Source organism: Zea mays, chromosome 4, assembly GCF_902167145.1.
Source record: "Zea mays cultivar B73 chromosome 4, Zm-B73-REFERENCE-NAM-5.0, whole genome shotgun sequence".
In the NCBI taxonomy this organism is placed as follows: Eukaryota; Viridiplantae; Streptophyta; class Magnoliopsida; order Poales; family Poaceae; genus Zea; species Zea mays.
In genome coordinates this window covers 9059152-9203330 of record NC_050099.1, presented here as the reverse complement: position 1 = coordinate 9203330, position 144179 = coordinate 9059152, and the positions used below count along the sequence as shown (strand labels likewise).

At 43.8% G+C, this 144179-nt stretch overlaps 1 long non-coding RNA gene and 5 pseudogenes across 1 annotated transcript; 1 reads left to right on the top strand and 5 right to left on the bottom strand.

Moving 5' to 3' along the window:
- The window catches only part of LOC118477048 (putative pectinesterase/pectinesterase inhibitor 38), a 2306-nt pseudogene extending 545 nt beyond the window's left edge, over nt 1-1761 (bottom strand).
- A 732-nt stretch (nt 1762-2493) lies between these two features.
- LOC118476867 (putative pectinesterase/pectinesterase inhibitor 38) lies at nt 2494-3786 on the bottom strand (annotated as a pseudogene).
- Nucleotides 3787-40621: 36835 nt separating this feature from the next.
- LOC118476866 (putative pectinesterase/pectinesterase inhibitor 38) lies at nt 40622-67372 on the bottom strand (annotated as a pseudogene).
- A 15023-nt stretch (nt 67373-82395) lies between these two features.
- Nucleotides 82396-85708, top strand: LOC118476865 (uncharacterized). The gene is made up of 2 exons (XR_004857669.1): nt 82396-82521; nt 83513-85708. It is a non-coding gene; the product is annotated as an uncharacterized lncRNA (long non-coding RNA).
- A 4205-nt stretch (nt 85709-89913) lies between these two features.
- On the bottom strand, nt 89914-110604 carry LOC118477047 (probable pectinesterase 56; annotated as a pseudogene).
- A 1689-nt stretch (nt 110605-112293) lies between these two features.
- Nucleotides 112294-113589, bottom strand: LOC118476864 (putative pectinesterase/pectinesterase inhibitor 38; annotated as a pseudogene).
- Nucleotides 113590-144179: the final 30590 nt, after the last annotated feature.

The following is a 144179-nucleotide window of genomic DNA, read 5'->3' as shown; positions in this document are numbered from 1 at the left end:
AGGTAGAACTGGATCCCGTTCTCCGCGTACAAGGTGTCCTCATGACCTTCCATGCTGCACCAGTAGATGACCGACTTGTTCGAATTTGACCTTAGTGCCATGTCCTACCTCCTTTCCGGCCTTGCCATGTTTTTGATTGTCAGGTTCTATGCTATGAATCTATGACCCAAGGCATCTGCAGCAGCAACAACAAATTAATAGTTTTGATTTACAGTATGCATGCCTGACAACTCAACTACAGTGAAATATCGATCGCCAGAGTACTCGCTCACTGTCATCGTCATGTTCATGGGGACGCCAATTGCATTGCTCTTGTTCCCTATGATGACGGTGGCACCGACCCCATCGCTGATCAGCATCACGTTCCTTCTTGTTATGTTGATTGTCTCTTCGTAGACGCAAGAGAACACATGCATGATGTACTTGTCCTCCTCGGCTTCTTGTGGTGCGTCATCCAGGGCTGCCTGGATGCTGGTGTAGCAAGGCGGTGGAGCATCGACGTCGCCACATCGCTTCACCACGACAGCATCAGCGTGCACAGGCCAGCTCCCCGGCTGATCAATGATGTTGGACAGGCGGCTAAGAATGGCTGAGTGGTCGTCATTGTTGCCACTGCCAGCAGGCAGCTTCTGCCTCGTCTCCGCGCTGCCGCTTGCAACGACGACCAGCACAGCGAGCATCAGGGCCACCGCCATGGCCAGGCCTAGGCCGCACCTCCTCACGTTGAGCGATCAATCTGATCTGATGTGATGGTACACTGGCTCCTAACCTTACACACTTACCTTTGTGCACGTCCTTGCTAGCCAACAGTGGCAGCATCCCATATATATAGGCCCACCCCGCCCCGCCCAACCGAGCCAGCCATGTGCCCACGATGAGATCGACCACCCCAGGGGCCGGCGCGGGGCAAGAAGAATGGATCAGGGAAGAAGGGCCCTTCGTGTCAGCCTCCTAGTAGTTTAGTAAAGAAAATGTTCCCCCAAAACGATTTAGTAAAGAAAAAGTTTCCCAGAAAGATTCAGTAAATTAAAAAGATTTCTGCACGGGTTCTTTCCCCTCTCATTTATGGATTCTATATATAGTTTTCCTGAGTGTGTTGATGACGACAATGCACGAGGATTGCTTTACACCAAAACCTGCACAGTGAGGTGCATTTTTTTTATAGACAGATTCCGTTATCAACCGTCAGTGCTATTTTTTAGTGGCGAAGCCGACTTAAGTTAATTTCATCGTCTGGCCAAGAAGTCAGCCAGCCGCTGGGATTAAATAACTCTCATTAGCCTCTTCAAATACCCACAAGAATAAATACCTATGGGGATTAGTGTGTGGGCCCGGCAACAGGGAATTAATCACTTTTGTCGGTCCTTATCCTGGCCGAAACAACAGCAGCAGATCCAAGTTAAAAGCGGGTGCATTCAAACTAAAATACATTAATTGTTGATTCAAGGTTTGAGCACATTGCCTACTTTTTCCTGATTTTCTAAAATATTTGTAAGGTTGATTGTCAGAGTAGTGAGAACTCTATGTACTGCCTAGGCACAACAACCGAGAACCTCGTGGTGGCCAATGGAGTTGCCAAGACTGTTGGCTAGCTTGTCATGCATTTCTACATACGTACGTGTGTGTGCGCGCGCCAACAGATCGATGACATGTACAGCTTTCGTAAAGCGTTGGAGCACTGCACGTTACTACTATCCCAGCTCCATACCTGCTCAGCCCCCGGCCAGACACTCTGCTGGTTAGAGAAGCTCCATCATGCATGCATTCGTGCTACAGCAGGTGGCATATCATCCAATGCAACCACAGGCAGTCTGGCTGGCTTTGCACATATTTAATTAGCTCTTGCCAACCATATATATATAAATATATATATATCTGAGAGAAGGTGGATATGATGTGGTAGTTAATTTGATTTTTTTGTGGGTCCTATGCACCGCATAAAACTAAAATGTTATCTCTGCAAAAAGAATTCTGATCGATTTGTGTGTCCGCGCGGCCAATCACAGCAACCAACATAGTCAAAATTTATACTAGCAAATATTTGTTTTCAAATCTATTTGCACAATTGTGTTATTGTATAATTTTGTCAGCCGTCCAGTGACTTACTTATATATAGCAGTACTACCAACTTGTGTAGGGCTTGTATCACAATTACTTGTGTGTATCAGCTCATATGAAATAATGATAGATATAATCCATTTATATAGATCGAGGATACATATATATTATATAGACACACATACAGAGGGAGTATGTACAATACCGGTAGAGAAATGGTAGCTACAGGTAGAGGTCCAGCCGTCCAGGTACATGCATGCATACGCGAAATATACGGCGTCATGCATGCCATAATATGCCTTAATTCATCTTGTCAATGATGCATGGTTGGATACTAGAGACATACAATACCGTAGTAATAAGGTGGTGGGATCTGAAACGGAACGCTGGCCTACGTAGTACAATACTAACTTAAGTGCGCCGAAGGGAGCACCGTTAGGCGCGCGGCAGCGGCGCCGCGCCGAGGGTGTGGTCGTACTGGGTAGGCTCAGGGACCCACTTGCTCGCGTTTATGAACATGTCCACCATGTACGCGGCCGCCTCGGCGTCGGCATTGAGGACGCAGAAGCCTGGCCACTTGACGCGGTCGGCTGTGTCGGCACCGGCGCCATCGTTGCCGTATTCCAGGTATAAGATGGTCTGGGTGGTATCCTCGACGACCTTGTTCTTGTTCCACGCGACCTAGCCGCTGGGGCTGACCACGTGACTGAGATACGACTTGATGAAGGCAACGTGGGAGAAGTTCCTGTACGGGCGGCCGAGGTAGGTCTCCACGTCGTCGAGGTCCATGCCCGACACCGCTTCCATGGTGCACATGTGGAATGAGAAGTCGGACTCGCGGCTTGCGTTTTTCCAGCCCTGGGCCGTCAGCACATTATGCTTGCCTTTTGGTGGGCGGCGCACCAGGAGCGGGCAGCTCTAGAACATGGCCTGGGCATTGCCAAATACAAAGTCCACGGTGCCCCAGATCGAGGTCTGCAGGTAGAATTGGATCCCGTTCTCCACGTACAAGGTGTCCTCATGACCTTCAATGCTGCACCGGTAGACAACCGACTTGTTCGAATTTGACCGTAGCGCCACGGCCTACCGCCTTCCGGCCCTGTCATGTTTCTGATTGTTAGGTTCTGTGCTATGAAGCCGTGACCCAAGGCATCTACAACAGCAACAAATTAATAGTTCTGTTCTGATTTACAATATGCATGCATGACAGCTCAACTACAGTGAAATATCGATCGTCAGAGTTACTCACTCACTGTCACCGTCATGTTCATGGGGACGCCAGTTGCATTGCTCTTGTTCCCTGTGATGACGGTGGCACCGACCCCATCGCCGATCAGCATTACGTTCCTTCTTGTTATGTTGACGGTCTTGTCATAGACGCTAGCAAGCACATGCACGACGTACTTGTCCTCCACCTCCTCAGCTTCTAGTGGTGCTGGTGCGGCATTTAGGGCTGCCTGGATGCTGGTGTAGCAAGGTGGCGGAGCAGCGACGCTGCCGAACCGCTTCACCGCGACAGCATCCGCACGCGGAGGCCAGCTCCCCGATGGATCAATGACGTTGGATAGGCGGCTGAGAACGGATGCGTGGTCGTCGTCATTACCACTGCCAGCAGGCAGCTCTTTGCCTCGTCTCCGCGCTGCCGCTTGCAACGACAACCAGCGTGGCGAGCAGCAGGGCCACCGCCATGGCCAGGCCTAGGCCGCACCTCCTCACGACACCTAGCATCCCCTATAAGCTGTGATCGATCTGATCTGATGTGATGGTACACTGGCTCCTAACCTTACACACTTACCTTTGTGCGCGTCTTCGCTGGCTAACACCTGCAACATCCCATATATATAGGCCCAGCCCTCCCTGCCCGATCGAGCCAGAAGCCTGCATGTGCCCACGACGAGAAGCCGACGCGGGGCAAGAATAATGGATCAGGGAAGAAGGGCCCTTCATGTCAGCCTCCTAGTAGTTAGTAAAGGAAAATGTTCCCCCGAAACGATTTAATAAAGAAAAAGTTTTCCAGAAAGATTCAGTAAACTAAAAAGATTTCTGCACGGGTTCTTTCCTCTCTTATTTATGGATTCTATATATATATATATATATATAGTTTTTCCGATTGTGTTGAGGACGACGATGCACGGTGATTGCTTTACACCAAGCCTGCATAGTGGGGTGTATTTTAGTTAAAGATAGATTCCGTTATCAACTGTCAGTGCTATTTTTTAGTGGTGGTTTCTTAACAAAATCGCCATAATTTCTAGTGGCGGTTAAAAAACCGCCACTAGAAATCATTTATATCCTTAATTTTTTGAGTTTTCCGAACGATCTTGGATGATAAAACCACCAACATAAAAGTTGTGGATCTCGAAAAGTTATGAAACTTTTTAGTTGACAACTTTTTTATTTGAAACCATCTCTGCTCTCAAAAATTACATTCAAACTTTTAAAATTCAAAATGCAAATTTTTATTACTTTATATATTCTTGGATGTTGTTCATCCAATCGTAGATATTTCTACTTTTATCATATGGTTAAATAAGTTTTAAAACTGCTGCAAGGGGTGCAATAAATCTAAGATTCTTCACAGAGAGATGAAACAACTTGGGTGCCTGTCGTGATCCATCCTACTCTTCTTGCTAGCCTTTTTTTACCAAATAAATTGTCTATACGTTATTTGTTACACTTCAATTCTTTCTGTTTTAAAGAGACATGTGCATACATTGTCGTGTGGTAGTTCCTAACAAATGTCTTTCATAATGGTAACTCCAATTCATAGTTTGATATTACTTTTATGACCATTTGTTGCACCCTCCTCAGTGTTAATACAACAGATATTAGTGAAGAGCAGCAACTCAACATTGTATGTTCTAAAATAGCCTCTGAGACATCTGTAGTATGTTATCTTTATTTTTATATGGTTACACATTCCATCCAATCCCTCAGCAGTAGCTGATGATAATAGGGTGTTCATATTTTCTATTCAGGGGCCATCTGATTCTGTTGGAGTTTATGTTGATTATGGTTCTGAGCAGGTGCCAGTCAGCTATTGAAGACACAATGGACTTTGCATTCACTACCAACAAGAGCGAATTGTGTGGTGTGCGTGAAATTGAGGCAATAGGTGGTTGTTCCAAAGTATCTACTTGTCGTGAGATGATGAGCTACACTTGTGGAGCCCTAAAGACTTATATGCCTGGAATTCCAGGTTGAGGTGCTTATTGATTGTGTACGCAACCCTGCTCTCTTAATTGGGAGCTCAATGAATAGGTATTTGATCTTGATGTCATCCCCTTCTACATGTCGTTTTAGATTAAAAGATCATGTTCTTTGCTGACATAGTGTCATGTTTACTTTTTAGATTTTAAGGCTAAAGGCAGAGCTTGCGAAATCATCAAGTGACCCTAAAACTTTCCATTTAGAGGCTCTTCGTTCTACTGCCTATTCTGGTGCTTTAGCAAACCCACTAATCACGATAGAATGTTCAGCTAGCAGATTGAATGCATATGTCATGGAGAAATTTATTCTTGTGATTTATTTGTTTTATGTATTTTGTCATGTTTGGTTATTTTATATCGGCCTTTAGGTTGTATTAACAAAGGCTCAAGAAGGATGAGGCTGCTAGGAAAATTAGTTGAGAATGAATGTGGAAAGTTAGACCGTCTGATGGAGTTCTACACAAGGAAAATTGTGCTAAAATTTTGATGCTTGGTTACGAAAGAGGTGGATGAAGAGGCATCCATTTGCACATTGCTTGGATGGTGAGTTTCCTTGGTGCTTCAATGTAAAAAATAATTAAAAAATCCAAAATGGTTTTCATCACCCTAAGTAAAGTTTCACCTAATTGGCTATTACTGAACGATGTTCATTAGTTCTCAATTATTACTGAAGTCCGCTCAATAATTATGGGTTGGGTAGACTGACAAATAGCGATGGTATATATATATATATATATATATATATATATATATATATATATATATATATATATATATATAAAGTTTCACCCAGTTGGTTACTACTGAAATATCTTCATTCGTTCTAGGTGCAGTTGTGGTTAAGTGTAGTCTAGGTTCTAGGTGGATGTTCAACTTAACAGTCTCCATCAAAACACCTGTATATCAAACGTTTCAGATGATAAGAGCATTTTTAGTGTGACTTAGCACTTGCTGGGGATTGTTCGATTAATGTGGGCTTGGCCCAAATTAATATTAAACAATAGTCAATGTTAAAGGTCCAGTTTAATGCTATGGTGTACTAATATTTTAGTACCAAACCGGAAGTTCAAAGGACAAATCAATTAACTTAGATAGGTGGACCATTGGTGTATCTATTGAGAAGTTGAGAAAAAGATGGAGGACTGCCCAATCGTGCGCAGGCGCCGCCGGCCGAGTCAGGCCGTGGCTCGTGGTTAATCGGACCTTTGTCCGAATATTTCTTTCTAACGATTTCGCATTTTGCCTGGAGTAATGACCAGTCGTTTCCTGTCTTATGGCTAGTAACAGACGTCTCTTATGGTACATCGGTTTCTGGCTGGCTGTAATGGCTGTCAGTTTCTGACTCTGATGGCGACTGTTATAGTCTATTCACCTCCCACTGTGCGTGTATAAATACGGAGGAGGTGGACGCTCTTCCGGTTATGCGAACATTCTCTTAGACGCGTTGAACACAGCCCATTCCCGTCCCACCATCTGCGAGCACATAGAGAGTGGGAGAGTAGGCCTCCGAAATTGTTGTCCGTAGAGATACACTTGCACGGGTGTGCGGGCGATCAGGTTTTTGGGGAGCGTACTCGCGACTGCTCGCTCCGTTCGCTCGACCAACGATGATCCGGTTCTTCGCCGTCGACGCCGTTCGAGGGACTGCACTGCGTACATTTGCCTGCATCGACTGCATACGACTAAATCGAACATACACACGAGATGTCTCGTGTGAATAGAGCCAACAATGTCTTGAGCATCGGTCCCTCCGCAGGGTACATTATGTTCTTAGTGATTGTGCATGTTTTACTGTTGTTTACTGCTTATGCGAGTAGTAGTACGCACATGCACATATACATGTCATCACATACATCACACTAGTTTTCTGGATTAAATTAAAACTGATAATGACTATAATATATATATATATATATATAAGGATACAATGAAAATTAAAGTCTTTGTTTAACATATATTAATTTCGTCGGGAACTAATAATTAAGTAATTAAATTAATGTTGATCGATCCGATCCAATCCGTGCCTAGAACTTGAACTTGCTAGCTAGCTAGTAGGGCAGGCCGACCCTCTATATAGCGAGAGCAGCAGACATATATATCTGTCAACCAGAGGACACGAGATGGAAAAGAATCCCTGCCACATTCCTATCACCACCACTTCCCTCTCTCACCTAGCATTGTTCTGGTTGGCCAACTGCGCTCTAGCTATACCCAACCATATCTTGCTGCTGCATCTCGGTTGAGCACTGGATCGTCGGATGGGCGGGCTGGCCTGCACCGCTCTGGCCATCGATATTGCGGCGGTCGCCACCTATGCCACCTACGGCCAGCCTACCTATCAACACTGCATGCTCCGACCTCTGCTCTGGCTCTCCTCCGGCACGCGCGCACCAAAGAGAGGGAGGCATACACTATATTTACGTGCACGGTAAAAAAACTATGCACATGAAAAAGTCAAAGATGATATACAATTTATATATGTAGACGAAACCGTTGATAAATAATGTGGACGGTGTAATACAAATTAAAAATCATGACCAACAAATGTGGATAATTTAATTAGTACTGCAGAATTCATGTCTGACAAAACAACTTTCTTGTTTTGACTTTAAGGGTGCTCCTAGTAGCATATATGACTCTAAAAGCTTCTTGCAATAGCTTATTCTAAAGAGGGTGGTAGGGACGGGATCCACGACTCCCCCGAGATGTAGTGTATCCCGATAAAGGGTATTGCCTGCACATAGGTCAGGGTTGAGGTTACCATTGGAGACATCCCAGGCCCGTAACACTTGAAAGTGGCGCAGTAGTACCCCCTATAAAAAAAAGAATGCAACCTGTTGGGAACTTGTTCTCAAATGCTATGAATTAAGAACAAGGCAACACAAAGTGTTAAATGTTAATGTCCTTCGTCCTCTGAAGCATTATTTCCCTTAGGACATAATGATCTTCAGACGAAGGTTATGAAGGACATACCTCCATAAATATGGCATGTATAAACAGAGGATGAAGCTTATGAAACATAGGAACCAACATAAACAATTATATGAAAACATAATATAAACATCTATTATTAAATAATCATGAGTACATGAAAGCAATATCAAATTACATTTGTACCTTGAACTCGGCAGAGGGCAAAGATAAAAGTGAGATGTGAAAGCGTGAAGAGTACGGGGGTACTGTTCACCTATTTATAGGCACAGGGCGCAGCCTGTGTGAATTTACATTCATGTCCTCTACAAATGATTACAATCGTAATACCGGTTTTCATGGGTCGATTGGTCATTTCATCTTTAAGTCGGTGCATCTAGAGATACGCTACGAAGCTCCCTGATTGGAAGCTTCGACATTGATCCTGTTCTGGCCTTCCGAAGGTGTTTCTTCTCACAGGACCTTCTACGACGAAGAAGACCCCCAACAGTAGCCCCTTCATGGTGCCATATCGTTTTTCGTAACGATCTCGACCCTTGAAAAATTCTTTTAGGCTTCGAAATGTCGAAGGTCCGAAAAACACCTTCCCTTAGCTCGTTGTCGAGAAACGATTTAAATATTCTGAGTGTGAGGTGGTCCCACCATAGGACGGGTACACACGATCTAGTGATTCTCCTTCTCGCGCCCTGCGGTCCACCGTTCAGTGAATGCGAGCGACTGTTCGGCGGGTGCAGGTGGCTTGACGATTCACCTTCCCACCTGCAGCACTATATAAACAGACGGGTAGGTGTGAAGTTACCACAGCATTCATTACTATCGTACTGTTGTGCTACTGAAAAATTTGACCATAGCTGAAGCTTATTCTTCGTATTATCAATTAGAGCATCGTCTTATTTTTTTAGCTTCGTCATAAGAGGGAGCTTCGGCAAAATCAAAAAGTAATCAACTTCGTCAAAACCGCAAGGAATTTAGCATCAAATGGCCAGGGTGCGCTCAACTGCTAGAGTCACACGCGATGGGGAAGAAGCCGAAGCTGCCCAGACTGTCCCAATCTCCGAAGTAATGAGACAATCAGGCCTAGTTGTGCCAGAGGGTGCTTCTGACGAAGGTGCACCTGCTGCCGAAACCGAGCAGGCTGTCATTAAAGAAGGTGAGGCTGATGAAGAAGAGATAGATTATTCTGTCATGCCATCTAAACCCAGCCACCTAGAATTTGGAAAGTCTACTATCTCCGAGGCCGATATGCCCACGATGACAAAGCTAGGCTACTTCGGGGAAGCCAAGAAGAAGCTGATTCGTTTTGGCGGAGAAGAAATCACTCGGAAGCCAGAAAATGATGAGGTGGTAGTTTTCAGAAGTTTCTTTAAAGAAGGACTGAGGTTTCCTCTGCATGGAATGATTGCGGATGTTTTGGAAAATTTCGAAATTTATCTTCATCAGCTGACTCCTAACGCTATCGTTAGGTTCAGCCTCTTTATCTGGGCTCTTCGAAGCCAAGGAGTGGAGCCGCTTGCCAAAGCCTTCTGCCGGGTGCACGAACTTCACTATCAGACGAAGGCTAGAGAAGATGGTCTGCACGAGAATTTCGGCTGCTATAATTTTGCCTACCGCAAAGACATGAATACATCGGTGGTTAGCTACCGCACCAAATGGCCAACCGGTTGGAAAACTGAATGGTTTTATGTTAAGGTTGATGAAAAAAGGAGAAGCTAGTTCAGAGCCCACTGGAGCTAACCTTCGGGTTAACTAGGCCCCAGTGCCGCATGATGCCGGGGTCATCATGCCCGGAAGCTGTGGGCGAATTTAGAGTTGTGTCTGAGCATATCGGTACTAGGGATTTGGTTTAGGAATTATTGGCCAATAGAGTATTTCCGACATTAAAGGAATGGAGTATGCTGAAGCTTAAAGGAGAGAAGAAAAAGAATGAACTTGTCCGACTGCCCTATCATTTTAAGTTCAAGAAACACTTCAAAGAACCCTGCCAAGAATGGTTGGATACGATTGAAGTTATGTGCAATGAAATCTTAGGCAATTATACGAAGAAAGAAGATTAATTGATGACGGCAGCCTTCGGCACCCAACCGAAACGAAGGCTGAACCGAGTAATGGACGCTCTGAAATTTGAATACCCAGACTATGAACGGTTAAACAAAGGTGCCGAAGGGCCAAAACGAAAAAGAGCTGTCAGTGTTATGCAAAGACAAGCTACCAGAATGATAAAAGAAGATGAAAATTTAGCAAAAAAGAAAAAATCCAGCCCTGAGCCAAAGGTGGCCGTTTCGAAGAAAAGAAAAGCTACAGCTCCGAAGCCAAAAGCTGATTTAGAAGAAGAAATTCCCTCAACACCTTCTGCTCAGAAGAGATTTTAAAGGTAATGACCGAATCTCTACCTAATAAGCTAAGTCCGCTGGGACCGGAACTGATGAAGCTTTTATAGAAGAAGAAGGAGCCTTCGGTTGCCGAGAAGCCCACTGAACCAAAAAAGCGAAGGATTATTGTTGTCATTGAGGTTATTGAAGAAACGCCGCCGTCGGCCTTAGCGCCGAAAACAGCAGCAGCCGAAGCTGCTCCTGCCGAAGCTTCTACTTCCGAAGCTGCAGCAGCCAAAGCCACAAATTTGGAAAACACACTTACTGACATTGAAGAAATGATTTTGAATATGGCTGAGGAAGAAACTGCTGCAGCTGCTGAGGAAACCCCGGCTGAGTGCCTGAAAAAGAGAAGGAGCTTGCCGAAGATGCTTCGGAAGAAAGAAATTTCAACTTTCAAAACATAATTGGGCAAGAGTTGTCTAAGGCTGAAAAAGAAGAGCTGAGGGACTATGCTATATCTTGCGGGTACCAGCCAGGGGCGCTGCTCTTCGGCGGTATAGACGAAGAGAGCTTAGGTTGCCTTCGAGACTGAACTGGGGCGAAGGTTATTAGCACTTTATCGAAAAGCGTTGGCTTCCCGAAGCTTGAAGCCGATCTCAGCAGACACCGATGGCAGCATATCGCCGGTAGCTTGTTTTATTGTAACTTTAAGGTAAAATTCTTCCCTTAACTTTTTTTTGTTTTGATATGATGTTTTCTGATGAAGGTTATTTTGTCAGAGCCTACTACTAAGCAAAGCCTTGAGGATGCAACAAGACCTCAAGGACAAGAAAAATGAAGTTATAATTGAGGGCTTAGAGAACAAGATTAAAGATCATGAAGCTGCCCTAGACAAGAAAGACTTCGTGCTTCAAAGGATGAAAGGTTCACTAGTAGAAGCTCAAGCCGAGATCGCCAGATTGAACAGTGAACTTTCCATGAAGGCAAAAAGCTTTGAGCAAGAGAAGAAAGATTTCGAAACAAAACTCGAAGCTGAAGTTCAAAAAAGTTCAAATCTGCAGAAATCACTCAAAGATCCTCAAGAATAATGCTTAGGCTTCGGCACCCAGAGCATTCAATGGCTAAAGCAGGTCATCAACTCAGTTGGAGCCAGTTCCAAAAAGTTTAAACCTTCGGTTGAAAACCAGCCGAGCACATTTGATCATATTGAAGGTGAAGTTGATGCTCTCGACGAAGTTATAGCTAGACATGGTGACTTTTGTGCTTTGCTAGCTTCTCGAGGCACAACTGTTGCTTTCATGAAGGCTGGCTGTACACATGGAAACATTGGAAATAGACCAAACTTTAGCCTGTCACCAGCAGACTTGGATGACATACCCGGCCTGGCCCGAAGCATCAGAAACAGATTCGTTACTCAAATGTGGGCAAAGGGCAGGCCAAGCTTGGCTGGTGACGAAGCTCGAAGCCACCTCAAGCCGGTAATAAACTTGTGCCTGCTGCTTTACCTTCTTCTTGAAATTTTCACTTTCCTTATTCCGCTTTGATATGTACAGGATGACGAAGCCGAGGAGCAATGAGCCGAAGCTTGGCAGATGATCCGAAGCTTAACGAATGATGATGAAGCCAAAAACCTTACTGTGAAAAAAAACTCTAGAAAAACTCTTGCATTATCCTTGTAAAGAATATTGTAATTTAAGAATCGTGTACTATTCTGTAAATTTGTTCATACCTTGTAATATATTTTTACCTTTCCGTCCATGTATGAACTGCTTTGATGTGGACGAAACTTGTATTGTTTGAGCCGAAGGCGAAAAACACCTTCCCTTCTTTTCGTACACAACGAAGCATAAATCTGCTTCCTTTCCTTTCGCCGAAGCCGTATCCTTAGAGCCGAAGCAACTGTCTGTATCTGTATGATATGATGATGATGATCCTATGTATGTCTAAATGAATGTTTATGAATGCAATGTATGATGTAATGTATCGTGCAAATGAATGCCCAAATACACACATATGAAGCCACATCCATAACCTTCATTCCCTTAGGAATGACTGAAATCTCTTTGCCGCTTATTTTTCAGCTTCACCGCTTATTTTTTGGTGTAAGTTCTGCATCCCCTTAGGAACGTCTTTTGAACTTCTTCGCCTTATATTTCGGCGGTATTTTTCTTGTTGACTTTTCGCGCTTTGCCTTATATTTTGGTGGTATTTTTCGCGTTGACTTTTCGCGCTTCGCCTTATATTTCAGCGGTATTTGGCTCTGCATTCCCTTAGGAACGACTTTTGAGCAGAAAACTTACGCTGCGCTCCCTTGGGAATGACTTTTTTGTAGCTTCGTCATGTTCTGCATCCCCTTAGGGACGACTTTCGAGCTTCTCCCTGTTTCTTTTCTTTCTCTGCACTCGATGGTGCATGCTCAGATTTTACATTTTACATGGTTTGGGGGATCTTACTCTCGTAGAGCTGAATAAGAGAAGGAAAATTACATGCTATGGCCCCATTAAAAACCTTTCTCCCCCTTTAGAAAGGAAAAGGGTGCCATAGGAAAAAATAAAAAAGTTTACATCAAGTCACACATAGTATCGTCGAAGCTCATCCGCATTCCAAGATCTAGGAATGTCGTTGTCGTCCATATCCTTTAATCTGTAAGAACTGGGTCTTGACGAAGATACTACCAGAACGGGTCCTTACCACTTCAGCTGAAGCTTGCCTACAGTGTCAGGGTTGGCTACTCTCTGAAGCACCAGATGTCCTGGCTTAATGTTTTTCAACCGAACTTTTCTATCACCTCATTTTATTGTTTCGGCTTGATATTTGTTGATATTTTCCACAGCCTGAAGTCTAGTCCCTTCTATAGTATCTTTTGCCATAGAATAATTAGCTTCGTCTTCTACTGAAGCTACTGTTCTTATTGACCCCGCTTTAGCCTCTTCGGCGGTTATAGCTTCGTCACCGAACAATAACTTGAATGGTGTAAAATCTGTTGACCATGATATAGTTGTATTGTGGCTCCACACCACTTTAACCAACTCATCTGGCCACTTTCCTCTAGGTTGATTGAAGATTAACTTCATTATTCCCGTCATTATAATACCATTTGCCCTTTCAACTAGTCCGTTTGATTCTGGGTGCCTGACTGATGCAAAATGAATTTTCGTGTCGATCTGATCGCAGAAATCTTTGAAAGTTTCAGCATCAAACTATGTTCCATTGTCCACAGTTATAGCCTTCGGCACACCAAAGCGACAAACTATATTCTGCCAGAAGAATTTTTGGACTGTAGCCGAAGTTATTGTAGCCAAAGGCTTCGCTTTGATCCACTTAGAAAAATATTCTACCGCCACCACGACATATCTCAAGTTGCCCTGCGCTGGTGGAAGTGGACCTAGTAGATCCTAGCCCCATCTTTGCAATGGCCAGGTTGGTTGTATTAGCTGAGTCAATGATGAGGGTCGCTTCTGATCTCTTGCACATTTTTGGCAATTTTCGCACTTTTGAACCAAATCTGCTGCGTCCGAAGCTGCCTTCGGCCAATAGAATTGTGATACCCGGTTTGCAAAGAAGAGAAGTTGAAGGTTATTCTTTTTGTTTGTTTTTTCTCTTATTCGGGTGTCGCGCTTTGGGGATTTAGAATTTATGGAAAACATTCACCAGTATAGCAGTAGAGTGGTTGGTCGGGAGCTGTCGTGCAAGCGAGTTGGGCCGCGAATCGCAATCCGGCCCACTAACCCTCCCCTAACCCTAGCCGCCCCCCCCCCCCCCCCCTTTTTCCCCCATTGGGTGGTTGCAGCCGCCCCTTCCCCTCCCCTTTCTCTTGGACGCCCCCCCCCTCCCATCTTCTTCCTCCTCAAACCTTTGCAGCCCTCACCACCCAAAACCCTAGCCGCCCCCCTCCCCCCCATTTCTCCCCCTCCTCCAAGGTGCAGCCCTCCCGTGTGGTTCTCCGTCGTGTGGCTGCGATCTCAATTGGAGTTTGGAGGGAGGAAGAAGGAAGGAGGAAGGGAAGAACCTAAGGTGAATTTGTGATTAACTTTTGTTGTTTTTGTGCTGCAATCAATTGGATTATGTGTTTATCTTTGCGAATCGGTAGAGGTGCTGTCCAGGAATTTTGTGAGTGGGTGAACAGCAGTAGTTCTAGGGATTTCTGGGAATTTTCGTGGGGTAATTAGTGGGAATCAGTGGGATAATCATGTAGAGCTTTGTCATACCTTTCCAACGAGTACTTATGCGCTCGATTCGGAGTTATAATTTAGGAGATATCGTTGTTTGAATCCGGGTATGTTGCTGTCCAAAAAAACAGATTTTTCAGGTGGATGAACAGCAGTAGTATTAGCAGTTTCTGGGAATTTTTCGTGGGTAATTAGTATTAACCAGTATTATAATCATGTAGGGCTTTGTCTTATCTTTCCAATGAGTACTTATGTGCTTGATTTGGAATTATATTTTAAAAGATATCGCTGTTTGAATCCGGGTATGTTGCTGTCCAAAAAAAACAGATTTTTCAGGTGGATGAACAGCAGTAGTATTAGCAGTTTCTGGGAATTTTTCGTGGGTAATTAGTATTAACCAGTATTATAATCATGTAGGGCTTTGTCTTATCTTTCCAATGAGTATTTATGTGCTTGATTTGGAATTATATTTCAAAAGATATCGCTGTTTGAATCCGGGTATGTTGCTGTAAAAAAAAACAGATTTTTCAGGTGGGTGAACAGCAGTAGTATTAGCAATTTCTGGGAATTTTTCGTGGTTAATTAGTGCTAACCAGTATGATAATCATGTATGGCTTTGTCTTATCTTTCCAATGAGTACTTATGCGCTTGAATTGGAATTATATTTTAAAAGATATCGCTGTTTGAATCCGGGTATGTCGCTGTCTAAAAGAGAAAAAAAACAGATTATAGGGTTCATCTTGTGAACTGTTTTGGGCTAATTAGATGTTGGAATTTAATTATAAATTGTATACAAAACTTGTGGGGAATTTTATGTAGATGCCTCTGGAGTTTTTGTTTGTTACCAATGCTGTCATAATTTTGAAGTTATGAAATTATTAAGCAGTGCCGCTGCAGTTTGGTGGGTGTGGGGAGAGATGTAACCCGCGGCGGGGTTTGAGTTTGTGCGTAGGTGCGGCGTCGTTTATGAGCCTGGTTATGTGAAATTGGTGCACTAAGTTGTGTGTCAAAAACAGGTGGTGGACTTCCGGATCGTACTTAGGGATTTTCCCAAACTTCCGGTAAAGGCAAGTAAATACAGTGGTGGCTGCTACCGTTTGGTTTGCATCCTATTCCCTGTCATTGAGTATGCATAAGTTTTAAATATGTTAATCATTGAATTCTATGATGAAGTTTATTTGTTCGAAAGTATTAATTCTCAATTGTCTAATATTGTGGATGATCATGATTTGGTAATGATATATGTGGTTGATTCCCATCATGGATGGAGTTGAAGTATTTTTTTTGAATCACGTTATATGAAGTGTTGTAGGCATGTCATGCACATTGCATCATCCATCTTGCATTCTGAAGTTATGTCGTGATCTTATGGTCCGACTGTACCGGTACATTTTTAGCATCGTACGTTGCCCGAGGAGGGGTACGATGCGGCTTCATATCCTTAGAGGTATGAAGGCAGAAGTCATCCTTGCATTTGCAGACATTTGCACTCATGAGGTATATATATGAAGAGTGACATTACTATGTTACTATTGTGGTTTCTACCTGCGAGGTGTGGTAGCTAGGAGTGTTGTGCGTTGTATACGTGCTGCACCTTTGTAATGAGAAGGTTGTGAAATCAAGTGGTGGTAAAACAATATTCTTATGTGGTTAAACAGTTTGATATTATTTTACTTGCTGAGATGTGTCATCTCACTCTTGCATTACTCAATGCAGGTACTTGATACATGTTGGGAATGAGGGGAGTAGCAGCACGTCCACTTTCACTCTCATAATAGCGCTGCCCAGGCGTAGCCATGATTTAATTAGAAACTTGTTGTCAAAAGAAGTTTATTTTTTTGCTAGTCGTGCGCACTGGTTAATTCAGTTCATGTCGTATGTTTAACTTCCCTTTGCTAGCCGATTAATAATACTTGATATGTTTTTGTCATGATATATGTTTATACACTGTTGTCCCCCCCCCCCTCGTTTATGCAATTTTGCAAAGGAGATGCTGCCAAAATTTTATATAGATGTCAGAAGTGTAGTTCAGTAGCATTCCGGGGTGTTTGTGGACCCCGGGGTGTTATAGTTGGTATCAGAGGATAGGCTTTAGATTCTACGCAATTTGAAGATAAATTTGACACACTTGCACATATAGGAAGGGTATGGGTTCGTATATCTTTCATATTAGTACTTTATTGTATAGATGACTAGAACTTCCTTACTCCAAATTCCTTTATGGTTTGATGGGGTACGTCATTAATGACGTAATGCTTGATATGATATGTTATTTCTATTTAATATTGGTTTCTTGATGTGGTTGTTATCGAAGATATTATGCAAGTGAAGCTACTACTGTACTTGTTTTATATACATATTGTCATGATGTTTTTTTTGATGCAATGTTTTCAAATCTCTGAGCTATTACTATCATATATTTCTATATGCTTGACTGTGGATGTTTTTTTCCAAAAGGATTCTTGGGTTCTAGTACTTGTAGGACCGATTGTTTATTGAGCTTGTCTATAGTGGGTCTAATCCGACTTGGTGTAGTGTGAAAACACTATATAATGTAGTTTTATGGTGTTGTTGAGTTTGATTGACTGTTGGGTTACAACCCAACTTATCAATGTAATATTTCCATGGGTGCAATGCTTTGCGCCTCACTTTTTTGGCTAGTGTGGCTACTTGCTAACTTGATCTTAGTATAAAATTGGTTTGTCTCTATAGAGCAAAGGCAACATTGTAATGTCTATGAAATCTTGAGACTGGTAGAACTCAAGTGAATTTGTAAGATGACGTAGATTGATAAGTCCAACCATGTTTACCTGATAGGTTTTCTTATTATGTGCAACCTTATTTTTTTTAACAATAAATAGGGTGGTTTCAAGTGGATTTTATGTCGTGCATGTTTTCCTTCTATGGTTTGTTTCAATAGCCATAAAGGCTATGCATAATTTTTAGTTGTTGCAGGCTAGTCATGTGGACGATATTGACAACCCATTTTTTTTATTATTTGCCAACATTGTATGGTAGTTTGATTTTTTTTATGATCAGTTTCTCTATGCATGCTTGTTGAATCATTATTTGGACCGCTTTATCTTAAACGAAGTCAATGCTTAACTGGGAGTTGCTTATGTTTGTTAGTCATCTATCTCTTTAATGATGGGGTTGTTGCATCGGATTGAGATTTTTCTTATATGAATGATGGTTTGATAGATCATGTATGTCTACTACTTTGAATGCATCCTGTGATATCACGAGGTACAAATTGTTCAAGTGCAGTAATAGTAGGTTTTGTTGTATGTGAGGTTAATCAAGGTAGTTTGGTTATGTGGATTGTCTTATTGACATCCAATTACTCCTGATGAGCATAGTATCGTGTTGCTATTTTAGTATTGAAAGTAATATTTATGAAGCTTTTGCATGAGTCTGTGTCAAGAAGTACATTAGTTTTTCTTGTTGTTATCCCTCCATTGATTTATGAGTATTGCAAATTTTATCTCTTTTGAGAGGAGGAAAAGACGTTACATGACATGAGCACCATTTGCTTCACGTCAACAAAATAGTTGTGGAGAGCTCTAATAGTTGGATTCTAGTGTAATAACAACCATGTCTTATAGTGCTAGAGACGGGTATGTCAGGTGTTTCATACATTGTCGATACATGGATGTTTGACCTTAGTGGCATTAACAAATGAGGTTGTTTAATTCGTTGATTGTTGTGCTTAGTGTTCTAACCTATTAGATAAAGTGTTGCTTAAAGGCTTTGGGGAGTTGCATCCCCATTTGGTAGTGGAAAATCCTAGTGTTGATTGCACCTGCCAATGCCTTGGGTTTTATTTTATATTGTTTTTTTTATTATGGGTAAGGTGTTGTTTGGTTTTGGGAGTCATTTTAAATTAGTTGGAGGCTGAATCAGGCTTCACTTATCTAGAATGTTTTGTAGTAGGCTTCTTCATCTTTGCATAGGATGCTCAATCACCTAGTTTGGTCTAAACATTGGAGAGTTATGGGTTTCCTATAGCAGCCTTAATTTTGTACAGAAGTATAGGCATTGAAGACGGTAAATTTTGGTTTTTGTTGGATTATGAAAGTTTTAGTAATTTCATGATCTTTCCAAAGATTATTGGTTTGTAATTTTCATTGCATATAATTGGAGTTAGGCTACTCTGAAGTTGTTACACCGTTGTGTCTGAACTTTAGGTGTCGTTAAAACCACCAATAAATCGACCGTGTTCTGATAGTTTCAGAGCCCAAATTTGGGAATTCTCTTTAAGAAAAACTTTTAGTTTTTCTAAGTACCTTTTAATGGGTATTTACTTGTAATTGCCTATTAAATAGATTGGGAGAGGTGGTTGTCCGGATATAAGTCGAATATCTGATGTGCAGTATCTCAGGTTGAGTTTAGCTGTAGGTCATGCAGAGTTGAGGGTTATAAAGATAAATTTGGGTGCAACTTTATTGCAAAAGTCGTGGACAATTTCCAAACTTTTCCAACGCATGTTCGTTGTAGTTTTAAGTTGAGTATAGCAGGAGTTATAGGATTTTGAATTTTAGTTGTCCAATATTTCTATCCTATCAGTTTTGCAACAAAGCAGTTGCATTGTTTTATCGGTTTGGAAACCAATTCTGAGACACTCATTATAATAAAAGTTTTAGGGAATGTTATAACCTTTCCAATGAGTTTGTATTTGCAAAATTTTGTTAGATGCAGATTGGGTGAGTTATTGGATGGATATATATGCATAGTATAATTAAAAAAAGTGTTCTTCGATGGAATGATATAATGTATAGAATATGCTTGGATGGATTTATGGGCAGGCGTAGTATGCTTAAATCGATTCTTGCTTCCATGATGTGAGATAAGGCTTAAAATGATTTAAAAAGTTAGCATATGGCTTCTATCTTTATGTTGGCTCTGAGTGTCTCGTAATGAAGAACCTAAAGTTATTAGTCCTTCGATGAACGCTTAATCTTAGAAGAGTATAGAACCTGAATAAATCTATTGCTTGCTGTTTGGGACTACATGACCAGTTTTGGTTATGCAGCTAGTTCAATGAATTAAACCATGTTTTCTGTAGAGGTGTTGTATATAAAAGTTGTAGCCAACTTCTTCATCTTACTTGTGTAAAATTTCATGACCATAGGTCTAGTAGTTTGGGAGTTATGATTTTCTCAAGTCTAGTCTTGGAATCTGTCCAGATTCTGTACAGATTTTGAAATTGACCATGTTTGCCCAAGTTAAACTTTGAATCAGTTCTTATAAATTATAAAGAAGTGGAGTACTTTCCTTAAGATTTCCAACAAATATTGGATCACCCTTTTTGGTGACCTATAAGTTAAGCTACAGCTGTTTTAAGTGGAATCTTTGAATCTGTCCAAATTTGGACAACAAAGCCTTTCTTATGTCTTTTGACCTTGATATGCATTGAATTAACCTGATATGTTTATAAATGAAATATAGACAATTTTACTGGCTTTCAAAAAAGTCTAGGAGCGCCTAAATTGGATGACTGAGACTCCAATTATGGATTTTTTTAAGTGAGTAGTTGAATTCTGTCCAAGTCTGGACAAAATTTACGTTTCGCATTGTTTGTCCTTTCTAAGTGTCAAATCTTGTGGTGATGATAATACCAAGGGTATAGTGGACTTTGTAAGCTTTCCATAAAGTCCTAGTTTTCTACTGTTGGATGCATACTTTGTGAGTTTATGAGCAAAACAATTAACCGTTGTGCTGATGTCTAGAAATATGCAAGCATTAAATTGATCTTTTGAAGTTACTCTTGTTTGGATAGGTTTGGTTTAGGATATTGGAGCACAGTATGTATTGCTTTCATTATATATATTCATTGAAGTACTTGCATGTGTCAATGTTGATTTGGTGTCAGGAAAACTTTGTCCGGGTTATATAGGACTGTCTATTATCTTAGCCCGAGTTGGCAGCTTGGCTTAGCACATGCAATTGTTGGAGACTATGATCAGAGTACGCCATGTATTCCATGTCTCTATTATGAGAAAGTATTTGCGGAATCCATATCAATAATCGAGCTAGAGTCGATTCCCATGTAGCAAGACCTGACTCTAGAGTGTCGTCTGCTGCATATCCTAGAACCCTTGAAGCTCGAGGAGCTGATGCGGCAGAAGTACCCCGAACTTTTCGTTATGGGGTGAGTTTTTGTTGTCGCTGATCTTTCCTTGTCGTTCCGATAGAAGCGTCAGAATTCGAGGTCGAATTCTTTTTAAGGGGGGTAGAGTGTGATACCCGGTTTGCAAAGAAGAGAAGTTGAAGGTTATTCTTTTTGTTTGTTTTTTCTCTTATTCGGGTGTCGCGCTTTGGGGATTTAGAATTTATGGAAAACATTCACCAGTATAGCAGTAGAGTGGTTGGTCGGGAGCTGTCGTGCAAGCGAGTTGGGCCGCGAATCGCAATCCGGCCCACTAACCCTCCCCTAACCCTAGCCGCCCCCCCCCCTTTTTCCCCCATTGGGTGGTTGCAGCCGCCCCTTCCCCTCCCCTTTCTCTTGGACGCCCCCCCCTCCCATCTTCTTCCTCCTCAAACCTTTGCAGCCCTCACCACCCAAAACCCTAGCCGCCCCCCTCCCCCCCATTTCTCCCCCTCCTCCAAGGTGCAGCCCTCCCGTGTGGTTCTCCGTCGTGTGGCTGCGATCTCAATTGGAGTTTGGAGGGAGGAAGAAGGAAGGAGGAAGGGAAGAACCTAAGGTGAATTTGTGATTAACTTTTGTTGTTTTTGTGCTGCAATCAATTGGATTATGTGTTTATCTTTGCGAATCGGTAGAGGTGCTGTCCAGGAATTTTGTGAGTGGGTGAACAGCAGTAGTTCTAGGGATTTCTGGGAATTTTCGTGGGGTAATTAGTGGGAATCAGTGGGATAATCATGTAGAGCTTTGTCATACCTTTCCAACGAGTACTTATGCGCTCGATTCGGAGTTATAATTTAGGAGATATCGTTGTTTGAATCCGGGTATGTTGCTGTCCAAAAAAACAGATTTTTCAGGTGGATGAACAGCAGTAGTATTAGCAGTTTCTGGGAATTTTTCGTGGGTAATTAGTATTAACCAGTATTATAATCATGTAGGGCTTTGTCTTATCTTTCCAATGAGTACTTATGTGCTTGATTTGGAATTATATTTTAAAAGATATCGCTGTTTGAATCCGGGTATGTTGCTGTCCAAAAAAAACAGATTTTTCAGGTGGATGAACAGCAGTAGTATTAGCAGTTTCTGGGAATTTTTCGTGGGTAATTAGTATTAACCAGTATTATAATCATGTAGGGCTTTGTCTTATCTTTCCAATGAGTATTTATGTGCTTGATTTGGAATTATATTTCAAAAGATATCGCTGTTTGAATCCGGGTATGTTGCTGTAAAAAAAAACAGATTTTTCAGGTGGGTGAACAGCAGTAGTATTAGCAATTTCTGGGAATTTTTCGTGGTTAATTAGTGCTAACCAGTATGATAATCATGTATGGCTTTGTCTTATCTTTCCAATGAGTACTTATGCGCTTGAATTGGAATTATATTTTAAAAGATATCGCTGTTTGAATCCGGGTATGTCGCTGTCTAAAAGAGAAAAAAAACAGATTATAGGGTTCATCTTGTGAACTGTTTTGGGCTAATTAGATGTTGGAATTTAATTATAAATTGTATACAAAACTTGTGGGGAATTTTATGTAGATGCCTCTGGAGTTTTTGTTTGTTACCAATGCTGTCATAATTTTGAAGTTATGAAATTATTAAGCAGTGTCGCTGCAGTTTGGTGGGTGTGGGGAGAGATGTAACCCGCGGCGGGGTTTGAGTTTGTGCGTAGGTGCGGCGTCGTTTATGAGCCTGGTTATGTGAAATTGGTGCACTAAGTTGTGTGTCAAAAACAGGTGGTGGACTTCCGGATCGTACTTAGGGATTTTCCCAAACTTCCGGTAAAGGCAAGTAAATACAGTGGTGGCTGCTACCGTTTGGTTTGCATCCTATTCCCTGTCATTGAGTATGCATAAGTTTTAAATATGTTAATCATTGAATTCTATGATGAAGTTTATTTGTTCGAAAGTATTAATTCTCAATTGTCTAATATTGTGGATGATCATGATTTGGTAATGATATATGTGGTTGATTCCCATCATGGATGGAGTTGAAGTATTTTTTTTGAATCACGTTATATGAAGTGTTGTAGGCATGTCATGCACATTGCATCATCCATCTTGCATTCTGAAGTTATGTCGTGATCTTATGGTCCGACTGTACCGGTACATTTTTAGCATCGTACGTTGCCCGAGGAGGGGTACGATGCGGCTTCATATCCTTAGAGGTATGAAGGCAGAAGTCATCCTTGCATTTGCAGACATTTGCACTCATGAGGTATATATATGAAGAGTGACATTACTATGTTACTATTGTGGTTTCTACCTGCGAGGTGTGGTAGCTAGGAGTGTTGTGCGTTGTATACGTGCTGCACCTTTGTAATGAGAAGGTTGTGAAATCAAGTGGTGGTAAAACAATATTCTTATGTGGTTAAACAGTTTGATATTATTTTACTTGCTGAGATGTGTCATCTCACTCTTGCATTACTCAATGCAGGTACTTGATACATGTTGGGAATGAGGGGAGTAGCAGCACGTCCACTTTCACTCTCATAATAGCGCTGCCCAGGCGTAGCCATGATTTAATTAGAAACTTGTTGTCAAAAGAAGTTTATTTTTTTGCTAGTCGTGCGCACTGGTTAATTCAGTTCATGTCGTATGTTTAACTTCCCTTTGCTAGCCGATTAATAATACTTGATATGTTTTTGTCATGATATATGTTTATACACTGTTGTCCCCCCCCCCCCCCCCCGTTTATGCAATTTTGCAAAGGAGATGCTGCCAAAATTTTATATAGATGTCAGAAGTGTAGTTCAGTAGCATTCCGGGGTGTTTGTGGACCCCGGGGTGTTACAAGAATACTTGTCGGAAAACCTTTCCCAGGAGTGGTCTGGACCCAATGTGGGATCCACACAATCCTGCATGTATCTCCTTCATCAGTTCTATACCTTCGGCTCTGGATAAGCATTTGAGAAGTGGGGAACAAACTCCATGTTTATATAATTCCCCTTCTATTATGACATATGGTCTTGTTCTTGCTTCCATTCTTTTGTTATAAACATCATCATCCGAGAGACAGTTACCCTGGAGGAAAGATATAATCTCAGTCCTCCAATCTTCACTATGGATAGGAGATATTGTGAGCACTGCTCTTTCGAGGAGTTCAACCGAAGGTGCTCTTATTGTCTCAAAAAATACTTCCAAAGGTAGAGGAAGCCCCTGTGCCGCTGACCTAGCTAGCAGATTAGCATGCTCATTTTCCCCTCTTAGAATATTCTTAACATAAAATCCTTCAAAAGAGGCTACAAGCCTTCGAACTGTGTCCAGATATTTCTCAAGCTTTGGATCTCTTGCCTTCTTGTCAACATGACTAGAAATAACTTGAGAGTCTGTTTTAAGGACTGCCCTTCTTATTCCCATTGCCTTTAACTTTCGAAGCCCCAAAAGCAAAGCTTCGTATTCAGCAATATTATTTGTACATTTGAAGTCAAGCCATGCTGCATAGCATGTTCTGACTTTGGAAGATGCAACTAGGACAGCAGCCGCACCTGCACCGAAGGTTCCCCAGGAACCGTAACAGATCAGTGTCCAAGCTTCGGCATCTTTATTTGCTTCTTCTTCTTGAGCCCCTGGCATCCGATCAGCAATGAAGTCTGCTAACGCCTGGGACTGAATTGGGGATCTGTGTACATAGTCAATACTGAATTCATTAAGCTCTGCAGCCCACTTTCCAATCCTTCCAGTAGCTTCTCTGTTCCTCATAATATCCTTCAGAGGCTATGATGAAGGAACAATTATGTGGTAGGCTTGAAAATAATGGCGAAGCTTCCTGGAGGCCATTAATACAGCATACAACACCTTCTCCAATTCTGTATAGTTTTTCTTTGATAAACTTAGAACTTCGGAGACAAAGTATACTGGGGCTTGCTTTTTAATTTGTCCTTCAAGCTTCTCCTGTACAAGCGCCACACTCACTGCAGAGTGCGAAGCTGCCACATACAATAGTAATGGAGCCCCTGGCGCACGTGGAGTTAATGTTGTTAGATCAATCAAGTATTTCTTCAGCTCTTCGAAGGCTTTCTGTTGAGCTGGGCCCCATTGAAAAACTTCGGCTAACTTTAGTATTTCAAAGAATGGAAAGTTTCTTTCTGGTAATCTAGATATGAATCTATTCAATGATGTCAGTCTTCCTGTCAGCCGCTGGGCCCCCTTCTTTGTGCTTGGTGGCTCCATCCAAAGGATAGCTTCGATCTTGCTTGGGTTAGCTTCAATCCCCTTCGTTGAAACTAGACAGCCAAGGAACTTACCCTTCTTCACTCTAAAGACACATTTTTCTGGATTTAATTTCAGGCCAGCTTGCCTAAAATTAGCAAATGTTTCTTGCAGATCAGTAATGTGATTTTCTTGCTTCGTGCTTTTTACTATGATGTCATCAACGTATGTTAGCACATTTCTGCCTATCTCGGAATGAAGGACCTTGGCTGTCATTCTGCTGAAGCTTCCTCCAGCATTCTTGAGCCCCTCAGGCATCTGAAGATAGCAATAGGTGCCACTAGGAGTTATGAAGCTAGTCTTCAGCTCATCCTCCTTCTTCATCCATATTTGATGATATCTTGAGTAGCAATCCAGCAGACTCATAAGCTCTAAAGAAGCTGCTGCATCTACAAGAGAGTCTATTCTTGGTAACGGAAATTCGTCGTTTGGATAGGCCTTGTTAAGATCTGTGAAGTCAATACACATTCTCCATTTGTCGTTGGCCTTCTTCACCATAACAATATTGGCTAGCCACTCTGGATATTTTACCTCTCTGATGACACCAGCACTGAGAAGCCTTTTTACTTCATTCCGAGCACCTTCAGCTTTATCATCAGACATTTTCTGAAGCCTTTGCTTTCTTGGCCTGAAGGATGGGTCGACATTGAGTGAATGTTCAATGACATCTCTGTTGACACCACAGAGATCATTGGCCGACCAAGCAAAAACATCTTTGTTGTTGAATAAAAACCTTAGCAAAGTTTTCTCCTGCTCTTCAGATAGTTGAGACCCCAGCAGTACCTTCTGCTCTTCTATGTCTTCACATAGAAGCATGGGCTTCGGCTGATCAGCCGAAGCAGCCTTCTCTCTTCTGTACTTGTACTATTCACAAGCTTTGGCTCCATCTATATTGTGGATCGCTTTTGAGTCTATCCAATTTCCTTCGGCCTTTCTGGCAGCTTCTTGACTTCCATGAATAGCAATGGGCCCTTGTTCCGAAGGTATCTTCATGCATAGATATGCTGGATGAAGTATTGCTTCAAAAGCATTGAGTGTTCCTCGGCCAATTATTGCATTGTAGGGGTATTCCATGTCGACAATGTCAAAGACAACCTATTCGGTCCTTGTGTTATGAACAAAGCCGAAGGTTACTGGCATTGTGATTTTACCGAGTGCCACAATCTGTCTTCCTCCGAAGCCACATAGAGGATGTGTAGCATCGTGAATCTTGTCTTTTGGCTCTTGCATCTTACTGAAGGCCTTAGCAAATATGATATCCGTTGCACTGCCTGTATCAACCAGAACATTATGAACCAGAAATCCCTTGATGACACAAGATATGACCATAGCATCATTGTGAGGATAATCTTTGAGCTGAAGGTCCTCCTGAGAGAAGGTGATTGGGATGTGAGACCATTTTTTGATGAAGGGCCCCTGCACCCCAACATGCAGTACCCTTCTCTGAGCCTCCTTCTTCTGCTTCTTGTTGGCCGGTTCTGAGCATGAACCGCCTGTTATCAGAAGCACCAGCTTCATAGCTGAAGCAACTTTAGCTTGATTGTTGAACGAAGCCATCAGCTCAACAGTGGAAGTGAGTTCACCGGAGTTGGGCGCCAATGTTGGGAACTTGTTCTCAAATGCTATGAATTAAGAACAAGGCAACACAAAATGTTAAATGTTAATGTCCTTCGTCCTCCGAAGCATTATTTCCCTTATGACATAATGATCTTCAGACGAAGGTTATGAAGGACATACCTCCATAAATATGGCATGTATAAACAGAGGATGAAGCTTATGAAACATAGAAAACAACATAAACAATTATATGAAAACATAATATAAACATCTATTATTAAATAATCATGAGTACATGAAAGCAATATCAAATTACGTTTGTACCTTGAACTCGGCAGAGGGCAAAGGTAAAAGTGAGATGTGAAAGCGTGAACAGTACGAGGGTATTGTTCACCTATTTATAGGCACAGGGCGCAGCCAGTGTGAATTTACATTCATGTCCTCTACAAATGATTACAATCATAATACAGGTTATCATGGGCCGATTGGTCGTTTCATCTTTAAGTCGGTGCATCTAGAGATACGCTACGAAGCTCCCTGATTGGAAGCTTCGACATTGTTCCTGTTCTGGCCTTTCGAAGGTGTTTCTTCTCATAGGACCTTCAGCGACGAAGCAGACCCCCAACACAACCCAACAACACCTTTCATCAGTATACATAATCAACAACACCTTTAATCACACAATCATATACAAACAAAGGAGAGGATGTAATGGATGTAGGAGTGGTACCTCTCGACGGTCTGGATGTCCTGACCATCAGATATTATGCCTACAATCTCCTTACCTATATTGGTGGAGTAGATCACAGGCATGCCCACCCTACCCAAGTAAATTTTTTCTCCTTCCCCCTCGATTGTGCAAGTCTTGAATGCCAACCCACTCTTGCCTGGGGCGATTTTGATGGGATTTCTAGACCGGTCTGGCTCCGCCATTGGCAATGCCACCGCCTCCTTCAACACCGAAACGATTTTGCATTCCTCATAAAATGACTTGGCAGATCCGAAGATGAAGTCTATGGTTCCCTTGATGGCACATGCCTTGAAGTAGTGCAGACCCATCTGGTCATACAGAGCACCCTGGCCGCCTTTGATGGTGCAATTGTAGAAGGTTGCCTTTGTTCCCATCACTCGCAGTGCTGGTGCCTCACCTTTCTTTTCCCCTGGCTTTGGTAGCGGCACGTCGTTCTTGAAGACAACGTTCTAGGTTGCCTTTGATTTTTTTGTGGGTCCTATGCACCGCATAAAACTAAAATGTTATCATTGCAAAAAGAATTCTGATTGATTTGTGTGTCCGCGGCCAATCACAGCAACCAATGTAGTCAAAATTCATACTAGCGAATATTTTTTTCAAATCTATTTGCACAGCTGTGTTATTCTATAAATTTTGTCGGCCGGCGTGTGACTTACTTATATATAGCAGTACTATTACCAACTTGTGTAGAGCTTATATCAACAATTACTTGTGTGTATTAGCTCATATGAAATAATGATAGATATAATCCATTTATACAGAGAGAGTACATACAATAACGGTAGAGAAATGGTAGATAGAGGTAGAGGTCCAGGTACATGCATGCATACACGATATATACGACGTCATGCATGCCATAATATGCCTTAATTCATACAATGATGCATGGATGGATACTAGAGACATACAATGCCAAAGGTGGTGGGATCTCGAAACGAAATACCAGCCTTCGTAGTACAGTACTAAATTAAGCGCGCCGAGCGGAGCAATGTCAGGCGCGCGGCGGCGGCACTGCGCTGAGGGTGCGGTCGTACTAGATAGGCTCAGGGACCCACTTGCTCGCGTTGATGAACGTGTCCGCCGTGTACGCGGCCGCCTCGGCGGCGGCGTTTAGGACGCGGAAGCCCAGCCACTTGTTGTGGCTAGACATGTCGGCAACGGCATTGTCGTTGCCGTATTCCAGGTAGACGACGGTCCGGGTGGTATCCTCGACGAGATTTTTCATGTTCCACGCTACCCAGCCGTTGGGCTGACCACGCGACTGAGAGACTTCTTGATGAAGGCAAAGTGGGAGAAGTTCCTACAGGGGCAGCCAAGGTAGGTCTCCACGCCGTCAAGGTCCATGCGTGGCGCTGCTTCCACGGTGCACATATGGAACGAGAAGTCAGACTCGCAGCTGGCGTTGTTGCAGCCCTACACCATCATCACATTGTGCTTGCCTTCCGGTGGGAGGCGCACCAGCAGCGGACAGCTCTGGAACATGGCCTGGGCATTGCCAAACACAAATTAAGTCCATGGTGCCCCAGATCAAGGTCTGAAGGTAGAACTGGATCCCGTTCTCCACGTACAAGGTGTCCTCATGACCTTCCATGCTGCACCGGTAGACGACCGACTTGTTCGAATTTTACCTTAGCGCCACATCCTACCTCCTTTCCGGCCCTGCCATGTTTCTGATTGTCAGGTTCTGTGCTATGAAGCCGTGACCCAAGGCATCTGCAGCAGCAACAACAAATTAATAGTTCTGATTTACAGTATGCATGCATGACAACTCAACTGCAGTGAAATATCGATCGCCAGAGTTACTCACTCACTGTCGTCGTCATGTTCATGGGGACGCCAGTTGCATTGCTCTTGTTCCCTATGATGACGGTGGCACCGACCCATCGCCGATCAGCATCACGTTCCTTCTAGTTATGTTCACGGTCTCGTCGTAGACGCCAGAGAGCACATGCACGATGTACTTGTCCTCCTCGGCTTCTTGTGGTGCGTCATCCAGGGCTTCCTGGATGCTGGTGTAGCAAGGCGGTGGAGCACCGACACCGCCGCACCGCTTCACCATGACAGCATCAGCGTGTGTAGGCCAGCTCTGTGGCGGATCAATGATGTTGGACAGGCGGCTAAGAATGGCTGAGTGGTCATCGTTGTTGCCACTGCCAGCAGGCAGCTTCTGCCTCGTCTCCTCACCACCGCTTGCAACGACAACCAGTGCAGCGAGCATCAGGGCCACCGCCATGGCCAGGCCTAGGCTGCACCTCCTCATGTCGCCTACCATCCCCTATAAGCTCTAGCGAGCGATCGATCTGATCTGATGTGATGGTACACTGGCTCCTAACCTTACACACTTACCTTTGTGCGCGTCTTTGCTAGCAAACAGCGGCAGCATGCCATATATATAGGCCCGCCCTGCACCGCCCGATCGAGCCAGCCATGTGCCCACAACGAGATCGACCACCCCAGGGGCCGGCGCGGGGCAAGAAGAATGGATCAGGGAAGAAGGGCCCTTCATGTCATCCTCCTAGTAGTTTAGTAAATGAAAATGTTCCCCCAAAATTATTTAGTAAAGAAAAAGTTTCCCAGAAAGATTCAGTAAATTAAAAAGATTTCTGCACGGGTTCTTTCCCCTCTCATTTATGGATTCTATATATAGTTTTCCCTAGTGTGTTGATGACAACGATGCACGGGGATTGCTTTACACCAAAACCTACACAGTGGGGTGCATTTTTTTACAGACGGATTCCTTTATCAACCGTCAGTGCTATTTTTTAGTGGCGAAGCCGACATAAGTTAATTTCCATCGTCGGGCCAAGAAGTCATGCAGTCGATGGGGATTAAATAACTCTCATTGGCCTCTTCAAATACCCACAAGAATAAATATCGACGGGGATTAGTGTGTGGGCCCGGCAATAGGGAATGAATCACTTTTGTTGGTCCTTACCCTGGCCGAAACAACAGCATCAGATCCAAGTTAAAAGCGGGTGCATTCAAACTGAAATATATTAATTGTTGATTCAAGGTTTGAGCACATTGCCTACTTTTTCCTGATTTTCTAAAATATTTGTAAGGTTGATTGTGAGAGTAGAGATAACTCTATGTACTGCCTAGGCACAACAACCGAGAACCTCGTGGTGGCTAATGGAGTTGCCAAGACTGTTGGCTAGCTTGTCATGCATTTCTACGTACGTACGTACGTACGTGTGTGTGCGCGTGCCAACAGATCAATGAAATGTATAGCTTTCGGAAAGCGCTGGAGCACTGCACGTTACTACTATCCTAGCTCCATACCTGCTCAGCCCCCGGCCAAAAACTCTGCTGGTTAGAGAAGCTCCATCATGCATGCATTCGTGCTACAGCGGGTGGCATATCATCCAATGCAACCATAGGCAATCTGGCTGTCTTTGCACATATTTAATTAGCTCTTGCAATGTGGGTGTTGGGGGTATGCTTCGTAGCCGAAGATCCTAAAGAAAGAGAACATCTTCGGCAGACACTCTCAGGAGCAAGCGCCGAAGTTATTACTTAGAGAGCTTCGGCACAATGATAGATCTCAAGACGAAGGGCCAAACCGACTTAAAGATGGATTGACTCAAAGACCCATGATGTTTGTGTCATTATTGTAATCAATTGTAAAGGGCTTAAATGTAATTTTGCGCAGGTTGCACCCTGTGCCTATAAATAGGTGTACAGTACCCTGACACTGTTCACGCGATCTTGTAATCACTGGCACATTACGCTTGAGTTATTGCTTTCCGCCAAGGCAAAGGTATAATTGTGCCCAAACATTATGTTCTAATACTCATATATTCAAATAATAAAACATGTGAATATGTTTTATACTTTATATCTCGTTTCTCATTATTTGTTGTTCTACGAGTATGATTACGAAGGTGAAATCTTCGTAATATTTTACTCTTGACCTTCATCCGAAGCTCATTAAATCCTTGGGGAGATAATGCTTCAGCGGACGAAGGGCATTTATACCTAACATTTTTGTTTTTCCTTGTTCTTAATTCATAGCATTTGAGAACAAGTCCCCAACATTGGCGCCCACCTCCGGTGAACTCACTTCCACTTTTTGAGTTGATGCCTTCGTTCAAGAACCAGTCTGCAACTGCTTCGGCTTTGAAGCTTGTCCTCCCGATCACAGGTGGTTCATGCTCAGAACCAGCCAACAAGAAGCAGAAGAAGGAGGCACAGAGAAGGGTACAGCATGTCGGGGTGCAAGGACCCTTCATCAAGTCAAGATGGTCCCACATCCCGATTACCTTCTCCCAAGAGGATCTTTAGCTCAAGGATTACCCTCACAACGATGCTATGGTCATTTCTTGTGTTATCAAAGGATTTCTGGTCCACAATATTTTGGTTGACACAGTTAGTGCAGTGGATATTATATTTGCTAAGGCCTTCAGACAGATGCAAGAGCCCGAAGATAAGATCCATGATGCTACACACCCTCTCTGTGGCTTCGGATGAAGACAAATTGTAGCACTTGGCAAGATCACCATTCCAGTGACCTTCAAATTTGTTAACAACACCAGAACTGAGCAAGTTGTGTTTGATATTGTTGACATGGAGTACCCCTATAATGCAATCATTGGTCGTGGAACACTTAATGCTTTCGAAGCAATTCTTCATCCAGCATATCTTTGCATGAAGATACCTTCGGATCAAGGACCTATTGCTATTCATGGGAGTCAGGAAGCTGCCAGAAAAGTTGAAGGGAACTGGACAGATTCAAAGGCAATCCATAATATAGATGGAAACGAAGCTTGTGAGCAGTACAAGTACAGAAGGGAGAAGGCAGCTTCGGCCGATCAGCCAAAACCCATGCTTTTATGTGAAGATATTGTAGAGCAGAAGGTGCTGCTGGGATCTCAATTGTCTGAAGAACAGGAGAAATCCTTGATAAGGTTTTTGTTCAACAACAAAGATGTCTTCGCATGGTCAGCTAATGATCTCTGTGGTGTCAACAGGGATGTTATTGAACACTCGCTCAAAGTGGACCCATCCTTCAGACCCAGAAAGCAGAGGCTTCAGAAGATGTCTGATGACAAAGCCGAAGGTGCTCGGAATGAAGTAAAAAGACTCCTTAGCGCTGGAGTCATCAGAGAAGTAAAATACCCAGAATGGCTAGCTAACAGTGTTATGGTGAAAAAATCCAATGGTAAATGGAGAATGTGCATTGATTTTACTGATCTCAACAAGGCTTGTCCGAAGGATGAATTTCCATTACCAAGGATAGATTCTCTGGTAGACGTAGCAGCTTCGTCAGAGCTCATGAGTTTACTAGATTGTTATTTAGGCTACCATCAAATCTGGATGAAGAAAGAAGACGAGCCAAAAACCAGCTTCGTCACCCCCAGTGGTACATATTGTTACCTTCAGATGCCTGAGGGGCTCAAGAATGCTGGAGGAAGCTTCAGCAGAATGACAGCAAAAGTCCTCCATTCTCAGATAGACAGAAACATACTAACATATGTTGATGATATCATAGTAAAAACCACAAAGAAAGAAAATCACATTGCTGATCTGCAGGAGATATTCGCTAATTTTAGGCAAGCTGGTCTGAAGCTGAATCCGGAAAAGTGTGTCTTCGGGGTAAAGAAGGGGAAATTTCTTGGTTGTCTGGTTTCAACAAAAGGAATCAAAGCTAATCCAAATAAAATCGAAGCTATCCTTCGGATGGAGCCACCAAGCACAAAGAAAGGGGCTCAGCGGCTGACAGGAAGACTGGCATCTTTGAATCGATTTATATCTAGATCGGCAGAGAGAAATTTACCATTCTTTGAAGTGCTGAAGTCAGCCGAAGTTTTTCAATGGGGATTAGCTCAGCAAAAAGCTTTTGAAGAACTGAAACAGTATTTGATAGATTTAACAACTTTAACTCCACCAACGCCAGGGGCTCCTCTGCTGCTGTATGCGGCAGCTTCACACTCTGCAGTAAGTGCAGCGCTTGTTCAGGAGAAGCTTGAAGGGCAATTGAAAAAGTAGGCTCCAATATACTTTGTTTCCGAAGTTCTCAGTTTATCAAAGAAAAACTATACAGAATTGGAGAAGGTGTTGTATGTTGTTTTAATGGCCTCCAGGAAGCTTCGGCATTACTTTCAAGCATACCATATAATTGTTCCTTCATCACAGCCTTTGAAGGATATTATGAGAAACAGAGAAGCTACTGGAAGGAATGGAAAGTGGGCTGCGGAACTCAATGAGTTCTACATTGATTATGTGCATAGATCTTCGATTCAGTCCCAGGCGTTAGCAGATTTCATCGCTGACTGGACGCCAGGGGCTCAGGAAGAAGAAGCAAGTAAAGTTGCCGAAGCTTGGACAGTATTTTGTGATGGTTCCTGGGGAACCTTCGGGGTAGGTGCAGCTGCCATTTTAATTGCACCTTCAAAAGTCAGAACATGCTATGCAGTCAAACTTGATTTTAGTTGTACAAATAATATTGCTGAATATGAAGCTTTGCTTTTGGGTCTTCGGAAATTGAAGGAAATGGGGATAAGAAGGGCAGTTCTCAAAACTGATTCCCAAGTTATTTCTGGCCATGTTGACAAAAGTTGCAAAGCAAAAGATCCAAAGCTTGAGAAATATTTGGATACAGTTCGAAGACTTGAAGCTTCCTTCGAAGGGTTTTCTGTCAAGAATATTCCACGAGGAGAAAATGAGCACGCTGATCTACTAGCCAAGTCAGCGGCACAGGGGCTGCCCTTACCTTCAGAAGTATTCTTTGAAACAATAAAAGCACCTTCGGTTGACCTTCTTGAAAGAGCAGTACTCAATATATCTCCCGTCTACAGCGAAGATTGGAGAACTGAGATCATATCTTTTCTTCAGGTTAATTTCCTTTCAGATGACGAAGCTTATCATAAGAGAATAGCGGCAAGAGCTCGTCCATATGTAATAATAGAAGGGGAGTTATATAAGCATGGAGTCTGTTCTCCATTACTCAAATGTTTATCCAGAGCTGAAGGTATAGAGCTAATGAAAGAAATATATGCTGGCCTGTGTGGATCTCACATTGGATCTAGGCCTTTGTTGGGTAAAGTTTTTCGTCAAGGATTTTATTGGCCGAAGGCAGCTTCGGATGCAGCAGAATTAATTAGTCCAAAAGTGCGAAGGTTGTCAAAAATGTGCAAGAGACCAAAAACAACTTTCGTCTCTAACTCAATTAATACAGCCCACTTGGCCATTGCAAAGGTGGGCCTTGATTTGCTAGGCCCACTTCCACCAGCACAAGGGAATTTAAGATATGTTGTGGTGGCAGTAGAATATATTTCTAAGTGGATTGAGGCGAAGACTTTAGCCATAATAACTTCGGTCACTATTCAAAAGTTTTTTAGCAAAATATTGTGTGCCGCTTCGGGGTGCCAAAGGCTATCACTGTGGACAATGGAACACAATTTGATGCCGAAGCTTTCAGAGAGTTTTGTGAACGAATTGGCACGAAGATCCATTTTGCATCGGTTCGGCATCCAGAGTCAAATGGACTTGTTGAAAGAGCTAATGGCATTATAATGACAGGAATAATGAAGTTAATCTTCAATCAACCCAGGGGAAAGTGGCCAGACAAATTAATCAAAGTGGTGTGGAGTCACAACACAACAATGTCAAGATCAACAGGCTTTACACCATTCAAATTGCTATTTGGTGATGAAGCAATAACCCCAGAAGAAGCTAAAACGGGATCAATAAGAACAGTGGCTTCGGCAGAAACCGAAGCTGATTATTCTGTGGAAAAAGATGCTATAGAAGAGATCAGGCTTCAGGCTGTGGAGAACATCAATAAATATCAAGCCGAAACAATAAAATGGCGTGACAGAAAGGTTCGGTTAAAGAATATTAAGCCAGGACATCTGGTGCTTCGCAGAGTGGCCAACCCCGACACAGTAGGCAAGCTTCAGCTGAAGTGGGAGGGACCTTTTCTGGTAATATCATTGTCAAGACCCGGTTCCTTCAGGTTGAAGGATATGGACGGCAACGACATTCCTAGATTTTGGAATGCGGATGAGCTTCGGCGGTATTATGTGTAGCCTGATGTAATCTTTTTTATTCTTTCCTATGGCACCCTTTTCCTTTCTAAAGGGGGAGAAAGGTTTTTAATGGGGCCATAGCTTGTAATTTCTCTTTTTCTTATACCAGCTCTACAAGAGCAATATCCCCCGAAGATGTAAATGTAAAAACTGGGCATGCACCATCGAGTGCAAAGAGAAAAAGGAAAAACAGGGAAAAGCTCGAAAGACGTCCCTAAGGGGATGCAGAGCACGACGAAGCTACAAAAAGTCGTTCCTAATGGAGCGCAACGTAAGTTTTCTGCTCAAAAGTCGTTCCTAAGGGAATGCAGAGTTTGCAGCGAAAAGTCAACGCTGATTCTGCCAAAGTAAAAGACGAAGCGTGAAAAGTCAACGCGAATACCACCAAAGTGAAAGGCGAAGAAGCTCCTAAGGGAGGCTTACAGCGAAAAGTCAACGCTGATACACCGAAAAATAAGCGGTGAAGCCGAAAAATAAATGGCAAAGATTTGTTATTCCTAAGGGAATAAGAGTTGTGGTTATGGTTTCGTATGTGTCTTTGAACATTCATTTGCACGATACATCACATCATACATTTGCATTCATAAACATTCACTTAGACATACATAGGATCATCATCATCATAGCATACAAACTTGCTTCGGCTTTGAAAGAGAAGGCTTCGGGAAAAAGGGAAAAAGAGGCAATTTTATGCTTCGTTGTGTACGCAAAGAAGGGAAGGTGTTTTTCGCCTTCGGCTCAAAAGTATTAATTTCGTCCACACCAAAGCATTTCATACATTGACGGAAAAGTAAGATTATATTACAAAGTGAAATTTGATTACATCATAATTTATACAAAGTTTTCTGAGCTATTTTTACAGACTATTCGAGCTTCGACAGCATCCATAGAGCTTCATCCTTTTACTCTGCAGCTTCAGCTTCGGCTTGGTCAACCTGTATGTAAGTATTATAAGCCAAATTCAAAATTCAAAGGAAAAGGTAAGCACAAGGTTTGATTTCGTTACCAGCTGAAGGTGGCTTTGAGCTTCGTCACCAGCTTTGCTCCGGCCACCCTTTGTCCATACTAGTTTTATGAATCTATTCGCAATACTTTGGGCCAGACTAGGAATATTATCTAAGTCTGCTGGTGACAGGCTGAAGTTGGGTCTATTAACAATCTTTCCGTGTTCACAGCCAGACTTCAAAACGGCAACAGCTGTGCCCCGAGAAGCTGCCAGGGCACAAAAGTCGCCATGCCCAGCTATAACTTCGTCAAGATCATTAATTTCACCTTCAATATGCTTGAAGGCACCAGGCAGGTCTTCAGCCGAAGGATTGAACTTTTCACTATTGGCTCCAACAAAATAAAACACCTGCTTCAACTGTTGGATGCATCGATTGCTGAACTCCAGGCATTTATTCTGAAGATTTGTCAAGGATTCTTTCAGCTCTGAGCTTTTTTGAATTTCGGCTTCAACCTTTGCATCAAGTTTCAGCTTTTCTTGTTCAAAACTTTCTGATTGGGAAAGAAGCTTCGAATTTAATTCTGTTATTTTGGCTTCAGCATCCGCTAATAAGCCTTCGGCTGTTTGAAGCTCGAAGTCTTTCTTTTCGATGGCAGTTGATTGCTCTTTTATTTTGTTTTCTAAGTTCTCAATTATAACTTCGTGCCTTTTATCTTCTAAGTCCTACTGCATTTTTAAGGCCTTGCTCAAAAGCATACTCTGTGGACAAATGACCTTCGTTAGAAAATATTTGCGTTATTACAAATAGTAAAGGTTAGATACAAGATGTTTACCTTAAAATTGGAATAGAACAAACTGCCGACAATGTGTTGTTGTCGGTAGCGGCTGATATCTGCTTCAAGCTTCGGGAAACCGATACTCTTTGATAGAGTACCAATGACCTTCGCGCTAGTCTGATCTCGTATGCAGCCTAACTTTTCGTCATCAATGCCACCGAAGAGAAGTGCTCCAAGCCGATACCCGTAGGATATAGCATATTCTTTTAATTCCTCTTTCTCAGCTTTTGTCAGCTCTTGGCCAATTAAGTTTTGAAAGTCAAAGGTTTCATCTTATGAAGTATCTTCGGACATCTCTTCCTTCTCGGGTTTTGCGGCCGTAGTCTCTTCGGTGGCTGCGGCAGCTTCTTCCGCGGCCATGTTTAGTAGCATCTTGTCTATATCAGCAGCTACGCTCTCTAAATTAATATCTTCGGATTTGGCATCTTTAGATCTGACCTCTTCTGTGGCAGCCTCCGAAGGAACAGCCTCGGTAGCTATCATGCTTTCAATGGCTTGTACCTTCGGAGCTGAAGCTTTTGGTGGAGTTGCTTCAATAACTTATGTCACAGTAACGATTCTTTGCCTCTTCGGCCTAGGTGCTTTCGTTTTTATGGGCTCCTTTTCCTTCTGAAAAAGCTTCGTCAAATGTAGCCCCAGTGGACTTAGTTTGACAGGCAAAGTTTCAGTCATTACCTTTAGGATTTCCTCTATTTCAGAAGCAGAGGATCTCGCAGAAGTCTTTTCTTCTTCATCAATTGATTTTTGCTTTGAAGTCGAGGTTTTTCTTTTCTTCGAAGCAACTGTTTTCGCCTCAGACTCTTGTTTTTTCTTCTTTGATTGATCTTCGTCGTCCTTATTCAGAGCACTAGCCACTCTTTTTCTTTTTTGTCCTTCGGCACCCTTGTCCAATAGCTCGTAGTCAGGATATTCAAAGCCTATAGCATCCATCACTCGGTTTAGCCTTCGTTTCGGACGGGTGCCGAAGGCTGCTGTCATCAATTGATCTTCCTTTTTAGAATAATTTCCAAGAATTTCGTTACACATCACTTCGATTTTATCCAACCATTCTTGGCAGGGTACTTTGAAATGTCTCTTGAATTTGTAATGGTAGGGCAGCCGGATAAGTTCTCCTTCCTTCTTTTTTTCCTTCAAGCTTCGGCATGGCCCACTCTTTCATAGTTGGAAATATTTTAAAAGCCAAAAATTCCTGCACTAAGTCTTTAGTGCCAATGTGCTCTGCGATAATCCTAAATTTAGCTAGAGCAATCTGACTTGGACTCCCTGGCAACATGTTACACGGGGGTCGGGTCTCTCCGAAGATCAATTCCAACGGACTCTGGACCAACTTGTCTTCATCTTCGTCAACTCTCACATAGAACCATTCAGATTTCCATCCAGCTGGCCATTTGCTTCAGTAACTGATCACATGAAATTTTGTAGTCTTCCGTTAGGCAAAATCGTAGCAGCCGAAGTTTTCATGCAACCCATCTTTCCTGGCCTTGGTTTGGTAATGCAGCTCATGTACTCGGCAGAAACCTTCGGCAAATGGTTCCACCCCTTGGCTTCGGAGAGCCCAAATGTAAACGCTAAGCCAAACGATAGCATTAGGGGTTAGCTGATGAAAGTAGATCCCAAACTTTTTCAGCACATCAGCAATCATCTTATTCAAGGGGAATCTCAAACCAGCTTTGAAGAAACTCTTAAAAACTACTATTTCATTTTTTCCTCGCTTCGGAGTAGTTTCCTCTCCACCAAAGCAAATCAGCTCTTTCTTCTCTTCATTGAAATACCCCAATTTCAACATTTTAGGTAGGTCACCTTCGGAGACTATGGATTTTCCAAAATCAAGATGGCTAGGTTTGCTCGGCACAGCGCTGCTATAATCATCCTTAGAATCGGTCTCCTCAGCATCAACTTGCTCTGCTCTGGTAGCAGGGACGTCCCCCTGTGTTACCAGCCCAGACCGCTTCATGGCTTCGGAAATCGGAACGGTCTCAACAGCTTCGGTCTCATCTCCCTCGCGATCGGCCCTAGCAATAGAGCGAACTCTGGCCATTTAATTATGACTTCCTTGAAATTTTTTGTTCTTGTTGACTTTTCTGATTTTCCCGAAGCTCTTTCTTTTGTGACAAAACTGATTCAAAAGCGGGGTTTCGTCTGAGCACGATGATTAAGCTTCGACTATGACTAAAATTTTGGCAGCAAAACGGTGCAATAGCAATGAATGTTGTGGTAACTCCACACCTACCCGTCCGTTTATATAGTGCCGCAGGTGAGAAGGTGAATCGTCAAAGACTCCCGCACCGAACAAACAGTCACCCGCACTCGCCGAACGGTGGGCCACATGGTTCGAGAGGGTGAATCGCCAGGGCGCGCGTAACTGCTGCAAGATGGAGCCACCTCGAGCGTGGATTATTTTAATCGTTTCTCGCCAACGAGCTCAGGGAAGGTGTTTTTTGGATCTTCGGCATCCCGAAGCATAGAAGACTTTTTCACGGATCAAACTCGTTACGAAAAACGATCTAGCACCGCGAAGGGGCTACTGTTGGGGGTATGCTTCGTAGCCGAAGATCCTAAAGAAAGAGAACATCTTCGGCAGACACTCTCAGGAGCAAGCGCCGAAGCTATTACTTAGAGAGCTTCGGCACAATGATAGATCTCAAGACGAAGGGCCAAACCGACTTAAAGATGGATTGACTCAAAGACCCATGATGTTTGTGTCATTATTGTAATCAATTGTAAAGGGCTTAAATGTAATTTTGCGCAGGTTGCAACCTATGCCTATAAATAGGTGAACAGTACCCTAGCACTGTTCACGCGATCTTGTAATCGCTGGCACATTACGCTTGAGTTATTGCTTTCCGCCAAGGCGAAGGTATAATTGTGCCCAAACATTATGTTCTAATACTCATATATTCAAATAATAAAACATGTGAATATGTTTTATACTTTATATCTCATTTCTCATTATTTGTTGTTCTACGAGTATGATTACGAAGGTGAAATCTTCGTAATATTTTACTCTTGACCTTCGTCCGAAGCTCATTAAATCCTTGGGGAGATAATGCTTCAGCCAACGAAGGGCATTTATACCTAACATTTTTGTGTTGCCTTGTTCTTAATTCATAGCATTTGAGAACAAGACCCCAATAGTGGGTCCTATGCACCGCATAAAACTAAAATGTTATCACTGCAAAAAGAATTCTGATCGATTTTTGTGTCCGCGCGGCCAATCACAGCAACCAACGTAGTCAAAATTTATACTAGCAAATATTTGTTTTCAAATCTATTTGCACAGTTGTGTTATTGTATAAATTTTGTCGGTCGGCCGGTGACTTACTTATATATAACAGTACTATTACCCACTTGTGTAGGGCTTGTATCACAATTACTTGTGTGTATCAGCTCATATGAAATAATGATAGATATAATCCATTTATATAGATCGAGGATACATATATATTATATAGACACACATATAGAGAGAGTACGTATAATACCGGTAGAGAAATGGTAGCTACAGGTAGAGGTCCAGCCGTCCAGGTACATGCATGCATATGCAAAATATACGGCGTCATGCATGCCATAATATGCCTTAATTCATCTCGGCAATGATGCATGGCTGGATACTAGAGACATACAATATCGTAGTAATAAGGTGGTGGGATCTAAAACGGAACGCCAGCCTGCGTAGTACAGTATTAACTTAAGCGCGCTGAGTGGAGCACCATCAGGCGCGTGGCGGCGACGCCGCGCCGAGGGTGTAGTCGTACTGGATAGGCTCAGGGACCCACTTGCTCGTGTTGATGAATGTGTCCGCCGTGTACGCGGCCGCCTCGGCATCGACGTTGAGGACGCGGAGGCCCGGCCACTTGACGCGGCCGGCTGTGTCAGCACCGATGCCATCGTTGCCGTATTCTAGGTATAAGATGGTCCAGGTGGTATCCTCGACGACCTTGTTCTTGTTCCACGCGACTCAGCCGTTGGGGCTGACCACGCGACTGAGATACGACTTGATGAACGCGACGTGGGAGAAGTTCCTGTAGGGGCAGCCGAGGTAGGTCTCCACGCCGTCGAGGTCCACGCCCGGTGCCGCTTCCACGGTGCACATGTGGAACGAGAAGTCGGACTCGCGGCTAGCGTTGTTGCAGCCAAATGCCGTCAGCACATTGTGCTTGCCTTTCGGTGGGCGGTGCACCAGCAGCAGGTAGCTCTGGAACATGGCCTAGGCATTGCCAAACACAAATTAAGTCCACAGTGCCCCAGATCAAGGTCTGCAGGTAGAACTGGATCCCGTTCTCCGCGTACAAGGTGTCCTCATGACCTTCCATGCTGCACTGGTAGACGACGGACTTGTTTGAATTTGACCTTAGCGCCACGTCCTATCTCCTTTCTAGCCATGCCATGTTTCTGATTGTCAGGTTCTATGCTATGAAGCCGTGACCCAAGGCATCTGTAGCAGCAGCAACAAATTAATAGTTTAGATTTACAGTATGCATGCATGACAACTCAACTACAGTGAAATATCGATCACCAGAGTTACTCAGTCACTGTCGCCGTCATGTTCATGGGGACGCCTGTTACATTGCTCTTGTTCCCCGTGATGACTGTAACACCCCACTGGTCGCACAGAATGGAAAAAATACCATAAACCTCATCCACCAAATTTTCTCAACACAAGAGATGTAATAAAGAAAGAATATAAAGCAAGGAAAAATCCGACAGTACCTTCTTTGAAAACTAGCATAACAAGGAGGGGAAACATGAAGCTCATACAAGATATAAAGACATATAATTCACATAGTAGAAACTGTAATGCAAGAGTGGTAAAACTTAATTATGACCCAACTGAAGTAAAACAAATGGGATAAGAAACTCAGCCCACCCCAAAATAAACGCTCAACCAAGAACAAAGCAATTCACTAGACTTGTCCAACTCTGATTAACAACATTATTAAATGGTGGTTCCTTTATTAAAGGTGTAGTGGCCGTGCTGCTACATCCCTCTATTCCCCAAAGCAGAAATTAGGTGCCTGCATCAAACAATGCAAGATGTGAGATAACACATCTCAGCAAGTAAACATAACAACAACAAATAGGACATTGTAAATCAACTGTGCTTACACAACCACGTGTTCAGGACTTCTTTCTTTTCTTTTGAACAGTAAATTGCAGCAAGTATACAAGTAACTAAAAACTCAACGCCAAGTAGAATCACCATGCACAAGTCCAAATTATCCACATCCACATAATAGATTCAACACCTCTCCCGTGAATGCACATGGCTACAAATGCAATAATGACTTCTGCCTCCATATCTCTAAGGATATGAAGCTGCACCATACCCCTTCTCAGGCAACATATGATGCTCAATGTACCGGTACGGTCGGACCATAAGATCGCGACGAAACTTCAATGCAATGGATGATGAGTGCATTATGCATGACAACATCATAAGTTCTTCCCAAATAAAAATGTGCTAGGCATTTACTTCCACCCATTCCACATAATAACCACTTGAGTAACATATTCAAACCTCAAACTCAAAATATGAAATCCATGAAACATGAACATTTTTAAATGATGGTACTCAAAAGAAAATATGAATTTGAACATGATAGCACAACATAAACAAGTATAAGACTCCTCATCTGACAGACAGAATAACCATCACAGTTTTACTTGCCTTCACCGAAGTTTGGGCAAAATCCCTAAGAACTATCCGGAAGTCCACCACCTGTTTTTGACACCCAACTTAGTGCACCAAATTCACATACAAAAAACTCAAAGATAACACCGCACCTACGCGCAATCTCAAACCCCGCCGCGGTAACAATTCTCCCCTCACTAACCAAACTGCAGCGGCGCTGCTTAACAATTCCATAACTTTAAAATTAGGACAGCAGCGGTGTCAAACAAAAACTTCAGAGACAACTACATAAAATTCCCCACAAGTTTTGTATACAACTCATGATTAAATTCTAACATCTAATTACCTCTAAACGGTCCACAAAATAAACCCTGCAATCTGTTTTTTTCTGATTTGGGCAGCGACATACTCGGATTCAAACAGCGATAACTTTTAAAATATAATTCCGATTTGAGCGCATAAGTACTTGTTGGAAAGATAAGAAAAAGCCCTACATGATTCTCATACTGATTAACACTAATTACTCCCGAAAAATCCCCAGAAACTGCTAATACTGCTGCTGTTCATCACTCTGAAAAATCTGTTTTTTGGACAGCCACATACCCGGATTCAAACGATTGTAACTTTTAATTTATAACTCCAAATTGAGCGCATAAATACTCGTTGGAAAGGTAAAACAAAGTTCTACAAGATCCCCAAATTGATCCCCATTAATTCTTCACGAAAAAACCCTAAACACTGCTAGAACTTCCGCTGTTCATCCACCACGTAAAATTCTGGACAGCCCCCCCTCTATCTAATCGCAAACGCAACATCTAATCAATTGAATCGCAGCGCGAATGAACCAGGGATGAACACAAAAATCACCTTGGGTTCTCCCCCTTTCCTTCCTCCCTCCTTCCCTCCACCAAAACGATTGGAGATTCGCACCATGAGACGATGATCCGAGCGGCAAGGATTGGCACCTTGGGAGGAGGGGATTGAGGGGGGCTGATAGGGTTTGGTGGCTGCAAGAATTGAGAGAGGAGGAGATGGGCAGGGGGGCGGCGGCCAAGGGGGGGAGGAGAAGTGGGGGGGGGGGGCGGCTGCACATGGGGGGAGGGGGTTAGGAGGGAGGCGGCTAGGGTTTGGGAGGGTTAATGGGCCGAAACACCAATTGCGGCCCAACTAACCCACGCGACAGCTCCCGACCGCAACGCAAGCGTCAAACCAAATAAATTCTACTGCCCTAGTTGTGAATGTTTTCCACAAAATTCCAAATCCCCAAAACAACAACCGGATGAGGAAAAAACAAAAAGAACAACCCCCAACTTCTCTTCTTTGCAAACCGGGTATCACACTCTACCCCTCTTAAAAAGAATTCGACCTCGAATTCTGACGCTTCTATCGGAATGACAAAATAAAAGATTAGCGAATCAACAACACTTACCCACAACGAAAAGTTCCGGGTACTTCTGCCGCATCAGCTCCTCAAGTTCCCACGTAGCCTCGCGCTCAGACTGATTAGTCCATAAGACCTTGACATACTTAATTGATCTCTTCCTCAACACACGCTCTGAGAATTCCAATATACGCACCGGACGACACTCCAGAGTCAGATCCTGCTGCACCGCAATTGGTTCCATCTCAATCTGATGGTCCGGATCCCGCAAGAACTTCCTCAACATAGAGACATGAAAAACCGGGTGTACCCCTGCCATGGAGTCTGGCAGCAGCAAGCGATAAGCCAGGCTGCCCACTCAGGCCAAGATAGTGAATGGTCCAATGTATCTTGGGCTGAGCTTCCCAGAGACACCGAACCGAACAACTCCCTTAGTGGGTGATACCCTGAGAAGGACTTGGTCACCCACAGCAAATTCCAGATCCCGCCTCCTCACATCAGCATAACTCTTCTGACGACTCTGAGCTGCCAAAATATTCTGACGAATTTCCCAAACCTTTTCAGAAGTTTGCTGAACCCAATCAGGACCAACCAGGGATCTCTCTCCCAAAGTCTCCTAGCACAGAGGAGAGATACACCGCCTGCCATACAAAGACTCAAATGGTGCCATCTTGATGCTAGCTTGGTAGCTGTTGTTATACGCAAACTCTGCCAGAGCAAGATGATCCTCCCAGCTACCCTTCCATGACAGAACACAAGCACGCAACATATCCTCCAAGGTTTGGATTGTTCGCTCTGACTGACCATCTGTTGGGGCGAAGGCAAAGACGCCACCCTTCGCTCGAAGCCTCCGCCGCGGTCGCTGGTCTGACAAAGACAAAGCGGGCAGGGACACCCTTCGCTTCATTCAGCACCAGACGAAGGCCTGCGGTGACGTCTCCCCGCAGCGCGGCCTCGTCCTGCACTACACCAAAATCATACACTTCCTACGGTTTTTTAACTTCCTACAACTTTTATAACAAACCGTAGGAAATAAATAACTTCCGAGAGGCAACTGGTAGCTCTAGGAAATAAACATAACTTCCTACGGTATTTTATAAAAGCTGTAGGAAGTTAGCTTTCACATGCTGACTCATGTGTTCGGTCAAGCGAGCCGCTAACTTCCTACGGCAGCCTCTAGGAAGTTAGCATGGGCAGCTAACTTCCTACAGCCTCCTCTAGGAAGTTAGCTTTTAGTTGCTGATCCGCGGGTGAAGTCAAACGAAAAACTAACTTCCTACGGCTGCCTCTAGGAAGTAAGCATGGGCAGCTAACTTCCTACGGCCTCCTCTAGGAAGTTGGATTTCAGCTTTTGACCAGTCAAACAAAAAGCTAACTTACTACGGCTGCCTCTAGAAAGTTAGTATGGGCAGCTAACTTCCTACGGCCTCCTCTAGAAAGTTAGATTTCAGCTTTTGACCAGTCAAACGAAAAGCTAACTTCCTATGGCTGGCTCTAGGAAGTTACTTAACTTCCTAGAGTACAGGTACAAACTCTAGAAAATTATGTAACTTCCTACGGCTTTACTCTAGGAAGTTATATTTTTTATCTTAAACCTCTACTCAATCTTATCCTCTTCTCACCCCTTTCTCAATCCCGTGTCTCTTCCACCAAATCAAAGTCGCCGCTGGATGCCTGCTCCCACCCGCGCAAGCCATGCCCGCCGACGCACCAGCCTCGGCCCCGCCCGCCGTGGCCACCCCTGCCCCCGGTCGCCGCTCCCGCCGGTGTGGCCACAGATGGGGCCAGAGAGCCTGCAGTGTGGCAAGCTGAGCACATGGAGCTCGGGGCACGATGCAGCCACGATGCTGCACCAGCGCCAGCGCGGCCCGACACCGTCGTCGCTGGACAGGACCACGAGGTACAGCTCCCTTAGGTTTCTTAGGTTCGCGACCAAGGTCTCGAAGATTTGGACCGTGAGTCGCGCGTCTGAGTTTGAGTCTCTGTGCAGCAGGAAACCGTCGTCGAGTAGATCGTAGAACTCGTAGCTGGTAGAGAGGTCGAGGGAGACCAGGCTCGTCAGGCCGCCGATGCAGCTGGCGCTTTGGACCGTTTGGTGTGTAGATTTATCTGACATGTCACAGCAGGCGCTTGATTCATTGAAGCAACTATGCAATGTTGAAGTTGTACCTTATACACTAACCCTAGGTTATTCATATTGGAGTGCAGGTCTGTTTAAGATCTTTTCTTTATAATCTGATTTCCATTATGTTTAGTATCGTTCGACTTTGTGGTACATATGTTCCATATTCTTTGTTCTATAATTTTTCCATGAAGTTTTAAGTCTTCTTTACTAAAAAGGGTGCCATAATTCACCCATTACTACTTATTAATTGTCATCGACATTTGCCTTTTCCTTTATTGATGAGTTTTGAGCTGACAAAACCAGTTCAACCATTTTTAAATTTTTTAATACTATGGGTTTGATCAATGTTTTTTTATTTCTGATAGATCACATTTTGAACCGAATCCTGCCTACTGGAGTGGAGGTACCCTCTTCGTTTAAGACAATTGTCAAGTATACTAAACTTCTTTTCACGAAACACAGCTCGCCTATGCACGACAACCATACACCAAGACATTGTATACATTTATGTTGTCTTAGGCTGTGCAATGCATAAGGTCTAATGCAAGCTAAGCCTAATGCAACCAACGAATCACTCCCTTATTGTCATGAAACTTCTTTGAGTGTGCCAGATTCCTAATTAAACGAAAATTTTCTACCTGTCTCCAATAGGTGATGAACCTGATTGCCAAGATGCTAATAAAACAAAAAGAGAGTGGGAGGATTAGGGCCACTGCCATCCAAGCCATGGGAACACTTTGATCATGTACTGATGAATCTACCTGCTTCCGCTTTGCAGTTCCTCGGTAATTTTTTATCCTCATGCTTTTGTGTTATAATTTAATTATAGCATCACATTGTAGCCATTGGCTTTTTTATAGCATGATATGTAAATTCTTGTTTGGGCAGAAATGCAGATAGAGCAGCCTGACAGGTTTATTTTCTATTAGAATTGTAGCCTATAGTCGAGAAGCACTGAGATGTATAGTACAAAGATATTCATTCGTCCACCACATTAGTGCATGATTTGTGCTTATAATAATTTTGTCCGCCACATTGAGTGTGCCTATAGTCGAGAAGCACTGAGATGCTAGTTGGAGCTAGCGTCCTTGTTCAAACAAAGCATCATAGAACTGTTTGGATCTACATATTGAATTGATGGCTAGGTGCATGCATATGTACTTGAACAGCAGGGCTTTTCTAAACCTATGATCAGCAGAATCTAGCATCTGTTTTTCTCAAACTGTTATGCTTTTAAATCGTGGGTACTTGTTAGTATCCATGCACAACACACAGTGTGGTCGTGTGGTGAACAAATCTCTTTTCAGATTTGCGCTCAGCTCATCATGTGTGGTGTACCAAATTAAGCTTACGTTTCTTTTCTGTATTCTTTCTTTCTTTTTTATAAGGGTGCTCCTGTTAAATAGGTTGAAACAGAAGCGACATTATTGGTTATTAGCAAATCCTGGAGAATGCATGCAAGTTCTTCTTTATTTGTATCACTATCTCTTAGCACAGTTCTCTAACTTTCGATGCACGTACAAGTCTATTTTTTTATAAAAAACTGTCTATATATGGGGGCACACAGAATTCTGTGGACATCTGCATCAATCATCACATGTTGTTATGCCTGATGTCCTGTGGATTGGTGTTCGATCTCGTGAATTCGAGCTGTCCTCCATTCCTCCTGCATGTAGATATACTAGACATTTGGAACTGTTTTTTGGCAGCTACATATATACCAATTGACAGACATTTGGAATTGTTTTTTTGTGTGTTCAGGTTACTGAATTGGAACGAAAAAAAATCCATAAAGTGCTGAAGACTAAGTGGATCGAGCGCGCGCACGAGGGTTGTCGTAAAATGTCCACCGTTATTAAGAGGGCTAATGAATTCCCAATCGATTGTAGCTACATGCATGAAGGAGTGCACATAGTGTCCTATGTCCACAAGATCGCCAGCTATTTCATGCAAGCATCCGCACAAGTGTCCTACTATATGTTATTGTGTTCTGATACTTGAGACTTTTATTATGACTATGTATGAGATATTATCTGTTATTAGTACCGAATGAGATGTGTCTTATTATGACTATGGATGAGACTTTTGTGATGTAATTGATGAGACTATGGATTTAAATATTGTTATGTGATTGTGTGTGAGATGTTTTATGTGAAAATATGTTGTGTTATATATTTGTTATGATGTGGAATGTGGTGTAAAATAAAAATAAACAACATTTATAATGTTGGTCAAATTAACTTCCTAGAGGCTTATTGGGCCGTAGGAAGTTAGCCAGCTAACTTCCTAGGTGCTACAGTCAGTCGTAGGAAGTTAGCCAGCTAACTTCCTAGGGCTACAGTCAGCCGTAGGAAGTTGGTCGTAGGAAGTTAGTCAGCTGACGGCGCTGACGACGTGAAGCTATTAACTTCCGAGAACCTACTAACTTCCGAGAGGCTTCTTTGGCTGTAGGAAGTTAGCTAACTTCCTAGAGGGCTCTAGGAAGTTAAGCTAACTTCCGACAAAAAAATTTCGAGAGCCAAACTTCCGACGGGATGGCTTAACTTCCGAGAGTTTAGCTAACTTCCTAGAGTTTAGGGCTAACTTCCTAGGGTTTAGGCTCTAGGAAGTTCACTATTTTGGTGTAGTGCTGCTCTAAGGCCCACGCGTGATCTGGCCCATTGTAACGGGCCCCGCGTGGCCGCCTTTGTGTTACGGGCCTAGCTTGTAAAGGCATTCTTGTAATTACAGCTTGTAACCCTGCTTTATGGGAATATTCTAGGGATAAACTAGGTGTCTGAGGGCACATGCGTCCTTAACACAAGGCGCTGGGCACTCAGATACCTATAAATACCCCCGCACAGTGCCCGTGAGAGGCTAGATCAATAGAATTATTGCCCCCGTGCACATAACCCTGTTGTCACCACCGCTCACCCTTGTTGGCCTCCTTGCTGCTGAGAGCAAGTTCCAACATTTGGCGCCCACCGTTCGTGCTACGACCAAACCACCCGCGATGGCACCCAAGAGAGCTAACCCGAAGGCTGACGAGGCTGCGAAGGCAGCACTGCTCGCCGCAAGGAAGGGCAAGGCCCTCGCCCTCACCCAATCCACCCACCAAGAGCCCACCGACGACAATATTCCCCGCATCAGCGAAGACGACACCTTCCGCACCTGCGGGCCCGAAGGACAATCGCAGCCGCCCCCAGGCTTCGCCCCGCTGGAGGGCGCGGATCTCACCGAGGACGGTGAGGTCCTCGGCGTCTCAACAGAAGAACAGCTACAGCTACGCGCCCTGCGCCTCAAGAACCGCAACCTCCAAAGGCAGAAAGAAATACTGGAGGCCAAGCGCCAGCGTGTGTCCGCACTAGCCAAGGTGCGGCAAATGATACGCGACGAGGAGCAGAAGGCCCAAGACCTCGAGCGCGAGATCGCGCTGATGCAGCGCGAAGGCCACCTCGGTCTACAGCAAGAGCCACCCCTCCAACAGCGCGCGCAACCGGAAGACACGCGCGAAGGCCACCTCGGCCTGCAACATGGCCCACCCCTGCAGCACCGGGCGCAGCCGGAGAACCCGCGTTTCCCCCACCATGACTACGCCTTCCAACACGGCGCGCCATTCCAAGGGGTCAACTACCTCGACGAGCGAAGTCCCCTGGCGCCACACCTGCAAGTGACGCCTTGGCCAGCCAACTTTCGAGCAGGGGCGTATCCCAAGTAAAACGGCAGCACCGACCAGGCGCAATACATAATGAGTTATCAGGTCGCCGTCGCATCTGCCGGAGGGGACGACGCCACAATGGCGAAGTCTTTCATCATCGCCCTAGAGGGCCCAGCACTCACCTGGTTCACCAGATTGCCTCCGATGTCCATTGATTCGTGGAGAAGTCTCAGGGACAAATTCCTGCTCAACTTCCAAGGGTACCGCCCAGACACCGACGCCTTGGCCGAGCTCTCGCTTTGCAAACAGCTGGAAAAGGAGACTCTGAGGGAGTACTACCGCAAATTCTTAACACTCAAGTCACAGCTGCCCTCTGTCGATGATCAGATCGCTATCCACTAGGCCATCAACGGCCTTCGGGCCGGCGTCTACAGCCACTGTATCAGAGATCCACCCAAGAGCTTGCAGGAGCTATATCAGCTCTTCGAAAAATATGCCAAATCCGAAGAGCTCCACCAGCGCAAGGTTGAGTCACAGCGGAAACCCAAAGATGCCCCGTAGTCCAGCCGCACGTGGACGAGGACTCCGCAGCCAGACTCCGGTCGAGACGGCCGCAGTCAGCAGCAAGTGCACAACATCGCCAACCAGCAGCCTGCTGCGGACCCCCCCCCCCCCCCCCCCGTCGCCAGGAATATCCCCCCCAGGGCCATGGAAATGGAACTCATGGCAGGGGCCGAGGGCGCGCGCAGCCGCCGCGCCGGTTCTACTGCCTTTTCCACGGCGAAGACTGCGCCCACCAAACCAAAGACTGCCCCGAGACGAAGGCAACCAGAGACAGAATGGCGCGGGCGCAGCCAGCCGACAATCCCAGAATTGTCGCGCATAATTACCAACCACCCCCTCCACCATATATCCACGCTCCCGCCCCGCATCCACCGCACCACGCTTACCAACACCATCAGGAAGTACAAATCGTACCTCCTCCACCCCCACCGCCACACCAGCAACATCAAAACATCCCCCATGCCCCAAAGCAGGAAGACTTCGCCGATCAACCATATCGCGGAGTCATTCACATGATAACAGGGGGCTCCAGCACCGACTTCGACACCAAGCGGCAGAAGCGGGACCACTACCGCAGCATCAACCAGGTCGCCATCACTGGCCCAGTCGTGCAGACGAAGTGGTCCCACATACCGCTAACCTTCGACGCGCGAGACGTCGACCTGTGCAGCGCCCCCCACATCGACGATATGGTCATCAATTGCAGCGTGGCAGGCTGGGACTTACACAAAGTCCTAGTCGACAACGGCAGTCAGGCGGACATCATCTTCCTCCATGCCTTCGACCGCATGGGTATAAGCCACAGCTTGCTGAAGCCTTCGGACAACCCCTTGTATGGTTTCGGCGGCAAGGGCACCTTTCCAGTTGGCAAGATAGAGTTGCCCCTCTCCTTCGGTGTAGCACCCAATGCCCGAAGTGAGCAACTAACCTTCGACATTGTCGACATGGTATATCCATACAACGCCATCATGGGCCGGGGCTCCATCAATAAGTTCGAAGCTGCCATCCACGGGCTGTACCTATGTATGAAGATACCAGGTCCGCTAGGCGCCATTACAATCTACGGCAACCAGCAGACGGCGCGCAACATAGAGCGGGACTTCGTGCCTGGCTAGAGGAACGTACACTGTCTCACGACCCAGCGTGAAGTCCCCGCGCTCGCCAGCCCAACCGATAAGCAGCACGACAAGGCACAGTTGCAGAGCCAGGACGGGACCAAGACTGTCCCCCTCGATCAGGCCACGCCCAAGCAGACAGTCACTATCAGCGAAGACCTCACCTCACTGGAAGAAGAGAGACTTCTCCGCTGCCTGGCCAAGAATAAAGATGTCTTCACCTGGTCCGCCCTCGATCTGGTCGGAGTCAGCCGATCCATAATCGAGCACAGCTTGGGAATTGACCCTTCGGTGCGACCCAAAAAGCAGAGGCTTCGCAAAATGTCAGACGAAAAGACAGAGGCCGCCAAGGCGGAGGTGCACCGCCTCCTGGAGGCTAAATTCATCGAGCCAGTGGCTTACCCCACGTGGCTCTCCAATGTTGTAATGGTGCAGAAAAAAAGCGGGAAATGGCGAATGTGCATAGACTTCACCAGTCTCAATAAGGCCTGCCCAAAGGACAATTTCCCGTTGCCACGGATCGACAAAATAGTCGATAGCGCGGCCGGATGCGAGGACATGTCTCTCCTCGACTGCTTCTCCGGCTATCACCAGATATACATGAAGGAGGAAGACAAGGCTAGCACCAGCTTTATAACACCCTTCGGCACTTATTGCTTCGTCAGAATGCCGGAGGGTCTCAAGAATGCCGGGTCCACCTTCTCCAGACTCACCAAAACAGTACTCAAGGGGCAGGTCGGCAGAAATATATTTACATATGTGGACGACATCGTCGTCGCCAGCAAGAATAAGGAGGACCATCTCGCCGACCTGGCCGAGACATTCGCGAACATGCGAGATGCACGACTCCGCCTAAACCCGGAAAAATGCGTCTTCGGTGTTCGTCAGGGCAAGATATTGGGCTACCTGGTGTCGCACCGCGGCATCGAGGCCAACCCAACCAAGATCCAGGCCATCGTCGGCATGTCGCCCCCACAGTCCGCCAGGGACGTCCAGCGTCTGACAGGCAGACTGGCCGCTCTCAACAGATTCATCTCCAGGTCCGCCGAGCGAAGTCTCCCCTTCTTCAAAACACTCCGCGGAGCGAAAGACTTCGCCTGGGGACCGGAGCAAGCAGCGGCCTTCGCCTCACTAAAACAGTACCTGTCGGAGCTGGCCATCCTCACAAGCCCCGACTCCTCGCTCCCACTATTGCTCTATGTCGCGGCTTCGCCGCACGCGGTCAGCGCGGCACTAGTGCAGGAGCAGACAGTCGAGGGCGCAGTCAGACAGTGCCCTGTTTACTATGTCTCCGAAGTCCTGACACCGTCCAAATGCAACATGACAGAGCTGGAGAAGATCGCCTACGCAGTTGTTATGTCCTCGCGCAAACTGCGCCATTACTTTGAAGCATTCAAGGTCCGAGTCACCTCAGACAGGGGGCTCGGCGAACTATTCAGAAACCCGGAGGAATCAGTGAGGATTGCCAAGTGGGCAGCCGAACTCTCCGGCTACCACATCAGCTTCGAGCCCAGGACAGCCATCAAGTCGCAAGTCCTGGCAGACTTCGTCGTCGACTGGACTGGGCCAGTAACACAGCCGGACCCGTCCACAGAGAAGATCTGGACCATCCATTGCGACGGCGCATAGTGCCATGCGGGGGCAGGCGTCGCTGCAGTCGTCACCTCACCAGCCGGAGTCAAACACAGATATGCAGCACGCCTCAACTTCGCTCTGGAATCCGACAAGTGTACAAACAATATAGCAGAGTATGAAGCGGTTATCCTCGGCCTCCGCAAGCTAAGGGCCCTCGGAGTCACCACATGTATCATCAAGACAGACTCCAAGATAGTTGCCGGCCAGGTCGAGAAAGACTATGCAGCAAAAGACCCCGCGCTCATGCAATACCTCGCGGCTATCCGAAGTCTCGAGAGACAATTCAAGGGATTCACCCTGCAGCATGTGGATAGGGCTAAGAATGAGGAGGCCGATGCATTAGCCAAGGCCGCCGCCAGGGGCGAGCCCCTGCCCTCCGACGTGTTTTTTCACACCATCGGCACGCCAGCCGTCCGGAGCCCCGAAGGGCTCCAGATAACTAATGATAGCGAGGGCCACCATATAGTCAACCTAATCATGACCGAAGACTGGAGGGCACCAATAACCCTGTTCCTACAGGGGTACTATCATCCAACCGACGTCAGTGAGGCAAAGCACCTCAGACATCGAAGCCGGGACTTCGCACTGATCGAGGGCCAACTATACAAGAAGGGGGTCAGTCAGCCAATGCTCAAATGCGTCACCGAAACCGAAGGCATGCAGATCCTACGCGAAGTCCACAGTGGCACGTGCGGCTCGCACGCAGGGCCAAGGGCCCTGGCAGCCAAGGTGATCCGACAAGGGTTTTACTGGCCTGCAATGATCTGCGCCGCAAATCGAGTCACAAGGTCCTGCGAAGCCTGCCAGAAGTTCTCTCCTCGGTCAGGCAACCCCTCGCAATATACAAAGCTGATCGCCCATACATGGCCTCTCCAGCGCTGGGGCCTGGACATTGTCGGGCCCCTGCCCACCGCTCAGGGGAACCTTAAGTTCGCCTTCGTAGCCGTTGAATACTTCACCAAATGGATTGAAGCGAGGGCTGTTTCCACAATCACATCAAAGACTGCCCAAAAATTCTTTTGGCAGAACATTGTTTGCCGCTTCGGAGTACCGTCCGAGCTAACAGTTGACAACGGCAAGCAGTTTGACAGCCAAGATTTCAAGGATTTTTGTTTCTCCATCGGCACCAAGCTTGCCTTCGCTTCAGTCTATCATCCGCAGTCCAACGGGGTCGTGGAGCGTGCCAATGCGAAAATCTTCACAGCTGTTAAGAAAATGCTCCTCGATGAAAAAAAGGCAGATGGACCGATTTGTTACCGGAGGCAGTCTGGGCGCTAAACACAACTGAGTGCAGGGCGACCGGGTTCACTCCTTTCCGCCTTCTATACGGATCGGAGGCAATGACCCCGCAAGAAATAAAGCATGGGTCCCCGCGTACAGTTCCGTCATCCGTCCCTGACGTGGACGAGCCAACCTCAAAAGATCTCATTGACGGAGACCGGGTCTTCGCCCTACAGGCCCTAAACAAATACCAAGCCCAGACCAAAGCATGGCGCGACCACACAGTCATCCCGAGGGAGTTCAGCGCGGGGGACCTCGTACTCATCCGAACAGCTCGGACGGAGTCCAAGGGCAAGCTGGAGCCCAAGTGGGAGGGCCCCTTCATAGTCAAGTCAAAAGCTTCCCCCAGCGCTTACAGGCTCACAACGCCAAATGGCGAGGACCTGGAGCACTCCTGGAACATCGACAACCTTCGCAAATTTTTTGCTTGACCCATTTAGGGCTGATTTCGCCCTTGTAATTCGCTGCAACCAATCTTGTACCGGCCCGCACTCTTTTCCTCCCGGGGGGTGAGGTTTTTAACGAGGCGGAGCCATGTAATATATGAGAGAAAAATCCCCCGCAAAAACACGTGTCGAAAAAAGACCGCGACAACGGTCTTCGGCATTCGACCAATTCGAAGTCACCGCGAGGCTAAGCGCTAGCCACCCTCGCGTGCGACAAGTCCGCGCAGAAGTCGCCTAAGGGTGCAGCCGGACTAAGCACAACAAGTGCGAAAAAAATCCGATGTCTAGCGCGAAGACTATCCGCGCAGAAGTCGCCTAAGGGTGCAGCCGGACTAAGCACAACAAGTGCGAAAAAATCCGATGTCTAGCGCGAAGACTATCCGCGCAGAAGTCGCCTAAGGGTGCAGCCGGACTAAGCACAACAAGTGCGAAAAAATCCGATGTCTATCGCGAAGACTATCCGCGCAGAAGTCGCCTAAGGGTGCAGCCGGACTAAGCACAACAAGTGCGAAAAAATCCGATGTCTAGCGTGAAGACTATCCGCGCAGAAGTCGCCTAAGGGTGCAGCCGGACTAAGCACAACAAGTGCGAGAAAATCCGAAGTCTATCGCAAAGACTCCGCGCAGAAGCCGCCTAAGGGCGCAGCCGAACTAGCACAACAACAGCAGAAACGATAGCATCAAACCATCCGTGCTAAGAACGACTATAATCACAACAGCACAACATAGCCAACCATACGAGACAAAGGCACACAACGTCCTCGCAGGCACAGGCACGCGAGGGCACACAACCTCATCGTACAAACCCCCACACATATACAAGCGAGGGCACCACACTCTACATCAGCTCAACCTTAGGAATAAGTCCCATCTCTCTATAATTAAATAACATCATCCTAAGCTCCTCACCCGCAAAAAGACTTCGCAGTTCCCTTTCCCCTGTACTCGCAGCGGCCGACAAAGACAACAGTTCCTGACGACCAGCCCTACTCACACGAAGCCGAGCCCCCTCCTCCGCGCTAACCCTACGTTTTGCAACCGCCCTTCGTCATCGGCGCCCGGTGCTAGGACCTGGCACGTCTGGCGCGTCCGCGGCGTGTAGCGAAGCCTCCGCCGCAGCCACGTCCAAGGCCGCAAAATAATCCAAGTCCTCCTCCGACGACTCCTCAGTCCACTCAACCGAGCTCCCAGAGTCAGTAAAATCAAACAACTCAGATACCGACCCACCATATTCATTCCCACCTTCCGCGGTCAAAGCCGCCAAAAACTCAGTAGTAGCGGTTGCGTACGCAGGCCCAAAATCCTGAACCTGCGCAGCAACCAAAGTTCAGCACAGCATCCAAAAATTCCCCAACCCTAAACACCTACTACGCCACCTGCGAAGACCCTGACGCTGCGGGAGCCTCCGCCGTTGGCTCCGCCGCTGGCTCCGCCGCCACCGCCGCGGGATCTTCAGCACTCGGCACTGCAGCTGCGGGGGCATCAGGGGCGCCTTCGGCCACCTTCGGGGGCAGGTCTTCGCCGGCCACAGCGGATGTGGGGGCAGTCGTCGTGATCGCTGCGGTCTCCGGGGTTGGCTCCAGGGCGACCCCAGTCACAGCCTCCGCGGGGGTCGGCTCCGGGTCTGGCAGCGCACTGTTCAGAGCCCCGAAGTCGTCCACCCGCTCGCCGCGCTCCGCCTAGGACAAGACACACAGATTCAGCAAACACACGCACAGCCTGCATACAGCAAACGCCAAACAAACAAACAACGTTACCTGAGCCCTCGCAGTCTCGGCCCGCTCCCTGACCACCTCACGACCGTACAGACCCCACATCCGGTCATAGAGGGCCCCGGCGGATTCCTTCACAACGGGGTCTTCGACCTTATAGATATCTCGCTCAAATTCTTCATCCGCCTGGTCGAAGGCCTCGAAGTGCCGGCACCCTTCGCGGGAGAGAGCGTTCATCGCCCCCTCGCAGGTGACCAGGGAGGCGTACGACATTAACCCCCCGCAACAGCTAGAAGTTCCAGCAGCTCCTCCTGCACCCACTGCAGACAGCGAAGCCCGGGCTCTCGGTCCGGCACCTCGAAGTCACCGGTCCGCGCACCCAGCTCACGATATGTATCCATGAGCTGCGTGCGCGTCCGTTCGGCCTCCGCATGCATCGCGGCCTCGGCCTCCTTCGCGCGGCTCTCCAGGGCGGTGAGCCGCTCTTGCAGATGTTCGGCGAGCTCCTTAGAAAGATTGCCCTCCGCCCGCGCCAGCTTGGCCTCCGCCTGCGCAGCCTGCCCCTTGGCGACGGCCTCGTTGGCTTCCCTCCTCTCCGCCGCCAGCTGGCGCCGGAAGTCGGCCTTCTCCCTCTCCAGGGCGGCCACCCTGTCCGCCAGCTTACGGTACTTGCTGTCGGAGGCCGACTTCTCACGGACAGCGTCAGCATGTTGTGTCCGAAGTCTCTCGACTTCGGCAGTCACAGCTGCCGTGAGGGCCCCTGATGCAGTACGGCTGGCGAAGTCAGCCACCTGCAGAACATACGTAAGGCCATTGACGTAAAAAATATATATATATATATAGCTCAGCGGACCTGACTCAGCGCCTCCGTCACTCCCTTCAGCCGGCGGGTCGCCACGCCCGCCTCGTCCCTGACCAACGCGAGGGCCGACACCTCGCCTTCGGCGCCAAGCGCCTCGCCCCTCGCCTTCGGCACCATGACGGCCGTCGCGATCGCCGCGCCAGGCGCATCTATAGCAAGCTGGCCCTCGCCCGGCCCTGCAACGCGTCAACAAGTTAATATATATATATATATATATATATATATAATAACAATAATAGGCCAGCGACTTACCACCAAGATAGTCGTCCACAGAAATATCGGTGCCGAAGTCGGCAACACGTTTGCCCGACAACGGCAACGCTTGGGCCGCCTTCGAAGCCTCCGCCACTCCGCTGGCCGGCGGCACCGCCTTCGTTGACTTGGAGCCTCCGGCGCCTGCCGTCGCCTCCGGCGCCTTGCTAGGAGCAGCGGCGCCCGCCTTCGCCACCAGCGGCGGCTTACCTCCGCCGGAGGCCACAGCCTTCGCAGTTCCCAGCTGCCTTTTCGGCCGAGCTTCGTGAATCCTGACAGTCGCCTGGCGTTTTTGCGCCGCCCCTTGGCGATCCTTGTCCATCACTGTCCACACAACAGCACCGATATTTCGCCCGTAAGGAAAAACTCTCCACTGATGAACCATACGAGATGTAAAACAGTCCTCCTCAGCCGCGCAGGGGATAGGAACATTTTTTGGCCAGCAACCCCCGGTAACCCTCAGCATCCGAGCCGAAGACTCCCGGAGCTCGGGCGAAGACATCCTTTCCCCCGGGGCCGCACACGTCCTCATTAACTCTCTAGCAAAACTATCAGACACCCCAAGTCCTCCCATCGCAGTACCTAATTTTCTCTTTTTTGAGGAGGGGGGCGGCCGCCAGCGCAGGGTCGCCTCCAGTCTCCACCGCCGGCTTCTTCCCACGGCGGTCCGCTTCGTCTTGACCAGGATAGCCGTCGTACGGCAATTGATTTAATTCGAAGACCCTGTTCAAGCGCTCATTTGACCCACGGATATCAAAGCTGCGCTGGCCTTCAGTCCTCGGCACGTAACGTCCCACGAGCCGCACCGCCAAGTCCTCCGCATCACGCACAAAGGCAGCCGGGTCACGATTTCGCAAATTCAGTGCGAAGGCAGGACTTCGCACCACCCTTCCTCCGTGAAAAGGCATCTGGCGAGGGCACACTTCGCCCAGCGCCCAGCCGTGCAACAAGGGCCAGACCCCGTACGCCACGAACTCTTCAACTAAATCACGCCCACTGCTCTGACCGGCGGCGCATCGGAGGGCCCCTTCGTCTGCATCCTCTTCTGCCACTTCAAAAGGCGGATACGCAGAATAATAATGAGAGCACATCTCAGACACGGGGAGTCCCTCATGGCCTTCGACAGTACCCTCAACAACGTAAAACCAAAATTCATTCCAACTGCCCCACTTGTTGCGGGCGCACGGAACCAACTCCACTACTGGCATTGTGGTCTTGCCGGTCTTCGGCGTGAATGTGCATGACCCGAACTGGGCAACTCCGTCCCCAACCATCCTCTTCTGCCAATGCAAACAATAATTCTTCGCAAAAACTTCAACAGACGGCTGCCCGCCGTACGAAGTCGTCGCCCAGACATACTTCGCCAGCGCCACCATGGCATTTGGTGTCAGCTGATGTATTTGAACATTGAATCTACGCAGGACTTCGCCAACAAACCGGTGCGCAGGCAAGCGGAGACCGGCGGCGAAGAATGCCTCGAAAACGACCAACTCACCCTCCGGCTCGGGGACTACCTCCGTCCCCGGAGCACGAGCAACTCCGCCGCCAAAGTAGCCCAACCGCTGCATATCTTCAACGCTGGCTGACGTCATCCGTGACACACCAAAATCAACAGAGTCGCCGGCGCGCAACTCCTCCACCATCACGCTACTCAACGTCTCCTCAGACGAGGCGGCGGCTGGCGGCGTGGTGTCGGAGGAAGAAGAGGAGGACGGCATTGCTACGTACCGTCGGCGGTGGCGGGCGGTTTGCTTCACTCGAGCCAGAACTCCGGCGAGCAAAAGGAGCAGCGGAAGAAGAAGAGCAGCAAGACGGCGGGAGGCTAGGGTTTTTACGGAGCGCGGAAGGCAAAGTTCAAACAGCGCCGACCCTCGCCCCCTTTTATAGGCAGAGCGCGGCTCTTCGGGAAACCCGCAATCCGAAAGGGCGCGGCGCTTCGGGAAACCCGCAATCCAACAGTACGCCGTCCATCAACGGTCACATCAAAAACCCCCGCGGAACCACTTCGAGCGAGGGCAGCGTCTCCGCCATCTAGCGACGTCTTCGGCACCAGGTGACTCTGTCGAACTGGTCCCTCGGAGGGCAAATGTTGGGGCGAAGGCAAAGACGCCACCCTTCGCTCGAAGCCTCCGCCGCGGTCGCTGGTCTGACAAAGACAAAGCGGGCAGGGACACCCTTCGCTTCATTCAGCACCAGACGAAGGCCTGCGGTGACGTCTCCCCGTAGCGCGGCCTCGTCCTGCTCTAAGGCCCACGCGTGATCTGGCCCATTGTAACGGGCCCCGCGTGGCCGCCTTTATGTTACGGGCCTAGCTTGTAAAGGCATTCTTGTAATTACAGCTTGTAACCCTGCTTTATGGGAATATTCTGGGGATAAACTAGGTGTCTGAGGGCACATGCGTCCTTAACACAAGGCGCTGGGCACTCAGATACCTATAAATACCCCCGCACAGTGCCCGTGAGAGGCTAGATCAATAGAATTATTGCCCCCGTGCACGTAACCCTGTTGTCACCACCGCTCACCCTTGTTGGCGTCCTTGCTACTGAGATCAAGTTCCAACACCATCCGTCTGAGGGTGAAAAGCGACACTAAGCGAAAGCTTGGTGCCCAATGCACTATGGAGACTCTCCCAGAATTTGGATACAAATTTGGAGTCTCGATCAGAAACAATAGACTTAGGTACCCCGTGAAGCCTGACTACTTCCTTCATATACAAGGGAACCAAATCTGAAGCTGAATTTGTGGTCTTCATGGGAATAAAATGCGCAGACTTAGTCAAGCGATCCACTACCACCCAAATAGCATCCATGCCACGAGGGGAACGAGGTAGACCCACCACAAAATCCATGGTGATATGTTCCCATTTCCACTCTGGAATTTCCAATGGCTTCAGCAAACCTGCAGGCCGCTTATGTTCGGCCTTCACGCGTTGACATACTTCACAGGCGGCCACATACTTAGAAATGTCAACCTTCATCCGCTTCCACCAGAAGTTTTGCTTCAAATCTCGGTACATTTTGGTTTCGCCAGGATGGACGGTGTAAGGCGTTTTATGAGCTTCTCGCAGGATATCCAGCTTCACCTTTGATTTCTGAGGCACACAAAGATGGCCCCTGAAACGAACCAAATCATTCTCATCAATGGTGAACTCCCGTGGTTTACCATCACCAACCCTCTTTCGAGCTTCCTGCAAAAGACGATCCTGCTGCTGAGCCGCACGCACTCTCTCCATAAGAGAGGATTGAATAAGCATCTGAGTCTCCTCGCTAGCGGTGCCGACATAACACAAAGCGATCCCCAAACGGTCCAGATCAGCGATCAACGACAAGGCCACCTTTGGAACCCCGGACCTGCTAAGGGCATCCGCCACCACATTAGCCTTCCCCGGGTGATAATGAATGGACAAATCATAATCTTTAATCAATTCTAGCCGCCGACGCTGCCTCAAATTCAGCTCCTTCTGAGTAAAAATATACTTGAGACTTTTGTGATCGGTGAAAATGTCACAAGCCTCGCCATAAAGGTAATGCCTCCACAACTTTAGAGCAAAAACCACCGCAGCCAATTCCAGATCATGAGTTGGATAATTCCCCTCATGCTTCCTCAACTGCCTTGAGCCATAAGCAATCACTCTGCCTTCCTGCATCAGCACACAGCCAAGACCAATACGCGAAGCATCCGTACAAACTTTGAAACGCTTACCACTCTCAGGCAAAGCTAGGATAGGGGCGTCCACCAACTTGCTCTTCAATGACTGATAACTGACCTCACATTCACCGGACCAGACGAAGGGAACACCCTTCTCCAAGAGCCTAGTCAAAGGCTTAGCAATGCTGGAAAAATTTGGTACGAAGCGCCGATAATACCCCGCAAGCCCCAAGAAACTTTGGATTTCAGAGACACTAGAAGGTCTCCTCCACCCCACCACAGCCGCAACATTCTTGGGATCAACCGCAATACCCTGCTGATTAATCACGTGCCCCAGGAAAGCCACTTCGGATAGCCAAAAGGCACACTTCTTCAACTTGCCATAGAATTGATTCTTCCTTAGGGCACCCAGAACAAGACGGAGATGCTGTTCATGCTCGGCCTCGGTCTTTGAATAAATCAAAATATCATCCAGGAATACGACCACAAAATCGTCCAGGAATTCATGCAACATCCTATTCATTGCTTCCATAAAGGCAGCAGGGGCATTAGTTAAGCCAAAAGACATGACTATGAACTCATAATGCCCATACCTGGTGCAGAAGGCAGTCTTCTCAATATCCTCCTCACGAATCCTCAATTGATGATAACCAGAGTTCAAATCAATTTTGGAGAACACCTGGGCACCCCTCAACTGCTCAAAGAGGACCTCAATTCGGGGAAGCAGATATTTATTCTTGATTGTCACTTGATTCAAAGCGCGATAATCCACACACAGCCGCTTGCTTTTATCCTTCTTCTCAACAAACAATACTGGGGAAGCCCATGGAGACCTGCTAGGCCTAATGAAGCCCTTAGCCAGCAGATCATCCAATTGCCGCTATAATTCAATCTGCTCCTTTGGAGCCATTCGATACGGGGCCTTATGAATAGGCTGCATACCCGGGATCAGCTTAATCTCAAAAGCTGCATCGTGCTCTGGAGGAATGCCTGGAAGCTCTGCCGGAAACACGTCAGCAAAGTCACACACCACCCGAATGTCCTGCACCCGCAAGGCAGCCTCACCCTCCACCACCATAGAGAAAAAGATCCCCGACTTCCTTGACCGGCGATCAGGAAGCAATTGCGCCAACAAGGATAATGTGAACTTCGGGGAACTTCCCAAGAATACCACCTCCTTACCCGACGGCGCCTGCAATAACACTGTCTTCCAGAAGCAGGATATAACCGCGCGATACCGGGATAACCAATCCATACCCAAGATAACATCGAATGCCCCCAAGGAAATCACCACCAGATTGGCCGAAAAAACCTCATCAGCAAGAATGACGGAACACCCCTGACAAACTGAACAGCTACTAATGGAGCCATTAGCAGAACTGACCAAAATTGGGTGACCCAACCTCTGCACCGAAAGACCAGCCCGCGACACAAAACCCTCCGAAACAAACGAATAGCTAGCGCTAGAGTCAAAAAGAGCATGGGCTGCAAATGAATCAACTGAAATCGTACCTGTCACCACGTCTCCTTGCTCCCTACCATCCGTAGCGGGTAGCACATAAGCTCCAGAAATACCCGCAGAAGAGGAAGCTCCCGGAGTGAAATTAACAGAAGAACCCCACTGAGCCACCGGAGGAGGCTGGCGCGGAGCTCCAAACTGAGTCAGCACAGGGGTAGACGGTGCAGGAGTAGGCACAGCCTGATACTGAGGAAAACCTTGCATCGGCACGAACTGAGAAGTCCCAGGCACATAAAGTTGCTGTGGAGGAAGAGGAACCGAAAACTGCTGCTCAGCACTTGACATCATATTGATAGTGCCCTGAGAAGAGGAGGAAGTTACCGGCTCCCATCTGAGCTTCCCATTGGGATTCCTCCTACACACCACATCCTTGTGGTCCTGACTGCAGATAGAACACCTGCCACTCCACTGGCACTCAGCACAGCGATGTGCATCTCCACAGCGGAAACACACCAGCCCTAGCCCGGGCTTAGGAACGACCCGAAACCTCTGAGTACTTCCTCCCGAAGTACCTGAGTCAGAAGATTTGCCACGGTAAGGATGGTGGCGCTGATGCTGAGACTTTCCCCTCTTGTGAGCTGGACCTCCAGTGTTGCCCCTCCTCGTGTCCTGGCTACGAGGCTGATCAACACCCGAAGACTTCTGCGACTCCATGGTGTACTGGTGTTGCATCTCCACACCCAGCGCCTGCTCCACCGTGGTACGGAAGTCCACCAACAGAAAGGCCCCCAGTGCATGCCTGATAGAAGGCTTCAGACCCTGACGGAATTGGCTCGCCTTCTCCATCTCATTATAAGCCACATGAGGGACAAAGCAGACCATCTTGTTGAAGCCCACCTCATACTCTGTGACAGACTTCTTCTCCTGCTTGTAGGACTGCAAGTCAATCTTCATTTTCTCCAGAAAGGTGACCGGGTAGAATCTCCTTTCAAACTGCCTGATGAAAACATCCCATGATAGGACTCCTGGTGAGGAGGAGTGCGCTACCTGCACGCCTCTCCACCAAATTTGCGCCTCTCCCTTCAGCAGCTGAGTGCCAAAGCGAACCCGATCTCCATATGCAATCTCGAAGACATTCATCTTATCCTCCACATAAGTCAACCAATCTGCCGCCTCGATCGGAGTACCACTGCCATCAAAAGAATCCAACTTCATGCCCATCCACTGCATCAGCGAAAGACCACTGACTGGAAGAGGCACCTCGGCCCCGCCACCTGGAACAGCACCCGCAGGGACAGCACCCCGGGCACTTCTCCACCTCCAGCACCCTGAGCAGCACCCGCAGGGGCGACAGGAATGGCTTGCCTCAGAAGGGCCAACTCCAGCTGCATGGCCTGCATCGCGGCTAACATTGCCGACGGACTCATCGAGTCCCCACTAGGAGCTTGCGGACTACCCCGAGCTCTACGAGGCGGCATAGCTGTAGCCACAGGGATGAGAATAATAAGTAAATGAGATAAGCATAGCATCTCTCTAGATAATGTCAAAACTAGCACAGACAATAACATAATCATATCAATAGCAAGACAGAAAACCCATCCTACATGTGCAGTGTGTCAATTTATTACTACTCCACTTGCTAGGACCTACAGCCTATTCCTCTGATACCAACTGTAACACCCCACTGGTCGCACAGAATGGAAAAAATACCATAAACCTCATCCACCAAATTTGCTCAACACAAGAGATGTAATAAAGAAAGAATATAAAGCAAGGAAAAAATCCGGCAGTACCTCCTTTGAAAACTAGCATAACAAGGAGGGGAAACATGAAGCTCATACAAGATATAAAGACATATAATTCACATAGTAGAAACTGTAATGCAAGAGTGGTAAAACTTAATTATGACCCAACTGAAGTAAAACAAATGGGATAAGAAACTCAGCCCACCCCAAAATAAACGCTCAACCAAGAACAAAGCAATTCACTAGAATTGTCCAACTCTGATTAACAACATTATTAAATGGTGGTTCCTTTATTAAAGGTGTAGTGGCTGTGCTGCTACATCCCTCTATTCCCCAAAGCAGAAATTAGGTGCCTGCATCAAACAATGCAAGATGTGAGATAACACATCTCAGCAAGTAAACATAACAACAACAAAAAGGACATTGTAAATCAACTGTGCTTACACAACCACGTGTTCAGGACTTCTTTCTTTTCTTTTGAACAGTAAATTGCAGCAAGTATACAAGTAACTAAAAACTCAACGCCAAGTAGAATCACCATGCACAAGTCTAAATTATCCACATCCACATAATAGATTCAACACCTCTCCCGTGAATGCACATGGCTACAAATGCAATAATGACTTCTGCCTCCATATCTCTAAGGATATGAAGCTGCACCATACCCCTTCTCGGGCAACATATGATGCTCAATGTACCGGTACGGTCGGACCATAAGATCGCGACGAAACTTCAATGCAATGGATGATGAGTGCATTATGCATGACAACATCATAAGTTCTTCCCAAATAAAAATGTGCTAGGCATTTACTTCCACCCATTCCACATAATAACCACTTGAGTAACATATTCAAACCTCAAACTCAACATATGAAATCCATGAAACATGAACATTTTCAAATGATGGTGCTCAAAAGAAAATATGAATTTGAACATGATAGCACAAGATAAACAAGTATAAGACTCCTCATCTGACAGACGGAATAACCATCACAGTTTTACTTGCCTTCACCGAAGTTTGGGCAAAATCCCTAAGAACGATCCGGAAGTCCACCACCTGTTTTTGACACCCAACTTAGTGCACCAAATTCACATACAAAAAACTCAAAGACAACACCGCACCTACGCGCAATCTCAAACCCCGCCGCGGTAACAATTCTCCCCTCACTAACCAAACTGCAGCGGCGCTGCTTAACAATTCCATAACTTTAAAATTAGGACAGCAGCGGTGTCAAACAAAAACTTCAGAGACAACTACATAAAATTCCCCACAAGTTTTGTATACAACTCATGATTAAATTCTAATATCTAATTACCTCTAAACGGTCCACAAAATAAACCCTGCAATCTGTTTTTTTCTGATTTGGGCAGCGACATACTCGGATTCAAACAGCGATAACTTTTAAAATATAATTCCGATTTGAGCGCATAAGTACTTGTTGGAAAGATAAGAAAAAGCCCTACATGATTCTCATACTGATTAACACTAATTACTCCCGAAAAATCCCCAGAAACTGCTAATACTGCTGCTGTTCATCACTCTGAAAAATCTGTTTTTTGGACAGCCACATACCCGGATTCAAACGATGGTAACTTTTAATTTATAACTCCAAATTGAGCGCATAAATACTCGTTGGAAAGGTAAAACAAAGTTCTACAAGATCCCCAAATTGATCCCCATTAATTCTTCACGAAAAAAACCCTAAAAACTGCTAGAACTTCGTTGTTCATCCACCACGTAAAATTCTGGACAGCCCCCCTCTATCTAATCGCAAACGCAACATCTAATCAATTGAATCGCAGCGCGAATGAACAAGGGATGAACACAAAAATCACCTTGGGTTCTCCCCCTTTCCTTCCTCCCTCCTTCCCTCCACCAAAACGATTGGAGATTCGCACCACGAGACGATGATCCGAGCGGCAAGGATTGGCACCTTGGGAGGAGGGGATTGAGGGGGGGGGGGGGCTAGGGTTTGGTGGCTGCAAGAATTGAGAGAGGAGGAGATGGGCAGGGGGGGCGGCGGCCAAGGGGGGAGGAGAAGTGGGGGGGCGGCTGCACATGGGGGGAGGGGGTTAGGAGGGAGGCGGCTAGGGTTTGGGAGGGTTAATGGGCCAAAACACCAATTGCGGCCCAACTAACCCACGCGACAGCTCCCGACCGCAACGCAAGCGTCAAACCAAATAAATTCTACTGCCCTAGTTGTGAATGTTTTCCACAAAATTCCAAATCCCCAAAACAACAACCGGATGAGGAAAAAAACAAAAAGAACAACCCCCAACTTCTCTTCTTTGCAAACCGGGTATCACAATGACGGTGGCACCGACCCCATCGTCGATCAGCATCACGTTCCTTCTTATTATGTTGACGGTCTCGTCGTAGACGCTAGCGAGCACATGCACGACGTACTTGTCCTCCACCTCCTCGGCTTCTTGTGGTGCTGGTGCGGCATTCAGGGCTGCCTGGATGCTGGTGTAGCAAGGCGGCGGAGCAGCGACGCCGCCGCACCACTTCACCACGACAGCATCCGCACGCGGAGGCCATCTCCCCGGCGGATCAATGACATTGGACCGGCGGCTGAGAACGACTGCGTGGTCATCGTCGTTACCACTGCCAGCAGGCAGCTTCTACCTCGTCTCCGCGCCGCCGCTTGCCACGACAACCAGCGCAGCGAGCAGCAGGGCCACCGCCATGGCCAGGCCCAGGCCACACCTCCTCACGCCGCCTACCATCCCCTATAAAATGTGATCGATCTGATCTGATGTGATGGTACACTGGCTCCTAACCTTACACACTTACCATTGTGCGTGTCTTCGCTTGATAACACCGGCAGCATCCCATATATATAGGCCCGGCCCTCCCTGCCCGATCGAGCCAGAAGCCTACATGTGCCCACGACGAAAAACCGTCGCAGGGCAAGAATAATGGATTAGGGAAGAAGGGCCCTTCATGTCAGCCTCCTAGTAGTTTAGTAAAGGAAAATGTTCCCCCAAAATGATTTAATAAATAAAAAGTTTCCCAAAAAGATTTAGTAAACTAAAAAGATTTCTGCACAGGTTCTTTTCTCTCTTATTTATGGATTCTTTATATATAGTTTTTTCGAGTGTGTTGAGGACGACGATGCACGGTGATTGCTTTCCACCAAAGCCTACATAGTGGGGTGTATTTTTTTTAAAGATGGATTCCGTTATCAACCGTCAGTGCTATTTTTTAGTGGTGGTTCCTTAAGAAAACCGCCATAATTTCTAGTGGCAGTTTCCTAAAAAACTGCCACTAGAAATCATTTATATCCTTAATTTTTTGTGTTTTCCAAACGATCTTGGATGATAAAACCACCAACATAAAAGGTGTGGATCTCAAAAAGTTATGAAACTTTTTAGTTGACAACTTTTTTATTTGAAATCATCTCTGCTCTCAAAAATTATATTCAAAATTTTAAAATTCAAAATGCAAATTTTTATTACTTTATATATTCTTGGATGTTGTTCATCCTATCGTAGATATTTCTACTTTTATCATATGGTTAAATAACTTTTTAGAACTGCTGCAAGGAGTGTCATGTTTACTTTTTACATTTTAAGGCTAAAGGCAGAGCTTGCGAAATCATCAAGTGGCCCTGAAACTTTCCTTTTAGAGGCTCTTTGTTCTACTACCTATTCTGGTGCTTTAGCAAACCCACTAATCACGATAGAACGTTCAGCTAGCAGATTGAATGCAGATGTCATGGAGAAATTTATTCTTGTGATTTATTTGTTTTATGTATTTTGTCATGTTTGGTTATTTTATATCGGCCTTTAGGTTGTATTAACAAAGGCTCAAGAAGGATGAGGCTGCTAGGAAAATTAGTTGAGAATGAATGTGGAAAGATAGACCGTCTGATGGAGTTCTACACAAGGAAAATTGTGCTAAAATTTCGATGCTTGGTTACAAAAGAGGTGGATGAGGAGGCATCCATTTGCACATTGCTTGGGTGGTGAGTTTCCTCGGTGCTTCAATGTAAAAAATAATTAAAAAATCCTACATGGTTTTCGTCACCCTAAGTAAAGTTTCACCTAATTGGTTATTACTGAACGATGTTCATTAGTTCTCGATTATTACTGAAGTCCGCTCAATAATTATCGGTTGGGTAGACTGACAAATAGCGATGGTATATATATATATATATATAAAGTTTCACCCAATTGGTTATTACTGAAATATCTTCATTAGTTCTAGGTGCAGTTGTGGTTAAGTGTAGTCTAGGTTCTAGGTGGATGTTCAACTTAATAGTCTCCATCGAAACACGTGTATATCAAACGTTTGAGATGATAAGAGCATTTTTAGTGTGACTTAGCACTTGGTGGGGATTGTTGGATTAATGTGGGCTTGGCCCAAATTAATATTCAATAATAGTCAATGTTAAAGGTCCACTTTAATGCTATGGTGTATCTATTGAGAAGTTGAGAAAAGGATGGTGGACTGCCCAATCATGCGTAGGCGCCGCCGGTCGAGCCGGGCCATGGCTCATGGTAAATCGGACCTTAGTCCGAATATTTCTTTCTAACGATTGCGCATTTGCCTGGAGTAATGACCAGTCATTTCCTGTCTTATGGCTAGTAAGAGACATCTCTTATGGTACATCAGTTTCTAGCTGGCTGTAATGGCTGTTAGTTTCTGACTCTGATGGCGACCGTTATATTCTGTTCCCCTCCCACTGCGCGTGTATAAATACGGAGGAGGTGGATGCTCTTTCGGTTACGCGAACAGTCTCTCAGACGCATTGCACACAGCCCATTCCCGTCCCACCGTCTGCGAGCACAGAGAGAGTGGGAGAGTAGGCCTCCGAAATCACCGTCCGTAGAGCTACACTTGCACGGGTGTGCGGGCGATCAGATTTTTGGGGAGCGTACTCACGACTGCTCACTCCGTCCGCTCGACCAACGATGATCCGGTTCTTCTTTGTCGATGCCGTTTGAGGGACTGCACTGCGTACATTTGCCTACATCAACTGCATACTACTAAATCGAACATACACACGATATGTCTCCTATGAATAGAGCCAACGATGTCTTGAGCATCGGTCCCTCCGCAGGGTACATTATGTTATTAGTGATTGTGCATGTTTTACTGTTGTTTACTGCTTATGCAAGTAGTAGTACACACATGCACATATACATGTCATCACATACATCACACTGGTTTTCTGGATTAAATTAAAACTGATAATGACTATATAATATATAAGGATATAATAAAAATTAAAGTCTTTGTTTAACATATATTAATTTCGTCAGGAACTAATAATTAAGTAATTAAATTAATGTTGATCGATCTGATTCGATCCGTGCCTAGAACTTGAACTAGCTAGCTAGCTAGCAGGGCAAGCTAGCCCTCTATATAGCGAGAGCAGCAGACATATATATCTCTCAACCAGAGGACGTGAGATGGAAAAGAATCCCTGCCCAACAGCAGTTATGATGAGTGTTCACTTTTTTGTTTGCTGCCAGCCGGTCCTTCATATTCATAAGACCTAACAGATAGCAATCCCTCTCCTCTCACATTTCTATCACCACCACTTCCCTCTCTCGCCTAGCATTGTTCTGGCCGGCCAACTGCGCTCTAGCTATACCCAACCATATCTTGCTGCTGCATCTCGGTCGAGCACTGGATCGTCGGATGGGCAGGCTGGCCTGCACCGCTCCTGTAATATCCCAAAAAAATGTTGCCAAAGGTTGATCTTCGGTGCGTGGATATGGGAAAAGGGTTGTGGGCCGTTGGATGCTAAGTCAGAGTCATCTGTGGCGTCATTTCGTTTCTCCCGCAAAGAAACCCTAGTGGTCACCCTTTCCCCCTTTTGCCCATTCTTGGCCGCCCCCCCTTTCTCCCCCCACACACTTGGCCGCCCCTTCCCCTTTCCCCTTGGCTGACCGCCCTCTCCTCCCATGGAAGCCCCTCTCCACGGCTTCCTCCTCCCTCTAGATCTCCCCCCACGCAGCAAGGATCGAGAAGAGGAGGAGCACGTTGAATTGATGAGGGAGAGAGGATCAATGAGGTGTTCTTCACCATCTATTCTTGAATATTTTCTTGGGGAAAACCCTAGGTGGCTACACTCCAAATCATGCCTAGTACATTTCTTCTTCTTCAATGAAGGCAAGTGAATGTAGCGGTGGTTGCTTCCGTTCTGACCTGTTGTTTCTATTGCCTACACTGCAATATTGAGAAGTATTGGATTCTTTCATAATTGGACTCTATGGTGATGCTTTACTTGCTTGCATTATACTGATGATGATTATGTTTCGAGTAAGGCTCATGAGATTAATTCACACCCCTGAAGGTAAATGAAGTATTATTTGAGGTTGGTAATGTATCTGAAGGTAAATGAAGTATTATTTGAGGTTGTATTTTATGTGAAGGAATTAAGTGAAGTATATTGATAAATGCAGCATGCTATATACATTGCATGATTCACTTGCATCTAAAATTGGGTCGTGACCTATGGTCCGACCGTACTAGTACAACTTAGCATCGTACATTGCCCGAGGAGGGGTACGATGCGGCTTCATACCCTTAGAGGTTTGAAGGCAGAGGACATATGCATTGCATTCATATGCATTCATTGAAGTGATTTTTGCGAATGATGTGGTTTTATACCCTCAGAGGTATGAAGACAGAGTACCTACACATTGCATTCCTATGCATACATTGAAGTGATATTTGCAGGTATTGTTGACGCAGGGAAGTGTTATACAACCTATTGTGGTTGTTCGAGGAAATGAGATGGTATTGGTTATATTGGGACTACTGAGTTCTATATCTACAAGTATTTTTGATCTTAATTGTGATTCTTTTAAAATGTTGATTAATTCAATTTGTGGTTTAAATATCTTGTCAAAACAATTCGCTTGCTGAGATGTTTCATCTCACTCTTGCATTACTCAATGCAGGTGCTTGTTGCTCATCAAGGGAAGTGGGAAGTAGCAGCACATCCACCTTCACTCTCATAATAACGCTGCTTAGGCACAGTCATGATTTAATTAGAAGCTTCTTGTCAAAGGATGTTTGTTTCTAACTAGTTGTGCACACTGGTTAATTTAGTTCATGTCGTTATGGTTGTCTTCCCATTGCTAGCAGATTATTAATGTCTATTATGTTTTCTTATCATGATATCTATTTATACTTTGTTGCTTCCCCGTTTATGCAATTTTCAAAGGAGATGCTGTCGAAATTTTATATTCGAATGTTAGTGTTGGAGACTTGCTCTCAAATGCTATAAATCAAGAGCAAGGCAACATAAAATGTTAAATAATAACGCCCTTCGTCCTTAAAACATTATTCCCTTCGGGATAATGAATCTTGGACGAAGGTTAATAAGAGCATGATTACGAAGTTGAACCTTCGTAATCATATTTCAATAGGCATTTATAAGATAATACGGAAATGTATAATATGTGTAAATAAATCATATACTAATTATATTACATTTATTTACTATATTGAATCATCAAATACCATAATACCTATGCCTTGGCAAAGATTGAATTCCGAGAGATGCGATTGCAATCGTCAAAAAATGCGTGAACAGTAACGGAATACTGTTCACTATTTATAGGCACAGGACACAGCCTGTGAGGAATTACAAGTATGCCCCTTATAAAAACTTACAACATTGACTCAGACCTTTATGGACTAAAAGGTCATTCTATCTTTAAGTCGGTTTATAATGCCGAAGCTTCACGAAGAAGAACCTTCGGCTATCTTGTACAAACAGCTTCAGCCGAGGACCACTTCTTCTTATAAGACCTTCAGCGACGAAGCATAAACCCAACAGTAGCCCCTTTCGCGGTGCTAGATCGTTTTTCGTAACGAGCTTGATCCATGAAAAAAAAGTCTCTTAAGCTTCGGAGCGCCGAAGGTCTAAAAAACACCTTCCCTGAGCTCGTTGTCGAGAAACGATTCAATCTCCCAGCGTGTAACGGCCCCACCTTGCAGAGTTACTGTTCGGTCTCTGCGGTCCACCATGCAGCGAGTGCGAGCGGGTGTCCGCCTGGTGTAAAAATTCTGGCGCTTCGCCTTCTTACCTGCAGCACTATATAAACAGACGAGTAGGTGTGAAGTTACCACAGCATTCATTGCTATTTGTACTGTTTTGCTGCCAAAATTTTTAACCATCGCCGAAGCTTGTCCGTCGGAATCGAACGAAGCTCCAGCTTTGAAACCTGCTTCGGAGGAAGAAAGTATTAAAGTTTCGCAAGTTCATAGTTAAATGGCCAGAGTGCGTTCTACTGCCAGGGTTGAGCGTGAGGGAGGCGAAACTGAAGCTTCGGAGACTGTTCCCATCTCCGAAGCCATGCAACGATCCGGGCTGGTAGTTTCTGAAGATATTCCTGGTGAGGGTGCAGAACAAACACAACAAGCAGCTGCCGGAGTAGAAGAAGAAGTTATTGAGGAAACTGATCCTGAGGACGATTATCGTATTGCCATGCCAAGTAAGCCCAGCCACTTGGACTTTGGAAAATCCACCGTTTCGAAGGCTGATCTCTCCAAAATGGTAAAGTCAGGCTTTTTCAATGAGGATCAGAAGAAGCTACTACGCTTCGGGGGAGAAGAGACTACCCCGAAGCCGGAAAAGGATGAAATTGTCATTTTTAAGAGCTTTTTAAAGGCTGGATTAAGATTCCCCCTTCACGGGATTATTGCAGAGGTGCTGAAGAGGTTCGGTATCTATTTTCACCAGTTGACCCCTAACGCTATCGTTAGGCTCAGTGTTTATATCTGGGCACTCCGAAGCCAAGCAGTGGAGCCATTTGCGGACAGCTTCTGCCGGGTTCACGAACTGCATTATCAGACGAAGGCTAGAAAGGATGGCTTGCATGATAATTTTGGTTGCTACAACTTTGCTTATCGGAAGACTACGAAGTTTCCTGTAATCAGCTATCGGAGTAAATGGGCAGCAGGGTGGAAGTCTGAGTGGTTTTATGTTAATGTTAATGATGACAAGGAGAAACTCGTGCAAAGTCCACTCGAACTAATCTTCGGAGAAACCCGGCCTCTCTGCAACATGTCAGTAGACGGTACCACACAAAAAGCAATGGATGAATTCAGAATTGTTGCAGAGCATATTAGTACAAGAGACCTGGTTCAGGAGTTCTTGGCTTTCCAAGTCTTTCCTAGTTTAAAAGAATGGGAAATGCCGAAGCTGAAGGGGAAAAAGAAAGAAGGTGAACTTGTGCGCTTGCCTTACTATTTTAAATTTAAGAAATACTTTAAAACACCTTGCCAAGAGTGGTTGGAAACAATTGAAGCAATGTGCAATGAAATACTTGGCAACTATTCCAAGAAAGAAGATCAATTGATGACCGCAGCCTTCGGAACCCGTCCGAAACGAAGGCTAAATCGAGTGTTGGATGCCTTGGGCTTTGATTACCCTGACTATGAAAACCTGAACAAAGGTGCTGGGGGTCAAAAAAGAAAAAGGATAACTGAGGCCGTGAATGAAGAAAAAGAACCATTAAAGAAGAAAATTCCGAAGAAGGGGAAAACGTCTCCGAAGCAACAAATATCCGAAGCAGAAGAAACCCCCGCATCACCTGCTGTTGCTGACGTTGAGGAAATTCTGAAGGTAATGACTGAATCCTTACCTGCGAAGCTAAGTCCACTGGGTCCTCAACTGACAAAGTTTTTTCAGAAGGACAAGGAGCCCGAGAAATCGAAGAAAACAATCAGGGCAAAGAAACAAAGAATTATCACTGTGACAGAGGTGATTGACAAGACGCCGCCAAGAGCTTCGGCCCAAAAAACACAAACGGCTGCAGAGGGGGCAGATATTGAAATTGCACCTTCGGAGGCCGCAGCTGCCGAAGCTGCCTCAGCTGAAGATTTGAATTTGGAGAGCACAATTGAACATATTGACCAAATACTGTTAGACATGGCTGCAGAAGAAGCTACCACTGCTGCCGAAGAGGTCATGACCGTAGCGTCAAAGAAAGGAAAAGAAGTTGCTGATGAAGCTTCAGAAGACGAAGCCTTCATGTTCCAAAACTTGGTTGGAGAACATCTATCCAAAGCTGAAGTAGAAGAACTTAAAGAGTATGCCAAATCTTGCGGATACAAACCTGGGGCACTCCTCTTCGGAGGCGTTGATGATGAGAAATTAGAGTGTATTCGAGACCAAACAGGGGCCAAAGTTATCAGTACTCTGTCCAAGAATATTGGATTCCCGAAGCTAGAAGCAGACATTAGCCGCTACCGACGACAACATGTCGTTGGTAGTTTATTTTACTCCAACTTCAAGGTGAATAACTTGTCCCTTAACTTTTATTGCTTCTAATAAAAACATGTCTGACGAAGGTTGTGTTCGTGTAGAGTATGCTGTTGAGTAAAGCCTTGCAAATGCAGCAAGATCTTGAAGATAAAAAGCATGAAGTTATAATTGGAAATTTGGAAAACAATATAAAGGAGCAATCAGATGCTTTCGAGAAAAAGAACTTTGAGCTCCAGGCAACCGAAGGTTTATTGGCGGAAGCTGAAGCAAAAATATCAGAACTGAACACGAAGCTTCTCCGTCAATCTGAGCAGTTCGAACAAGAAAAACAAGATCTTAATGCAAAACTTGAAGCCGAAGCTCAGCAAAATTCAGATTTGAGAAAACTACTGACAAGTCTTCAAGAAAAATGCTTGGAATTTAGCAACAAGTGCATTCAACGATTAAGAAAGATTTTTTACTCAGTTGGAGCCAGCAGTGAAAAATTCACCCCCTCAGCTGAAGATTTACCGAAGACCTTCGAACATATTGAGGGGGAAATTGACGAGCTCGACGAAGTCATAGCTGGGCACGGTGACTTCTGTGCCTGGGTGGCTTCTCGAGGGACTGCTGCAGCTTTCCTGAAGGCTGGCTGTGATCATGGGAAGATTGTCAACAGGCCAAATTTCACTTTATCACCATCAATCCCGGACGACATTCCCGATCTTGCCCGAAGTATATCGAACAGATTTGTAAAAATGATATGGACAAAAGGAGGGCGAGAGAAGGTTGGAGACGAAGCTCGTAGTCACCTTGAACCAGTAAGAAACCATACCTTGCGCTTACCTTTTCCTGTAAACTTGATTTTGACTTCCAACGACCTTATTCATGTAGGATGACGAAGCCGAAGCTGATGATTAAAAATAACGCCGAAGCCGAAGCTCCTTGGAGATTTAGATAGTAGACTGTAGACAGTACTTGAAAAACTTTTGAGATAACTTTTGTAAATGTAGCCAAAACTTGTCTTTAATGAATTCTGTTCATACCTTGGTATATACCCTTATCCTTCCATTGGTGTATGAGAAATGCTTTGATGTGGACGAAATTTTCTTTTGAGTCGAAGGCGAAAAAACACCTTCCCTTCTTTTCGTACGCAGCGAAGCATAGAAAACAACATTTTCCTTTCTTCTTTGTGCACGAAGCTCTTTTTTCCCTTTCTTTTTTCTCTTTTTGCCGAAGCAACCATTTATGCGATGAAGATGATTATCCTACATATGCCTAGATGAATGTTTATGAATGCAAATGCTATGATGTAATGTGATGTGCAAATGATTGGCCAAACACGTATCCGAAGCCATATTCATAGCCATTATTTTCTTAAAAACAATCACACCTCAGCTCTGCATTCCCTTAGGAACGACTTTGGAGCTTCTTCGCCTTTACTTTTGGCGGAATCAGCGTTGACTTTTCGCTGTAAGCTTTGCATTCCCTTAGGAACGACTTTGGAGCTTCTTCGCCTTTACTTTTGGCGGAATCAGCGTTGACTTTTCGCTGTAAGCTCTGCATTCCCTTAGGAACGACTTTGGAGCTTCTTCGCCTTTACTTTTGGCGGAATCAACGTTGACTTTTCGCTGTAAGCTCTGCATTCCCTTAGGAACGACTTTGGAGCTTCTTCGCCTTTACTTTTTGGCACTCGATGGTGCGCTCTCAGCTTTTACATTTACATTCTTTGGGGGATTTTGCTCTTATAGAACTAAAAAAGAAAATTACATATGCTGGCCCCATTAAAAACCTTTCTCCCCCTTTGGAAAGGAAAAGGGTGCCATGAAAGAAAAAATAAAAAATATGAAAAATTACATCGAATTATACATAATATCGCCGAAGCTCATCCGCATTCCAAGACCTAGGAATGTCGTTGCCGTCCATATCCTTCAATCTGTATGAACCGGGTCTTGACGAAGATGCTACTAAGAAAGGTCCGTCCCATTTCAACTGCAATTTGCCCACTGTTTCTGGGTTGGCCACTCTCCGAAGCACCAAGTGCCCTGGCTCAATATTTTTTAGCCGAACCTTTCTATCCCGCCATTTGACTGTTTCGGCTTGATATTTATTGATATTCTCCACGGCTTGCAGTCTGATCCCTTCTAAAGCATCTTTTTCTATAGCATAAGCAGCTTCGGAATCTGATTCTGCCGAAGCTACTATCCTTATTGATCCGGTTTTAGCTTCCTCTGGAGTTATTGCTTCGTCACCGAATAACAACTTGAATGGAGTGAAGCCTGTAGACCTTGATGTTGTCGTGTTGTGGCTCCACACCACTTTGGTTAACTGATCTGGCCATTTTCCTCTGGGTTGATTGAAGATTAACTTCATTATTCCTGTCATTATAATGCCGTTGGCTCTTTCAACGAGTCCATTTGACTCCGGGTGCCTGACTGATGCAAAATGGATCTTCGTACCAATTTGGTCACAGAAATCCCTGAATGCTTCGGAGTCAAACTGTGTTCCATTGTCCACAGTGATAGCCTTTGGCACCCTGAAACGACAAACAATATTCTGCCAGAAAAACTTTTGGATAGTGGCCGAAGTTATTGTGGCTAAGGGCTTCGCCTCAATCCATTTAGAAAAATATTCCACAGCTACTACAACATATCTCAGGTTCCCTTGGGCCGGTGGTAACGGACCTAACAAGTCAAGACCCCACCTTTGCAATGGCCAAGTGGGTTGTATGAGCTGTGTTAAGGACGAAGGTTGTTTTTGATCTCTTGCACATTTCTGACAACCTTCACACTTTTGAACCAATTCTGCTGCATCCGAAGCTGCCTTCGGCCAATAAAACCCTTGACGGAAAATTTTTCCAAGCAACGGCCTAGATCCGATGTGAGATCCACACAGGCCTGCATGTATTTCTTTCATTAACTCTATACCTTCGGTTCTGGATAAACATTTGAGCAGCGGAGCACAAACTCCATGTTTGTACAGCTCCCCTTCTATCATGACATATGGACGAGCTCTTGCCTCTATCCTCTTGTTATAAGCTTCGTCATCTGAAAGGAATTTACCCTGAAGATAAGAGATGATCTCGGTTCTCCAATCTTCGCTAAAAACAGGAGATATGTTAAGGACTGCTCTTTCAAGAAGTTCCACCGAAGGTGCTTTTATTGTTTCGAAGAACACATCCGAAGGTAAAGGCAGCCCCTGTGCTGCTGACTTAGCCAGCAAATCGGCGTGCTCATTTTGTCCTCGAGGGATATTTTTGACAGAAAATCCTTCGAAGGAAGCTTCAACTCTTCGAACCATATCCAGATATTTTTCAAGCTTCGGATCCTTAGCCTTGCAACTCTTGTCAATATGACCCGAAACAACCTGGGAATCAGTTTTAAGTATGGCCCTTCTGATTCCCATTGCTTTTAACTTCCGAAGACCTAGAATCAATGCTTCGTACTCGGCAATGTTATTTGTGCAATTAAAATCAAGTTTTGCCGCATAACAAGTTTTGACTTTTGAAGGTGAAACCAACACAGCAGCCGCTCCTGCTCCGAAGGTTCCCCAAGATCCATCACAAAACACTGTCCAGGCTTCATTGTCTTTATTCGTTTCCTCATCCTGAGCCCCTGGCGTCCAATCAGCAATAAAGTCTGCCAGCGCCTGTGACTGAATCGAAGATCTATGAACATATTCAATACAAAATTCATTGAGCTCTGCAGCCCATTTTCCAATCCTTCCAGTAGCTTCTCGGTTCCTCATAATATCCTTCAGAGGTTGTGATGAAGGAACAATTATGTTGTAAGCTTGGAAATAGTGCCGAAGCTTCCTGGAGGCCATCAAGACAGCATACAGTACCTTCTCCAACTCTGTATAATTTTTCTTTGATAAACTAAGAACCTCGGAAACAAAATATATTGGGGCCTGCCTTTTGACTTGACCATCAAGCTTCTCCTGGACAAGCGCTGCACTTACCGCTGAGTGCGAAGCTGCCACATATAATAATAAAGGAGCCCCTGGCATTGGTGGAGTCAATGTGGTTAGATCTATTAAATACTGTTTCAGCTCTTCGAAGGCCTTCTGCTGGAGTGGTCCCCATTGAAAGACTTCGGCCGACTTCAGCACTTCGAAGAATGGTAAGTTTCTCTCTGCTGATCTGGATATGAATCTATTGAGAGATGCCAATCTTCCTGTCAATCTTTGAGCCCCCTTCTTTGTAGTTGGTGGTTCCATCCGAAGTATAGCTTCAATTTTACTTGGATTAGCTTCAATTCCCTTTGTTGAAACCAAGCATCCAAGAAATTTTTCCTTCTTTACTCCGAAGACGCATTTTTCTGGATTTAACTTTAAGCCGGCTTGCCTGAAACTGGCGAAGGTCTCCTGGAGATCGGCAATATGATTCTCCTGCTTCGTGCTTTTTACAATGATGTCATCAACATAAGTTAGCACATTTCGGCCTATTTGAGATTGGAGAACCTTCGCAGTCATTCGGCTGAAACTTCCTCCAGCGTTCTTGAGCCCCTCAGGCATCCGAAGATAGCAATATGTGCCACTTGGAGTTATGAAGCTAGTCTTCGGCTCATCTTCCTTCTTCATCCAAATTTGGTGATAGCCTGAATAACAGTCTAACAGACTCATGAGCTCTGAAGAAGCTGCTGCATCAACTAAAGAATCTATCCTTGGTAGTGGGAATTCATCCTTCGGACAAGCCTTGTTAAGATCTGTAAAATCGATGCACATTCGCCACTTGCCATTGGCCTTTTTTACCATAACAGTGTTAGCTAGCCATTCTGGGTACTTCACTTCTCTGATAACTCCTGCACTGAGGAGTCTTTTGACTTCGTTGCGAGCACCTTCGGCCTTATCATCTGACATTTTCCGAAGCCTTTGCTTTCTGGGTCTGAAGGATGGATCGACATTGAGCGAGTGCTCAATAACATCTCTATTGACTCCGCAGAGATCATTGGCCAACCATGCAAAAACATCTTTGTTATTGAACAAAAACCTTATCAAAGTTTTCTCCTGCTCTTCGGATAATTGAGAGCCTAACAGCACCCTCTCCTCTGCTATGTCCTCACATAAGAGCATAGGCTTCGGCTGATCTGCTGAAGCTGCTTTCTCCCTTCTGAATTTGTACTGTTCACAAGCTTCAGCTCCATCTATGTTATGGATTGCTTTTGAGTCAGTCCAATTGCCTTCGGCCCTTCTTGCAGCTTCCTGACTTCCATGGATAGCAATGGGTCCCTGATCCGAAGGTATCTTCATGCAAAGATAGGCAGGATGAAGGATTGCTTCGAAGGCATTGAGGGTACCGCGACCAATAATTGCATTGTAAGGGTATTCCATATCGACAATGTCAAACACAACTTGCTCAGTTCTAGTGTTGTTGATGAACCCGAAGGTCACTGACATGGTAATCTTTCCCAGTGCTACAATCTGTCTTCCTCCGAAGCCACAGAGAGGATGTGTAGCATCATGAATCTTATCTTCTGGCTCTTGCATCTGTCTGAAGGCCTTAGCAAATATGATGTCAGCTGCACTGCCTGTATCAACCAAAACATTGTGGACCAGAAATCCTTTAATAACACAAGAGATAACCATGGCATCGTTGTGTGGGTAATCTTTGAGCTGAAGGTCCTCTTGGGAGAAGGTAATAGGAATGTGAGACCATCTTGACTTGATGAAGGGTCCTTGCACCCCAACATGCTGTACTCTTCTCTGTGCCTCCTTCTTCTGTTTCTTGTTAGCTGGCTCTGAGGACGAGCCACCTGTGATCGGGAGCACCAGCTTCGGGTCCGAAGCAGCTCCAGCTTGGTTGTTGAACGAAGCCATCAGCTCAAAAAGTGGAAGTGAGTTCACCGGAGGTGGGCGCCAATGTTGGAGACTTGCTCTCAAATGCTATAAATCAAGAGCAAGGCAACATAAAATGTTAAATAATAACGCCCTTCGTCCTTAAAACATTATTCCCTTCGGGATAATGAATCTTGGACGAAGGTTAATAAGAGCATGATTACGAAGTTGAACCTTCGTAATCATATTTCAATAGGCATTTATAAGATAATACGGAAAGGTATAATATGTGTAAATAAATCATATACTAATTATATTACATTTATTTACTATATTGAATCATCAAATACCATAATACCTATGCCTTGGCAAAGATTGAATTCCGAGAGATGCGATTGCAATCGTCAAAAAATGCGTGAACAGTAACGGAATACTGTTCACTATTTATAGGCACAGGACACAGCCTGTGAGGAATTACAAGTATGCCCCTTATAAAAACTTACAACATTGACTCAGACCTTTATGGACTAAAAGGTCATTCTATCTTTAAGTCGGTTTATAATGCCGAAGCTTCACGAAGAAGAACCTTCGGCTATCTTGTACAAACAGCTTCAGCCGAGGACCACTTCTTCTTATAAGACCTTCGGCGACGAAGCATAAACCCAACAGTTAGATATGTAGTTTAGTAGCATTCTGGGGTGTTTGTGGATCCCGGGGTGTTACAGCTCTGGCCATCGACATTGCGGCGGCCACCGCCTATGCCACCTACGGCCAGCCTACCTATCAACACTGCATGCTACAACCTCTGCTCTGGCTCTCCTCCGGCACGCGTGCACCAAAGAGAGGGAGGCATAAACTATATTTACGTCCACGGTAAAAAAACTATACACATGAAAAAGTCAAAGACAATATACAATTTATATATGTAGACAAAACCCTTGATAAATAATGTGGACGGTGTAATACAAATTAAAAATCATGGCCAACAAATGTGGATAATTTAATTAGGACTGCAAAATTCATGTCTGACAAAACAACTTTCTTGTTTTGACTTTAGGGGTGCTCCTAGTAGCATATATGACTCTAAATGTTTCTTGCAATAGCTTATTCTTCAGCGGGTGGTAGGGACGGGATCCACGACTACCCTAAGATGTAGTGTATCCCGATAAAGGGTATTGCCTGCACATAGGTCAGAGTTGAGGTTACCATTGGAGACATCCCAGGATCGTAACACTTCAAAGTGGCATAGTAGTACCCCCTATAAAAAAAGAATGCAACCCAACAACACCTTTCATCAGTATACATAATCAACAACACCTTTAATCACACAATCATATACAAACAAAGGAGAGGATGTAATGGACGTAGGAGTGGTACCTCTTGACAGTTTCGACGTCCTGACCATCAAATATTATGCCTATAATCTCCTTACCTATATCGGTGTAGGAGTATATCACAGGCGTGCCCACCCTACCCAAGTAAATTTTTTCTCCTTACCCCTAGATTGTGCAAGTCTTGAATGCCAACTATAATACCCTAAAAACCAAAACCATGTTTATAATCCTAATATGGTGTGTCCTACTGATGATCGGAGACCGTAGATGCATAGATATCGTCGAGACGATTCTGATCGACTACTAGTTTGCCTTGTTTGGAGTCTGAATGAGTTTTTTCAAGTGCCGGTCGATCTGAGCCATTGGATATTAGGATTGAGGGAGTTTTCTTCTATTTATACCTCCCTAACCCTAGCAGCCACGTCCTCCCACCCTAGCAGCCATCCCCTTTTGTGCCTTGCCCAAGAGAAGAAAGGAAGAACAAGGGAGAGAAGAGAGGGAAGATTAGGGCACACAGTCGCCTGTCGTCGTCATCGTTCCTCTTCAAGAATTGGTTGGATTTCCTTTCCTCTCTCCATTGTCCCCACTTGATGGATGTTTTACCTTGTTTTGGATGAGTTTTAGGCCCTGCAATTAGCCCTTTATGTTGGATTAGATAGGAGATTAGATTTTTGATCTCGAAATTAGTCTCTGCAGAATAACAGATTCGATAGTTTTTGTTCATGCCAGTTTTCCGTGGTCTTAGAGGCCTCAAAAAAAATAAAAAGTATATTTATGAGTTGTAGATAATTTAGATATCTTTCCGTGGCCGCGAAGAACACCTCAATCGGACATCAGATCAGAAAGTTATTGCAGTTTTATTATAGCAGTTTTTCAGTCTCATAATTCTGTGCAGAATCTGTTCTATTAAGATTTAGGCAATTTTATCAACAGAATTCAACCTTGGGTTCGTAAGAAAAGTTGTAGATAATTTCATAAGCTTTCCAGATTGTTGAAGAGTGCATTCATATGGATTATGAAACTCTAGTTATGTTTGTTTTACGGTGGCTGTTTCTGTTGGCCTGACAGAAATGAGCGGGTCTGTTCACTGGTAGGTTTCATCAAGTAAATGGCCGAATTGGCTCTCCCAGCTATGGAGACTTTTGTAGAGGGATAAAAGTTCTTACTTCCAGCAGAATTTCATGATTTTTGGTTGAGTAGTTTGTGAGATATCGAATTTTTAAAGTTAACTATGCGGCTGTCTAAAACAGATTCAGTCAGTTATCTTGTAATATGTTTTAGACTTATAGATGGCAGAATTTAATTATCTATTGAATACCGAAGTTGTAGAGTCTTTTGTGTAGATACTTCTAGAGTATTTGTTTGATATCACCACTATTATAATTTTAAAGATACAAAATTAACAAACAGCGCTGCTGCTGTTTGACATGTGGTTCACGGTGGGAGTCTTTTCACCAGGTCTTGGTTTCAAGCGTAGGAACGATTTGTTGATTGTTGGCAAATGTTTATGAAATATTTGTACTAAGTTTTATGCCCCGCAACAGGTGGTTATGCTCCGGATCATGCTTAGTACATTTTCTTCTTCGATGAAGGCAAGTGAATGTAGCGGTGGTTGCTACTGTTTTGACTTGTTGTTTCATCGCCTACACTCTAGTATTCAGAATCATCGAATTCTTTCGTAATTGAACTCTATGGGATGTTTTACTTGATTATATTATATTGATGCTTAATCATATATTGATGATGATGATGATTCGAGTATGACCCACGAGATTAATTCACACTCCTGAAGGTGAATGAAGTATTATTTGAGGTTTGTATTGTATCTGAAGGTAAACGAAGTATTGTTTGAGGTTTGTATTGTATTTGAAGGAAGTGAAGTATATTGATAAATGCAGCATGCCATATACATTGCATGATTCACTTGCATCTGAAGTTTTGTCGTGACCTATGGTCCGACCGTACCGGTACAACTTAGCATCGTACGTTGCCCGAGGAGGGGTACGATGCGGCTTCATACCCTTAGAGGTATGAAGGCAGAGGACATATGCATTGCATTCATATGCATTCATTGAAGTGATATTTGCAGATGGTGTGGTTTTATACTCTAAGAGATATGAAGGCAGAGGACTTACACATTGCATTCCTATGCATACATTGAAGTGATATTTGAAGGTATTGTTGACGCAGGGAAGTGTTATACAACCTATTGTGGTCGTTCGAGGAAATGAGATGGCATTGGTTATTTTGGGACTATTGAGTTCTATATCTACAAGTATTTCTGATCTCAATTGTGATCCCTTTTTAAATGTTGATTAATTCAATTCTTTTGGTTTAAATATCTCGTCAAAATATTTTACTTGCTGAGATGTTTCATCTCACTCTTGCATTACTCAATGCAGGTACTTAATTCATGTTGGGAATGAGGGAAGTAGCAGCACGTCCACCTTCACTCTCATAATAACGCTGCCCAGGCACAACCATGATTTAATTAGAAACTTCTTGTCAAGGATGTTTGTTTTTAACTAGTCGTGCACACTAGTTAATTCAGTTTATGTCGTTATGGTTATCTTCCCATTGCTAGCAGATTATTAATGTCTAGTATGTTTTCTTATCATGATATCTGTTTATACTCTGTTGCTTCCACGTTTATGCAAATTTCCAAAGGAGATACTGTCGAAATTTTATATATGAATGTTAGTTGTGTAGTTTAGTAGCATTTCAGGGTGTTTGTGGATCCTGGGGTGTTACAGTTGGTATCAAAGCATAGGCTTTAGATTCTTGGCAATTTGAAGATAAATTTGACACACTTGCACATATAGGAAGGTTGTGGGTTCAAATATCTTTGATATATGTTAATGTCTTTGAAGTGCAGATGAAATAATTTCACCCTCCCTAATCCTTTACGGTGATGTGGTAAGTTGTTTATGACTTAATGCCTGATATAATTCATTTCTAAATTTTGATATTGTTTATTAATAAGATTGATATCGCTGTTCTTTTGTGAGATTGAAGTCGTTATTATGCTTGTGATATACGTGTATGCCTATGTTGTTTTCAACATGTTTTTCATGGTTGAGTTTTATTACAATAATATTGTTATATATGTTTGATCGAGGATGTTTCCAAGAGGAGTGTGAATTGCATGTTTTGGGTTACAAGGTAACCATCGATTTGGATTTAAGTTGTTGGGCGGTTGGTGGATAGCTCCAACTATCTTTGCAAGGAATGATTGTTTATGCCGAGAAACCAGTTCTGAAAGAAATGAATATTGGTACTTTTATATGGATTTTGGGGGGAAAGTCTTTACATAGCTAGCCAGAGTGGATAACATGTCTCCCTTCTATCTTGTGTTTTAGTAGCCACAAAGCCTAGATGTGGTTTAAAGTGGTTGCATGTTAGTCATGCTAATTGTAGAATAAATCTTTTATTTTCTTGATCCATTGATTATATATTAATACGTTGAGGATCTGATGGTTATCTCCCTGATGCATGCTTGTGGAGCCATTGTTGGACCACTTATCTATTGGTTTGAATGAAGTCATTGCCTAGCCTAGAGTTGGTTGGGTGTGGTAAGTCACCTATTTCTAAATGATGTGGTTCTTACATCAGATTGAGATGTTTGTCATGTGTGTGAAGGATTACAGGGTTATTATTGACCCTATATGTCTGGTACTTTGAGTGCATCGTATGATGGAATGAAATGTAAGTTTCTGAACTACAGTAGATGAAGACTTATATTATGAGTAGGTTAACCTTACTAGTTTGGATATTTTTTTAGTTGAGTTGTTGGATGAAGTATAGTGACATTAGTTAAGCAAAGTATTGTGTTGTTTTTGTGCTGTCAGTGCTCTTTGTGGAGTTTTTGGCATTTGTTCGATGAACTGTGCCGCACAGAATGTTATTGGCTTCTTGTTGGCTTTATTGCTCCATTAGTTCTGTAGACTTTCTCCCTTTTGTGGGGTGTAAAGAACGTTAGATTACATGATTATCTTTTTCATGACGTCAAGAACAAGGTTTAGGAAGATTAGGAGTTTTGTTTCAATAGAACGACTTGTTTCGTGGTGCTTTGATGTGAGGTGTTTGATCTTCTTATGCATTCATCTGGTGTGGATGTTTGACAATTGAATTAAAATGAATTGTTGAAGTTGGTAAGAGTTGTTCTTAGTGCATATTACCTCTTCATAAAAAGAGTGTTGTTTTAAGACATTGATCTTGATGTATAGTTGCATCCAAATTCAATGATAGCAAATCCTAGTGTTGATTGCACCTATGACAATGCCTTGGGAATTCATTTTATATTGTTTTATGATTGTTGTCAAGGTGTGTCATTTTCTTTGGTAAATTAGTCGGACTTAGAGGTTATTTCATGAAAAACTCTTTTCATGATCTCGTCAAGGCTACTAGTCTACTATATGAGTCTATTTAGGGTGTTTGGTCGAGTTTTACCGTTGGTGAATGTCTTGATTTGTAGAAGTGGCTGAATTCGAGGACGAATTCTTTTAAGGGGGGTAGAATATAATACCCTAAAAACCAAACCAGGTTTATAATCCTAATATGGTGTGTCCTACTGATGATCGGAGACCGTAGATGCATAGATATCGTCGAGACGATTCCGATCGACTACTAGTTTGCCTTGTTTGGAGTCTGAATGAGTTTTTTCAAGTGCCGGTCGATCTGAGCCATTGGATATTAGGATTGAGGGAGTTTTCTTCTATTTATACCTCCCTAACCCTAGCAGCCACGTCCTCCCACCCTAGCAGCCATCCCCTTTTGTGCCTTGCCCAAGAGAAGAAAGGAAGAACAAGGGAGAGAAGAGAGGGAAGATTAGGGCACACAGTCGCCTGTCGTCGTCATCGTTCCTCTTCAAGAATTGGTTGGATTTCCTTTCCTCTCTCCATTGTCCCCACTTGATGGATGTTTTACCTTGTTTTGGATGAGTTTTAAGCCCTGCAATTAGCCCTTTATGTTGGATTAGATGGGAGATTAGATTTTTGATCTCGAAATTAGTCTCTTCAGAATAACAGATTCGATAGTTTTTGTTCATGCCAGTTTTCCGTGGTCTTAGATGCCTCAAAAAAATAAAAAGTATATTTATGAGTTGTAGATAATTTAGATATATTTCCGTGGCCACGAAGAACACCTCAATTGGACATCAGATCAGAAAGTTATTGCAGTTTTATTATAGCAGTTTTTCAGTCTCATAATTCTGTGCAGAATCTGTTCTATTAAGATTTAGGCAATTTTATCAACAGAATTCAACCTTGGGTTTGTAAGAAAAGTTGTAGACAATTTCATAAGCTTTCCAGATTGTTAAAGAGTGCATTCATATGAATTATGAAACTCTAGTTATGTTTGTTTTACGGTGGCTGTTTCTGTTGGCCTGACAGAAATGAGCGGGTCTGTTCACTGGTAGGTTTCATCAAGTAAATGGCCGAATTGGCTCTCCCAGCTATGGAGACTTTTGTAGAGGGATAAAAGTTCTTACTTCCAGCAGAATTTCATGATTTTTGGTTGAGTAGTTTGTGAGATATCGAATTTTTAAAGTTAACTATGCGGCTGTCTAAAACAGATTCAGTCAGTTATCTTGTAATATGTTTTAGACTTATAGATGGCAGAATTTAATTATCTATTGAATACCGAAGTTGTAGAGTCTTTTGTGTAGATACTTCTAGAGTATTTGTTTGATATCACCACTGTTATAATTTTAAAGATACAAAATTAACAAACAGCGCTGCTGCTGTTTGACATGTGGTTCACGGTGGGAGTCTTTTCACCAGGTCTTGGTTTCAAGTGTAGGAACGATTTGTTGATTGTTGGCAAATGTTTATGAAATATTTGTACTAAGTTTTATGCCCCGCAACAGGTGGTTATGCTCCGGATCATGCTTAGTACATTTTCTTCTTCGATGAAGGCAAGTGAATGTAGCGGTGGTTGCTACCGTTTTGACTTGTTGTTTCATCGCCTACACTCTAGTATTCAGAATCATCGAATTCTTTCGTAATTGAACTCTATGGGATGCTTTACTTGATTGTATTATATTGATGCTTAATCATATATTGATGATGATGATGATTCGAGTATGACCCACGAGATTAATTCACACTCCTGAAGGTGAATGAAGTATTATTTGAGGTTTGTATTGTATCTGAAGGTAAACAAAGTATTGTTTGAGGTTTGTATTGTATTTGAAGGAAGTGAAGTATATTGATAAATGCAGCATGCCATATACATTGCATGATTCACTTGCATCTGAAGTTTTGTCGTGACCTATGGTCCGACCGTACCGGTACAACTTAGCATCGTACGTTGCCCGAGGAGGGGTACGATGCGGCTTCATACCCTTAGAGGTATGAAGGCAGAGGACATATGCATTGCATTCATATGCATTCATTGAACTGATATTTGCAGATGGTGTGGTTTTATACTCTAAGAGATATGAAGGCAGAGGACTTACACATTGCATTCCTATGCATACATTGAAGTGATATTTGCAGGTATTGTTGACGCAGGGAAGTGTTATACAACCTATTGTGGTCGTTCGAGGAAATGAGATGGCATTGGTTATTTTGGGACTATTGAGTTCTATATCTACAAGTATTTCTGATCTCAATTGTGATCCCTTTTAAAATGTTGATTAATTCAATTCTTTTGGTTTAAATATCTCGTCAAAATATTTTACTTGCTGAGATGTTTCATCTCACTCTTGCATTACTCAATGCAGGTACTTAATTCATGTTGGGAATGAGGGAAGTAGCAGCACGTCCACCTTCACTCTCATAATAACGCTGCCCAGGCACAACCATGATTTAATTAGAAACTTCTTGTCAAGGATGTTTGTTTTTAACTAGTCGTGCACACTAGTTAATTCAGTTTATGTCGTTATGGTTATCTTCCCATTGCTAGCAGATTATTAATGTCTAGTATGTTTTCTTATCATGATATCTGTTTATACTCTGTTGCTTCCACGTTTATGCAAATTTCCAAAGGAGATGCTGTCGAAATTTTATATATGAATGTTAGTTGTGTAGTTTAGTAGCATTTCAGGGTGTTTGTGGATCCTGGGGTGTTACACCAACCCACTCTTGCCTGGGGTGATTTTGATGGGATTTCTAGACCGGTCCTGCTCTGGTGGCGCCATTAGCAATGTCACCGCCTCCTTCAACACCGAAATGATTTTGCATTCCTCATAAAATGACTTGGCAGATCCGAAGATGAAGTCTATGGTTCCCTTGATGGCACATGCTTTGAAGTTGTGCAGACCCATCTGGTCGTACAGAGCACCCTGGCCGCCTTCGATGGTGCAATTGTAGAAGGTTGCCTTTGTTCCCATCACTCGCAGTGCTAGTGCCTCACCTTTCTTTTCCCCTGGCTTTGGTAGCGGCACGTCGTTCTTGAAGACAACGTTGTAGGTTGCCTTTGATTCTTTTTTGTGGGTCCTATGCACCGCATAAAACTAAAATGTTATCATTGCAAAAAGAATTCTGATCCATTTGTGTGTCCGCAGCCAATTACAGCAACCAACGTAGTCAAAATACATACTAGCAAATATTTTTTTCAAATCTATTTGCACAGTTGTGTTATTGTATAAATTTTGTCGACCGGCCGGTGACTTACTTATATATAGCAATACTATTACCAACTTGTGTAGAGCTCATATGAAATAATGGTAGATAAAATCCATATATATAGATCGAGTATACATACTATATATATATAGACATACATACAGAGAGAGTACGTACAATAACAGTAGAGAAATGGTAGATAGAGGTAGAGGTCCAGGTACATGCATGCATACATGATATATACGATGTCATGCATGCCATAATATGCCTTAATTCATACAATGATGCATGGATGGATACTAGAGACATACAATGCCGTAGTAATAAGGTGGTGGGATCTCGAAATGGAACACCAGCCTACGTAGTACAGTACTAAATTAAGTGTGCCGAGCGGAGCATTGTCTGGCGCGCGGCGGCGGCGCCGCGCTGAGGGTGTGGTCGTACTGGATAGGCTCAGGGACCCACTTACTCGCGTTGATGAACGTGTCCGCCGTGTACGAGGCCGCCTCGGCGGTGGTGTTTAGGATGCGAAATCCTAGCCACTTGACGTGGCTGGACGTGTCGGCAACGGCGCTGTCATTGCCGTATTCCAGGTAGACGATGGTCTGGGTGGTATCCTCGATGACCTTGTTCATGTTCCACGCTACCCAGCCGTTGGGGCTGACCATGCGACTGAGAGACTTCTTGATGAAGGCGACGTGGAAGAAGTTCCTATAGGGGTGGTGTAACACCCCGGGATCCACAAACACCCTAGAATGCTACTGAACTACACTTCTGACATCCATATATAAAACTTCGGCAGCATCTCCTTTGCAAGATTGCATAAATGAGGGGGCAACAGTGTATAAACATATATCATGACAAAAAAACATACTAAGTATTATTAATCGGCTAGCAAAGAGAAGTTAAACATGCGACATGAACTGAATTAACCAGTGTGCTCGACTAGTTAAAAAAACAAACATCCTTTGACAACAGGTTTCTAACGACTAGTTAAAAAAACAAACATCCTTTGACAACAGGTTTCTAATTAAATCATGGCTGCGCCTGGGCAGCGTTATTATGAGAGTGAAAGTGGGCGTGCTGCTACTCCCCTCATTCCCAACATGTACCAAGTACCTGCATTGAGTAATGCAAGAGTGAGATGACACATCTCAGCAAGTAAAATAATATCAAATTGTTTAACCACATAAGAACATTGTTTTACCACCACTTGATTTCACAACCTTCTTATTACGAAGGTGCAGCACGAATACAACATACAACACACCTAGTTACCCCACCTCACAGGTAGAAACCACAATAGTAACATAGTAATGTCACACTTCATATATACCTCATGAGTGCAAATGTCTGTAAATGCAAGGATGACTTCTGCCTTCATACCTCTAAGGATATGAAGCCGAATCGTACCCCTCCTCAGGCAACGTACGATGCTAAAAATGTACTGGTACGGTCGGACCATAAGATCCTGACATAACTTCAAAATGCAAGATGGATGATGTGATGTGCATGACATGCCTACTACACTTCATATAACGTGATTCAAAAAGATACTTCAACTTCATCCAAGATGGGAATCAACCACATATATCATTCCCAAATCATGATCATCCACAATATTAGACAATTGAGAATTAATACTTTCGAACAAATAAACTTCATCATAGAATTCAATGATTAACATATTTAATACTTATGCATACTCAATGACAGGGCATAGGATGCAAACCAAACGGTAGCAAACACCACTATATTTACTTGCCTTTGCCAGGAATTTGGAATGGTACTAACTACGATCCGGAAGTCCACCACCTTGGGTTCTTCCTTTCCTCCTTCCTTTCTTCCTTCTTCCTCCCTCCAAACTCCAATGGAAGACTCGCACCCACACGACGGGTACCAAGCGGGGAGGCTACACCTTGGAGAGGAGGAGGTGGGGGCGGCTAGGGTTGAGGGGTGGTGCTGCAATCACTTGGGGAAGAAGGAGAAGGAGAGAGAGGGGGGTGGCAGCCAACAAAGGGGAATAGGCGAGGGGGCGGCTGCAACCAATGGGGAATAGGGGAGGGGGCGGCTAGGGTTTTGGGGGGGGGGGAAGGAGGGAGCTTCCCACCGCCGGATCGCAATCAACGGCCCAAAACCATACCTACGCCAGAGTTCCCGACCCCCGCGCACATCAAACATAAATTTTACTGTTTTATAGATGTTTATTTCCTAAAATTCCAAAGCGCTCCATAGCACGGGACTCGCAAGAGAAAACAAAGAAAAAAAAGAGTAAACTTCAATTTCTCTTCTTTTTGAAAATTGGGTATCACACTCTACCCCCCTTAAAAAGAATTCGACCTCGAATTCCGATGCTTCTATTAGAACGACAAGGAAAGATCAGCGACGATAAAAACTCACCCCATAACGAAAAGTTCGAGGTATTTCTGCCGCATCAGCTCCTCGAGCTCCTAGGATTCTAAGATACACAGCATACGACACTCTAGAGTCAGGTCTTGCTACACCGGAATCGGCTCTAGCTCGATTTGTTGATCTGGATTCCGCAAATACTTTCTCAACATAGAGACATGGAATACATGGTGTACTCTGATCATAGATTCCGATAATTGCATGTGCTAAGCCAAGCTTCCAACACGGGCTAAGATAGCAGACGGTCCTATATACCTTGGACAAAGCTTTCCTGACACCCAATCAACATTGACACATGCAAGTACTTCAATGAATATCTTATGAATGCAATGCATATGGTGTTCCTATAGCCTAAACCAATCTTATCCAAACAAGAGTAACTTCAAAAGATCCACTTAATGCTTGCATAATTCTGGACAGCAGCACAACAGTTAATTGTTTTGCTCTTAACTCCAAAAAATATGCATCCAAAAATAGTAAACTAGGACTTTATGAAAATATTATAAAGTACACTATACCCTTGGTATTATCATCACAACAAGATTTGGCACTTAGTAAGATCAAACAATGCTAAAGGTAAATTTTGTCCAGACTTGGACATAATTCAACTACTCACTTCAAAAATCCATAATTGAAGTCTCAGTCATCCAATTCAGGTGCTCCTAGACTTTTTAGAAAGCTAGTAGAATTTTCTATATTTTATTTATAAACATATCAGGTTAATTCAATGCATATCAAGATCAAAAGACATAAGAAGGGCTCTGCTGTCCAAATTTGGACACATTCAAAGATTCCACTTAAAAGAGCTGTAACTTAACTTATAGGTCACCAAAAAGGGTGATCCAATTTTTTTTGGAAAGCTTAGGGAAAGCACTACAACTTCTTTATAATTTATAAGAACTGATTCGAAGTTTAACTTAGGCAAACAAGGTCAGTTTCGAAATCTGTACAGAATTTGGACAGATTCCAAGACTGGAATTGAGAAAATCATAACTTCCAAACTACTAGACCTATGGTCATGAAATGTTTACACAAGTAAGATGAAGAAGTTGGCTACAACTTTTACATACAACATCTCTACAGAAAACATGGTTTACTTCATTGAACTAGCTGCATAACTAAAACCGGTCATGCAGTCCCAAACAGCAAGCAATAGATTTATTCAGGTTCTATACTCTTCTAAGATTAAGCGTTCATCGAAGGACTAATAACTTTAGGTTCATAATTATGAGACACTTAGAACAAATATAAGGATAGAAGCAATATGCTAACTTTTTAAACCATTTTAAGCCTGATCTCACATCATGCAAGCAAGAATCGATTTAAGTATACTATGCCTCCCCATATATTCATCCAAGCACATTCTATACATTATATCATCCCATAGAAGAACTCTTTTTTTAATTATACTAAGCATATATATATATATATCCATCCAATAACTCACACAATTTGCATCTCAACCAAGACTTCACACGACGTAACTATTTCGTACTTATGCAATCACGCCAAGACCAGAAAACATGGCTTAACAAGAATACATATTGGCCTATTCAAACGTCCCTCGCTATCTCTGTGTTTGAGCCCACGCTCCGCATATACATAAACAAGATAATTATCACAACCACTACGTCTATTCCCTCCCACCATACAACGTAATTAACATGGATTGCGAAAGAGGTCACCATAACTAAACCAAACTCCTATGGAAATATCCCTAAATAGAAAATTGACAATCAACAGCACAAATGTTCATTTTGTTTCTACCTCTTTCACTATAAAAGCAATGATAACAAAGAAATATTGTAAAATCATCTAAACTTCATGATCTACAACTTTCGTATTCAAAGGATAAACAAAGTTTTATTTTATCTCCCATTTTTAATTTGACTTGTAAGGCGACATACATGATCTGCCACCAGAACCTGACGGAACATGACCCATAAATTCAAAACCTCATAACTCTCAGCATCTAACAATTTTGCAAATATAATCTCATTGCATAACATTCCCTAAAACTTTTATTATAATGAGTGTCTCGGAATTGGTTTCCAAACCGATAAAACAATGCAACTGCTTTGTTGCAAAACTGATAGGATAGGAACAATGGACAATTAAAATTCGAAATCCTATAACTCCTGCTATACTCAACCTACAACTACAACGAACACGCATTGGAAAAGTTTGGAAATTGTCCATGACTTTTGCAATAAAGTTGCGCCCAAATTTATCTTTAGAGCCCTCAACTCTGCATGACCTACAGCTAATCTCAGCCTAAGATACTGCACATCAGAGATTCGACTTATATCCGGACAACCACCTCTCCCAATCTATTTAACAGACAATTACAAGTAAATACCCATTAAAAAGGTACTGAGAAGATCTAAAAGTTTTGCTTAAAGAGAATTCCCAAATTTGGGCTCTGAAACTATCAAACATGGTCGATTTATTGGTGGTTATAACAACACCTAAAGTTCAGACACAACGGTGCAACAACTTCAGAGCAGCCTAACTCCAATTATATGCGGTGAAAATTACAAACCAATACTCTTTGGAAAGATCATGAAATTACTAAAACTTTCATAATCCAACATAGACCAAATTATACCGTCTTCAATGCCTATTCTTCCATACAAAATTAAGGCTGCTATAGGAAACCCATAACTCTCAAATGTTTAGACCAAACTGGGTGATTAAGCATCCTATGCAAAGATGAAGAAACCTACTACAAAACATTCTAGATAAGTGAAGCTTGATTCAGCCTCCAACTATCTTAAAATGACTCCCAAAACCAAACAACACCTTAACCACATAAAAAACAATATAAAAGGAAACCCAAGGCATTGGCAGGTGCAATCAACACTAGGATTTCACTACTAGAGATATGCTTATTTAAGACACACATTTTAAAACACATATCAGTGCATTTTATATAAGTGTCTTTTATCATATGGTGATGAGTAAGGTAAGATGGTTTGTTGGAGATCCGTCTTTAATAAAGAAGTGTTTTCAGACATTTACATTGTAATAAATATCTTATATTGATTTAAGATGGATTGTTATTGAAAACCATCTCAAATAAATATATAATTTTAGTCATTAAGATTGCAATAATTGTCTTAGATTTTGGTTAGTATATTAGACACTTATGTATATGAAACCATCTTAAATAAATATATTATTAGAGTCGTCTAGACTATAAAGATCGTCTTAGATGTTAGTGAGTATACTAGACATTTCTAAATATGAACTCGTCTTTGTATGATATTTATGATAAGGCATCTTGTTAAAAGCGTAGTAAATAGTGAATCCATCTTAGTTTGACCATATATATGATATAAAATGTAAAACTTATCTTTATAACTTGATATAGATGGTAAAATGGATCCACATGCGACTCGATCATTAATGTGTTACATAACTGACCTAAGTCATCATTTTACTTTAATTCCTATCATTTACATATCGTAGGGTTTAGGAAGGTATACACATATGTTGTATGTATCAGTGCTTTTTATATTTACATTGTTAAACTCTAAAAATCGGGCTACTTCAGAGATTCAGACTAAAAAACACAACGTCTAAATGATTCCTTCTAATCAGGTTCCTTAAAAGATGATCTTGATTCACTCCCTCTTGGCATTTCACGGGTGTCAAGTGTCAAAATGCCATCGTGTGATGATGCGTGCGTGTTGGCCTCAATTTTACGGACCCCCTTTGAGTTCTCGCAAATCAACTTGCAGTCCTCGCACCAACCCCAACCACGTTCGGTTGGGTTGGGGCCCCCTCGACCATCACAGCCCCCTTTCACCCATCTCACCCAAACCCTACCACCTCCTCCTCCTGCTCCTCCTCCTTCGCCACCGCTTCCTAGGGTGAAGCCATCATGGCTCGGCTAGGCCCACAGCGCCGTCCTCCGTCTGTGAGGCAGGCGCCCCTCTTAGTCATGTGTAGGGCGAGCTGCTGCCATGGTGGCTTTTTCTTGCGGGCGTGAGCTCTGCTCGCCGCTGGTCTTGGATGCCATGGCTAGGCTCCTACCACCCCTCCCTCTACCCGGGACTCCACACCGCCACCGCCACACGACAGTACACATACACTCTTCTTCCTCCCCTCGCTCTCGATGGCTAGCGTCTGCTCCCTCAGCGCCTCCGCCCATGCCCGTCTCCCGCACTTGATGGCTCCCCGATGGAGATGAATGAAGAAAGGAAGGTCAGCTTACTAGGACTAGCGGTTATATTATTAGCCTCAATTGGAGGATTCTCATGGGCTCCCTTGATTTCAAAGATCTACAAGAATAAAGTTGAGGCGGAGGCTTGGTTTACTGGTCTTAGTGCCTTGATATGTCGAGGACAGCATGGATCCCAGGTCCAACATATTGATGGAATCCGGATTGCTGTACTTCCTTTTGATGTAAGCTCTTATGCTTAAACAAAGTTCACTGTTACCCACATTTTTTTGATTAATATTTAGTTATTTTCATAGTCTAAATTTCACATCACTACCTAACTCATTGCTTCTTATCAGTATGTTCTGATATCTTGATGTTGATTTTTTGTTGCTCAAATTTGTCACACGCTATTCTTGTAGCTATATATGGCATTCAATAATTAGAACCAGAATGAAAGCTTTATCCATGTTTGAGCATTTGGTTGAGCCTGACCATCGTCGAGTTGTGGAATTGTATCCTCTTTGTCATAGTTACACTATTTTGTGTGCTAAAGAGAGATATTACAACCTGCAGACAGAATTATATGACATTATGATCATCAAATTGACTTGAATGTAATTCTTACGTCATATATAATGACTAGAGTCTGGAGATAGTATTATTACATAAATACGTATCTGCAACCTGGTCGTGCCTTGCTCTATTTTTCATGCCTTTATTTTATAGTTATTTGTAGCCTGATAAACTTAAAATTTGGGTTGGTAAAGAATGCCTTTTTTATATTCAATAAATTAGTTCAGTTGTTTTGGTGGAATGCATATCCATAACATTATTTACTTGAACGCACATGCTACTTTAGATGATATGATTGCTTCCCAGGGTCAGTTTGTTGATCTTCCTTTGTTATTTGCCTTAATCTGGTCTTAGAAACTTCCGCATTTGTTTGGTTTATGAACTAGTTTCCAAGATCGGAGATGCAATTTCATACTGTGCAAAAGCAATTTTGCTATGCAAGTCACGCATATAGAACCTGAAAAGTTCCAAGGATGCTTTGTTGGCTGGTATAGATAGTGGTGATGCATCTGCTGCTGAAGCTGAAGGAGGCTCAGAAAAATCTACCGTTGAAAAAGAGCTTGAGCAGCTTACTAGCATATTGCCTGATCTTGAGAAGAAGGTAAACAGTTACAGATGCAATTTATTTTGCTTCATGTGCCTCTTATTGTATCGATAATGAAGATGATTTATCTTAGCTCTAAGGGCCAATGACATCTCTAATTTGTTTTGCATTTATCTTGAGGACCTGTCTGAAGCAAACCCAAGCGCTGACATGGATGAGATGGTGAAGGCAATTGTGTCCAGGGTAACTGAAGTGATGCCAAAAGCTGCATCTTTTACTTCTTCCCAGATAGCAACCTCAAGCAATGGATTCGACTCCTCGATTATGTCTACGGCAGCGACAACTAGAAGCTCTGGAAGCACTGTGACTGACCTTGGGGTTGTAGGCAGAGGCGTCAAACGAGCTAGCATCAAGCCGATCTCTGCTGAACCTGCTGCTAAGAAACCTGCACTTGATTCACCATCTCTCGAAGGTGACAGCAGCATCAACTCTAAGGTTGTCCCTGCAACGCAGACTGATGAATCTAGCTAAAGCTCTACATTTGAAACAAACGCTTTCTGATGGGGGCACGACGATAACACACCTTCTATTCTAGTATGCTTAGATAGATTCAATGTTAGCGCAAACGACTGATGATAAGTTTTTCAGTTAGTATTTTAATTTGGATTTAGAGTACACTTATGTATGATTTATTTGACAATGCTTATTTATGAGACATTTAATTGTACTTATCTATATTACATTAAATATGATGTTATTAAATATGTGTGTGTATGTATATTTCTCTTTTAAATTATTATAATGTGACATCTCAAAAATGATTATAAATTGAAGAATGTCTAGTTATGTAAGTCATTTCGTCTAAACCTTAATAAGACGGTTTCCATAACATCCAATATCAGTCTCTAAATAAGATGGTTTTCTTGTTGCAAGTGTCTATTATTATAGGATATTCTATACGGTTTGATAAATACTTTATGTCTTATAATATTCGTATTCGAGATGATTCTTTAGAAGAAGTGTCGTAACCAAAAACCTAATTCAAGATGGGTCATCAAACAAATGACTTAAACAGACACCTTTTTTAGACGGTTATAAATTTAAAATCGTCTTATAAAATATCTTTTAAGACGGTTTATAACCATCTTAAATGTGGGACATCTTTTATGACTCTATCAAATTTGGACACTTTATAAGCGTCTTAATAACTAAAAATTAACCGTCTCATATAACATGATCTGTAGTAGTGTTTTCCACTACCAAATGGGGATGCAACTCCCCAATGTCTTTAAACAACACTTTACCTAATAGGTTAGAACACTAAGCACAACAATCAACGAATTCAACAACCTCGTTTGTTAATGCCACTAAGGTCAAACATCCATGTATCGACAATGTATGAAACACCTGACATACCCGTCTCTAGCACTATAAAACATGGTTGTTATTACACTAGAATCCAACTACTAGAGATCTCCACGACTATTCTGTTGACGTGAATCAAATGGTGCTCATGTCATATAACGTCTTTTTCTCCTCTCAAAAGCGATAAAATTTGCAACACTCATAAAGCAATGGAGGGATAACAACAAGAAAAACTAATGTACTTCTTGACACAGACTCATGCAAAAGCTTCATAAATATTACTTTCAATACTAAAATAATAACACGATACTATGCTCAATAGGAGTAATTGGACTTCAATAAGACAATCCACATAACCAAACTACCTTGATTAACCTCACATACAACAAAACCTCCTATTACTGCACTTGAACAATTTGTACCTCATGATATCATAGGATGCATTCAAAGTAGTAGACATACATAATCTATCAAACCATCTTTCATATAAAAAAATCTCAATCCGATGCAACAACATAAGCAACTCCCAGTTAAGCATTGACTTCATTTAAGATAAAGCGGTGCAAATAATGATTCAACAAGCATGCATAGAGAAACTGATCACAAAAAGAAATCAAACTACCATACAATGTCGGCAAATAAAAAAAATATATAAAACAGGTTGTCAATATCGTCCACACGACTAGCCTGCAACAACTAAAAATTATGCATAGCCTTTATGGCTATTGAAACAAGCCATAGAAGGAAAACATGCACGACATAAAATCCACTTGAAACCATCCTATTTATTGTTAAAAATAAGGTTGCACACAATAAGAAAACCTATCAGGTAAACATGGTTGGACTTATCTATCTACGTCATCTTACAAATTCACTTGAGTTCTACCAGTCTCAAGATTTCATAGACATTACAACGTTGCCTTTGCTCTATATAGACAAACCAATTTTATACTAATATCAAGTTAGCAAGTAGCCACACTAGCCAAAAAAAGGTGAGGTGCAAAGCATTGCATCCATGGAAATATTACACTGATGAGTTGGGTTGTAACCCAACAGTCAATCAAACTCAACAACACTACATTATATAGTGTTTTCACACTACACCAAGTCGGATTAGACCCAATATACACAAGCTCAATAAACATTCGGTCCTACAAGTACTAGAACCCAAGAATCTTTTTTGAAAAAAAAACATCCACAGTCAAGCATATATAAATATATGATAGTAATAGCTCAGAGATTTGAAAACATTGCATCCAAAAAAACATCATGATGATATGTATATAAAACAAGTACATTAGTAGCTTCACTTGCATAATAACTTCAATAACAACCACATCAAGAAACCAATATTAAATAGAAGTAACATATCATATCAAGCATTAAGTCGTTAACGACATACCCCATCAAACCATAAAGGGATTTGGAGTAAGGAAATTCTAGTCATCTATACAATAAAATACTAATATGAAAGGTATACGAACCCATAGCCTTCCTATTTGTGCAAGTGTGTCAAATTTATCTTCAAATTGCGTAGAATCTAAAGCCTATCCTCTGATACCAACTGTAACACCCCGGGATCCACAAACACCCCGGAATGATACTGAACTACACTTCTGACATCCATATATAAAATTTTGGTAGCATCTCCTTTGCAAGATTGCATAAATGAGGGGGCAACAGTGTTTATATCATGGCAAAAAAACATACTAAGTATTATTAATCGGCTAGCAAAGAGAAGTTAAACATGCGACATGAACTGAATTAACGAGTGCACACAACTAGTTAAAAAACAAACATCCTTTGACAACATGTTTCTAATTAAATCATGGCTGCGCCTAGGCAGCGTTATTATGAGAGTGAAAGTGGACGTGCTGCTACTCCCCTCATTCCCAACATGTATCAAGTACCTGCATTAAGTAATGCAAGAGTGAGATGACACATCTCAGCAAGTAAAATAATATCAAACTGTTTAACCACATAAGAACATTGTTTTACCACCACTTGATTTCACAACCTTCTTATTATGAAGTTGCAGCACGAATACAACGTACAACACACCTAGTTACCCCACCTCGCAGGTAGAAACCACAATAGTAACATAGTAATGTCACTACTAGAAATATGCTTATTTAAGACACACATTTTAAGACAGATATCAGTGTATTTTATAGAAGCGTCTTTTATCATATGGTGATGAGTAAGGTAAGACGATTTGTTGGTGATCCGTCTTAAATAAAAGAAGTGTTTTGAGACAGTTACATCGTAAGAAATGTCCTATATTAATTTCAGGCGGATTGTTACTGAAAATCATCTCAAATAAATATACCTTTTGAGTCATTAAGATTGTAAGAATTGTCTTAGATTTTGGTCAGTATATTAGACACTTTTGTATATGAAACCATCTCAAATAAAGATATTATTAGAGTCGTCTAGACTATAAGAACTGTCTTAGATTTTAGTGAGTATCTAGACACTTCTAAATATGAAACTGCCTTCATATGAAATTTCTAATAAGACATATTGTGAAAAACATAGTAAATAGTGAATTTGGCTTAGTTTGGTGATATATATGATATAAAATGTAAAACTTATCTCTACAACTTGATATATATAGTAAAATGGACCCACATGCGACCCGATCATTAATGTGTCACACAACAGACCTAAATCATCATTTTGTTTTTTTCCTATCATTTACGGGATTAGGGTTAATTGTTGGATACTGTGAGTGAGATGTACCATTTTCTATAAACGTGTCTACATTTTGTTCTTTATCTAACTATTCTTTTGATAGATGCATGAGAAAGATAGACTAATACACAGGCATACACTACAATTATTAAAACCGGTACAAAACATCGCCTGACATGCGTCCACGTCATCAATTGCTTTCTTAGCCATTTGATTGTGGCTCAACGGTTGCCAAATGCCCTCTGCATATCAGCCAGAGGTGAGTCAAGTCTCGACTCTTCTAGAGGACCTTTGAACGTGTTGTAAGAAAGGTAAAAGAGGGGGCGCCTCCCATGGCAAGATCAGGCTCTCGGCGCCACCGCTGTTCCGACCACTCCTGTCGCCCAGTGTCGTCCCAGCATAGGCCTGGTGCCCATCAGCGAGACCTCGCCTTCCGCGCTCGGCCCTGGCGGCAACAACCATCGTGATGCTCTTGGTCGACTAGGTCGTGTCCTTAGACTAGGGTGACGCCCTACTCGCCACCGCGCTCCATGCCGTCTGTTCCCTATCCACCGGCACAACCTTCTCTGAAGACCAGGTTCCTACCCTCAACCCTCTTCTGCACCCGGTATCGCCAAGGTGCGCCGTCGTCGCCGCATTCGGCTTCAACCTCCCCCTTGCCCCCGATCGTGGGCACCGGCCCTGCTGTCTGTTGCCTCGCTAGCGAGACCTCGCCTTCAGCGCTCAACTCTAGCGGCAGCAGCCATCACGGCGCTCTCGATCGACGAGGTCGTGTCCTCTTGGACTAGGGCCACGCTTCACGCCGTCTACTCGCGTATCTACCGGCACAACCTTTCCCGGAATGCTCGATTTGCTCTGTTACACGACTGTTGTGTCATCGTTGTTAAAGAGGCGAAAAGGTTATACTTCTGTTGTAAGTTGTCAGCTATCATTTGGATTCAACTGACATTCTCCTTCTGTTGGATATAGTTAGCACTACCTTCTATCTACTTTGTCATTCTCCGTGACCATGCTGCTTCTTGCATCCCTCTATTTGGTTTGCACGACTGCAAGAGCTGAGTTAATAAACATTTATTATTTCAGCATTTGTTTAGTTTCTACTTTGCCAATTTTCAGTATGTTGCAATCAGAAACAGATAGCAAAAATAGAGAAATTGATCATAATTAGGTGTGTATTTCATTCAAATCTTATTTTTGGTCTCGGTTATTATTGGAATAGCTGTGCAACTAACTTACAGTATCATTACTAACCTCACATCTGTTTAAGTTTCTACTTTTGCAGCTTTCATTAGGTTGCAATCAGGGATACAGAGCAAAAATGGGATATTGAACATAATCAGGAGGTGCATTTCATTCAAAGCTTTTTTTATCTCAGCTGCTATTCGAATCGTTGTATTGTCTTGTTATCCTTACCATCTTACACATTCACACAAAAAATGCAATTGTTACCTTGCAAGAGTAATATCTTTATAAGTGCATTTAGTTGAGCATTTTATATTTGGTTGCATTTGAACAAAGCAGTTGTGTTTATATTTTCTTCAATTCATATTTCTCTTATCATCATCACCATTCGTAAACAAAAACAGACAACGCTACTGCAGCAAGGGCATGACAGCATTATGTCTGGTTTTTTTAGAACCTTGCAACAGTTACATGTATTTGTTTACTGGTATTAATGTCTTTATATAGGAATTAACCTACTTTCTAATCGATTCTGCATATTGGCCCCTTGCATTGAACAAAAAAACATCTCTAAATTTTCAACAACTTGGATTTGAATTACAAGAGGTACGTTTGCATAATACATCTACACTTTGCCCATTTTAATTTTGGCCCATTAATTCATTTTATTTGTCATTGAGAAAAAGTGAAATATTCAGTTCTGATTTTCACAATGCATGGTTATTTAAGTGCAGAATATGAAGAGAACTGTTGTCAAATACTTAAAACATAGTCTCATGGTTACATAGATACGAAAGCTTGGTCTCAAAGGAAAAAGGTCTGTACACCTCAAACAGAAAAAGGTCTGTACACCTCTAAGATCAAATATATAACATCAATTAATATTGTATCCATTAAAGAAGGATGCATAATCACAATTCAGTATGGACACAGACTATAGATATAGTTGATGTTTAGGTAAAAACTGAAATGCATAGCATAAATGTATGAGAACATACATTATAGTGATATTTGGAGAGGATGAAATGTGTCTAGAATTGTCTTGACATAATTGTTTTGTAAGTCTCTGTGTTACTATGAAAATATTATTACATAGGTATAGTTAGATCTGAAAAGAACTACTTCTGCAAAAAAAGTTCATACATAATAAGGTTTCTATTTTCAGTAAGCCTGATGCCATTCTAGATTGTTGAGGGAAAAAACAATTTAGATATTTATCCTCGAGTGACCTGCAAAATGAAGTTTAAGAGATTTAAGAACAAAAAATAATGTAAATAGGTTATTATCGGGATAATTCAGCTCACGTTGGATAAAATATGTGGGGGCAGATATATGGATATTTGATTGTCTGTCATGTGCAAAGTATTATGCAGGTCGAGGTATGACATAGATTACTAATTACATATTATTCATATGAACATAAATAAAGACGTGCACAATGAAGACATGCTTGCATACACAGGATAACATATTTGATCTATGAGTTTGTGTTGAAATAGTTTGTAAAAAGCATATCTAGATTTATTTTGTTAAAATCCAAAGTCGATATGAGCAATGAACTTAGCATCCTGAATATTTCCTGTGTATCATGATGAAGAGCTACTCCGAAACGAGTTGTCCAGAATCTACGATGTTGATGTTGAAGTTACATTGAGGTAAGCTAGCAAAGAATTTCTTCTTTATCATGTTTCAGTTTCATGTGTTTATTATAGGCAATGTTTTGTGTCAATTTCTGTTTACATATTTCATCAACTAAATATATGTGATGATCAGAACTAGCTCCTCAAAACTGCTGAAGTCGAAGGGCTCATCCCAAAACTCAAAGAACTGTGAAAACAAAACATCCACGACTGCATTATGAATCTAGAGTTCAGACGCTACTACAGAGTGGAAGTAAGTGGATTGAGATTTATATGTTTATTTACAGTGATCCATAACCACACCTTGTGACTGCTTATTTTTAAGCCACTGATTTTTTGAAGTATAGATGATATCCCACACCTCAAGTGGTATGGTGTCGATGAGGAATACCATGTTATGGTGATTGATCTTCTTGGCCCAATTGTAGAAAAATTGTTTGCTTCCTGCAACAGGAAATTTTCTATGAAAATAGTACTTATGCTTACTGATTTACTGATCAACCGTCGAGTTCATCCATTCCATATTCCATAGTCAACTTTCTGAAATTTGATACTAGCTTCTGGTCAGAAAGCTAATCAGGTTTGATTAACCCCTGTATTTCATCTGCTTCTGGTATTTTCAGTATAAACAGAACATAGTAGTTACTTCTCTAATATTAACAATGTATGGTAATAAATCCCAAGATTCTCATGCGTCAATAAGAAATAGTAAAAACATATCTCATTTTTATTCTATAGGTCTATGATTATGGACTTGCTAAGAAATACAAGGACATTCAGACTCATAAACACATCCCATACAAGTGAATCTTAGCAAGGAAGTTTTCATTTAGAACTCAGACTGGACTAATGTCTGGTAATAAACCCAAAAATTCTTATTCATCAATAAATAATAGTAAAAACATATAACAAACACACAGAAACTGGTCTTTATAATTGTAACACCCCCACTGGTCACACAGATTGGATGTTACCAAAAACTCCTCCCACTAAACTTATGCAACACAAGAGATGTAATAAAGAGAGAAAATATTGCAAAATCCGGCAGTACCTCCCTTGAAAATAGCATAACAAGGGGGAAAACATGGAGTTCATACAGGATATAAAGACAGATAATTCACGTAGTAGAATCTAAATGCAAAAGTGGTAAAACACATTCATGACCAAATAGAAAAAAGATATAAGTAACTCAGCCCACCCCAAAACCGCTCAACCACCAAGAAAAGCTAGAACATAGTAATTCCCTAGACTTGACCCTCCCTGATTAACAACATTATTAAGTAGTGGTTCCTTTATTAAAGGTGTAGTGGTCGTGCTGCTACATCCCTCTTTTCCCAAAGCAGAAATTAGGTGCCTGCATCAAACAATGCAAGAGTGAGATGACACATCTCAGCAAGTAAACAGAGCAAACAACAAATTGGACATTGTAAATCAACTGTGCTTAAACAACCACGTAGTTCAAAACTTTCTTCTTGAATATTAAATTGCAGCAAGTAAACATATAACTAATTACTTAACGCCAAGAAGAATCACAATGTAAAAATCCACATTATCCACATCCACATAATATATTCCACACCCCTCCCATGAATGCACATGGCTACAGATGCAATAATGACTTCTGCCTTCATATCTCTAAGGATATGAAGCTGCATCATACCCCTTCTCGGGCAACATATGATGCTCAATGTACCGGTACGGTAGGACCATAAGATCACGACGAACTTCCATGCAATGAATAATGAATGCATTATGCATGTCAACAACATGAGTTCATCCCATGTAAAATGTGCTAGACATATACCTCCACCCATTCCACATAATAACCACTTGAGTAACATGGTCAACCACAGACTCCACATATGTAATCAATAAAACATGAATATCTTCAAACGATGGTACTCAATTAAAAGTATGAATACGAACACAACAACACAACATAATCAAGTATAAGACTCTTCATTCGACAGACAGAATAACCATCACTGTTTTACTTGACTTCACCGGAAGTTTGGGCAAATCCCTAAGTACGGTCCGGAAGTCTACCACCTGTTTTTGACACCCAACTTAGTGCACCAATATCACATAATAAGCCCAAAAATAACGTCGCACCTACACGCAGTCTCAAACCCCGCCGCGGGTAATAATTCTCCCCACACCCACCAAACTGCAGCGGCGCTGCTTAACAATTCCATAACTTTAAAATTAACGCAGCAGTGGTGAAAAACAAAAACTCCAGAAACAACTACATAAAATTCCCCACAAGTTTTGTATACAATTTATGATTAAATTCTAACATCTAATTACCCCTAAACGGTCCACAAGATAAACCCTGCTCTCTGTTTTTTCTCTTTTGGGCAGCGACATACCCGGATTCAAACAGCGATAACTTTTAAAATATAATTCCGAATCGAGTGCATAAGTACTTGTTGGAAAGGTAAGACAAAGCACTACATGATTCTCATACTGATTAACACTAATTACTCACGAAACATCCCCAGAAACTGCTAATACTGCTGCTGTTCGTCCACCTGAAAATATGTTTTTTTGGACAGCCACATACCCGGATTCAAATGGCGATATCATTTAATTTATAACTCCGAATTGAGCGCATAAATACTCGTTGGAAAGGTATGCCAAAGTTCTACATGATTCCCAAACTGATTCCCATTAATTCCCCACGAAAAATGCCCAGAAACTGCTAGAACTACTGCTGTTCGTCCACCACCTAAAATTCTGGACAGCCCCTCTACCCAATCGCATACGCAACATCTAATCAATTGGATTGCAGCACAAATGAACAAGAGATAAACACAAAAATCACCTTGGGTTCTCCCCCTTTCCTTCCTCCCTTCTTCCCTCCACCGAAAACAATTGAAGATTTGCACCACGCGACGTAGATCCGAGCGGCAACGAATGGCACCTTGGGAGGAGGAGATGGGGGGGCGGCTAGGGTTAGGTGTGTGGCTGCAAGGGTTTGAGAAAGGAGGAGATGGGAGGGGGGTGGCGGCCAAAGGGTAGGGAGAATGGGGGGGGCGCTGCACAAAGGGGGGAGGGGTTAGGGGGAAAAGGGCGGCTAGGGTTAGGGAAGGTTAGTGGGCCAAATCACGAATCGCGGCCCAACTCGCCCACGCGACAGCTCCTGACCCGGTCGCAAGCGCCCAACCAAATAAATTCTACTGCCCTACTGGTGAATGATTTTTCTCAAATCCCAAATCCCCAAAACGCAACAACTGAATGAGAAAAAAAAAACAAAAAGAATAACCTCCAACTTCTCTTCTTTGCAAATTGGGTATCACAATAATTGATTATGGACTTGCTACAAAAAACAAGGACCTTCATACTCAAACACACCACATACAGGTGAAGCACTGATGAAGATTCACTGACATTATGCCAAGGGAAATGCCACAAAGCGACAAGGAGGATGAATTCACATGGGAAGCACTGATGAAGATACCAGCCCAACATGATGCAATAATGAGCCAGAATGTTAGGTATAGATGCATTTGTATAGTAGAGATGACTTTACACATTCTGTTTGTTTTGGTTTTATTTTATACATATCTCTTATCTTATTTTTTATGCCTTCATTTTGATAGGATACACAATATGAGGTGTTCAACTACAATGTGAGGTGTTCGACTATGTCTAACTACCAATTATTGGATTCAACTATATGTTGTATGGGAAAAGATAGAATGGAACTTAAGTTTTGATGGCCACATAAGTGTGGAGACTTGAATTCATATACTTAGGCTCAATGTTAACGCAAACAGTTGATGACTAAGTTTTCTAATTAGTGTTTTAGTTTGGATTTAGAGTACACTTATGCATGAGTATTTTGACAATGTTTATTTATGAGATATTCAATGGTACTTATATATTATATTATTTATAATGTTATTATATATATGTGTATATATATTTCTCTTTCAAATTATTATAATGTGGTATCTCAAAAATGAATATAAATTGAAGGATGTATTGCCATGTAAGTCATTTAATTTAAATCTTAATAAGATGGTTTCCAAAACGTCCAATATTAGTCTCCTAAATAAGACGATTTCTAAAACATCCAATATCAGTCGCCTAAATAAGATGATTTTCCTATTGCAAGCGTCCATTATTATAGGATATTCTAGATAGTTTGAAAAATACTTTGTGACTTATAATGTTCATGTTCTCGACGATTTTTAGAAAAAGTGTCTTAAACAAAAACATAATTTAAGATGGTTTATCGGACAAAATGACTTAAATAAATACCTTTTTAGACGATTATAAATTAAAAACGGTCTTATATAATATCTTTTAAGACAATTTACAACCGTCTTAAATGTGGGACATCTTTTATGACTCCATCAAATTTGGACACTTTATAAGCGTCTTAATAACTAAAAATTAACCATCTCATATAACATGATATGTAGTAGTGTGTCACACTTCATATATACCTCATGAGTGCAAATGCAAGGATGACTTCTGCCTTCATACCTCTAAGGATATGAAGCCGCATTGTACCCCTCCTCAGGCAACATATGATGCTAAAAATGTACCGGTACAGTCGGACCATAAGCTCCTGACATAACCTCAAAATGCAAGATGGATGATGCGATGTGCATGACATGCCTACAACACTTCATATAACGTGATTCAAAAAGGTAGTTCAACTTCATCCAAGATGGGAATCAACCACATATATCATTCCCAAATCATGATCATCCACAATATTAGACAATTGAGAATTTTTCGAACAAATAAACTTCATCATAGAATTCAATGATTAAACATTTAATACTTATGCATACTCAATGATAGGGCATAGGATGCAAACCAAACGGTAGCAACCACCACTGTATTTACTTGCCTTCGCCAGGAATTTGGAATGGTACTAAGTACGATCCGGAAGTCCACCACCTTGGGTTCTTCCTTTCCTCCTTCCTTTCTTCCTTCTTCCTCCCTCCAAACTCCAATGGAAGACTCGCACCCACACGACGGGTACCAAGCGGGGAGGCTACACCTTGGAGAGGAGGTGGGGCGGCTAGGGTAGAGGGGTAGTGCTGCAATCACTTGGGGAAGAAGGAGAGGTAGAGAGAGGGGGGCGGCGGCCAACAAAGGGGAATAGGGGAGGGGGCGGCTGCAACCAAAGGGGAATAGGGGAGGGGCGGCTAGGGTTTTGGGGGGGAAAGTAGTGGGCTTCCCACCGCCGGATCACGATCAACGACCCAAAACCATTTATACGCCAGAGTTCCTGACCCCCTCGCACACATCAAACATAAAGTTTACTGTTTTACAGATCTTTACCTCCTAAAATTCCAAAACCCTCCATAGCACGGGACCCACAAGAGAAAACAAAGAAAAAAAGAGTAAACTTCAATTTCTCTTCTTTTTAAAACTTGGGTATCACAGGCGGCCAAGGTAGGTCTCCACGCTGTGGAGGTCCATGCCTAGCGCCGCTTCCACGGTGCACATGTGGAACGAGAAGTCGGACTTGCGGCTGGCGTTGTTGCAACCCTACGCCGTCAGCACATTGTGCTTGCCTTTCGGTGGGCGGCGCACCAGCAGCGGGCAGCTCTGGAACATGGCCTGGGCATTGCCAAACATAAATTAAGTCCACGGTGCCCCAGATCAAGGTATGTAGGTAGAACTGGATCCCGTTCTCCGCGTACAAGGTGTCCTCATGACCTTCCATGCTGCACTGGTAGACGACCAACTTGTTCGAATTTGACCTTAGCGCCACGTCCTACCTCCTTTCCGGCCCTGCCATGTTTCTGATTGTCAGGTTCTATGCTATGAAGCCGTGACCCAAGGCATCTGCAGCAGCAGCAGCAACAAATTAATAGTACTGATTTATAGTATGCATGCATGACAACTCAACTACAGTGAAATATCGATCGCCAGAGTTACTCACTCACTGTCACCGTCATGTTCATGGGGACGCCAGTTGCATTGCTCTTGTTCCCTATGATGACGGTGGCACCGACCCCATCGTCGATTAGCATCACGTTACTTCTTGTTATGCTAACGATCTCGTTGTAGATGCCAGAGGGCACATGCACGATGTACTTGTCCTCCTCGGCTTCTTGTGGTGCGTCATCCAGGGCTGCCTGGATGCTGGTGTAGCAAGGCGGCGGAGCAGCAACGCCGCCGCACCGCTTCACCACGACAACATCAACGTGCGCAGACCAGCTCCCTGGCAGATCAATGATGTTGGACAGGCGGCTAAGAACGGCTGAGTGGTCGTCGTCGTTGCCACTACCAGCAGGCAGCTTCTGCCCCGTCTCTGTGCCGCCGCTTGCAATGACAACCAGTGCAGCGAGCATCAGGGCCACCGCCATGGCTAGGCCTAGGCCGCACCTCCTCACGTCACCTACCCTCCCCTATAAGCTCCAGCAAGCGATCGATCTGATCTGATGTGATGGTACACTGGCTCCTAACCTTACACACTTACCTTTGTGCGCGTCTTCGCTAGCCAATAGCGGCAGCATCCCATATATATAGGCCCACCCCGCCCCACCCGATCGAGCCAGCCATGTGCCCACGACGAGATAGACCACCCTAGGGGCCGACGCGGGGCAAGAAGAATGGATCAGGGAAGAAGGGCCCTTCATGTCAGCCTCCTAGTAATTTAGTAAAGGAAAATGTTCCCCCAAAATGATTTAGTAAAGAAAAAGTTTTCCAGAAAGATTCAGTAAATTAAAAAGATTTCTGCACGGGATCTTTCCCCTCTCAATTATGGATTCTATATATAGTTTTCCCGAGTGTGTTGATGACGACGATGCACGGGAATTGCTTTACGCCAAAACCTGCACAGTGGGGTGCATTTTTTTACAGACGGATTCCGTTATCAACCGTCAGTGCTATTTTTTTAGTGGCAAAGCCAACTTAAGTTAATTTCCATCGTCCGGCCAAGAAGTCAGCTAGCCGATGGGGATTAAATAACTCTCATTGGCCTCTTCAAATACCCACAAGAATAAATACCGATGGGAATTAGTGTGTGGGCTCGGCAATAGGGAATTAATCACTTTTGTCGGTCCTTATTTTGGCCGAAACAACAGCAGCAGATCCAAGTTAAAAGCGGGTGCATTCAAACTAAAATACATTAATTGCTGATTCAAGGTTTGCGCACATTGCCTACTTTTTCCTGATTTTCTAAAATATTTGTAAGGTTGATTGTGAGAGTAGAGAGAACTCTATGTACTGCCTAAGCACAACAACCGAGAACCTCGTGGTGGCCAATGGAGTTGCCAAGACTGTTGGCTAGCTTGTCATGCATTTATACGTACGTACATGTGTGTGTGCGCGCGCCAATGGATCGATGACATGTACAGCTTTCAGAAAGCGCTGGAGCACTGCACATTACTACTATCCCAGCTCCATACCTGCTCAGCCCCTGGCCAGAAACTCTGCTGGTTAGAGAAGCTCCATCATGCATGCATTCGTGCTACAGCAGGTGGCATATCATCCAATGCAACCACAGGCAGTCTGGCTAGCTTTGCACATATTTAGTTAGCTCTTGCTAACCATATATATATATATATATATATATATATATGAAGATGAGAGAAGGTGGATATGATGTGGTAGTTAATTTGATTTTTTTTGTGGGTCCTATGCACCGCATAAAACTAAAATGTTATCACTGCAAAAAGAATTCTCATCGATTTGTGTGTCCGCGCGGCCAATCAAAGCAACCAACGTAGTCAAAATTTATACTAGCAAATATTTGTTTTCAAATCTATTTGCGCAGTTGTGTTATTGTATAAATTTTGTCGGCTGGCCGGTGACTTACTTATATATAGCAGTACTATTACCAACTTGTGTAGGGCTTGTATCACAATTACTTGTGTGTATCAGCTCATATGAAATAATGATAGATATAATCCATTTATATAGATCGTGGATACATATATATTATATAGACACACATACAGAGAGAGTACATACAATACCGGTAGAGAAATGGTAGCTACAGGTAGAGGTCCAGCCATCCAGGTACATGCATGCATACGCGAAATATACAACGTCATGCATGCCATAATATGCCTTATTTCATCTCAGCAATGATGCATGGCTAGATACTAGAGACATACAATACCGTAGTAATAAGGTGGTGGGATCTGAAACAGAACGTCAGCATGCGTAGTAAAGTACTAACTTAAGCGCGCCGAGTAGAGCACCGTCAGGCGCGCAGTGGCACCGCCGCGCCAAGGGTGTGGTCGTACTGGATAGGCTCAGGGACCCACTTGCTCGCATTGATAAACGTGTCCGCCGTGTACGCGGCCGCCTCGCCGTCAGCGTTGAGGACGCAGAAGCCCGGTCACTTGACGCGGTCGGCTGTGTCGGCACCGGTGCCGTCGTTGCCATATTCTAGGTATAAGATGGTCCAGGTGGTATCCTTGGCGACCTTGTTCTTGTTCCACGCGACCCAGCCGTTGGGGATGACCATGCGACTGAGATACGACTTGATGAAGGCGACGTGGGAGAAGTTCCTGTAGGGGTGGCCGAGGTAGGTCTCCACGCCGTCGAGGTCCACGCCCGGCGCCGCTTCCACGGAGCACATGTGGAACGAGAAGTCGGACTCGCGGCTTGCGTTGTTGCAGCCCTAGGCCGTCAGCACATTGCGCTTGCCTTTCGGTGGGCGCTGCACCAGCAGCGGGTAGCTCTAGAACATGGCCTGGGCATTGCCAAACACAAAGTCCACGGTGCCCTAGATCAAGGTCTGCAGGTAGAACTGGATCCCATTCTCCACGTACAAGGTGTCCTCATGACCTTCAATGTTGCACCGGTAGACAACCGACTTGTTTGAATTTGACCTTAGCGCCACGGCCTGCATGCCTTCTGGCCCTGCCATGTTTCTGATTGTCAGGTTCTGTGCTATGAAGCCGTGACCCAAGGCATCTCTAGCAGCAGCAGAAAAATAACAGTTCTGTTCTGATTTACAGAATGCATGCATGATAGCTTAACTGCAGTGAAATATCCATCGCCAGAGTTACTCACTCACTGTCGCCGTCATGTTCATGGGGATGCCTGTTGCATTGCTCTTGTTCCCAGTGATGACGGTGGCACCGACCCCATCGCCGATCAGCATCACGTTCCTTCTTGTTATGTTGACGGTCTCGTCGTAGACGCTAGCGAGCACATGCACGACGTACTTGTCCTCCACCTCCTCGTCTTCTTGTGGTGCTAGTGCGGCACTCAGGGCTGCCTGGATGCTGGTGTAGCAAGGCGGCGGAGCAGCGATGCCGTCGCACCGCTTCACCACGACAGCATCCGCACGTGGAGGCCAGCTCCCCGGTGGATCAATGACGTTAGACAGGCGGCTGAGAATGGCTGCGTGGTCATCATCGTTACCACTGCCAGCAGGCAGCTTCTGCCTCTTCTCCGCGCCGCAGCTTGCAACGACAACCAGCGCAGCGAGCAGCAGGGCCACCGCCATGGCCAGGCCTAGGCCGCACCTCCTCACGCCGCCTACCATCCCCTATAAGCTGCGAACGATCTGATCTGATGTGATGGTACACTGGCTCCTAACCTTACACACTTACCTTTGTGCGCGTCTTTGCTGGCTAACACCGGCAGCATCCCATATATATAGGCCCGGCCCTCCCTGCCCGATCGAGCCAGAAGCCTGCATGTGCCCATGACGAGAAGCCGGCGCGGGGCAAGAATAATGGATCAGGGAAAAAGGGCCCTTCATGTCAGCCTCCTAGTAGTTTAGTAAAGGAAAATGTTCCCCCAAAACGATTTAATAAAGAAAAAGTTTCCCAGAAAGATTCAGTAAACTAAAAAGATTTCTGCACGGGTTCTTTCCTCTCTTAGTTATGGATTCTATATATATAGTTTTTCCGAGTGTGTTGAGGACGACGATGCACGGTGATTGCTTTACACCAAAGCATGCATAGTGGGGTGTATTTTTTTAAAGATGGATTCTGTTATCAACCGTTAGTGCTATTTTTTAGTGGTGGTTTCTTAAGAAAACCACCATAATTTCTAGTGGCGGTTTTCTTAAAAAACTGCCACTAGAAATCATTTATATCCTTATTTTTTTAGTTTTCCAAATGGTCTTGGATGATAAAACCACCAACATAAAAGTTGTGGATCTCGAAAAGTTATGAAACATTTTAGTTGATAACTTTTTTATTTGAAATCGTCTCTGCTCTCAAAAATTACATTCAAAATTTAAAAATTCAAAATGCAAATTTTTATTACTTTATATATTCTTGGATGTTGTTCATCCACCCGTAGATATTTCTACTTTTATCATATGATTAAATAACTTTTTAGAACTGCTGCAAGGGGTGCTATACATCTAAGATTCTTCACAGAGAGGTGAAACAACTTGGATGCCCGTCGTGATCCATCCTACTCTTCTTGCTGGCCTTTTTTTTACCAAATAAATTGTCTATACATTATTTGTTACACTTCTATTCTTTCTGTTTTAAAGAGACATGTGCATACATTGTCGTGTGGTAGTGCCTAACAAATGTCTTTCATAATGGTAACTCCAATTCACAGTTTGATATTACTTTTATGAGCATTTGTTGCACCCTCCTCAGTGTTAATACAACTGAAATTAGTGGAGAGCTGCAACTCAACATTATATGTTCTAAAATAGCCTCTGAGACATCTGCAGTATGTTGTCTTTATTTTTATATGGTTACACATTCCATCCAATCCCTCAATAGTAGTTGATGATAATAGGGTGTTTATATTTTCTATTCAGGGGACATCTGATTCTGTTGGAGTTTATGTTGATTATGGTTCTAAGCAGGTGCCGGTCAGCTATTGAAGACACAATGGACTTTGCATTCACTACCACCAAGAGCGAATTGTGTGGTGTGCGTGAAATTGAGGCAATAGGTGGTTGTTCCAAAGCATCTACTTGTCGTGAGATGATGAGCTACACTTGTGGAGCCTGTAATATCCCAAAAAAATGTTGCCAAAGGTTGATCTTCGGTGCGTGGATGTGGGAAAAGGGTTGTGGGCCATTGGATGCTAAGTCAGAGTCATCTGTGGCGTCGTTTCGTTTCTCCCGCAAAGAAACCCTAGTGTTGGCCCTTTCCCCCTTTTGCCCCTTCTTGGCCACCCCCCTTTCTCCCCCACACTCTTGGCAGCCCCTCCCCCTTTCCCCTTGGGTGGCCGCTCTATCCTCCCATGAAAACCCCTCTCCACGGCTTCCTCCTTCCTCTAGATCTCCCCCCACGCAGCAAGGATCGAGAAGGGGAGGAGCATGTTGAATTGAAGAGGGAGAGAGGATCAATGAGATGTTCTTCCCTATCTCTTCTTGAAGATTTTCTTAGGGAAAACCCTAGGTATGGATGAAATCCTTGTTCCTCCTTGTAATTATTGATTTTGAAGGTTGTGGATCATGGGGATTAAAGGATTAGAGGTTGGATTAGATGTGGTGTTAGGTTTTGATCTCGAATTTAGTTTTCTGCTGAATGCCAGATTCAACAGTTTCTGTTCATGCCAGTTTTCCATAGTCTTAGTTGCCCCAAAAAATGAAAAGTTTATATATGAGTTGTAGATAATTTGTAGATCTTTCAGTGGCCATGAAGAACACCTCAATCGGACATCAGATCAGAAAGTTATTGTAGTTTGATTATAGCAGTTCTTTAGTCTCTTAATTCTGTGCAGAATCTGTTCTCCTAAGATTTAGGCAATTTTGTCAACAGAATTCAACCTTGGGTTTGTAAGAAAATTTGTAGATAATTTCATAAGCTTTCCAGATTGTTAAAGAGTGCATCCACATGAATTATGAAACTCCAGTTATGTTTGTTTTATTGTGGCTGTTCATGTTTGCCTGACAAAAATGAGCGGGTCTGTTCACTGGTAGGTTTCACTAGGACAATGGCCGAATTGGCTCTTCCAACTATGGAGACTTCTGTAGAGGGATAAAAGTTCTTACTGTCATTAGAATTTCATGATTTTTGGTTGAGTAGTTTGTGATATATCGAATTTTGAAGTTAACTACGCTGCTGTCTAAAACAGATTCAGTCAGTTATCTTGTCAGATATTTTAGAACTTATAGACAACAGAATTTAATTATCCATTGAATACCGAAGTTGTAGGGTATTTTGTTTAGATACTTATAGATTATTTGTTTTATATCACCACTGTTATAATTTTAAAGATACAAAATTAACAAACAGCGCTGCTGCTGTATGGCATGTGGTTCAGGGTGGGAGGCTTTCCACCAGGTCTTGGTTTCAAGTGTAGGAGCGATTTGTTGATTGTTGGCAAATGTTTGTCAAATATTTGTACTAAGTTTTATGTCCGCTAGTAGGTGGCTACACTCCAGATCATGCCTAGTACATTTCTTCTTCTTCAATGAAGGCAAGTGAATGTAGCGGTGGTTGCTTCTGTTCTGACCTGTTATTTCTATTGCCTACACTCAAATATTCAGAAGTATTGAATTCTTTCATAATTGGACTCTATGGTGATGCTTTACTTGCTTGCATTATACTAATGATCAATCATATATTGATGATGATTATGATTCGAGTATGACTCATGAGATTAATTCACACCCCTGAAGGTAAATGAAGTATTATTTGAGGTTGGTATTGTATCTGAAGGTAAATGAAGTATTTTTTGAGGTTGTATTGTATGTGAAGGAAGTGATGTATATTGATAAATGCAGCATGCCATATACATTGCATGTTTCACTTGCATCTGAAGTTGGGTCGTGACCTATGGTCCGACCGTACCGGTACAACTTAGCATCGTATGTTGCCTGAGGAGGGGTACGATGCGGCTTCATACCCTTAGAGGTATGAAGGCAGAGGACATATGCATTGCATTCATATGCATTCATTGAAGTGATATTTGCAGATGATGTGGTTTTATACCCTTAGAGGTATGAAGGTAGAGTACCTACACATTACATTCCTATGCATACATTGAACTGATATTTGCAGGTATTGTTGACGCAGGTAAGTGTTATACAACCTATTGTAGTTGTTCGAGGAAATAAGATGGTATTGGTTATATTGGGACTACCGAGTTCTATATCTACAAGTATTTTTTATCTTAATTGTTATTCTTTTAAAATGTTGATTAATTCAATTTGTGGTTTAAATATCTCATCAAAACAATTCGCTTGCTGAGATGTTTCATCTCACTCTTGCATTACTCAATGCAGGTGCTTGTTGCTCATTAAGGGAAGTGGGAAGTAGCAGCACATCCACCTTCACTCTCATAATAACTCTGCTTAGGCGCAGTCATGATTAAATTAGAAGCTTCTTGTCAAAGGATGTTAGTTTCTAACTAGTTATGCACACTGGTTAATTTAGTTCATGCCATTATGGTTGTCTTCCTATTGCTAGCAGATTATTAATGTCTATTATGTTTTCTTATCATGATATCTATTTATACTTTGTTGCTTCCCCATTTATGCAATTTTCAAAGGAGATATTGTCGAAATTTTATATACGAATGTTAGATGTGTAGTTTAGTAGCATTCTGGGGTGTTTGTGGATCCTGGGGTGTTACAGAGCCCTAGAGACTTATATGCCTGGAATTCCAGGTTGAAGTGCTTATTGATTGTGTACGCAACCCTGCTCTCTTAACTGGGAGCTCAATGAATAGGTATTTGATCTTGATGTCATCCCCTTCTACATGTCGTTTTAGATTAAAGATCATGTTCTTTGCTGACATAGTGTCATGTTTACTTTTTAGATTTTAAGGCTAAAGGCAGAGCTTGCGAAATCATCAAGTGACCCTGAAACTTTACTTTTAGAGGCTCTTCGTTCTACTGCCTATTCTGGTGCTTTAGAAAGCCCACTAATCACGATAGAATGATCAGCTAGCAGATTGAATGCAGATGACATGGAGAAATTTATTCTTGTGATTTATTTGTTTTATGTATTTTGTCATTTTTGGTTATTTTATACTGGCCTTTAGGTTGTATTAACAAAGGCTCAAGAAGGATGAGGCTGCTAGGAAAATTAGTTGAGAATGAATGTGGAAAGATAGACCGTCTGATGGAGTTCAACACAAGGAAAATTGTGCTAAAATTTTGATGCTTGGTTACGAAAGAGGTGGATGAGGAGGCATCCATTTGCACATTGCTTGGGTGGTGAGTTTCCTCGGTGCTTCAATGTACAAAATAATTAAAAAATCCTACATGGTTTTCGTCACCCTAAGTAACGTTTCACCTAATTGGTTATTACTGAACGATGTTCATTAGTTCTCGATTATTATTGAAGTCTGCTCAATAATTATCGGTTGGGTAGACTGACAAATAGCAATGGTATATATATAAAGTTTCACCCAATTGGTTATTACTGAAATATCTTCATTAGTTCTAGGTGCAGTTGTGGTTAAGTGTAGTCTAGGTTCTAGGTGGATGTTCAACTTAACGGTCTCCATCGAAACACCTGTATATCAAACGTGTGAGTTGACAAGAGCATTTTTAGTGTGACTTAGCACTTGGTAGGGATTGTTGGATTAATGTGGGCTTGTGTAACACCCCAAGTGTTACCATGGCTATGGCACATCTATACACTAATGACTGCGATCACATGTGGAAGAAATTTAAGGAGAAGAGCATAAGAACCTTGGAGACCCTATGTTAGCCAAGAATGTTAATGACCTAAAAGCATTACTCAAGCTTTTGTGCACTTACCACCTTGGGCAAGAGGGGAGTAAACCCTGGACCTCTCTTGAACCCCTATCTCCTAAAACCATGGTTGAAGGGGGGAGAGATTAAGCAAATGTGCAAATCATGACCTAACCTTTGGCAAAAGTTAAGTAACATATTAATCAACAAATATAGAGAGGAAACATTGCAAAAAGACCCCTTAAGAAACCCCAAATCCATTCTTTAAGTAGAGAAAGAGCTAGAGCTCTCTAATTCTCTCTAAGTCAAAATCTACACCTAATCTAGAGATCCACCGTGTTCACCTTGAAGATGGCACCAAAACCACCTAAGTTCTATACCAAAAATGTGGCATACCACCTAGGACACCCCCTGGAAAAAGTTGAGACCGAGCCCTTGACATTTGACATGTCTTGGCATCATTTTTGTCGCGCAGCGGACAGGGAGACAAAGCCAGATTTGGCGTCCGCATATCTTCTAACCTAGGGCTTATCTTCCCTTGGAACTCACATACAAGAGATAGCCATAGGTGCCAGGAAGAGGTCTGCACCGGATTTTTGCCAAGATTCACACGTATGTGATCTCAGCAAGCTTTTGAACTTGGGCAGAAGAACACCTCCACGTGTTCGACGCGCTCTGCGCGCGCCAGAGCACGCCCGCGCCCGACCCCGCGTGCCTCGCGCCACGCCAAGCCATGCCCGCGTCTCCTGCTCGCGCCCGCGCCTATAAATCACCCTCAGGCGTCGACCGTACTCCTCCACGCACGCTCGACTTCACCGGAGCCCGAAACCACCGGCGTTTGCCCCTTGCACGGCGTGCCCGCGGCCACCCGAGCCCCTGCCACCATAGACCGGCTAGCAGAGCCCTTCCCAACCCCGTCCAACCCTTGGAATAGACTGTGCACGCCTCGGTGAAGCTCCTCGAGCAAGGAATTAGATTTTGCTTCGCCGGAGAAGCCAGTCCACGGTCGCCGGACTTCGCCCGACCGCCGGTGAACGTAGACCGGGTAATCCTCTGTTCCATTCTTCGATTCGTTGTGCACATAGCCTCAACATCACCCTGTGAAGCTCATCGTGCCATTTGATTGCACTAGATTGCCGTGGTTTAGCCGGAACACACGCCGCCGACGAGATCACCCGCCTGTGCACGTGGACCGGACGATTCCGGCCACCTCCGCCGTCGAGCCGTACACCTCTGTGACCGCTAGGGCCTCCTGGAGCCAACCCCGCCCCTCGTCGGACCTCTCTCGCCGCCAGTAAGCCGCGCCGCCCTTTTCTTTCCCGCGGGTACTGTTTGCATTTCTGGAAGGACCTCGGGAAGTAGAAGAAAAGGTCGGGGGGATTTTTGAACTGTCAGTGACTCAGGGGAATAGTGGCGCAGGGGTTGATTTGAGTGGGTTGATTTGGATTAAACCCAGGGTCCTCGGTGTAAACTGTTTTCCCAGGAAACCTTTTTATTAATCTGATTTAAATTCAAACAGAACTTGAATAATTCATATCTTCTGTTTTGTTCACCCAAATCGAGTCAAACCAATTTTGCTAGATCTTAAATAATGTAAACCACTTAGGAAAAATATAAAACCCCTCAGTGTTACAGAAAACTTTAGAGTTTTGAATTAAATGGTTAACTGGCCAAAAGCTAAAAGAAATAAGGAAAAATAGTTACACTATTTGACTGAGGTTAAGAAAATTTAGAGAAGTACTTGATCACCTACTAACCTATTTAAAAATGATAAACCCCTCTGTATACCTCATTAAGGTAGAGTTTGCCATTTATTTCACCTTGTGCTTAAAGTTAAAGAAAATAGAAAAGGTAATTTAAATAGAGAACCAGGGAGCACCCACATTTTTGTTGGTCTACTTATTCAGGATAGTTCACTAGAAAAATTTATTATACTCTGGTTTAGTATAAAATGATTGGGATACCTTTGATTTTAGGGAAACAAGGAAAACTTAGAAAAGCCCTAGAAAAATAACCCCAAAGAGAAAACACCCCAAACCTTGGGATTACTAATGTTTTGTTATTATGAACATAGGAAAAATATGAAATCTGTTGTTTGATATTTTTCAAATAACAAGTTAGTTATAAGCACCTTTTTGTCATAAAACTTTAGAAATTCACAACTAAATATCCAGTTTGCCTTTTTCTGTGATTTTTAACACAAAAGCCTAATATCACCTATGTGTCTGGACAAAAATAAAATTTGGTACAAAAATCTCAATTAAATCATAGCTATAGTGTAAAGTGCCCTTTCCAAACTTATCCTTGTAAATTTTACACAAGTAGTATCTAAATCAATAACCACCTCAAATTTATAGGACAAACTACAGTAACCACTAGTAACCCACTGTAATTTTTATAGAATTTTTGGAAAAAAGTTAAACAACTGTTGTAGTTCAAATCAACACTAGAATTCATAAATCGAAAATGAAAAAGGGGAAATTAATAGTGGGAATTAGTGCCACCCTGGCCCAACCAGCAAAATCCTTTCTTTTAATTTGTCCACTGAAATATATAAGGGAAGTACAAATCCACTATGCTTATCCCTAACAAAACTCCAAACCTAAGTTCATAAGCATAAACCACTAAAAGCCACGTATGACCAAGAAACCCTAAGTTGCTAACTAACTTAGTTCTTCTTCCTTTAGCATAATGTTGTTAAATCATGCATAATCATGACATGCATATTCCTATTTATTGCATTCGATAGACTGCAACCTCGCTGACGGAGAGTACGTCCTCGTGCCGGAGCAAGGTGTTGCTCAGGAGGTAGCCCCAGATCCAGCACCAGAGCCTGCACCAGAGGATCTGCCTGCCCCAGCTTTGGAAGGCAAGCCCCGGTTTATGCATAACCTGTTATCTATACTATTTTACTACGCTTAATGATTGTAGGATTGCATGTGCACTTAAGTGTAGGAGTTGTTTGAAACCCTAGTTGCATGAACTCAGGATTTCCTTTTTGAGATGGATACTAGTATGCTAGGTCGAGTAGCTGCTTTGCTAATTAGGGATCTCGGTAGAAGTCGAGTGATTTTTCCAGCACTCGCGCGAGGTCAGGATATTGATTGTACACACTTTCATATCATACTGATGTTGGTCTGTGGACACGGATCCATGGGGATGCGTGGTCTACGAGATGAAATTGGAATAAGGATTAACGTGCGGATACCTGTGTCAAGCGTTTGAATGTACTAAGCACATGCCAAGAAATATGGTAAATCGGTAAGCCTAGTACCTGATTGAACCTGCCAGCGGACATATCCCCTCACGCGACCTGAGACGTGGTCTCCCATTCCGGTTATGGTGGGTACAAGTGCGGTCACTGCACGACGGCAGTCGGGGTCAGTGAGGCATTGTACGCCAAGGCGGTGAGCCCTGATCTGCTGCCAGGGAATCGATGGGGACGGTTGATGTGTGTGGGGACGGAGTGCCACACCATGTCGTGTGTTTAGGTTTACCTTGCAAGGATAAAAACTCGATTCGAATCGTCTGCTTCTCGCAGCTAATGAGACTGCTTGATCCATTGTACTGCATTGAGTAACAAGTGGAAATGTGATGAGTTGACACAAGATGTTGATTGCTAAATATGTTTGATACCATGTATGATTAGATAGTACACATTTAGCCTTAAGAGAGTCACACTTAAACTTGACAAAGCTAAAAATTGATTTACAAACTCAGCTAGTGCTTTTGGCAACCAAACCCCACAGCCAAACAACTGCATGTCTAGAGGTAGAGGAGTAGACTCCTCACACCGGGTAAGTCTAGCTGAGTATTAGTATGCTCAGCCTTGCTTGTGGCACAATTTTTACAGGATCTCTGGAGGACATGGTTGCTGGAGTGACTTGGACGTCCATCTTGCCACCGGGTTGGACAGTCGAGTGGGATCCTGCCTCGGCTGAGGAGGAGCATGAAGAGTGATGGGACATGCTTCCCCATCTCTCTGTTTATTTATCGTTAGTGTTATTCCGCTGCACTTCGAACCATGATGACTAATTTTGCTAAAACTCTGATGATGATGTAATATGTTTAATACTCCTTAATGTATGGTTTTATGCTTTATTGTATTTGCTCTGTGACTCACCCTCGAGTGAGACTGTGGTACTTGATCCTGTCAGTGGCCTCGTCGGACTAGATCCGAGGGATTGATGGGTTATTCCCATTTAAGTGTGGTCTAGTCTCTAAGGCGGGACTTAGGCACTTAAGTTGGAATAATTCGGGCAGTTCCGCCACAGCTGGTATCGGAGCTTGTACCACCACAGAGGAATCAATAAACTATAAATACCATCCTTTTCCAAAGTAAAACTTGATAGAAACAAATATTTGATAGACCATAGGACGATTAGGATAGACCTAGGACGTGAAGCCTTAGGATGATAGAGGGGTAGCTAGGTGGCAAATTGAGTCAGCTCTACAGGCTACTATAAGGGATGGGAGTTCTTCCCTATTCCCTTTAAGATTGATGTGAGGTCGTTCAGGACGAGCATGCATGCATCATTAATTAAACAAATGGATAATTGGGTAAAAACTTTGATACAAACGATGACCAAATAAGTACCCCCAGTACCGCTGCCATGGTTATAGAGAGGCTGAGTTGTGATTCCTTTTCTTTTTATAATTCTTTTTCTTTTACTTACACTTAACCGTACATAGATGACTTCTCACGGATCCTCAGACGAAGGGAATGCACTGTCCCATACTGACGGTCTTGCACGAGAGGGTTTTCCCCGTATTTTATGGGAGGTACTTCAAGGAGTTGGTTACACGACGCCTCCTCAGTACGCGGTGCAGCAGTTCGAGAAGCACCGAGTGCCCCGCTATAGGGTGAGGATGACCATGGAGCCTCATCCCCTGTAGCCCGACTGGCGTTCACTGAACTCTGAGTCCTTTGGATACCGGGCTGAGGATATGATCGAGGCGATTGCTCTTCACGGATTGACCACTTTCTGCGGATTCCACCCCTTGGAGCTGTCCACTCACTCCATTGGCTTGTTCCCCGCTGAGAAGGAGGACGACCCAATGTGGAAGGACCGAGTGGAGCATGCCAAGGACATATGGGCTACTACCCAGGTCAGACTGCTCACTTGACAGTACGGTGCATGAATGCCCTGTACCGTCTGCAAGTGATGCGTGGTGAGGTCATATCCCATCTGATGGCATTATTGGAGGCGACTAAGATCACCTTGGATGATAGAGAGGAGCTTGTGGTTGACTTGTCCACTGAGATGGTAGAAAAAGATCTACAAGTGGAGTAGTTGTCAGATGAGATTCACGAACTTGAGGAGCTAGTGGGAACGAGGGAGAACACCATCGAGGTTCTCGAGGATCAGTTAATTAACACCCAGCAGCAGCTTTCCGAGGCTAACGAGCATCTGGATATGCACCACCAGGAGATCCAGGACATGGGGGCCAACGAGGATGTCGACATCGAGGAAGGAGAGGAGCCTGCCTCCAGCTTGGACACTGCTGGCTCAGGGAGACCACCTTCCCCCGAGTCGAGTGTTGCCTTGTTCGTTCACTAGGTATCAGGGATAGACCTAGAAGTCGGTGATGGTGGAACTCCTCGAAGCTAGCTTAGCTTTTGCACCCGTAGGGTACTAGGCTAGATAGAGTTGAGTCTTTTGGGACTAATGATGTAATCGTGATAAACTCATTTGGAAGCATGGTGGATGAATGTGTCACTCTTAAATTAAGAAGGAAAATTATGCCATGTGAAATCTCTAATGATTATGCAAGAATCTATCCGTTTCGCCTTTTGGCTCTTTCATCGCGCTTGAACCTTGAACCTCAAAGATGTGTATTAAAAATATATGTGATTTTTTAGATGGCCGAGAGAGCGCGTCGTGGTCAAAATGAGCGCGTTCCTGCACCGCCGCCACCGCCCCCTACGCTGCAGGAGCTAATGGCCTAGCAGAATGAGATCTTGAGGCAGCTAGCTCAGCGTCAGCCGCCACCTCAGCACTATGGTGGTGGTGATCATCAGCGCCACCCCGCAGCAGCCACCTACCAGGAGTTCCTCAGTACCCAGCCACCATTATTCACCAGGGCAGAGGACCCACTTGATGTGGATGTATGGTTGAGAGTAGTGGAATCCAAATTCCCGCTACTCCATGGAGTTTGCTCAGAGGTCACTAAGGTCAGGTTCGCCACCCAGCAGCTTCGCGGACCCATGCGGACATGGTGGGACCATTTTCTTGCTATGCAGCTAGATGACCGAGAGGTGGAATGGAGAGAGTTCAAGGCAGCTTTTAGGGGACACCATATACCAGCAGGCATTATGGACCGAAAGCTCAACGAGTTTCTGGCACTCACGCAAGTGAACCGGACAGTGTTACAGTATGCTCAGGCCTTCAATGACCTGTGCCAGTATGCCAGATATCATGCAGACACGGACGAGAAGAAGAGGGACAGGTTCAGGAGGGGGCTCAGCACTAAGCTCCGTGACCGTCTCAACACCGTCAGGGCCAACAACTATAATGAGTTAGTCAACATGGCCATATCTCAGGAGGACTGTATCACAGCTCGTCAGGCAGAGAAGAAGAGGAAAACCCCTGTGGCAGGACCTTCAGCTCAGCCACAGCGCTTCAGGATTGTGTTTGACACTCAGAACAGGGGACCGCAGCAGCAGCAAGGGCGTTGGGTGATCCGACCATAGTAGCAGCAGCAGGCACCCAACCACACCCAGTTTCCAGCTCAGAGGAACAATCAACAGCAGCAGCAGTACCGTCAGGCCAATGACAACAGGTGCTTCACTTGTGGCAACACCAGACATTATGCCAAGAATTGCCCTAGAAACCAGCAGGGACAAAATGTTAATCAGAACCAAGGCAAGAGGCAGAAGGTGCAAGTGAGGCAAGGCAGGCTGAACTTCACCACCATGGCTGATATTCCAGAGGGAGCACCTGTCATGACTGGTATCTTTACAGTTTTGAATTATCCTGCTATTATTCTTTTTGATTCTGGTGCATCTCATAGTTTTATCAGTGCCAAGTGTCAGTTACCTTTTCACCACACCAATGGGGTATTACAATTTCAACACCAGGAGGCAGGATTGCCACCAATCAAATCAGCAAGAATGTGCCTATAAAGTTTGGTAGTTTGATAATCAAAACCAACCTCCTCATTTTGGGTTTGGATAGTGTAGATATCATATTGGGAACTGACTGGTTGACCAAACATCAGGTAGTGATTGATATTGCAGCTAGGGCCATTGAAGTGCACTCACCGACCTATGGTGAGACCACATTATATTTGCCCGACCAGGGTTGTACCCGTTCTTGTGCCTTCGTTATGATAGAATGCCCAGTGGAAAGGATCCCAGTGGTCTGTGACTACCTAGACGTTTTCCCGGATGAATTGCCAGGGATTCCACCTGATAGAGACATTCAGTTCGCAATTGAATTGCAACCCGGGACTGCTCCTATCTCCAAGAGACCATATAGGATGCCTCCCGCGGAATTGGCAGAACTGAAAAGGCAACTACAAGAGTTGTTGGACAAGGGGTTCATTCGCCCAAGTACTTCACCTTGGGGATGCCCAGCCTTGTTTGTAAAGAAGAAGGATGAAAGTCTGAGAATGTGTTTTGATTACCGCCCTCTCAATGTGGTAACCATCAAGAACAAGTACCCACTGCCCCGCATTGATGTTTTGTTTGATCAGTTGGTAGGAGCCAAGGTATCTCCAAGATAGACCTTCGCTCAGGCTACCATCAGATCAAGATCCGTGCCAGTGATATTCCGAAGACGGCCTTCTCTACCCGATATGGGCTCTATGAATTCTTGGTGATGTCTTTTGGGCTGACCAATGCCCCGGCTTATTTCATGTACTTGATGAACTCAGTTTTTATGCCAGAGCTGGACAAATTTGTAGTGGTTTTTATTGATGATATCCTGGTCTATTCCAAGAATGAAGATGAGCATACTAAGCATCTGCACATCGTGCTTCAGCGACTACGCGATCATCGTCTTTATGCTAAGTTGTCTAAGTGTGAATTCTGGCTGAGGGAAATTAAATTCTTGGGTCACACAATTTCTCAGGATGGGATATCAGTTGATCCTGAGAAGGTACAAGAAGTGATGGATTGGAAACCTCCTACCACAGTGAGATAGATTCGGAGTTTTCTGGGATTGCCAGGGTATTATCGATGATTCATTCCGGATTTCTCTAGAATTGCCAAGCCAATGACCGAATTGTTGAAGAAGGGAGTCAAGTATGATTGGAGCCAGAAGTGTGAGGATGCCTTTCATACACTAAGGCAACATTTGACAACAGCACCAGTGCTAGCTCAACCTGATAACACCAAGCCCTTTGAAGTATATTGTGATGCTTCCGGTACTGGATTGGGATGTGTCTTAATGCAAGATAACAGAGTAATTGCTTACGCCTCCCGAGCACTCAGACCCCATGAGCAGAACTACCCTACACATGATCTGGAGTTAGCAGTTGTGGTTCATGCTCTCAAGATATGGAGACATTACCTGATGGGAGCTCACTGTAACATTTACACTGACCATAAGAGCCTCAAATACATTTTCACTCAAGCAGATCTTAATATGAGGCAGAGGAGATGGTTAGAGCTAATCAAGGACTATGATTTGGAGGTGCATTACCATCCTGGCAAAGCCAATGTTGTGGCAGATGCTTTGAGCAGAAAGGCCCAGTGCAATTGTATGAGCATGGATGCAAGAGTCACCACCCTGTGTGATGAGTTGTGCAAGCTGAACCTAGAAGTTGTTTCTTCAGGTGCCTTAACTTATATCTTGGGGGAGCCCACATTACAAGAGCAAATAGTGAGGGCACAAATTGAAGACAAGGGTATTCAGGTTATCAAGGAAATGATCAAGCAGAAAGCAGAAAAGTACAAATGCTTCCGACAGGACAGCAAAGGAATCCTATGGTTTGGAGATCGATTGGTTGTTCCAAAGGACCCTGAGCTTAGAAAGAAGATATTGGATGAAGCTCACCTTTCAAAATTCTCCATGCACTCGGGCAGTACAAAGATGTATCATGATCTCAGATCCTTATACTGGTGGACCAGAATGAAGAGGGAAATTGCCAAGTACATATCCAAGTGTGACACTTGCCAAAGGATCAAGGCTAATCATTTGAAGACAGCAGGCCCTTTGCAACCCCTTCCCATACCATCTTGGAAATGGGAGGACATTTGCATGGACTTTATTCTGGGATTGCCCAATACCTCTCGGCACCATGATTCCATTTGGGTCATTGTGGACAGATTGACCAAGACCGCTAATTTCCTACCAGTGCATACTACCCATAAGACAGAAAAATATGCATAAATCTATGTTGATCAAATCGTGCGCTTGCATGGCATTCCGAAGACCATTGTTTCTGACAGAGGAGCACTGTTTGTGGCACGCTTTTGGGAACAGCTGCAAGAATCACTTGGGACCCATGTAATACGAGGCTCAACATACCATCCTCAAACAGATGGCCAGACTGAAAGGGTAAATCAAATTTTGGAAGACATGCTGAGGGCATGTGTGCTACATTATGGAAAGGATTGGGACAAGTGTCTTTCGTTGGCAGAGTTTTCTTATAATAACAGTTACCAGTCCAGCTTGAAGATGGCACCTTTTGAGGCCTTATATGGGAGAAGGTGTAGGACACCGCTAAATTGGTCACAAGCCGGAGAAAGAGAAATATTTGGACCAGACTTGGTACTTGAAGCAGAGGAAAAGGTCAGAGTTATAAAGAAGAATCTAGAAGCTGCTCAGGCCAGGCAAAAGAGCTATCATGACAAGAGAAGGAAGCCTCTACAATTTGAAGTGGGAGACCATGTTTATCATAAGGTGTCGCCCACCAAGGGTGTCCAGATATTTGGAATCAAGGGCAAGTTAGCTCCTCGCTACATTGGACCGTATGAGATCAAAGCGAATTGTGGACCCGTAGCCTATCAATTGGAGTTGCCACCCCACATGCCAGCAGTTCATGATGTGTTCCATGTATCTCAGCTGCGGAAATGTGTCCGCTTACCCACTGAAGTGCTACCTGAACCAGAAATTGAGATAGAACCAGACCTGTCCTATCAAGAGTACCCCGTCAAGGTATTGGATCAGAAAGAGAGGTCAACGCGGACAAGGTCGATCAGAATGTATAAGGTTCAGTAGAGTCACCATTCAGTAGAAGAAGCTACATGGGAGACTGAGGATTTCCTACGTTCTCGCTTCCCCGACTTTCTGCCCGAAGGAGTCGGTACATAACCCAAAACTCCACCCCCCACCTGCCCTTTGAATCGATGTTGGGTCTATGCTTCGTCGCCGAAGGTCTTCAAGGGAGAAGCGGCTTAAAATGTGTGAGCAGGTATCTTCGGACTCGTATCAGAAAGGGAAAGGCTACAAAGGTTGACACAGCGCCGAAGCTGTGAAGCAGGAAAGCTTCGGCATGTTCGCAGAAAAGGGAACCGACTTAAAGATGAAAAGGCCATTTAGACCTCGATAGAGTGCTATAGAATTATCACCAAATGTAAAGGGCATGTATGTAATTTTGTATGTGTTGTACCCCGTGCCTATAAATAGGTGAACAGTACCCCCGTACTGTTCACGTTGACTTGGCATTTGCTTTTGCGTTACACTTGTATTTTCATCTCCTTCCAAGCCGAAGGTACATTTATAATTCGATATTGTCTCTATTTCTCTATGATGATATAATAAAGTTAAATGAATAATGTTATATGATTATTCGTGCTATCTTTTATGTTTCATATGCTTCGTCTTTCATTAATGTATACTGTGATGATGAAAGTTCGTCCTTCATGACCTTCGTCCGGAGATCGTTATATCCTAAGGGAAATAATGCCTCAAAGGACGAAGGACTTTATCGTTTAACATTCTCTGTGTTGCCTTGTTCTTAACTCATAGCATTTGAGAACAAGTCCCCAACATTGGCGCCCACCTCCGGTGAACTCACTTCCACTTTTTGAGCTGATGGCTTCGTTCAACGACCAAGCTGGAGCTGCTTCGGACCCGAAGCTGGTGCTCCCGATCACAGGTGGCTCGTCCTCAGAGCCAGCTAACAAGAAACAGAAGAAGGAAGCACAGAGAAGGGTACAGCATGTTGGGGTGCAAGGACCCTTCATCAAGTCAAGATGGTCTCACATTCCTATTACCTTCTCCCAAGAGGACCTTCAGCTCAAAGATTACCCACACAACGATGCCATGGTTATCTCTTGTGTTATCAAAGGATTTCTGGTCCACAATGTTTTGGTTGACACAGGCAGTGCAGCTGACATCATATTTGCTAAGGCCTTCAGACAAATGCAAGAGCCAGAAGATAAGATTCATGATGCTACACATCCTCTCTGTGGCTTCGGAGGAAGACAGATTGTAGCATTGGGCAAGATCACCATGTCAGTGACCTTCGGGTTCATCAACAACACTAGAACTGAGCAAGTTGTGTTTGACATTGTCGACATGGAATACCCTTACAATGCAATTATTGGTCGTGGTACTCTCAATGCCTTCGAAGCAATCCTTCATCCTGCCTATCTTTGCATGAAGATACCTTCGGATCAGGGACCCATCGCTATCCATGGAAGTCAGGAAGCTGCAAGAAGGGCCGAAGGTAATTGGACTGACTCAAAAGCAATCCATAACATCGATGGAGCTGAAGCTTGTGAACAGTACAAATTCAGAAGGGAGAAAGCAGCTTCAGCAGACCAGCCGAAGCCTATGCTTTTATGTGAGGACATAGCAAAGCAGAAGGTGCTGTTAGGCTCTCAGTTATCCGAAGAGCAGGAGAAAACCTTGATAAGGTTTTTGTTCAATAACAAGGATGTTTTTGCATGGTCAGCCAATGATCTCTGCGGAGTTAATAGAGATGTTATCGAGCACTCACTCAATGTCGATCCATCCTTCAGACCCAGAAAGCAAAGGCTTCGGAAGATGTCAGATGATAAGGCCGAAGGTGCTCGCAACGAAGTCAAAAGACTCCTCAGTGCAGGAGTTATCAGAGAAGTGAAGTACCCAGAATGGCTGGCTAACACTGTTATGGTAAAAAAGGCCAATGGCAAGTGGCGAATGTGCATCGATTTTACAGATCTTAACAAAGCTTGCCCGAAGGATGAATTCCCACTACCAAGGATAGATTCTTTAGTTGATGCAGCAGCTTCTTCAGAGCTCATGAGTCTGTTAGACTGTTATTCAGGCTATCACCAAATTTGGATGAAGCAGGAAGATGAGCCGAAGACTAGCTTCATAACTCCAAGTGGCACATATTGCTATCTTCGGATGCCTGAGGGGCTCAAAAACGCTGGAGGAAGTTTCAGCCGAATGACTGCGAAGGTTCTCCAATCTCAAATAGGCAGAAACGTGCTAACTTATGTTGATGACATCATTGTCAAAAGCACGAAGCAGGAGAATCATATTGCTGATCTGCAGGAGACCTTCGCCAGTTTCAGGCAAGCTGGCTTAAAGTTAAATCCAGAAAAATGTGTCTTCGGAGTGAAGAAGGGGAAATTTCTTGGATGCTTGGTTTCAACAAAGGGGATTGAAGCTAATCCAAGTAAAATTGAAGCTATACTTCGGATGGAGCCACCAACTACAAAGAAGGGGGCTCAAAGATTGACAGGAAGATTGGCATCTCTCAATAGATTCATATCCAGATCAGCAGAGAGAAACTTACCATTCTTCGAAGTACTGAAGTCAGCCGAAGTCTTTCAATGGGGACCAATCCAACAGAAGGCCTTTGAAGAGTTAAAACAGTATTTAATAGATCTAACAACATTGACTCCACCAATGCCAGGGGCTCCTTTGTTATTATATGTGGCAGCTTCGCACTCAGCGGTAAGTGCAGCGCTTGTCCAGGAGAAGCTTGATGGTCAAGTCAAGAGGCAGGCCCCAATATATTTTGTATCCGAGGTTCTTAGTTTGTCAAAGAAAAATTACACAGAGCTGGAGAAGGTATTGTATGCTGTCTTGATGGCCTCCAGGAAGCTTCGACACTATTTCCAAGCTTACAACATAATTGTTCCTTCATCACAACCTCTGAAGGATATTATGAGGAATCGAGAAGCTACTGGAAGGATTGGAAAATGGGCTGCAGAGCTCAATGAATTTTGTATTGAATATGTTCATAGATCTTCAATTCAGTCACAGGCGCTGGCAGACTTTATTGCTGATTGGACGCTAGGGACTCAGGAGGAGGAAACGAATAAAGACAACGAAGCCTGGACAGTGTTTTGTGATGGATCTTGGGGAACCTTCGGAGCAGGAGCGGCTACTGTGTTGGTTTCACCTTCCAAAATCAAAATTTGTTATGCGGCAAAGCTTGATTTTAATTGCACAAATAACATTGCTGAGTACGAAGCATTGGTTCTAGGTCTTCGGAAGTTAAAAGCAATGGGAATCAGAAGGGCCATACTTAAAACTGATTCCCAGGTTGTTTCGGGTCATATTGACAAAAGTTGTAAGGCTAAGGATCCGAAGCTTGAAAAATATCTGGATATGGTTCGAAGAGTCGAAGCTTCCTTCGAAGGGTTTTCTGTCAAGAATATCCCTCGAGGACAAAATGAGCATGCTGATCTGCTAGCTAAGTCAGCAGCACAGGGGCTGCCTTTACCTTCGGATGTGTTCTTCGAAACAATAAAAGCACCTTCGGTGGAACTTCTTGAAAGAGCAGTTCTTAATATATCTCCTGTTTTTAGCGAAGATTGGAGAACCGAGATCATCTCTTACCTTCAGGGTAAATTTCTTTCAGATGACGAAGCTTATAACAAGAGGATAGAGGCAAGAGCTCGTCCATATGTCATGATAGAAGGGGAGTTGTACAAACATGGAGTTTGTGCTCCGCTGCTCAAATGTTTATCCAGAACCGAAGGTATAGAGTTAATGAAAGAAATACATGCAGGCCTGTGTGGATCTCACATCGGATCTAGGCCGTTACTTGGAAAAGTTTTCCGTCAAGGGTTTTACTGGCCGAAGGCAGCTTCGGATGCAGCAGAATTGGTTCAAAAGTGCGAAGGATGTCAGAAATGTGCAAGAGATCAAAAACAACCTTCGTCCTTAACACAGCTCATACAACCCACTTGGCCATTACAAAGGTGGGGCCTTGACTTGTTAGGTCCGTTACCACCGGCCCAAGGGAACCTGAGGTATGTTGTAGTAGCTGTGGAATATTTTTCTAAATGGATTGAGGCGAAGCCTTTAGCCACAATAACTTCGGCTACCGTCCAAAAGTTTTTCTGGCAAAATATTGTTTGTCGTTTCGGGGTGCCAAAGGCTATCACTGTGGACAATGGAACACAGTTTGACTCCGAAGCTTTCAGGGATTTCTGTGACCAAATTGGTACGAAGATCCATTTTGCATCAGTTAGGCACCCGGAGTCAAATGGACTCGTTGAAAGAGCCAACGACATTATAATGACAGGAATAATGAAGTTAATCTTCAATCAACCCAGAGGAAAATGGCCAGATCAGTTAATCAAAGTGGTGTGGAGCCACAACACGACAACATCAAGGTCTACAAGCTTCACTCCATTCAAGTTGTTATTCGGTGACGAAGCAATAACTCCAGAGGAAGCTAAAACCGGATCAATAAGGATAGTAGCTTCGACAGAATCAGATTCCGAAGCTGCTTATTCTATAGAAAAAGATGCTTTAGAAGGGATCAGACTGCAAGCCGTGGAGATATCAATAAATATCAAGCTGAAACAGTTAAATGGCGGGATAGAAAGGTTCGGCTAAAAAATATTGGGCCAGGGCACTTGGTGCTTCGGAGGGTGGCCAACTCGGAAACAGTGGGCAAATTGCAGTTGAAATGGGACGGGCCTTTCTTAGTAGCATCTTCGTCAAGACCCGGTTCATACAGATTGAAAGATATGGACGGCAATGACATTCCTAGATCTTGGAATGCGGATGAGCTTCGGCGATATTATGTATAATTCGATGTAATTTTTCAAATTTTTTATTTTTTAGTTCTTCTTTCATGGCACCCTTTTCCTTTCCGAAGGGGGAGAAAGGTTTTTAATGGGGCCATCACGTGTAATTTTCTTTTTTAGTTCTATAAGAGCAAAATCCCCCAAAGAATGTAAATGTAAAAGCTGAGAATGCACCATCGAGTGCCAAAAAGAAAAAAAAAAGAAGCTCCAAAGACGTTCCTAAGGGAATGCAGAGCTTACAGCGAAAAGTCAACGCTGATTCCGCCAAAAGTAAAGGCGAAGAAGCTCCAAAGACGTTCCTAAGGGAATGCAGAGCTTACAGCGAAAAGTCAACGCTGATTCCGCCAAAAGTAAAGGCGAAGAAGCTCCAAAGACGTTCCTAAGGGAATGCAGAGCTTACAGCGAAAAGTCAACGCTGATTCCGCCAAAAGTAAAGGCGAAGAAGCTCCAAAGACGTTCCTAAGGGAATGCAGAGCTGAGGTGTGATTGTTTTTAAGAAAATAATGGCTATGAATATGGCTTCGGATACGTGTTTGGCCATTCATTTGCACATCACATTACATCATAGCATTTGCATTCATAAACATTCATCTAGGCATATGTAGGATAATCATCTTCATCGCATAAAATGGTTGCTTCGGCAAGAAGAGAAAAAAGAAGGGGAAAAATTTCTATGAAGGAGAGCTTCGGAGAAAATGAAAATGTTGTTTTCTATGCTTCGTTGCGTACGAAAAGAAGGGAAGGTGTTTTTTCGCCTTCGGCTCAAAAAAGGAAATTTCGTCCACATCAAAGCATTTCTCATGCATCAGTGAAAGGTTAAGGATATATTACAAGGTATGAACAGCATACATTAAAAACAAGTTTTTGTTTACATTTACAAAAGTTATCTCAAAAGTTTTTCAAGTACTGTCTGCAGTCTACTATCTAAATCTCCAAGGAGCTTCGGCTTCGGCGTTATTTTTGATCATCAGCTTCGGCTTCGTCATCCTACATGAATAAGGTCGTTGGAAGTCAGAATCAAGTTTACAGGAAAAGGTAAGCACAAGGTATGATTTCTTACTGGATCAAGGTGGCTACGAGCTTCGTCTCCAGCTTTCTCTCGACCACCTTTTGTCCATATCATTTTTACAAATCGATTCGAGATGCTTCGGGCGAGATCAGGGATGTCATCCAGGATTGATGGTGACAAAGAAAAATTTGGCCTATTGACAATTTTCCCATGATCACAGCCAGCCTTCATGAAGGCTGCAGCAGTCCCTCGAGAAGCCACCCAGGCACAGAAGTCACCATGCCCAGCTATGACTTCGTCGAGCTCGTCAATCTCCCCCTCAATGTGTTCGAAGGTTTTTGGTAGATCTTCAGCTGAGGGGGTAAATTTTTCGCTGCTAGCTCCAACCGAGTAAAAAATCTTTCTTAGTCGTTGAATGCACTTGTTGCTAAATTCCAGGCATTTTTCTTGAAGATTTGTCAGTAGTTTTCTCAAATCCGAATTTTGTTGAGCTTCGGCTTCAAGTTTTGCATTGAGATCTTGTTTTTCTCGTTCGAACTGCTCAGACTGGCGGAGAAGCTTCGAGTTCAGTTCTGATATTTTTGCTTCAGCTTCCGCCAGTAAGCCTTCGGCTGCCTGGAGCTCAAAGTTCTTTTTCTCAAAAGCATCTGATTGCTCCTTTATTTTGTTTTCCAAATTTCCGATTATAATCTCATGCTTTTTATCTTCAAGATCTTGCTGCATTTGCAAGGCTTTGCTCAATAACATACTCTACACAAACACAACCTTCGTCAGACATGTTTTTATTAGAAGCAATAAAGGTTAAGGGACAAGTCATTCACCTTGAAGTTGGAGTAAAATAAACTACCAACGACATGTTGTCGTCGGTAGCGGCTGATGTCTGTTTCTAGCTTCGGGAATCCAATACTCTTGGACAGAGTACTGATAACTTTGGCCCCTGTTTGGTCCCGAATACACTCTAATTTCTCGTCATCAACGCCTCCGAAGAGGAGTGCCCCAGGTTTGTATCCACAGGATTGGGCATACTCTTTAAGCTCTTCTATTTCAGCTTTTGTTAGATGTTCTCCAACTAAGTTTTGGAACGCGAAGGCTTCGTTTTCTGAAGCTTCATCAGCAATTTCTTTTCCTCTCTTTGACGCTGCGGTCACAGTCTCTTCGGCAGCAGTGGCAGCTTCTTCTGCAGCCATGTCTAGCAGCATTTGGTCAATATGTTCAATTGTGCTCTCTAAATTCAAATCTTCAGCTGAGGTAACTTCGGCGGCTGCGGCCTCCGAAGGTGCAATTTCAATATCTGCCCCCTCTAAAGCTGCTCGTGTTTTTTGGGCCGAAGCTCTTGGCGGCGTTTTGTCAATTACCTCTGTCACGGTAATGATTCTTTGTTTCCTTGCCTTGATTGTTTTCTTCGATTTCTCGGGCTCCTCGTCCTTCTGAAAAAACTTTGTCAGTTGAGGACCCAGTGGACTTAGCTTCGCAGGTAAGGATTCAGTCATTACCTTCAGAATTTCCTCAACAACAGCAGCAGAAGGTGATGCGGGAGTTTCTTCTGCTTCGGATATTTGTTGCTTCGGAGAAGAAGCTTTCCTTTTCTTCGGAATTTTCTTCGTTACTGGCTCTTTTTCACCTTCATCTAAGGCTTCATTTACCCTTTTCCTTTTTTGGCCTCCGGCACCTTTGTTCAGATTTTCGTAGTCTGGGTATTCGAAACCCAAGGCGTCCAACACTCGATTTAGCCTTCGTTTCGGACGAGTGCCGAAGGCTGCAGTCATCAATTGATCTTCTTTTTTGGAATAATTGCCAAGTATTTCATTACACATTGCTTCAATCGTATCTAGCCACTCTTGGCAAGGTGCTTTAAAGTACTTTTTAAACTTGAAATAGTAAGGTAAACGTACGAGTTCACCTTCTTTCTTTTCCCCCTGTAGCTTCGGCATTTCCCATTCTCTCAAACTGGGAAAAACTTTGAATGCTAAAAACTCTTGAACCAGGTCCCTTGTGCTGATATGCTCTGCAATAATTCTGAATTCACTCATTGCTTGTTGTGTTGGACCTTCGGGTGTCATGTTACAGCGAGGTCGGGTTTCTCCGAAGATTAATTCCAGCGGGCTTTGTACAAGCTTTTCCTTGTCGTCATCAACCTTGACATAGAACCACTCTGATTTCCAGCCTGCTGCCCACTTGCTTCGGTAGCTAATTACAGGGAACTTTGTAGTTTTTCGATAGGCAAAGTTATAGCAACCAAAATTATCGTGTAATCCATCTTTTCTAGCCTTTGTTTGATAATGTAGCTCGTGAACCCGGCAGAAGCTGTCTGCAAATGGTTCCACTGCTTGGCTTCGGAGTGCCCAGATATAAACAATAAGCCTAACGATAGCGTTAGGGGTCAGCTGATGAAAATAGATACCGAACCTCTTCAGTACCTCTCCAATAATCCCATGTAGGGGGAACCTTAATCCAGCCTTTAGAAAACTTTTAAAAATAACAATCTCATCCTTCTCTGGCTTCGGGGTAGTCTCTTCTCCACCGAAGCGCAACAACTTCTTCTGATTTTCAGTAAAAAAGCTCGCTTTTACCATCTTGGACAAATCAGCCTTCGAAACAGTAGATTTCTCGAAGTCCAAGTGGCTCGGCTTGCTAGGCATGGCAATGCGGTAATCATCTTCGGAATCAGTTTCCTCAATATCTTCTTCCTCTGCTTCAGCGATTGCTTGTTCTGCTTGTTTTGCATCATCATGAGGGATCTTTTCTGAAGTCACTAGACCCGATCGTTGCATGGCTTCGGAGATGGGAAGAGTCTCCGAAGCTTCAGATTCCTCCCCCTCGCGCTCAACCCTGGCGGTAGAGCGGACTCTGGCCATTCAATTATGAACTTGTGAAACTTTAAAATTTTCTTCCTCCGAAGCAGGTTTCAAACTGGAGCTTCGTTCGTTTCTAACGGACAAGCTTCGGCGATGGTTAAAAATTTTGGCAGGAAAACAGTGCAAATAGCAATGAATGCTGTGGTAACTTCACACCTACTCGTCTGTTTATATAGTGCTGCAGGTAAGAAGGCGAAGCACCAGAGTTTTTACACCAGGCGCACACCCGCTTGCGCTCGCTGCGCGGTGGACCGCAGGGACAAACAGAAAACTCTGCAAGGTGGGACCGCTGCGTGCTGGGAAATTAAATCGTTTCTCGGCAACGAGCTCAGGGAAGGTGTTTTTTGGACCTTCGGCTCCCCGAAGCTTAAGAGACTTTTTTCACGGATCAAGCTCGTTACGAAAAACGATCTAGCACCGCGAAAGGGGCTACTGTTGGGTCTATGCTTCGTCGCCGAAGGTCTTCAAGGGAGAAGCGGCTTAAAATGTGTGAGCAGGTATCTTCGGACTCGTATCAGAAAGGGAAAGGCTACAAAGGTTGACACAGCGCCGAAGCTGTGAAGCAGGAAAGCTTCGGCATGTTCGCAGAAAAGGGAACCGACTTAAAGATGAAAAGGCCATTTAGACCTCGATAGAGTGCTATAGAATTATCACCAAATGTAAAGGGCATGTATGTAATTTTGTATGGGTTGTACCCCGTGCCTATAAATAGGTGAACAGTACCCCCGTACTGTTCACGTTGACTTGGCATTTGCTTTTGCGTCACACTTGTATTTTCATCTCCTTCCAAGCCGAAGGTACATTTATAATTCGATATTGTCTCTATTTCTCTATGATGATATAATAAAGTTAAATGAATAATGTTATATGATTATTCGTGCTATCTTTTATGTTTCATATGCTTCGTCTTTCATTAATGTATACTGTGATGATGAAAGTTCGTCCTTCATGACCTTCGTCCGGAGATCGTTATATCCTAAGGGAAATAATGCCTCAAAGGACGAAGGACTTTATCGTTTAACATTCTCTGTGTTGCCTTGTTCTTAACTCATAGCATTTGAGAACAAGTCCCCAACAATCGAATTATAAGAAAAACTTAGATGTTTAAGGTAGTGTAAGCTCTAAAAATGACTCAAAAAGGACTTCCTTCTGAAGTTGCAAAGAGGATGACATTCGAAGAGCAGTTAACTAGAGAAACTTAAATAAAAGCAGAAACCACACACTACCACACCTTCATGGCACCCCTCCTGAGGACTCTACCTAAAATCTCAGGACGAGATTCCTTTAAGGGGGGAGGGCTGTAACACCCCAAGTGTTACCATGGCTATGGCACATCTATACACTAATGACTGTGATCACATGTGGAAGAAATTTAAGGAGAAGAGCATAAGAACCTTGGAGACCCTGTGTTAGCCAAGAATGTTAATGACCTAAAAGCATTACTCAAGCTTTTGTGCACTTACCACCTTGGGCAAGAGGGGAGTAAACCCTGGACCTCTCTTGAACCCCTATCTCCTAAAACCATGGTTGAAGGGGGGAGAGATTAAGCAAATGTGCAAATCATGACCTAACCTTTGGCAAAAGTTAAGTAACATATTAATCAACAAATATAGAGAGGAAACATTGCAAAAAGACCCCATAAGAAACCCCAAATCCATTCTTTAAGTAGAGAAAGAGCTAGAGCTCTCTAATTCTCTCTAAGTCAAAATCTACACCAAATCTAGAGATCCACCGTGTTCACCTTGAAGATGGCACCAAAACCACCTAAGTTCTATACCAAAAATGTGGCATACCACCTAGGGCACCCCCTGGAAAAAGTTGAGACCGAGCCCTTGACGTTTGACATGTCTTGGCATCATTTTTGTCGCGCAGCGGACAGGGAGACAAGCCAGATTTGGCGTCCGCATATCTTCTGACCTAGGGCTTATCTTCCCTTGGAACTCACATACAAGAGATAGCCATAGGTGTCAGGAAGAGGTCTGCGCCGGATTTTTGCCAAGATTCGCACTTATGTGATCTCAGCAAGCTTTTGAACATGCGCAGAAGAACACCTCCACGTGTTCGACGCACTCTGCGCGCGCCAGAGCACGCCCGCGCCCGACCCCGCGCGCCCCGCGCCACGCCAAGCCGTGCCCGCGTCTCCTGCTCGCGCCCGCGCCTATAAATCACCCTCAGGCGTCGACCGTACTCCTCCGCACACGCTCGACCTCACCGGAGCCCGAAACCACCGGCGTTTGCCCCGTGCACGGCGTGCCCGCGGCCACCCGAGCCCCTACCACCGTAGACCGGCTAGCAGAGCCCTTCCCAACCTCGTCCAACCCTTGGAATAGACTGTGCACGCCTCGGTGAAGCTCTCGAGCAAGGAATCGGAGTTTGCTTCGCCGGAGAAGCTAGTCCACGGTCGCCGGACTTCGCCCGACCGCCGGTGAATGTAGACCGGGTAATCCTCTGTTCCATTCTTCGATTCCTTGTGCACATAGCCTCTACGTCACCCCGTGAAGCTCATCGTGCCATTTGATTGCACTAGATCGTCGTGGTTTAGCCGGAACACCCGCCCCTGACGAGATCACCCGCCTGTGCACGTGGACCGGACGATTCTGGCCACCTCCGCCATCGAGCCGTACACCGCTGTGACCGCTAGGGCCTCCCGGAGCCAACCCCGCCCCTCGCCGGACCTCTCTCGCCGCCGGTAAGCCGCGCCGCCCTTTTCTTTCCCGCGGGTACTGTTTGCATTAGGGGAAGGACCTCGGGGAAGAAGAAGAAAAGGTCGGGGGGGTTTTTGAACTGTAAGTGACTCAGGGGAATAGTGGCGCAGGGGTAGATTTGAGTGGGTTGATTTGGATTAAACATAGGGCCCTCGGTGTAAACTATTTTCCCAGGAAACCTTTTTATTAATCTGATTTAAATTCAAACAGAACTTGAATAATTCATATCTTCTGTTTTGTTCACCCAAATCGAGTCAAACCAATTTTGCCAGATCTTAAATAATGTAAACCACTTAGGAAAAATATAAAACCCCTCACTGTTACAGAAAACTTTAGAGTTTTGAATTAAATGGTTAACTGGCCAAAAGCTAAAAGAAATAAGGAAAAATAGTTACACTATTTGACTGAAGTTAAGAAAATTTAAAGAAGTACTTGATCACCTACTAACCTGTTTAAAAATGATAAACCCCTCTGTATACCTCATTAAGGTAGAGTTTGCCATTTATTTCACCTTGTGCTTAAAGTTAAATAAAATAGAAAAGGTAATTTAAATAGAGAACCAGGGAGCACCCACATTTTTGTTGGTCTACTTATTCAGGATAGTTCACTAGAAAAATTTATTATACTCTGGTTTAGTATAAAATGATTGGGATACCTTTGATTTTAGGGAAACAAAGAAAACTTAGAAAAGCCCTAGAAAAATAACCCCAAAGAGAAAACACCCCAAACCTTGGGATAACTAATGTTTTGTTATTATGAACATAGGAAAAATATGAAATCTGTTGTTTGATATTTTTCAAATAACAAGTTAGTTATAAGCACCTTTTTGGCATGGAACTTTAGAAATTCACAACTAAATATGCATTATGCCTTTTTCTGTGATTTTTAACACAAAGGCCTAATATCACCTATGTGTCTGGATAAAAATAAAATTTGGTACAAAAACCTCAATTAAATCATAGCTATAGTGTAAAGTGCCCTTTCCAAACTTATCCTTGTAAATTTTACACAAGTAGTATCTAAATCAATAACCACCTCAAATTTATAGGACAAACTACAGTAACCACTAGTAACCCATTGTAATTTTTATATAATTTTTGGAAAAAAGTTAAACCACTGTTGTAGTTCAAATCAACACTAGAATTCATAAATAGAAAATGAAAAAGGGGAAATTAATAATGGGAATTAGTGCCACCCTAGCCCAACCAGCAAAATCCTTTCTTTTAATTTGTCCACTGAAATATATAAGGGAAGTACAAATCCACTACGCTTATCCCTAACAAAACTCCAAACCTAACTTGATAAGCATAAACCACTAAAAGCCACGTATGACCAAGAAACCCTAAGTTGCTAACTAACTTAGTTCTTCTTCCTTTAGCATAATGTTGTTAAATCATGCATAATCATGACATGCATATTCCTATTTATTGCATTCGATAGACTGCAACCTCGCTGACGGAGAGTACGTCCTCGTGCCGAAGCAAGGTGTTGCTCAGGAGGTAGCCCCGGATCCAGCACCAGAGCCTGCACCTGAGGATCTGCCTGCCCCAGCTTTGGAAGGCAAGCCCCGGTTTATGCATAACCTGTTATCTATACTATTTTACTACGCTTAATGATTGTAGGATTGCATGTGCACTTAAGTGTAAGAGTTGTTTGAAACCCTAGTTGCATGAACTCAGGATTTCCTTTTTGAGATGGATACTAGTATGCTAGGTCGAGTAGCTGCTTTGCTAATTAGGGATCTCGGTAGAAGTCGAGTGATTTTTAAAGCACTCGTGCGAGGTCAGCACATTGATTGTACCCACTTTCATATCATACTGATGTTGGTCTGTGGACATGGATCCATGGGGATGCGTGGTCTACGAGATGAAATTGGAATAAGGATTAATGTGCGGATACCTGTGTCAAGCGTTTGAATGTACTAAGCACATGCCGAGAAATATGGTAAATCGATAAGCCTAGTACCTGATTGAACCTGCCAGCGGACATATCCCCTCACGCGATCTGAGACGTGGTCTCCCATTTCGGTTATGGTGGGTACAAGTGCAGTCACTGCACGACGGCAGTCGGGGTCAGTGAGGCATTGTATGCCAAGGCAGTGAGCCCTGATCTGCTGCCAGGGAATCGATGGGGACGGTTGATGTGTGTGGGGACGGAGCGCCTCGCCATGTCGTGTGTTTAGGTTTACCTTGCAAGGATAAAAACTCGATTCGAATCGTCTGCTTCTCGCAGCTAATGAGACTGCTTGATCCATTGTACTGCATTGAGTAACAAGTGGAAATGTGATGAGTTGACACAAGATGTTGATTGCTAAATATGTTTGATACCATGTATGAGTAGATAGTACACATTTAGCCTTAAGAGAGTCACACATAAACTTGACAAAGCTAAAACTTGATTTACAAACTCAGCTAGTGCTTTTGGCAACCAAACCCCACAGCCAAACAGCTGCATGTCTAGAGGTAGAGGAGTAGACTCCTCACACCGGGTAAATCTAGCTAAGTATTAGTATGCTCAGCCTTGCTTGTGGCACAATTTTTACAGGTTCTCTGGAGGACATGGTTGCTGGAGTGACTTGGCCGTCCATCTTGCCACCGGGTTGGACAGTCGAGTGGGATCCTGCCTCGGCTGAGGAGGAGCATGAGGAGTGATGGGACAGGCTTCCCCATCTCTCTGTTTATTTATCGTTAGTGTTATTCTGCTGCACTTCGAACCATGATGACTACGTTTGCTAAAACTCCGATGATGATGTAATATGTTTAATACTCCTTAATGTATGGTTTTATGCTTTATTGTATTTGCTCTGTGACTCACCCTCGAGTGAGACTGTGGTACTTGATCCTGTCAGTGGTCTCGTAGGACTAGATCCGAGGGATTGACGGGTTATTCCCATTTAAGTGTGGTCTAGTCTCTAAGGCAGGACTTAGGCATTTAAGTTGGAATAATTCAGGCAGTTCTGCCACAGCTTGGCCCAAATTAATATTCAATAATAGTCAATGCTAAAGGTCCACTTTAATGCTATGGTGTACTAATATTTTAGTACCATACCGGAAGTTCAAAGGACAAATCAATTAACTTAGATAGGTGGACCATTGGTGTATCTATTGAGAAGTTGAGAAAAGGATGGAGGACTGCCCAATCGTGAGCAGGCGCCATCAGCCGAGCCGGGCCGTGGCTCATGGTAAATCGGACCTTAGTCCGAATATTTCTTTCTAACGATTACGCATTTTGCCTGGAGTAATGACCAGTCGTTTCATGTCTTATGGCTAGTAACAGACATCTCTTATGGTACATTGGTTTCTGGCTGGCTGTAATGGCTATGAGTTTCTGACTCTGATGGCGATCGTTATAGTCTGTTCCCCTCCCACTGCGCGTGTATAAATACAGAGGAGGTGGACGCTCTTCCGGTTACGCAAACAGTCTCTCAGACGCGTTGCACACAGCTCATTCCCGTCCCACCGTCTGCGAGCATAGAGAGAGTGGGAGAGTAGGCCTCCGAAATCACCGTCCATAGAGCTACACTTGCACGGGTGTGCGGGCGATCAGGTTTTTGGGGAGCGTACTCGCGACTGCTCGCTCCGTCCGCTCGACCAACGATGATCCGGTTCTTCATCGTCGACGTCGTTCGAGGGACTGCACTGCATACATTTGCCTGCATCGACTGCATATGACTAAATCGAACATACACATGAGATGTCTCATGTGAATAGAGCCAACAATGTCTTGAGCATCGGTCCCTCCATAGGGTACATTATGTTCTTAGTGATTGTGCATGTTTTATTGTTGTTTACTGCTTATGCGAGTAGTAGTACACACATGCACATATACATGCCATGACATACATCACACTGGTTTTTTGGATTAAATTAAAACTGATAATGACTATATAATATATATAAGGATATAATAAAAATTAAAGTCTTTGTTTAACATATATTAATTTCATCGAAAACTAATAATTAAGTAATTAAATTAATGTTGATCGTTGCGATCCGATCCGT